Source organism: Psittacula echo (genome assembly GCF_963264785.1).
Source record: "Psittacula echo genome assembly, chromosome: 5".
NCBI classification, from domain to species: domain Eukaryota; kingdom Metazoa; phylum Chordata; class Aves; order Psittaciformes; family Psittacidae; genus Psittacula; species Psittacula echo.
In genome coordinates, this window is record NC_137739.1 from 45589108 (window position 1) to 45733286 (window position 144179).

General features: G+C 38.1%; 3 protein-coding genes across 9 annotated transcripts; all 3 read left to right on the forward strand.

Moving 5' to 3' along the window:
* The first annotated feature begins 20879 nt into the window (after positions 1–20879).
* ZNF770 (zinc finger protein 770) lies at positions 20880–29473 on the forward strand. 2 transcript variants are annotated; one of them, XM_080618513.1, is made up of 3 exons: positions 20880–20929; positions 21484–21547; positions 24547–29473. In XM_080618513.1, exon 3 carries the CDS (start codon positions 25464–25466, stop codon positions 27648–27650), a length of 2187 nt encoding a protein of 728 aa, XP_080474639.1. In that variant the 5' UTR covers positions 20880–20929; positions 21484–21547; positions 24547–25463; the 3' UTR covers positions 27651–29473. The 2 variants fall into 2 exon arrangements, with proteins under 2 accessions (XP_080474639.1, XP_080474640.1); XM_080618514.1 differs by lacking the exons at positions 20880–20929; positions 21484–21547 and having other exon boundaries at positions 23689–24662; positions 25333–29473.
* A 7060-nt stretch (positions 29474–36533) lies between these two features.
* On the forward strand, positions 36534–88945 carry AQR (aquarius intron-binding spliceosomal factor). Of its 4 annotated transcripts, none has more exons than XM_080618581.1 (35): positions 36534–36694; positions 37560–37616; positions 38788–38828; positions 39917–39952; positions 41490–41610; positions 42153–42293; positions 42976–43044; positions 43523–43623; positions 44283–44359; positions 45588–45652; positions 47904–48020; positions 48977–49090; positions 49839–49942; positions 50745–50847; positions 51973–52093; positions 54824–54965; positions 55648–55826; positions 57690–57857; positions 58290–58459; positions 60682–60923; positions 62464–62610; positions 63183–63252; positions 65824–65934; positions 66668–66777; positions 69390–69525; positions 71744–71953; positions 72758–72895; positions 73711–73782; positions 77172–77359; positions 78952–79123; positions 82678–82848; positions 83578–83663; positions 84457–84631; positions 85733–85846; positions 88425–88945. In XM_080618581.1, the coding sequence occupies exons 1-35, from the start codon at positions 36593–36595 to the stop codon at positions 88671–88673; spliced, it is 4419 nt and encodes a 1472-aa protein (XP_080474707.1). In that variant the 5' UTR covers positions 36534–36592; the 3' UTR covers positions 88674–88945. The 4 variants fall into 4 exon arrangements, with proteins under 4 accessions (XP_080474707.1, XP_080474709.1, XP_080474710.1 ...); XM_080618583.1 differs by having other exon boundaries at positions 71843–71953; XM_080618584.1 differs by lacking the exons at positions 36534–36694; positions 37560–37616 and adding an exon at positions 39717–39808 and having other exon boundaries at positions 38783–38828.
* A 26496-nt stretch (positions 88946–115441) lies between these two features.
* Positions 115442–119499, forward strand: ACTC1 (actin alpha cardiac muscle 1; the record flags this gene model as incomplete). 3 transcript variants are annotated; one of them, XM_080617924.1, is made up of 6 exons in its annotated part: positions 115442–115570; positions 116190–116514; positions 117135–117296; positions 117409–117600; positions 118812–118993; positions 119356–119499. In XM_080617924.1, 6 exons carry the CDS (start codon positions 115442–115444, stop codon positions 119497–119499), a joined length of 1134 nt encoding a protein of 377 aa, XP_080474050.1. The 3 variants fall into 3 exon arrangements, with proteins under 3 accessions (XP_080474050.1, XP_080474051.1, XP_080474052.1); XM_080617925.1 differs by having other exon boundaries at positions 116319–116514; XM_080617926.1 differs by lacking the exon at positions 117409–117600 and having other exon boundaries at positions 115469–115570.
* Positions 119500–144179: the final 24680 nt, after the last annotated feature.

Consider the following 144179-nt stretch of genomic DNA (forward strand, 5'->3'; position numbering starts at 1 on the left):
AGCAGAGTCAACAAGCATTTGGGAGGGGCACAAATAACATAGTTCCAGTTTGAATGGAGAGGCAGAGCAAAACAAGCAAGCAATTATTAGCCATCCAGAAGCCACTGCTAATAGGACAGCAAGAGAAGAAATCTCTACCCCTTGATGAAAGTGCCTGACATCAGTGCTTTTATGGCAGACAAAGATGCTGGAGAAAAAACAGTAAGTAGGAGAAATTCTTTTCAGTCATGCTGATCTTTGATGGATCTTTCTTTGACTATGGAGTTCAACATTGCCATTGTGCTACTCTCACGTTCTTAATATACTGAGGTTACTATAAAAACACCACCAACAAACCAAAACCCCCTAAACCAGCACCATTTTTCATGTTCCAGTATAAGCAATACTTCCTGTTCCAGCACAGGAGAACTTTGAGCACTCATGAGCTCATCGTCAATGAGCCCTTTGAAGACAGGATACTGAGCCTCAAAAATGTTTTTTGTGTTCACAACAGTTACCTTTTTGTCTGTCTGCTGGGCACAAATCTTGAGCAAGCTACAATGCTCTACCACATTTTCTTCAGCCTTTTTCTGTCATCTCTGGAACCCACACCTTTCAAGTGCAGTTAACCGGTTACATAGGGAAAAGGAATTTAATAAATCACACGTCACATTGTAAAGGATTTTCATGCATTCCTTTCCCATGTAAATGGTCTGTAACTTTTTAATGAAACAGGCTCATAGTCTCTTTATTTCACACTTCCATCTTCCTTTCCCTGTAGAATTGCAGTTTAAATGATCCTGAAACATTTGAAGACAATTAAAGGTTAGCTTTGCATATCAGTGACCTACCAACAATTCCCTGTAAAGCTCTGATGTATGTACAGTGTTTGATCTACTGCTGCCTGACTTCAGGAAGGTAGAAGTGTTTCCATACTGCTCTGAAATCTAGTTAGGGTTGGAAAATAGGCTCAGAAGACACCACAAAATAGCTACTTCTTCCTTAGAGCTTTACACAATTCTGGGGCACCATTGTGGATTGCCAGGACTTTTGACTTCCTGCAAGTTTTGAGCAACACATTGAGAGGGCTTGGACTGCCTTGATAGCAAGATTTAAAGGTGGTTCAAAAAAGACTTTTGATTGGTTACATATTGTTTTTTCTTACATCAAGCTTTAACAGTATTCTTTTAGGAATTGTATAGCCTTTATTCCCAGAGGCAGGATAGACTTATAACTGTGGCTGCCTTACAAAGAGCAAAGCTATGCTGAGGGAGGGATTTAAATTAGCATACCACACTGTGTAAAAAAAAAAAAAAAAAAAAAAAAAAAATATCAGCCCAAAACTTCTGATTTCTATTTTGCATCAGCCCCTCCAGGCCTGATCTGCATGGGTTCATAAAGGAAATGAAGGCTGCCTGAAAGTTTGGAGTGACTGCGTGCAACTTGATCAAAGGTGGAGTGAGAGGTACCAACCAGTAGAGAGTTCTGCAGGGACTGGAACAGCATATGTTTTGAAACAAAAGCTAAAATATAGGCACGAAAGCTGACAGGGACTCAGCACTTAACTACATTTTGAGTGAATTGTGAAATATTGGACAAGATTCTTTTTCTTCCCCTTCAGCCCTTTCCAACTTCCTCCCTCTGGAAAAGCACTTTAATATGTAGGATATAAATTAACAGGTCTCCAAAAGAGCTGATACACATTTGAGAAAATATTGTTGTACAGCATGATTGGACAGTTTTATTCCATTTGAGACAGATTCAAAAGATGGAAATTGCTATAATATTGGGTGATGGGATAACTCCAAACTCTTTCAGCTTTGTCTGGAACAGGCACAACATAGCTACTGTTTTCTTACATAGTGACTAAATATAAATACTATAAAACATTTATAAATAATAAGTGCCAAATTGATCACATTGTAGAGTTTTACTGGAACATGTAAGTCCTGTTATTTATCTGACATTTATTAAATTTTTACCACTGATCACTTAAGACAGTCATCTGTCCATATAGGTTGTCTTCAGAAAAAAATAAAAATGAGAGACAGAAATAGCTTTGTGATTTATTCAGAATCTCTGAGACTGTTTCTGCCAGTGTGTGTGCTGATAAACGTTATGTTAACAGGTTCTGTGTTTGTTTAACATTCCCCTGAGGAGGACTTAATATGATTTAAGCAGTCTCATATATTTAAAGTACAGCATTAACATCAAGTCTGCAGTGAGAAAGACACGAAGGGTCACAGGTGGCAGAGTCACTAGTCTCACAGTCATCCTTTGTAGAAGTTTATTCACATCACAAAATACTACTGATCTTGAAAATCTTGATTTAGGAAAATGTAGTGTAGAAGTTACATTTTGCATTGCAAGACTAACAACATTACAGGAATTTGTCTAATAATAGTCTAATGTCTGTTTCTCACTTCTGCCTAGGTTTGCGTGCAGCTTGCTACGTATTAGCTTTCCCTTAAAGGAATCAGAAGGCTTTTTACAACAGGTTAATACTTCTCCATCCTCAACAGACACACAGAAGCGCACATTCATACTTACATCCTTGAAAGGTGTTTTCTAGAATATTTTTCCTTGTCAGTAATACAGATGTGATGAATCAGGCCTCAATTATGATCTCAGTTGCATCCCTGTTTTCCAGAGAGCATTTGGAATTGCTAAAGTAATTCTAAGTCTTAGATTCTTGCTTTTTTGTCATGAATATTTGTTATGCGTTGCCTGCATTTGATGGCCAAAAGGAAAGAGGCTGAATCCGTATGACATACAGGCTCATTTTTATCACTGTAGACAGACTGATAGTAAAAAAACACTACTATAGAGAGCCCCGTAGATCAGGTAATCCCAGTAAGGTTATGCAAAGGTGGTTGTTTTTTTAAATCAAACAGTATAAAAGAAACATTATCATTAAGCATCAGCCATGGGAAACCCAGGCTGTTAGAATTTAATGAAATGCCTAGTGAGAATAACTAATGGAGACTGCTCTGCGTCCAAGTTCTGATTCACCTGCAGTTCCAAGACTCACACATCAGACTCCAGCGGGAGAGTGCTCTCTAGAGGATTTAGAGAGCAGATCATCTAGAAGCTGTCAGCTTTCCTGTGGGTGAAATGATAAAGTTGACAACTGCTATTGTCACTGAATCATTACTGTGTCTTTGAAGTAGACAGAGATAATTATTTAACATTATTTCATTGAAGTTTCACAAAGTGAAAGTCCAGGTATGTATTCAGTCTGTGCTTTAAAACCTACGCGTTACCAGCAAACACACTGAATTCGTACAATCAGAAACATGCCAGAATTCACAGTATCCAGCTGGAGTGGTGCAACCACTTAAAATACTAGGTGTGAAGAGACACAGGAAAAACTCAAGACAGGGAAATTAGAAACATGTATACCCAGAGCCTTCTTGGGGGTGGCAACTAGGTCCAGTAAACTATATTAAAGTGAATCTGATATAAAAGAATTCAAAGTCTGGATATTCTCTAAAATTTACCATGCAATGGTTTAAGTGTCTCAGATAGAACATAAACATTGGGGAAAGCTTCTCCACTGAGCCAAAGACAATTTGGCAATATTAAACAAGCCAGAAATGCCACAGGGAGGGAGGAGAAATTATTTGGCAGATTTCTACTAACTCTGGCAAACAGACACCGCAACAGCCCTTGATCTTCTGGGTGGATCTATGGACATCTGCTACACAGTTACATCTGGGGATTTTTTGTTACTTGTCATACTTTAGGAAAAAGGAATCAGTCAGAGAATGTGTATTTAGATATTATGAAATTGTTTGACTGGGTCAGTGTTACTAATCAGGGACTTGGTGCCCCATGGTCACGGATGTAACCAGTGCAGAAGATGAAGAAGAGGAAGGAGAAGGAGAAACTGCTGTGGGGTACATCCTACTCCTGATGAGCCTGGAACTAAAATCTGCTGGATCCCAGGGACAGGATCTCCACATTTTTAACTACTGAAATATTATTTTTTAATCTCCTGACCTTTCTACAAAAGCCACTTCTGAAAACAAGCAAACATCCTTTTTTGGTTTGTGTGGGGTTTTTTGGGTTTTTTTTTTTTGTTGTCGTTGTTTTTTTTTTTGTTTGTTTGGTGGTGGGTTTTTTTTGTTTGTTTGTTTGTTTGGGTTTTTTTTTTTGTTCTTACCACATTGTCATCACTTTCATCTGCTGGGCCATTGGTTTTGCACAGGAAGAGATAATAAGCAGTAGCTAACTATCCAGCTCCTCCTTTGCTGCTCATTATACAGCAGAATACTGTGCCATATAGAGATTTTGATACCATAGTCTTTACTACAGTACACAAACTTCTGTCTGCAGTGCATTAAGCAACATATTCCAATATCCATAGATAGTCTTCAGCAGCAATGTAAAGCTGGAGTGCCTTGCTCATAGCCTGCAGGTTAGGTGAAATTTGAAAGGGCAATTCAGATACTGACATAAGTCATTCGCTTTCCTCACTCTTTGAAAAGAGTATCAAAACACAGATGGATTGTCCTGCTCGAAAGATCAAACAGTTCCTCTCCCAGGTACATAAAAGGATAAAAAGACTCTGATATGCTGATACATCAAGCACATCTGCTGGTGACCATATTCACTTATTTCTGTAGTCAATTCCTGCAGTTTCTTCAGACAATTTATAATGCATACTTTCAATATAGGGCAGGGGTACAGGAGGTTTTATGAGTGGGATCAGAGTCCAGCAATTATTATTATTTTTATGGTACCAAAACCATACAGAATTCTATTGATTCTTCCTAGGATTGCTGACAATCCAATTTAGACATAATGTAGCAAAATGAAATAAAAAACCCCCAACACAGGGTAGCTAGAAGAGAGGTAAGGACAGAGGTTACAGCATTACAGCTACATGATTAGGCATGAGAAAAATAAAATAAATAAAATAAAATAAATCTATGTCTTTTATATCATGCAATTTAGTAATAGTAATAACAGAGGTCTCTGTAATACACCAAACAAGGTTATCCTTGCTATTAGAATGCCCAATTCAGAAGAAATAAAAGTTAACAACTGATCAAATCAAATTAAAATATAGAATCCCCAGCATACCCTTTCATCATACTTTAATGGCATATAAAAGGCACGTACTTAGATAACCAAGTGAATCTGAGCAAATCTTTATGCAGATGTCACGGACAAGGACTTACCTCAGCTTTTTACAATATTCTTTTGAAGAGTTGCAAATCTTAAACTAAATCCAAATGTATAATTACTTAGGGATTCTATATCCAGAGAGCTGACTCAGATCATTTGTGAGAGAAAAGCCAGTCCAACATACAAGAAATCTTTGAACTATACATCCCATTTAAGTATACATTATAAGCTTGTATATAAAGAACAATACACAGCTGAACTGTGGAATAGGAAGGGGCAGTAAAGCTTTTCTGGAAGCAATGCAAGGTATCTGAAGAAATTGGCTTTGTGTAATTATTGGGAAGGTGGATTTGAAGGATACTAATATCATCCTAAAATATTCTTTCACGGAATTGCATTTTGTGTATTCATTCTTTATTTCTCGGTAAAAAGAAAATATATGTAAACTACCCTTCTGTCCTAGCTTCAAAATCCTGGAGGTTGTTTCTGTCCTCATTAGGGTCTGCCTGAGTTCTGCTATTGACCTAGAAGGAACAGGACTTGATTTTAATACTACTTCAGGAGCCTGCTCCAGATTCAGTTCCTAATCCACTTTCATATGTAAATCAGAGAAATCACTGATTTATATGAAACTGAGAGGAAGAAGATGCCTGTGATATTGCTAGGTGGAGAATCAAGGCCTAAATAATTGTCATCTCTGAGAGCTAAAAAATAGAAGAAAAACAACCCCCTTCAGAATAGCAAGAGTATCCAGCTCATCACCATTCTGCAGACTGGTACCCTTTATGGTTTTTGCTCTTTTTCTTTTCCATCCCCACTGTTCTTAATAATTCAGTACCTTCTTTCTTTAATCATATTATTAAAGGCAATGGACTGATGATTCATTTTGCTTTCTTTGCTCTCTCGGTGATGTCCACTAATGAAGACTTACTTTTCAGCACCATTGACTCACTTATCTAAATTATTTATTTGGTTGAGCAATTCAGTGTATCAAACTGGGGTTTTTTGCTCAGTGTAGCAACTACTTATAGCTCAGATTAGAGTTTCATATTGATTTTCTCCAGGAAAATGTGTATGAAATGGATTGTGCTTCAAAGTGCCAAAAGTGGTAAACGCAGGGCTGAAGAAAGTATAGATAAATGGAGAATAACAATTCCTCTTTCTGTAGTGATTTTTTACATTTGAAATGAGTAAAATACTTTCGAAAACCTTGATGGTGCTAAAATTCTCATGAAGAGGCCTATTTCCTGCTGTTCAGGTTACTGGCCTAGGGTATGAAAAGTCAGATATATGCTTTTTGCCTTTTGCATTCAGCACAGAGTTCCTATGCTGAATTCTCTAGCCATTCCAAACCAGAAAAAACAGATTCAAATGCCTTCCCCACCCAAGGCCTATACATTAAATCATCACCTTCATGTACATCTTCAAGGAAAGAACATGCATTAAGAAAATTTATTTCACATAAAACTTCTGATCTATTTCTCGTGTCAATGATTGCCTATTGCTTTGTTTGCCCTGAGTCTAAGGAAACTGAGTGTTTGTAGGATGTGTTGGTGTGGCTCAGCTTCATTTTATCCACCTTTTACTCTTCTATGACTATCCAAATTCATAATGTCTCCTTCAGCTGCTTTCACAGCTGATCCTGCAATCTTCTCCTACTCCTATCTCCTAATAAAAATATTTTTAAAGAAGTTAATTTATTTCAGTCTTTCATGTAATCCAACCAAAAGAAGTACTTGTTTCTACCTGAATACTTGAAAAAAAAAAAAAAGTCTGATAAATTTACAGATACCTACATTCTCTTCATTTTGTTCCATGTGATATTTTAAAAGGTTATTTCCCTTGTTATGTCCAGATTCGTAGATTTTTGAGTAATGTTCATATCACTGTTTCAAACTCTTAGCTATGGATGAATACCAGGAAACCCCTCTTTCAGTCTCAAAAAGAGATGATAGGAAAAACTTTTTCCATTCAAAATCCTTGATCTGTTTAGATTCCTAAGACTATCTGTACAATTTGATACAAGCTGTATGATATGTGTAAAACAATTACCAGAAACAAGGATGGGAACTTGATTGAGAATACAGAAGAGTAAAACTTGGCAGAAACTATAAAAGAAAAATGGAAAGTGAAACTTCTGATAAAATGTGACTGATGGGAAGGATCTTTATTGGCTATTTCATTTGTTATGGGAATGATACAGAAAAAGCTTTGAATTCAAAAGTATTGGAAATTTCTTGACTTGAGACTTAGTACCACCACCTGTAGGTATCTGTGGAATGTGAATCTGGGAGAACCAACAGAAGCTATTGTACTTTCTCCTGTATAGATAGCAGGAATGTTTGTTCATAGGCATTGTGTGACACTAATTGTCGCAGTGTTTCAGGACTTCTCAAGTAATAATAAATTTTATTTTAAAGGATATTTTGATGAAGAAAAGTTTCACTCTCTCACTTTCATAGAAATAAACTGAAGTGCAGAGGAAGTCTGAAAGTCGTATTTTTATCTGTACTGGGCCATGAAATCATTTATGTGTGGAAGACAGATTATATTTCCCATTAGATTGAATAATATTGACCCCACCCTTGTAATCAATTACATATGGAAGCAAGATCAGCCTTTAAATGACTAATTAATATTGAAAGAGAAACTTTTAGCAAACAAACCAAGAAATGTTACCCAGATCCTTACAGTACATCATGCTAAGGAAATAGATTGGCAACACCATGTTTTCAGTGTATCCCATTATTGCTCCTTAATTCCAGTAATGCAGAGTAGACCCTTTCCTCATTACTACTGGAGTAAATTATACCATAGATGCAACAAATAAATTATTTTCCATTTGACACCACAGAAAATAATGTACTTCTTATCAAACCCAGTCCAGGCCACACAACACCATGCTTTCATAGCCTGAAGTCTCCAGCACCATTCTCTACTGAAAAAATTGAGATGGAAAGTGTTTTCGTAATGTTTGACTGATCAGTTTAAGTAGATTTATTAAATATTTATTAAATGCCTACTTAATAATACTTCGGAGTGTGACTGTTAAAATATCAATGCCCTAACTTCTGAATTAGTGAAATCTCTCTACATAAATTTCTAGATGCTTCTTGGAGTGGATTTCTTCCCAGCCACCCACAGCATTGTTCCTTCTACACAAACCTTAACTCAAGATGAAAGACTAGACATGACACTGCCCATCTTGACTCTTAAACATTTCAGTACAAAAATAGTATCAAAAACTGAGGTAGGAGAAAATTGCAGACATTCACCAGTATCCTGAGTGCAGCCCCAGCTGCCTCAGCTCTAAAGTATTTGGCTGCCTGTTCTCAAGTCAACATAGACACGGTGCAGCTGCATAATCTGGGTTCAGACTGCTGAGAACAGAGTTAGAATCATAGAATCATAGAATAATTAGGGTTGTAAAGGACCTTAAGATCATCTAGTTGCAACCCCCCTGCCATGGGCAGGGACACCCCACACTAAACCATGTCACCCAAGGCCTCATCCAACCTGGCTTTGAACACCGCCAAGGATGGAGCAATCACAACCTCCCTGGGCAACCCATTCCAGTGCCTCACCACTCTAACAGTAAAGAATTTCTTCCTTATATCCAATCTAAACTTCCCCTGTTTAAGTTTGAACCCGTTACCCCTTGTCCAGTCACTACAGTCCCTGATGAATAGTCCATCCCCAGCATCCTTATAGGCCCCCTTCAGATACTGGAAGGCTGCTATGAGGTCTCCACGCAGCCTTCTCTTCTCCAGGCTGAACAGCCCCAACTTTCTCAGCCTGTCTCCATATGGGAGGTGCTCCAGTCCCCTGATCATCCTCATCGCCCTCCTCTGGACTTGTTCCAATAGTTCCATGTCCTTTTTATGTTGTGCACACCAGAACCGCACACAGTACTCCAAGTGAGGTCTCACAAGAGCAGAGTAGAGAGGCAGGATCACCTCCTTCGACCTGCTGGTCACGCTCCTTTTGATGCAGCCCAGGATACAGTTGGCTTTCTGGGCTGTGAGCGCACACTGCTGGCTCATGTTCATTTTTTCATCGACCAACACCCCCAAGTCCTTCTCTGCAGGGCTGCTCTGAATCTCTTCTCTGCCCAAGTTGTGTGAGAAAGAACTATAAGAAAGGGATGGTTGTATGCTCCTTGCTTGGCAGCTGCTTTCAAACCCCTGCCCTTGCCTTTGGTCCCTGTCAAGGGTCCCTGCCTATGCTTGGCCATGTAGTACGCCACTGATCCAGACCTCACCCTGACCCACTGACTTGACTTTCCAGCTTAGACTTGCACCTGTCTCACTGCTACAGGTTTGTCTGTTGGCTACAGGTTTGACTGTTGGCTGATTCTCATTACCATCACCAGTCTTGCTGGGCACTAAAGGACTGGCCCTTTGTTAGTGCAATCACAGCTCCACACCTGCCTTGGGTCACCCTTGGCTCCTGGCTCATCCTCCCTTAGACAGCATCTGGCTCTTGCTGCTCTCTGAGGACATCTTTATATGCTGTAAGTAATCCAGGCGTAATACACAATATCCTTCAAAAAATAACAGAAAAAAATGGAAGACAAAAGGATAAAAGGATACAAAATTATAAAAATCCTTTGCAGGTCACCTTAGGTATTGCTTTTTGGCAGAAACCAATTCAAGTATTTGGAGCCAAGCTAAAACCCATTGAAAACACAGGTCAACATGCAAACACTGACCCTCTCCTACGGCAGGGTCAGTGAGTGCCACCCTTGTCTAAGTACTTGTAATCTGCTTGCAATAAGAAAACCTCTTAGTTTCAGTCCCCCAGGTGTCAGTCCTCTGTACTGGTTAATATTATCGAGGGAATCCTTGCCTGACAGAAAGTAATTTAGGATCCATTAAATAGGATTACTTGGCCTTGAAAATGATGGATATTGAACAGAATTATAGGATCACTTTACAAAAGAAAGGTCTCTTTTACATCCTTTCTTGTGGGGCATTAAATAAAGTCTGAGAAAACTCCTAAGGGACTCCTGATATTTATAGGTTACATTTATGAAAAGATGGATTGATATTCATATTAAAACCTCCAAAAATTTAACACGGTGATGTGGCAAGCACGTGGACAGCTGTGACATGTCTAAAAAGTGAGTGACATGTTCACCAACTGTTTTCCTTGCTTCAATTATACTACAGATATGAAGAGTGCGTTTAATTTCAGACTAATCTTTCGTGTTCTTTATTGGAATATTAACCCCAAGCGTTTCCTAAATTCCCCATACTCCTCACTACATCTTCATTTTTAACTGAAGTATTTATGCCAGAGGTTTTCAAAATTCTCAAGTCACTGTTTTCATCATACCCTTTACTAGCCATCTGTTGAAAGTGAGTTTGTATAGAGACAGTATATGTTTATGCTGCTTTAAACTAACTGAAATCTAACCTGGAGAAGAGTGTATTTTATGTACAGAGGAAGTTTGACTTCTTCGTAACTAAAGGGTCTGCCCTAGAATTCAAACATCCAGTGAAAATAGACAGTTTGATCTTCCTCACATTTCTCCTACTTAAATTTCTGGTCAAAATTGATAAGTTGAAAGCAGATAACTTTTCTTTTTATTATTTTTTTCCACGGAGGAAGTGGGCTGGCTAATTTGTCCTATGGAGAACGCTAGAAATATGGCCCCAAAAATTAGAAAAACAAGGTTTATGGATGGCTCCTTCTTAAAATAAATCATTCTCGAGACTGCAGGGAGAAAAAGGAAAAATAAAGAAAATAAAGAAAAATTAAGTATTTGGCTTTGATCTTCCTCATCTCACTCTGTTGTCACATAACAAGCTGCCCTAGAAACCACAGTATCCTGAAATGCCCATTGGTCAGTCTCAACAGATATGGGTTTAGCTTACAGAGAAATTTTAGATACTTTACCTGGATCTTCCTCATTAACCATAAGACTGCAGGTTCATCACTAAGAAAAAAACCACATCCCTCATTTACTTGATAGACATAAACAAAATCACAGTATGGGCACAGCACAAGACATGGCCCACTGGCAAATCTTGGCTTACATGCTTTCTGGCTTGAGATGAGGAAGAGCTTTAATATATTTTGGATATAAAATTTTTAGTATAGTCAATGGATTCCCTGACAACTGATTTTTGATTGCACTATATATATTGAGCACGTATTCAGACAATACAAGATTCTTGATACATACTTTGAACCATTCACATACACTGGCATCTAAATTTTAGTTATTTTAAAAATAATATTTAATGTTATCTCAATGACCTTAAAATCACCTCTCTGATTTCTTAGATCTGACTACACGCAGTGCATACTTGAAGCAAGTTTGACCACTTCCAGAGGCAGCCTTCCTGCTACTTCACATTATGTGTGATCATTTGTACCTGTGTAAACATGGCATGATATTTTATGAGACTGCAACGCTTTAATTTATACTGACAACAGCTGCTACATACATCTAGAGCTGGGCAGATTTCAGGAAATATCTGATTCTACAGTAAAGTAGGTTAACTCTGAGCTATTTTTTTAACAAGTGAAACAGCAACTCAGCAGCCTCATGCCTCAGGCACACATAACATACATACACATGGGTTTAAATTCCAGTTTCACCAGATTGAAAGATATGAGCTGGGATTTTCCATGTCGCCTGTGAATGCCATAGCTATTTGTTTCTTCACAAGGAGGGGCAGTGCCACTTTCCAGTTTCAATCAGGAAAACACACGCTTGACATAACTTCACCAAAAAAGGTTGTGTTATACTGATAGATGGCTTGAAAAAAATATTACAGTTTTAGTGGATGTGCATTTTCTGGTAAATAGGTGGTTTCTCCAAGTAATTCTTCACCAGTTCCACTTCTGTGAGCTGTGCACTAATTTTAGTGATTTTATAATATTCAAGAAAATGAAGAATAAATGCCTCATATTACTAATTAAATTAAATTTATATAGAAACATTTCCTGATAGCATCATTATAACTTCATAATCTTTAGCATGCAAACTACTGCAGTATTTAAGCTCTCAGTTTTTTAAACAAATCTATGATTACATATCTGGGAATATTTAGCAAAATATGAAGGTTTTTTTTTTGTTTAATTTTTATTTTCAGTACATAACTGGAATCTTCCTGGAGATAACAATACCTGAAAAGTTCTATCAGCCAAGTATAGAAGGGCATGCAGAGGAACAAAATATATGTAGTTTTAAAGAAAGGAGCACTAGGCAGCCTTTGATCTATGTACTAAAAATCTTTATTAACTATGTTCCAATGTACGAAAATGCACATAAAACTATATTTTTAATAATGTATAATAAGTCCTTAGACAGCAATCTTAGGTAGCTAGACTAGGTCGGAAACATATTTTTATGGCTGTGACATAAACCCTGGCAAAGAAAAGCTTACAATGGAAGTGCTAATGCAACCTTAGCACTTCAAGTGCAAAAGGTATAATCAGATTTAAAAACAATTATATCTCATCTGTTAAGTATATTGTCACAAGCTGGCTGTACAACAGGAAAGTAGAGGACAACAACATACAAGCAAAATAAGTCAGTATTAACTTACGTTGTTTGTCATAGGTATTTGGTAAGTTGTAAGAATAAAATAATTACACAATTTTCATGTTGTATTTTTTTTTTAATAAATGCTGCTGACTATGATAGTGAAGTAGTGCAGCAAGTTGCACTGCAGTATATGTTTTCTCTGCACATCCCTCTCCTCTCAGTTCCAGAAGTGAACCTCATGAGAAGCTGCAACACCCAGACTGAAGAAAACAGTCTTTCATTCTGCTTCACTTGCATACTCAAAATAGTACCTTAGTTTTTAGGCTCACAGTCTTCTAGGGTTACATCCACTTTTGAAATCTGGCAGTTTTTTCCTGAGGGTCAGATGTTTTATGACACCCCACTGTGCCCATACACACACATCTAAACATCTTTCCTTTGTGTTGAGATTGTACTGAAACACAGTATTTAAAAAAGGTGCTGAACACTGTGCTCATATATTATACTGCTCTGCTGCATACTATATGTATTGCAGGATTTCTCACATCATGCGCTGTTGGATCCCTACCAGAAAACCATACAATTTCAGACCAGAAGAAAAACTAAATATTTCCTGTAACTTCTCTTGTTTTATTCCATAATTCTTACTGGTGTTTTTTAAACTACAAATAGAACTCTGACAACTTCAATCACACATGGTAAAAGATAGACAAAAAGGGAGGAATGGGACCCTGAAAAATCAGCATCTTCTAGTTCACAAATGCAGAAAGCTGTAGACAGCTGCAGGTTACCATTTAAGTAGAAATGTGTTAGACTGTCATGACAATTCTGGAGTAGTCAAGGACACACAAAGAAAAATGTAGGCTGACATGAGTACCCGTAAGATATTATGATAATTGGAGGACTTGGAGGATGTGTAAAATTTACAAATTTTCTATTTTCTCAACTGTTTTTGTTACTCATGTTAGGAAGGTAATTTAAAGCTGAAATCAGCAGGGTGAAGCACTAAGAGATGGAAAATATCTTTTACCTTAATATCTAATCCTTCAGATATTATGCAAGTAAAACTCTACACTTAGAAGCCAAAACTTCTCCAGGTTAATAATTTTATGCTCTCTGCAATGGGACATCAGCTAACATTAACCATATCTATTAAATTTCAACATGTTACTGGAGTTGTCAGAAACACTTTGGCTACTTGTAACTATGTGAATTCCTAGTTCCTAATTTTCAAGTAGCCTTATGATGAAGATTCCTGCACCTGCAGATAGCTCTACTGACTTTCAGAAGACATGTGCAGGCATATGGTTGTGGAAAGGCTTGCAAGCATGAGTCTAGAGTGTTACTAAACTCTTGATCTTGCAATTTAAAACACTTTATTATTACTTACCCTGGACAGATAATCACACCATCTGCATCCCACTGCATTTACATGAAATGATGTGTCCATTCTTTCTAAATTACAAGATCAGATCTAAATGAAAACATTTATATTACAAACCATAATAATTTGAATTGGCAAGATTCTCTGTGGCGTAGAAAAAACTAATTGTATTAATGGACAAGAGTTTTGGGGCAAGTCAACACAGAAGCACTGGAATTTATTAATAGAAAGAATTTCTTGGCTCATCAAATCCAATTTCCTGCTGTCACAGGTGGTCAAGTGTTTCATATACTACTTCCATTATATTTCTGGAAAAATATACATACAATTTTCCTAACTGTCCTAAATCTCAAGTTTTGCTTCTATTTGAGATTTCCAGTCTCCCTTTCCTTTCACCTGTCTTTTGATCCATATTGAAAATTGAGGCAAAATCATGGAATCATAGAATCATAGAACAGTTAGGGTTGGAAAGGAACTTAAGATCATCTAGTTCCAACCCCCATGCCATGGGCAGGGACACCTCACACTAGACCATATCGCCCAAGGCTCCTTCCAACCTGGCTTTGAACACTGCCAGGGATGAAGCAGTCAACACTTCCTTGGGCAACCCATTCCCAGTGCCTCACCACCTTCACAGGAAAATGTTCAAATACATTTTCAATGATGTATAATTTATCCTCCATTGCTCCTTCATCTTCAGTGCACAGTGATCTTACTATTCTCTTAAATTTACATGGCTGAAGAACCTTTTGCTATATATTTTTTAAGACTTATAACATTTGACTTTTGGTAAATCTTATCTTACCACTACCTTCCCATCACTGAGGTTTAGCTTTACTTGTTGACCACTGTTTGATTTAATTAATTCTCCTAATTTCTTGAAGTTCGTTCTTTCTTTTGAAATAAAAAACCTAAAGACCAACCTCTATTAATCCTCCAGTTAACCTAAATGTAACGTATATGTGATGACTTAAAAGAAGTTTGGTTTTTTATGACCAACTGTTCTTTAATGCACTTACAGCTTGCCAAAACCAAATGTAAATAAATTCTAAAATATAGTCAACTATAACTGATTCAGTAATCATTCAGTATTGTCAACCACATCCAGGAATAACTGGCTCCAAATATTATTACTGACACTTGTTTCCCAGGGAGTGGCACAGAAACCTTACATGAGTAATGTTGACTACTGTGTTTTCAGCTAATTTATTTCTCCTTGACTCAAGCTGTGGCCCCGCAGAACTAGAAGCCAGTTTAATTGCTAGCTCCTTTGGTCTTTCAAGCCTCCATCCTTTCCTTTCTCTCTCTTGTTCTAGTTCCAGTGTTCTTCAAACCTTTAACAAAACCATTTCAGAAAAATCAATGACAAATAAAAAGCTCTGCTCTGAAAAAAATATAAAAGTTTGTTGATCGAAAATTCAGGAAAATTCAAGTCCTTTGTAGACTCAGGTCAAGATTCCCAGTGAAACCACAGGTTTGAGAATATACAATTACAATTACAATATAATATAGCGGGATTCCATGTCTTACTCTAAAAGTGCACCATTCGTAGGCAGGTAGATGCTTCTGCTTCCTTGACTAAATAGGCCTCAGAAATTAACTACTTCTGAACATAAGAACCTACACACTTCATGACTAGAAAGCAGTTTTAAAATGAAGTATTACAAGTCCCTTACACGCACCTTAAAGCTAATAGCAATATCCATGGGATTCCATGGATATTGCTGAGGCTTTAAGGCACCTCTGGAAAATACCTAGTGCAAGCCTCTGTCCAAAGCAGCCAGCTAGAGCTGGTGGCTGGCTCAGGGGCAAGTCCAGCTAGGTCCCGATTATCAGCAAGGAGGGAGACTCCACCAACTCTCCGGGAAATGTCTTTCAATGTTTTACCATACTCAAAGCGAAAACCAAAGTGGATTTGTTTTGGATTTTCTTTTTTTTTTTTTCATTTTTAGGTGAAATTTCCTGTATGTTAAACTATGCCTTTTGTCCTTTCAGTGGCCACCATGGAGAGGACTCTATCTCTAGCTTCTTTACACCCATTATGTATTTATACACATTGATAAGATCACCACTAAGTCTTCTCTTCCTGAGGCTAAACAGAGGCTAAACAGTCCCAGCTCTCACATCCTCTCCCCATATAACAGATGCTTTTTAATAATCTTAGGAGCTCTTTCCTGGACTCATTCCAGCATGTCCATCTCTTGTACTGGGGAGCCCAGCAGTGGACACAGTACTGAGGACATGTTTTTGCTTATGCTCATTTTACTGGTTCCACAAAAGGAATTAATTTCTGGTTTACTTGTAGCCATTTTCAGCTCCACTTCTACATACATACATATACCTTGGCATGGTATGGCACAGTTTAATGTTTCAGTGTTGTGAAAAATGCTTTATCCCACAGAGGCCACCTAGGCTAGAAATGGCACCAAATGTGCAAAGCCAGAAACAAAAACTTACATATTATACACAATGTGTGCAATTTGATATTGCATTTGAAATTTTTCACTTCTAAATCATTCGAAATTGATTTAAATCGAAACAGATGAATCTACAGGAAGCAGGTGAAGAGGATAACTTTTATAGAGTATGTCAATCTGTAGATTAATTAATACATTGATTGCATTTGAGAGACTGCATGTACCTGTCTTCCCACTGAGATACCCGTGGTGCAATTAGTGGTAATTTAAAAATCAATTGCTCTTCTGTAGTAATTAAATTTGTCCATTTAAACAGATATAATTAATAGATCCTGGAACTAATTTCAAAGCAGGGATTCTTAAGGGATTCTAGACATTAAGGGCTGTGAGCCAGCAATTTGTGGATTTTTTTACTCAACAAATGAACATCTAAATAAACTGGTTTATGTATCAGTTCTAAATACACTATACCAGATATGAAATTTATCTTGAAATATACTGCTAGACAAAGCAAGACATATTGCTAGACAAAGCCAAAAATTTAATGGAAGTGACTGTATCTTGGCACAACTGTATTTTAAAGGTATTTAGATATAATTATTCTTACATTTCACAGAACTAAATGTGCTACCTAAAAAAATTCATCATATTCTCTTGAAATTTCTCGTTTGAAATGTTGCTTTAGTTTTCTATAAGTCTAGTTGAATAAAGTTTACCTTCCTCAAAAATAGCATTAAAAGTTGCTTTTTGTTTTGAGCATACAGAGAAAATTTACAGAGCTTCTGCCACACATAGTGCTTAATCAAATAAAATATGATACTTTCACGTATAGAATACATATTTCTGAGATTCATTAAACAACTATCTCCCCTCAAAGCAATTCATTGTTATGCACCAGAGGGCTTTATGATGGACTATTTAGGGAGAAAAAAAAAAAAAAAAGGCAGAAAATAGGACAAGAGAAAAAAGGAGAAACCTAAGATAAGCTTGAAATGCATATTCACAGTTTTAAACATCTTTCCGATTTACTTCAGCCCCTAGGTGGCATTAATTGACACATTAGTAAGTTATATACTCGTTATGTGCCTATTTAGCCTAGAATTCAATAAAAATAACACCAGAGAAATCATTGCAAAACACTGCATATACAGCACATGTTTAAAGTAGGGAACACCTTACAAAAGCAGACATAATATTGATAAGGTGTTGCAGTTAACTCATAGACTGCCCCTGCAGCTCATGTAATTGAATTGTCAACTGTGAATTTGCAGAGGCAACTTTACCATATTTTAAGACAAAATCTTATAATTCCTAAAAATTAAAGAGAATTTGAATTTATTTGAACAAGGTCCAGTTTTCCATATCAATATACTATAGCACACACCCACAAAAACAGTAATCACTCAATTTTTGTTAACATTAAAACTGAGAAGCTAATACTTAGTCCAAATAGTGTCCAGAAGTGGAGTAATACGCATTTACAATAGTACGGTAAAAGAGTTACATAGCTTATTTTGTTCTACCAAGTGGGAAATATGGTTTTCTTTCACAAATGAAGGCAACAAATAAAGTTGTCTTTTCACAAATGAAGACAACTCAGCATTTCCAGATCCCAAAATTCAGTTCCAGCTATTGAGACTATAGTATTGTCAAATTTTTCTTTAGGGAAAGTTTAGGAATTCTTTCACTGTTTATTTTTATGCTTTCTTTTCTTTGAAAGAAAAAATATATAGAAAAAGAATCTTACATATAAACTACTGGTATCACAAGAGCCAGATCTGTTTAGCAGCTTGAGTGCCAAGTCAGATAACAATCATGCAGATTGCTTCAGTATCCTCCTGTTTTATTTATCTATTAAATATAACTTAATCTAGGTAAATAAAACAGTGATAATGGGTATACCAAAACACACACATTCTCGGTATGTAGAGAATTGTTACGGAAACGTTAAGATCAGTGTGTGTGGTGAATGAATAGCAGTATCTGGGTGCGGATACATCAGAACAAAAAAGCAGCTGGAGAACATTTTCAGGAATGGCCTGTATTCACAGCACGTAGCATCAAGATCATAGCACATTTTACATTTTAGCAGGACACCCAGATCAGAGGGCAGAGGGCAATGAGTAAGTCCCAGTGACTTTGGAAGTGGGATGGGATGGTGAAAATAATCATGATCAGGTTGCAAAAAGCCATATCCAAAACCAAGATGTGGGAAGAAGGTATAAACAGATGACTGAGGTTAGTTTAGATTCTAGATAACAGCACCTTCCATCACTAGGAGATCTTTCATTGTCGCTACAATGTTGCAATACTGTGTTTTCTACAAACCCTGCATATTTTATTTTTTAGCATATAGAAGCAAATAATCAATTCTGTACGTTCACAGCATTTCCTACAAAAACATATTGCATCAATTCACCTGTTTTGCTATAACTGAGCCAAGACTGAATTTAGTATTTTTTGATTACGCTTTCTGCTAACTCGAAGAACTATACAAGCAGCTCCTCAGCTGGTATTCATTAAAACCAGGAGAGCTACAACACTCTACACCAGCCGTGGATCTGCGACGTTAGTTTGTTACCAGGCCCAAGCAGAATTCAGCTGCTTGTGTATCTTGCCTCAGACCAGGTCAGAGGCTTCATGAAGAACAGACTGCTAAGGCTGGATATACTTTAAAATGAAAGAGATACTTTAACAAAAAAAGATATATAATCAGGTGATCTGCAATTATTAAATTATTCATAACTTTTCTGAATAGCTTTATGAGATGCATCTGGCTGATATCATGCACTTTCTAGAGGTGGGAAATGACATCTAGAAGGATAAGCGGCCTGCCTGCGAACATACAGGGTTACCAAGCTTCAGCTATAGGCTGTGCCAACCCCAATTTGACTACAAGACTTGGCTGTCTTCCAGTGAGGTTGATAAATGATCGTATGCTATTGAAGTAACAATCAACACTATTTAAGCTGTTTTCCTGAGCATTTAAGATAATTGCAAGCAAATTTTGTTCTGCAATGTTAAAATTCAGCTTATGTGTTGCAAGCTAGGTTGGATATTATTTAGTACCACTGGTGATGAGACTTAACTTGATTTTTAATACTTCTAAACTAAGAAATAATGATTGTTCTACAGACAGTTGTGTCTGGATATCAAAAAGTACATCTCCAGGACAGATCTGCAGACATACCAGGGCCTGAAAATTATCTTATGTTTAGGCCTGTGAGTGCTGTCAACTTCTTTTTCATTGATGTATACAAAATTCGTGAGTAAATTGTATATATATGCGTATATATATGCATATATATATCAACAACACGTGGAAGAGGTGATTGGGTGTACATTTGTCGTGGTTTAAGCCCTGGCTGTAAATTAGAACCACGCAGTCTACTTCCCCCCCCCCACTCCCCAGAGGGATGGGGAGGAGAATCGAAAGAATGTAACTCCCACGGGTTGAGATAAGAACAGTCCAGTAACTAAGGTATAACACAAATCACTACTGCTGCCACCAATAATAATAATGATAAGAGAAATAACAAGGGAAGAAAATAGGATACCGCTCGCCGGAAAAGAGCCCGACCGAAAAGAGGACGTGCCCTTCCGGGTAGCTCCCAGTTACATCCCCGGGCATGACGTGCTGTGGTATGGAATACCTCTTTGGCTAGTTTGGGTCAGGCGTCCTGTCCCTGCTTCCTCCCGGCCCCTCCTCCTCCCTGGCAGAGCATGAGACTCACAAAGTCCTTGGTCAGTCTAAACATCAGTGTTATCAGCTTTTCCCAGGCCAAAAGTCAAAAACACAGTGCTGCAACAGCTACTAAGAAGGAGAAAAAAACCTGACTGCTACTGCTGAACCCAGGACAACATTCTATCCCAAACTGGGATTTTGATTATACAAGTCTGTTTTGTTATTGTTTAATCAACTGGCATCATACTACAATGGCTTGTTCTACATAAGCTACACATCAGAGAAGACTGATTGCTAGGTTAATTCTTAAAAAAAAAAAAAAAAAAAAAAAAGGAGACATAAATTATCATGATTCTGGCTTTCTCTTTGTTTCATTGCAAGTAGGAAGAGTTCTGCCCCATGAGTGAGGAGCACAGTACTGGCCTTTTAGGCCAGTGAGTATGGCCTTACAGTGGGTTTGTCACACCACAGGGTAACCCTACCAGCATACTTTAACTGCAGACCCCACAACCACAGGGAACTGGTTGCTTGCTTTTAGGAAGCTGAAGTGTCTTATTTAAAGGGCAGAACGTGTCTCCAGCGACTGATAATTGATCAGGAGATCCAGGGAACACTTTCTGCCCGCACAGAGACAGAGCTGGTAGGTGCCTGCTCCAGACCCGGCCCGGCCGCAGCCCGGCCTCAGAGCGACGGGAGGCGGGGCCGGATTGCGGGGGGGAACTGAAAGCTCCGGCCCGGGTTTCCCCGCGTCCCGGTGCCATCCGGGGGAAGAGTTTAGGCGGCAGCAACCGGGGAACGATGAGGAAGGTGGAGGCGCGGTAGTTCTTTCTGTAGGTTGCTCCCTTCTTTGCCCCGGTACCCCCTTGCCGCCTTCCTCCTCGACTCGCGGTCAGGGCTGCTGGACTGGTTACGACCCCAGCATGGCGATGCCGGCCGGCAATGCAGTGCGTCGAGGCAGAGCCCCTGGGCACGGCCGGTTGCGGAGCCATGCCAGTGCCGGCTAGTCGGCGGGTAGGGGTGTCGCTGCGGGCTGGAGGAGCCGTGGCGGACGGGACGCAGGCCGGGACGGTGCGGCCCCAGCGGGGAGCTCGCTTTCCGAGCGTGGCCGTGTGCCTGTTGGGGGTATGCCGGCTGCAAGAGCCGCCTCACCAGTTTCTGTTAAGTTTCTAACTGTATTTAAGTGTATTCTGCTGGGGGGTGGTGTCTGTCCCTGGGATCTCGGGCCCCTTCGGCAGAACTTGGGTTTGTTCTTATATCGGCCTTGTCTCTTGCTTTGTTTTGCTTCAGAAAATGCTTTGAAAAATACAGGGAAAGTGTGTAAGAATGAGAGGAGTTAGCTTTGAGGAGCCATAATGCGAGTTGTTAATGTCTATGTAATTTGCAGGTGAAGGCTACGTTTGTGGTGTGATTGGTTGCCCCATCGCGGGAAACTTCCCTAGGGGAAGATGGTGACGTAATCTGGACTGCGATGTGCTTGCTTCAGCGCTTAGGTTCCTACCTCTATTGCAAGCTATGCAGTTTGGATATCAGCAGCTAGATTTTCACAATCTGATTTGTAGTTAATGTTGCAAGAAACACGTTACGTTTCTTCACACGTTTGTCGTTATAATTAATTTTCTTTTAACTGGAAAGCTCTAAGTTAGCTTATCTCAAGGATCTGAGGGTATACTAATAATAATGTGGAAGGATTCTTCAGTGACAAATTTGGAAATGCATTGAGTTTCCAATTATTAAGTGTCTTGTTTTGAATTATATTAATGAGTCGTAGGAAAGCAAGGCAGAATATTTCTCTGTATAGGGTCAGCTCTGTGGGGGTGGGAATTTGAGAGATGTTTGTACAACCATTTTTAGACACCTCCAGTGTTGGTGGTAGAGCAATCTCTCCATAGAACTTGCATGCTCACTAAGAAAAACTTTGAAACTGTAAGGACAGTAATGTACTTGAATCCTTCCTGCTATAATTTGAAGCCATTTCTAGTCACGTCTATAAATGGCATGGGGAACAACTTTCTTTAAAGCTGGCTGTTATGTTTGGTTTTGTTTGGGGATTTTTTTTTTTTTTTTTCTTTTTACTCAGGTCTGTTCCTTAAGCATTCCCAGTTACTTTAAACTTTTCGTGTATGTTATGCATTTAAGCTCTGATGGTTCTTGATCCTCTTCTCTGAATTAATTTTAATTACTTCATATGCTTGTCTCAATTTGAAGGACAGTATTCAAATCTGGGTAGAGTACTTCAGCTGAATTCTATACAGTAGTGAGTAGTATGGAAGATTTATGTGCCAACAAAACTTTACTTGTTTACGCATCCTGGTACGGATGGCATGCTGCTGGCATATTCAGCTTCTGTTCTAGCTTAGACTTCAATGGCTTTTATGCACAGCTATAACCCCGTACGTTGTTTCCTTCCAGTTGATTATTCTTGCCTAAATTGAAGGTCTAGTATTTCTTCTTATTAAAGTGCACTTCCTTTTTTTTTTTTTTTTAAACCTCTCCATTTAGTAAAGACTAGATTAGAATTCAGAATTTTCTTTCATTGTGTTTCTATTTTGTTGCAGCTTGCTGCCATCTGTAACATGAGTAAACATAAATATTTACTTAAACATTAAATAACACTAGATTTAGGAGGGTTCTCTATGGACCTTCAGTGGCCTATATTACTTCTTGATTCTGTTTTCCTGCGTCACCTCACAGCCAAGATGAAAAGTAGTGCCAATTTAAAATTAGATTGGACCTATGTCACAAGCTAAATCCTTATCACATAGGAAAGTACATTTTTTGACTTTAATTAGGACAAGCTTGTGTACTTCCAGGCCTGGCAGGAGAAAATATTCCAAGATGGTCTTTTGCTCTTTGATGGTTAGCAGCAGCATGTTTATTCCTTAGATGTGCAAGGCATAGAGCACCCTGAAATAGATGTGCAGAAGTGTGTCCTGAGTAAATAGTAGTTGAAAATATATTTGGCCCACACTGTAATGCCCATCTTAGCTCCTTCTTCCTTCCCTTGCATCCACTAAGTTTACCTCATTTGAGCCTTCCATCTTTCACAGGGCATGAAGACTGCAGCATGCTCTACTCTGCTTTTGACACCTTGTGCTACAGAGCATTTTCCTCATTCACCAGATAGAATCTTTAAAAAATTTATAAGCTAAATACAAAATCCCTTGTGTAGTATGCCACAGCTGTCTCTTACTTTGGACTTTTTTCCTTTGAATGTCACTATACTGTTTGAGTGTTTTCCTGATGTGTAAATTAGATCTGTATGACAATATGTTAACTAAAATTCATCAGTCTTTACAGTTCTTTCTCAGGAGGTTTTTCTTCCCTGCTAATGGAGGTTGCCTTGAGCAGTACAGAAACTTTCAGCATAGCAGAGAAGCTTTTCTCAGCCTACCTGTCTCTAGTTTCACAGTGGCACAAACTAGAAAGCATTTGGTGTCACACGCTTACTCTCTCTAAACTTCCAGTTTTCACATGATGTGACAACTGGGAGGAAAAGGGAGTCTCCTAAAAGCATTGTGTTTTCTTGCATCTTCAAAAGAAGACTGAAACTGAGTAGTTGTTAAAATTCAACAGGAAAAGAGAATAGGAAAGGGAAAGTTGACTTTCTCAACTGCTTCAGCATTGATAAATGCTATCCTGAACTACTACAGTGAGATTAGGTGACGATTTCATCTAAGACATACATCCAAATGTTATTTAATAAGGCCCACAATTACATAGGAACATGTTCCTCCTCTTAATACCTGTTAGAAGTGAAATGATCCTACCAGATGACCAGGTTTCTCTCTGTTAAGCTTAAGGGAAGTATTGGTTCACCAGATATTTTAAGTCTTTCGTGCATGTGTCCTGACTCTTGTTGTAAGTTGCAGTAGGCTTTTATTCTTTGCAGTGACTTTAAATGGACTTTCCAAATACTTCTGGATTTTTAATACCTAGGGACATTAACTCTTTGTGAAGAGACAGGCTGTTGGAGATACTGAGTAAATGATTTTTTTTTTTTTTCTTCTGCTGGTATGTAGAAGGAATATATAACTTGTGAGTTGTAGTATCAAAATACCACAAATGTGGTTAGTAGAAATGTCTTGTGCATCTTAAAGTTATTACAAGTCCTAACTATTATGTTGTTGCTTTAAAGATTGCTCCCCCCCATCTGTTTTGTTATGTATGTAATGCTATAGAGGTATTTTTATTCTGTTGTTCATACTGCTGGAATACTTAGTCTGGTTTACTACAGTTTAGGAAGGATGTGACCAATTTAAGTAAGTCCAGAGATGCTTAAAAAGACCAATCTGTTTTTTGTGGTTTTTTTTTTTTTTTTTTTTTTTTTAGTTGACCTAAAACCAATGCTTTTAGAAAAAAAGAGTTTCTCTAGTTTTGAAAAAACAAACTCCACATGAGAGAAAGGAGATTTCAAATACACAAAGAACACTTGTTATTTATTTTACAGGTTCACAGAGGAAAAAATAATGACAATAACTTTGTAGTGAAGAAAGGCTCAGCTGAGTGCAAGGAGAAGCTTCATGACAGTGTGGCACATTGGAGCAGGAGCCCTGCTGAAATTAAGTAATCTCCTTCAGCAGAAGTTACGACTGCTTTGGAAACTTTCTAGACATGAGCTGGCCTCACAGTAGAAGGCTTAGACTAAATGGTTGCTGTTCGTATAAATATTTTAATAACATTTCATGAACTATGGTACTTGCAAAGTCATTCTTTTAAGTTTGTAAGTCATTATGCCTTAGCTGAGAAACAGTAGCTTGCCTAACTGTGTTCTGTCTGTTGAAAATTCAATTCAAATTAAAACTACTTCATGATTTTTGGTTTAGGCTAAGGCAATTACAATGAATTATTGTAAAAACCTTTATTTTTTTTGAGGTTTTTTTTTTTTTTTTTTTTTTTTTTTTTTTTTTTTTTTTTAAGAATGTGCTTTATTTGTAAATAACCTGAAATATCTTAATGTAGCTGAACTGTATATTATTTGGAACTATAGCTTGAGCTTGACTTAAACTTGTTTGTTGCTTCTGGAAAATAGTGTAGTTTTTCCGTATCGTAATATAATGAGTGATTGCTCTGTTACAAGGAAATTTTGAGCATTTTATGCAAAGTTAAGTCAGGAGTATTCTATTCTGGATGCTTTTGGTCTCTCATAGAATATGAGACAAATTTTTTTTATGAGACAAATTTAGGCAATTACATAGGAATGTAGGCTAAAATAATGCTCTTTTTCTTATTTTAGGCACCTGTGGGATCTAAGAAAATTTCTCGTAAGAAAATTTGCTGCTTCTACAGCTTTCCGTCTTAGTGTGCAGCTGATGATTTCACTTGAAATACTGAAGAACAGTAGCACGGTGTAATTGCTTTTCAAAAATGTTAAAAGTTCAGCAGTGTGTAACAGCTGATGGGATACCCAAGAAAAAGCCATATATTTGTGACATTTGCTATAAGCAGTTTGAAACTCCATCAAAATTAGCTAGGCATTATCTGATACATACTGGTCAAAAGCCATTTGAATGTCATGTATGTCATAAAACGTTTAGGCAGCTAGTCCACCTGGAGAGGCATCAGTTAACCCATAATCTACCCTTTAAGTGTATTGTTTGTTACAGAAACTTCAGAAACTTAATCGCTTTCTTAGAGCATCAGCAGCATCATAATGAAAATTACCAGAACGATACCAAGCTAGCAGAAACCTTTGTAAATTCTGAGAAAGACATGGTCACTTGTGGCATATTTCGATGTTCTGTGTGCCGGAAATCTTTTACAACTGAAAAGAGTTGGATGCTGCATCAGTGTGTGAAGGCAAATTTTCTACATGGTGCCAGAAGGAGAAAGAAAATTCATGCTTGTGAATCATGCAACAAGACATTTCCATCAAGATCTAAGCTAGAAAGACACTTCCTGATTCACACTGGCCAGAAACCCTTTAAGTGTTCTTCATGTGGCAAATCTTTCAGACAGTCAACACACTTGAAAATCCATCAGCTCACACACACAGAAGAAAGACCTTTTCAATGCAGCTTTTGTCAGAAAGGGTTTAAAATTCAGAGTAAACTCATGAAGCACAGACAGCTTCATGTCAGAAATAGGATTTTTCCCAATATTGTATACAAAGCAAAGACTCTTAAATATCCCAGAACATGTAACCTTTGGGAAGGAAAGATGGATAATTCTGAGAAGGCTGATACCTGTGAGTCACAGAATGACCCACATGATGCTCAGTCAATCTATATCATACCTTTTCAGTGCCCTGCATGCGAGCAGTGTTTTGAAACAGAACAGGTCCTAAATTTGCACAAATGTTACCTGAGAGATGGCAAAAGTTCAAATAATAGTATAAAGGCATGCAGCCGCTCAGTCAGCATGAAAAATAAGATCCTGAAGAAGCTGAAGTGTACTGGTGGAAAGGCAACAGATTTTTCTCTGACTGACAGAAGAAAATCAAAGTCAGGTCACTTTAAAAATCGTGACCTGGTTGCAGCTAGAGATCAGGGCTCTGATCAGCATGCTGCCACTAAACCTTTCAAGGGTTGCCATCGCAAGCTTGACATACACAAGGCACCTAGTAATCAGATGAAAAGAACATTTACTGTGGCTTTGCCTCGGCAAGAGCACCCGCAACCTCACGACTTTGGAATTAATTTAAAAGGTATGCTTACTGGTAAAAGCATGTTAAGCATCAATGATTCACTGGATAATAAAAAGAATGATTTTTATGGTTCATCAGATGATGGTGTCTTTGATAATCCAGAAGTGCTTCAGTGTGCTTTTTCAGCTTCTGCTAAAAATACACATAACAGACACAAAGTGTGTAAATGTGACAGATGTGAAAAAATCTTCCCGTCTTCATCCAAACTTCAAAGACATTATCTTATACACACAGGACAGAAGCCCTTTGGGTGTAATGTTTGTGGGAAGACATTTAGACAGTCAGCTCACTTAAAGAGACATCAGCTCACCCATACTGAAAAGAAGCCCCATAAAAGCCCCGTATGCCAGGTAGAATTTGAAAACCTAAACAAACTTTTTAATCATCAGGGAGATCACATTGAATTTAAGTCTTCTCAGCCTGTGGGTTATTCGGATTATTCTCAAATACCTTCACAAGCATCTGGCTTTCAAGAATTCGAGCTGATTCAGTCAAACCAAGCAGCTGAAATCAAAGTTGAAATTGAGTCAGGGGACTTCGTTCTTGACACCAGCAGTAGAAACGTACAGCCGTATTTGTGTAGTAAATCGTTGGAAATGGAGCAAAGCAGTTATGGCTATTGGCACGATTTTTCTGAAGGTACTGAAAAAAACAAAGTTGCTAACAAACTGTATCAATGCAGTATCTGTTTTAAAACTTTTAAATCACCTTCTAAGCTTGAAAGACATTACCTAATGCATGCTGGACAGAAGCCGTTTGAATGTTTTGTTTGTGGTAAAAATTTCAGGCAGGCCCCACATTTGAAAAGACATCACCTTATTCACACTAAAGAGAGTTTAAAGGTGAGTTCCACTGAGCAGCAGCCAGAGAACATACTGTTCTTATCAAAACTGGATAATGTCCTATGAAACTGTATGTTAAAACTTTGGGTTACAGAATTATTAAAAGGCATATGTTAGACTGAACAACTGACTGTTGTTATGGAGATGACCTGTTGAAGAATTAATGTACTGTCTTCAGACCTGTCTACTTGATATAATTTGTGATAAATGTGAGGAGATGTTTAAAACAACACCACAAAAAAGCAAGGAGGCTTTTTTATTGCATTTCTTTTCCTAAGTTAATTTATAAATATGCATTCTTACCATATTAATAATGTTGCAGTAATCTGCAGTCCTCCAGAAGTCAGGTATTTAAAAGTTAAACCTTTATATATGTATAGTATTTTATGACATTATGTTGTCCCATGATAACTGTCAGAAAAATAAAGATAAAAAGGTAACGTCCAGAATGCAGAAAAAATGGTCCTTTTACTTTTTTTCTGGCTCCCTGTATGTTGCAAGCAAAGGATACTTGCTGTGTATATTTCATACTAAAAAAAAAAAAACAAAACCCCATGGGTATATTTAGATGAAAGATGCAAAGAAAAATTAGGTAGAAAAGGGGGAAGAAGTTTAATGAGAAAAAGTTTAGATGTGGCATTATAGAACTGTTACTAGAAAAAAATTTAACTGCTTTGTAATGTGCTTGGAGATCTACATATAAGGAATTAGTTCTTTCCCCTTCTTAAAGTGTAAGTAGGCATTTCTAAAATAGCGGGGTTTATAATCAATTAATCCATTCTACCATTTCATTATCTCCAGTTCATTGCATATTCCTTGCCTTTTCTAGTTTTTTTTGTTTTTTTTTTTTTTTCCAATTCATACAATACTGAACTATTTTTTTCTGAAAAAAAAAGAGGACAAGAAATTATCATTAACATTACAAACGGTCTTGCCATCTGTTCCAGTCTCCTAGCATACCTATTGCACCAGTAAAAGAAATGTTCTCTAAGATGTGATAATAACTCAGGTGAGCAGTTTTGTCAGGAAGTCATGTTCTTGTTACGTTAAATATAAGAGACTGAAAATAACTTTTAGTTCAAATTAAGTAATTCTGATTCTGTATTAATAGAATCTGTAGTTATACTTCCTGGTAAGTAGAGAGCTTTGCCTGCTGTGCCTGTGGGACTGGCAAAAAGTGAAAGTGCAGTGGAGATTTATTCATTATGAACAAGAATGAAGTCTCTTTCTTTCTTTTCTTTTTTTCTTTCACTGAAAAACTACCTTTTAGTATATTTTACTATTTCACTTTGTTATGCAACTTGAAACCTTAAGTTTTTAATCCTATTCCTAAATTAACATCTGTCTGATACATGGCATTCTTTTTTATTATTTAAATAGATCCATATTTATTTAAGTAAAATGATTTTTTTGGTTCTGTTTTAATTTTTGAAGTATTTTATCTAGGTTTTGCTGTGGCATGAGCTTTGCAGTATTTGGTATAAATGAAATGAAGGGAGTTTTTATTTTTGTACCTGTTCTTCTTTCCTATTTTCAGAGAGAATAAAATCAGGAAAGGTACTCAGAAACAGTCTGTAGTTACTATGATTTTTGTATGACAGACAATTTCAGTACATTAATAATGACTATACTTATATATTGAGATTTTTTTTTTTTCTCCCTATGTGAATTGTTTCATATTGAAAGAATACTGTGTAAAATGTTTTGAAAGTGTATTGTAGAGCTTTTAAAATACTTGTAATAAACTATTTTATTTATACTGTACTTTAATTGCATACTTTATGGGCAGGTCATTTTTGAAACTATGTAATATTCAATTTCCAAGGAAGTTTAAGACTACATATTAAAATAACTAACTTTGCATGTTAGAACAACAGGCTTCAAGATCTCTTTTGTTATCAAATAGAAATATGTTTAAAGATAGTAAGATCTTTCTTAAGGAGTCACAGTCATTTAAAAAAAATGCTGTGTTTGAGAGTAATGTCCAGAGAACACTAAACTTGGTGTGTTTTGAAGATACTCAATTTGAGTAAAATGAGGGAAAAGAAATATATAAAAAGCTCCTTTTTAGGGATGAATAGACATGTATGTGAGGTGCTACTGTCTGATTAATTTGGAAACTAATGTAATCTTTGGGTTCCATGGGATTTCAGACGGGCAGTAAGGTCCACTTTGTTTATCTGGCTCTCTATCCCTGTATGAGAAGTTCTGTGTCAGTATAAATTTCATTGTTTTGAGGGGATTATAGCATAAACTAGCTAGGAAAAGGTAAAGCAGAAGGAGAAAAAAAATCTGAGGTTGAAATCCTGTCTCTTTTGAAGTTAACAGTAAAATTCTCCAAGTACCTTTGAGAATTTGAGCTAGAATGGTTTTCCCAGTGTTAACAGTAACACTTTGTGTTGTTCATTAATATGTTAGTCATTTTCCATAATGCTTCAAGGCAAGTTCAAACCATCAATCTTTGAAGTATCTTTGGTGGCAGAGCCATTGCCTGTGGTTTTGTTAGAATGAGCTGCTGTCAAATAGCAATAATCTCATAGTACTGAAGTAGTGGATTTTTATTTTTTTTTAAAGACTATACGCAGAACCAATGCATATTCCTGCAAATATTCCTGCAAACAGGAAAACAGTGGGTCCTCATGTGTTGATACTTCCCCAACGAGAACCTCTCAAATTATGCGGACACAGCTTCGATGTAGTTCTGTGTGAACAAACAAAAGGTCAAATATTTTAAAACAAACAGAAAAAGGTACATAATACTAAATACAAAGTACACAATACTAAATTCACTAGAACTGCAGTACCAACTGATCACATCATTCATTTTCTATCTAGGAAATGTGGTTATGGATAGCTCTAAATATTTATGATTTGATTGCTGTGCTATCCTTGCAATGTCTGCAGAAAACAAAAAATTGCAAAATGTATATGTAAGTGTTCCTATGTATGTCTAGGGGAAAATTTAGAAAGGAAGAAAAGCCATAATAAACCACAGAAAAACTGTTCTTGTGCCTGCTTCTCACAGAGTGTTTGGTTTTTCACTTGTCTGTGATCTGCTCTCACTATTATATCCAGAGCCAACAAGAAAACTTAGTGAGGCAAATGGGAGACAAACACATAAGAAATGTAATTGAAGTTAATGAGACCTTAGGTTTCAAATTTAGGTGCTGGACTTAATGTTTAGTTTTCCTGGCTACCTTCTGGTATAAATGTAAAACTCTGAAAGTCATAATCTCACAACAGTAGCTCTCTTGAGTAACACTTAGATAAGTACAGTTGAATGACTCTTAAATCAATAAAGGCTATGGGTTCAGTCTTTCTAATGGCCCCTTGTAATAATGTTGAAAATGCCTAGATCTCCTAAATAACTAAAGGAGTCACGGTTCATATTCCTAACACAAGGTTTTGTGGATTTTTAAAGTACAAGTTTTACCTTAATAGCCTAGTTTTATGGTCTGATGGCTATAGATGAGATGTGTCTGAGAGGCAGTTATCATAAGGAAAATTGAAGTTACAGAAGTGACTTTTCTATGGTCTCACTTTATTTTCTCCAGGTTGAGCAAATTAATTGTACTTCTTCATATAATGACTAGTTCTGTCAAGTATCTTTTAAACAGCATCTTTCTTAGCATGTGTTAAAAAACTGAATCTTCAATGTCCATGCAAGTGAAGAAGTTGGCCTTATGCCAACAAAATCACTCACAAGTAGGTTTGATCCTTTCCTTGTTCACAAACTGCCGTTCTAACATGAAAGTGTCGTTTTGTGTGTCCTGAGTTACTTCAAGTCTTTAAATGCTGTTTTACTCCTGTACTCTGCCATTCCAGTTCCTGTCTGCCTCTAGGATATGCTAATGTGTGGCTTGATTCTGCTATACACCTGACACAGTTTGGATATGCCACTGAAATTTTTCCTCTTCACTGGAATCCTTCCAGTGTCCCTGATCCAAATCTGTATGGACCTGTGAAACCCCATATGTGACTTGAGGAGGCTCATGGAGCTGGTGCTGCCATGGCATGCAACACGGTGCCTGAGGATGTGAGTGCATGAAGCTGGGAGCAGCTGACTGGCTATTATGAACACTGTGGCTGGTCATTTGCCGTTGAAAAAGTGGTCTGGGTATGTAGGATAGCAATAGCATATGGAAATGGTGGCTATCCAGCTTTGCTTATGGCTGCTTCTCTGGATGTGGCACTGGAGTGTACTTTGCTCACATAGTGAAGTAAGGGAATACAGAGAATTACGTGGCCACTTCTGTATAATAAAGTACCTATGGTGTTTCCCATTTGTAGTGCTAATGCATTGCACTCAATTTCTGTTGGCGTCAAAGAAAGCGCTATCTTCCTGGTATGCAAATTTGTATTATTTTATTGGTGCATTTTTTTATAAAAGTGTAAGTTTTAATACTTAGTATGTGCTTGCAGAAGTAGCCTGCTTAGTTACAGGAACTCAGATGATTTCTGCAATTTTGGCTTTTATTTTGATTATAAGAGGATCCTAAGCAAAGAGATTCCCGCTAGTGACAATAATTGTACTAAACTAAGTAGAAATCTACTAAGCCATCTAGACTCCTCAAGTGTATCAGTCAATTTGAGGATAATTTTTAAGACCAATATGTTATGATTTTTTCATAACGTTGGGATCAACCTTGGATTAGTATCTTGGCAACCTTGTTTGCCGTAGTGCACTTTATCTTGTATTTTATACTCTTGGTCTGTATAGTAGCAGTTAGTTGGGTAGTGAGAATGGCTTTGTAAGAATTCCCTCAGGCATTGAATAGTGTGTGTGATGCTGTGCAATTAGCAGAGGAAAAATGTGAATTTGCCAGTAAGCTAAAATGGTTTGTCATGTAATAGTTTATATCACAATAGAAGCTGGTTTTTGGTTGGTTTTTGGTTTGTTTGGGGTTTTTTTTTTCAGTAAAATATTAGAAGTTAATAAATTATTTTTCAGTATTACACCAATGTGAGTTTTGGTCTTTTCAATAGCTATTCTGTTTTACTGTCATTTTATCCTCTCTAAAAATCCTGGTGTGCTAATGGAAATAACTACCAAAAGCCTAGAAAATACAGAGAAAGGCACAGGTGAAAGCTTTAGGAGACTAGAGATAGCTCTCAGCATCTTAGAATTGTTCTCTCCTGATTAAGTTTTATGCTGTGTATTAGATACGCTTCAGTTTTGTCTGCAATCTGTATTTTTTTGTGTATTGTGAGAAAGGATGTGATTGAGAATCTACTTTCACAATGATGCTGCAAACAGATTCAACTTCCCACAACATTTCTCTAGCATTAGCAGAAAGGAAGTTACTTGCCTTAGAATCTCATTTCAGTGATGAAGACCTATTCCTCCATCAAACAGATTTCTCTTACATTAATTTTTTTGTTCCATAGAAATTTTTCCACATAACAGCCTCTTGTGGGATTTTCAGCAAATATTTCTAGAGCTTTACTGGCCATTAATCTCTTGTCTTCATATCACTGTTCTGCTCAAGTTGGTATGACCCTAACTAGATGTCTCTTAAGAGAATTAGAATAGCCCAGAGTCCGCTCTAACTTGAGCTGTTACCCAAATGTGAGCCCAGCTACAGGAAGCTAAGAATGACATAGACTCTCTTACTTCCCCACCTCCTTCACTAGAGGCAGTGCTTGCTATTCTGGGATGTAAAAGCAGCTGGGTTGCTGAATTAACCATATTTTCTTCTAGTCATGAGCTCAGAATTTCCATTGAAGTTACTGTGAGTTTTGCACAAAAATCAAGGGCAGTACATTGGGCAGAACGTGTGCTAAATAAATATTTATACACAAATCAGAATGCTACTGATGGCTTCTTTACACTTTAAAATTCTAAATATTTTAAGACGCATCTGTTACTACACTGAGGCACCATATTTGCTGAGTGGAAGTACACATACTGAGTGAGTACCCATATTTAATGAGATGAATACAGTGACAAAGTTTTGGACTAGAAGAATGCATATAAAGAAAATAGTAAAAGCAATGTGACATGACTGAATTAAAGCTATAATGAACAGGCTGAATGTTTAGTTTATGTGAATGTTAACTGCTATGAAGGATAAGCTACAAAGCTTATCCTTCAAACAAAGCTTTCCCACCAGAGTTTACATAGGTCCAAGATAATAACCATACTGACTCTGCATCTCAGTGCAGGGTTTACTTATGTCTGAGAAGCTGAACGATAAAAGACTCGAAGGATAAATACATGTGTGTGTGTGTGAAAAAGAAACAGTAAAAAGTGAAATTCTATAATAGAAGTATGTAGCTGCTGAATCTAGTTTGTGGTTGTGTCTCACTGAAGACCCTGAAACAATAATAAACCTTAAGATCAATTAACATTAGAAATATTTATAGATTAATTGTTTGGAGTTTTCATTGCTAGAAATTAATAATTTCTGTGACTCTAGGTAGAACCTAAACTAATCTAAACGGTAGACAGGACAGAACATAGAAACACCACTACCTGATTATCACTAGATGCTTCCTGACCCACTGCGTTCCAGAGTGTCATTGAGATAAAAGCCATGTCAAGCTTACTGATGATCTTGGCTTGTACAGTTTACAAAGAAGAGGAGAAAAGCATATTTTTTCCTAGCTACAAGAATATAGAAGGGCAATCATCCAAAACAAAAAGAGCTAATTAAGCAAGAAAGCAGCATTGAATATAAATTGACCATGACTGTATGTAGCCTAGAAATGAATAAGTCTTGAAAACTGCATCTACTGAAATGTGTGACTTTTTAAATAATACATGTCTTCATGAATGAATTAACAGAGTTTTGAAGAGAGGGAATATTTGATTTTCTTGACGTGTTAAGTCAACGAGCATAGAAAGATGGGGGACTTCACTGAAGGCTGTGGGGACAATGGGATGCAGGACTTTATTTTTCTCCCAACTACAAAGCAGTTTGGGGTGGAAAGTGACAGATGTGCCTCCACTCGGGGGGAAACTGAGCATAGCATTCAAGAGACCAGTCTTAATAGACAGTTGCAAGCTGAGGTGTTTCAAGCTGGGATGAGAGTTGAAGATAGGGATGTAAGTACAACTCCGGGTGTCATTATGCTCAGTCTCACCACAACTCCTCTTTAAAGGTTCAGCTGCTCTTGAGGCTTGAAAGTGATGTATTTTGCCAAAGCACTAATTTATACTTCAGCTATTCATTTGTAGTCCTACTGTCCCAGCACTCTGTAACTAAACAATACTCCATACAGAGAAGTATTTAATGCATTATTTATAGTGAGGAGATCTTTACCACTTTATTTGACATTGCCACTGAGGGATGTAATCATATTGCCTAACATTAGGCATCTAATACTAGTTTCTGGTACCAGAAGCTACTTCAGATAATTAGTTATGATTTGCCCTCTGGAATGACCTCTGTTGCTCTGAACTCTGATACCAAGCCACCGTAGCCTCTCCTAATTGTCTCGTGGTCCATCTTAAACACAGTCAAACTTTGGGCTCCCATTTGAAAGCCAATTTCAGAAGATTTCCTATTTTCAGCCTATTGTAATGAATGAACTTTAATTTCTTTGTCCTTTTTTATCACTGATTTGTAGCTTCAATAGTTCAGTAAGATGGAGCAACATGCTAATATAGCTCAGCCACCCAGCTCAGAGCTTAGGTAAATTTTACTTATATTTTCTACACCTGTCCATGAATGCAGGCGATAGAGAAAGGTCAGACATCAAAAGGGGTTGTTATATTTGAATAATTTCAATAAGCCCAAGTCAACCACAGACTCTAGGTTGATTAAGTTCAATCGAAGCCTCTCAATATGCTGATTTTTACCAGAATTTAAGCATCAGGTGGGGTACATTGGTTTAAGTATATTTTCAGTGCTTTACATTCGCATATTTTTCATCAAATACAGATCTCTGAGGGTTTCAATCATTAAAGAAAATGATGCTCAGTCCTTGTTATTTAAGTAATTTGTTACTGGTACTTTTTTTAACTTTTTGATTTTACTAGTTTTCATACAGAAAACATAAATCTCCTGGATCTTTTAAAGCAACAGCACACAGCAGGCGTATTTATTTGAATGCAGTTGCTGTCTGATCCTGTTCAAGATACTGTCATTACATTTCCCATTCCCATTTTACATTCTAATTCAACTTCAAAAAGAATATTTAGCTTAACCTCTGCTTGAAGAAATGAAATGGAGATCACCTTGATATCAAAACAAAGGAGGACATATTCAAACCGGCTCCAGCGGCATCTGCCTGTAGTCTGAAGTATGTGAGTGGCAGGTGCTGGATAATGACCGCAGAAACAAAGCGCCAGAGCTTCTTTAAGGAGGCTCTTCATTTCCTCCTTAATTAATCTGTTTACTAAATAGAGTCAGTTAATTGCAAACTAATCTAAACCATTATCAAGACCCTGACTTGTGTGAACGTGCTATTTCCCCTCCCCACTGTGCCTGTCCTCCACGGGTTTCCGGGATTTCAGGGCCGTGAATCACACAGATACTACAGCCACGCTGCTCTCCGTGGCCGTTGTTTGATGTTGGTAGGAGCAGATCTTTTCCACGCTGGATGGACAGAAACCTTTGCCCTAAATAACAGATAGAATAGAAGGAGTCATCCTAAGTGGATTCACAGAGCGTTTTGGAGGCTGGGTGAGAAGCAACCTGCTGCGCTAACTGCGTCCCTTTTTTCAGACTTCAGAGACTCCTGAACTGCACATTGGGGTATGCCCTGCAAAAGGCGGGTGCGCTGCTGGGGGATGACTGGGCCTGGCAGGCAGCGCGCTACCGCGGCCGGCCCCGGGACAGGCGGGAGAGCCCCCGCACCACCGCTCCACCCCGTGCCTGCCGGCGGCAGCGGCAGTGGCAAGGAGGGCGCGGCAGGCGGCGCCAGAGGCGCGGCAGGCCGCCGCTCTAGCTCTTCTGTCCCCGGAAGTGCTCTCCTTTCTGCTGCTCCTTACCCGGAGGTCGCTTTCTCTCGGCGGCTGCCTCAGCGGTGCAGAGAGCGGCGGGCCGCGTCCGGGCGGCACCATGGCGGCGTCGGTGTCTTCGTCTTCGTCTTCCTCTTCGGCCCAGCCGAAGAAGATCGTGGCTCCCACCGTGTCGCAGATCAACGCGGAGTACGTGACCCAGGTAGGACTCGTGGGGATCTGCGGGCCGCGGCTCCCGCTGCTGGAGCCGGATGCTAGCAAGGCCGCTCCAGTAGCGGCGGCGCCCGGTGGTCAGTAGTGCTTGCGGCACGTCGGTGGTAGGGAAAGAGCCGTTTGGAGTAAGAAAAGAGAGATTTAGCGCCTGCGTTACGTAGGAAGCGGTGCGTACCCCCAGCGTTTCCTGACTAGAGAAGTTTACCAGAGCAGTACTATCGAATATAACAGATTTGTTGTTACACGGGAAAAGTTACTGATAGTTCCTTGTAGCTTAATAGTTTAAGTGGTTTCCTGCAAGTGTTCAATTTTGTTTTATTGTTTTTTGTGCTGGGAATACTGCTTTCCTTCCTCTTCAACCAAAAAAGATTGAGTAAAGTGGGTTTGGAAGCTCTTGCCACCATGGCTCGGGAGTTTTGAAGTGGTGGCTACAGCGCATACCCTTAAGGTATTAGACCGTTATCTATGGCCTGTAGTTCTTTGTGAAGTTCTGCAGTGGGAGAGTAATCATGTGCAGTCTGGGGGTTGCTGTCCCTGAAAGATCATGGCACATTTTTGAGAGATTTGCTAGAAATAACTTAGGTTTTTTTAAACCTCTATTATATAGCAACCTGTGCAGCTGGAGTTTTTACAGAGAATCACACCTGTGTTGGAAAAGGTTTAGGTATAAAACCTTAAATGGTTGAAAGCCTTGCTGTTGGAAAACATAATTTTGTTACCTATAGTTAATGTAAGCTGAAATTAAGTGAGGTACTAGTGAAATAAAGTTTGGGATGGGATGTTTTATAGAGCTATTATATCAATACGACTTAAAATGTATATATTTAACTTTTTCTTTTTTCCTCCACATACAGTTAGCAAATAAATACTGGGCTCCACATGTGAAGAAAAAATTGCCTTTTGATTCAAAGGTAAATACTTCCACTGGAATTGTGTTGGGGTGTAAAAGAATGATGATCAACCATTTTCTGATGTGCCAGCCTCCAGTGGTGCTTATTTTATATAAGAGTATAGCAGACTGCTTGGAAGGTCAGCAGCTGATTAACACTCTGTAATTTGTTAATGTATTTGTAATTTATCAATATAGACAGTGTTGTGAAGGTGTGTGGTGTGCTCTAACAGTGCAGCTCTGCCTGCTATTTGTTCAGTTTATTTTGGTAAAGAACTTACTAGAGTGAAAGATTTTTGAGCATCTCCTTTATGGTTAAAAGATGTTTGAGGAGGGGCTACTCTTAGAAATCAAAGAAGGAAGAAAGATGCAGGTATTATTGAACTGTATGCTTCTTTCTAAAAGCTTCTTGAGAGAGTTTTGATCAGACAACTTTACTACTGTTCTGGTCTATATGTGTGTTTTGAATGTCAAAAATTTGTCATGATGTGTTTGTTTTTTTGTAGTGTGGGCTTGTTGAATATCTGGTTTCATTCACTTGTGAATATTTGGCTAAATTTCCCTTTCCGGTCTCAGTTTACTTGCTCTCTTTGTAGTATCTGTGATAGTATTTATCTGTTATTGTTAGAACTAGGATGTACATAAGCAGTTGAACTGCATCTCTGTGTCATGTGATGTGAGAGTGAACCTGTTGCAACAGATAATGCAGATTCTTTCAGTCTTGTTAGAAAAACTAGGTAAAAATGTCTGGATGTAGTTAAATGTCAGTTAAAAGATAGAGTGACAACAGGTGACAGAGTTGATGCAGGCTTTACTCTCAAAGACTGTTCTTTAAATTCAACACAAAGCCAGAGATTAACAATACAAGAATTTGCATATCTGTTTGACTTTTCTATGAAAATCTCAGTGAGTTGTTGATTATTCCTTCAGAATAACTCGAATGAAGGTCCAGTCAGTTCTCTGTCATGTGCTTATCCTCAAGTTGGTTCACTTTCTTTGTGAGAATGTATCTGTGAAGCTTCTGGACTCTTCAGAGCCGAGACATAATTGTTACAACACTTTTGATCAAATAGCAGTGAGCAGAGAGTAAATAATTCAGAGTAGCTTTCAGTGCATAAGGTGTCTTAATACATTTTAATCACTTGAAGTATATAAAATTCTTAACCACTTTTTTTAAATATTCTTTCCCATAGGTTATTGAAGATGTGTATACAAAAGAAATTGTCAGGTCCAAGTAAGTACGCTAGTCACTTTCACTTGCAGACAAGCATTCCAACATTATCTGTATTGAAGTGGTTTCTAATGTCTTATAGAATTTCAAAATGCATTAACATGTTGAAAGCAGGTGAAAATTACTCCAGTGCATGTGAGTCATTTAATCGTAATGGTATTTCAAAGTCTGAGTGAGGCAAAAAGAAAGGTCTTGAGCTCGTAAATGTGATGGTGAACATAATACTGTTTGGTTCCTTGCTCTGGTAGTCTGCTGAGGTTTATATTGGCTTTATTATGATGGTTACAGAACGCTGACCCCTTCTTCTGCCACTAAGATGTGTAAATTAAAAAAAACACTTGAGGAGTGTGCTGCCTGTAGCTCTTTGCTTTTTCACTAATTATTGTTACATGGTTTGTAAAGGGCAAGTCTTATTTCAATGAAATGTGATGTTAGATGGTGGAGACAAAGAATTCAAGATTAACTGCATTCTATAGCTTTGTCCGCAGAAAAGAGTTGTAACTGTAGGTGTTTGGAGCTCTTTTGGAGAAGTTTGGGCTCTGGAGAGAATTCTCTTTATGATTCCTTTATGAAAGTAGTCTAAGAATTGCCATACAGGATCAGAGTAAGCTTCAATTTCCAGTCAGTGAGAAGAGATGCCATTACGAACTGATGAAATACATAGTTGTGGTTTTTCAGAAGACACTCTGCTTCTAGCAATTTGTGTCTTCAAGGCTATTGGAAGTGGTGTCTTAATATTTAAAAGATCTAGATGGTTTTTGTTTCATCTTTTTTTGGGGTTGGGTTTCTTTATTTGTTTGGTTTTGATTTTTTTTTTGTGCGTGTATGTTAATGTGAATTTGATTGCTTAATGAACCTGCATTAACTTTAGCTTCCATGGTGTTGCAACAGTTACTTCTGCATTCAAGTGCTCTTGCATGGAAATGGAGGGAGAGGAAAAAGGGGGCGGAGGAAGCAGAAATAATTCCTGCATGTTTCAACAGGTTTTTTTATATAACAAAATAAGGGAAAACTCAGCTGTTTTCCATGCAGCTGTGATGTGTGTGGGAAGCTTTCTTACCTGTGTTAATGGATTCCTTTTTCCTTTTTAGGTTTGCTATTAGAAAGATAATGCTTCTTGAATTCAGGTAAGCTAATTGGAGTGAAATTCTAAGTTATTTTTTCCTAGGAACCTGTAAAGATAAGAAAATGCAGAGCAGTAAGTCAGTTTGAATTAGTATTCTCGTTTATTCCTTTTTACTTAAGCCTTGAATTGTGTGCCTAGAAAAATGAAGTGAGGAGAGCTTAATTTAAGGAGGAGTTAATTTCATAAGCATAAGTAACATATCAGAGTACCTTGAATTTCTAGTGTAAGCGAAGCACCAAAGAAGAGAGTATGAATGCAATAGGTAGAAAAGCTTGGCTCTGTAATTTGGAATGTGTTATCAAGCCTGAAATCAGAACTCAGTGAAGTCAGAGGAAGTTTTTAGATTAAGTCTCTTACTGCGAGGGTAAAAGTGAACTGTGCTGCAGCAGCATTGCTAACATGTTTTTTCATTTGAAAATAAATGGAAATCTGTTTAGAAGATTCTTACATCTACTTCAGACTTTCCTGGAAGAACTTATAAACATGTCTAAAATGATGTAAAATAAATATTGGCAATATTTACATATTTTAAACCACAATATTTAATGTTTTGTTGGCTCTGTTTTATTTCATAAATCTTACGAACAGATAGAATGAGATAAATTACTTGTTTCAAAAACCTGAAATATGTAAGTAGTACCGCTAACTAGAAAAGTAGGACAAGCTTACATATGTTTTTTATTTCTGTATTAGAAAAGGTGGAAAAGAAAATAGAAGCTATGTTTGGGTTTTGACACTAACAAATGGCATGCGGGTAGCATGAATTGTGGAATTTGTATGCCAGCAATACCATGGAGTTAGAGATTTTTATTCTTTTTGTGAACATTCTTAATGTTACCAGCCTGTAATTTAACTTTAGTACTTTCTGGACTATAGCCCTATCTATTACCATTTGTCCTTTTAAGTCATGTTCTCTCTTTTCTTCTCCTGACACCCCCCATCTGTCTGTCAGGCTCTCCTGTCTTCACACACATGAGATTTTCCTGTCCTTTATTCTGCTCATGTAGGGTTTACCCTGGATTGAGGTCATAATAGTATTTTTATTAAAATGTTTTGAAGGTTTTAGAATTCCTAGGTGAAATGATATGTGGAGTTCTGTGGATTTAGGGGGACAGCAGTAGTTGTCCTTTGCGTTTTATGCTGGGAAATGTTGCATGATGTGACATTCTTTAGACAAGTGAAGGTTTTTTGGTTTTGTGGGGGTTTTTTTGTTTGTTTTTTTTGTTCTCCCTTTGGAAAATTAGCATGAATTTGTGTTATGACTTTATTGGGTTATGGGCACTTGTTACATATGAAAATCTTCTGGTAAATGTGTCTTCCTGGTAAGAAACTCACCTGTCTCTTTTTAGCAGTTATCGGAATCTTAAGTTTTGCTGCAGTGACCTGAATAAGAGGTAATGTCAGGAACTACTTGCAGACTATGAAGATAGGTGTAGGGAGAAGGAGGAAAAAAACCCCTGTGCATAACTGCTCTTTTAAACGAGTGACAGATTATGTGGGTGGCAGCAACTAATGAAATATTCTTTGTCTCTTCACAGCCAGTACCTTGAAAATTACCTATGGATTAATTATTCTCCAGAGGTGTCCAGTAAGGCATTTTTAATGTCAATCTGCTGTATGGTGAATGAGAAGTTTAGAGAGAATGTCCCTGCATGGGAGGTAACTGATTTCAATTACAGCTGGAATTGACTTTGGTTCTCAAGTTGTAGCTTTTATGATGTGCTTGCTTATACTGACAGAAGGTAGCAAAGCTTGTAGTGTTAAAAGTAAATGGTACCTCATCTGGAATGCCACATAGTGGTGTTTTAAAGTGTGTGTTCTTTTCGGAGAAAGCAGTGGACGAATGAAAAGTCACCATATTCCTGCTGAAGCACGAGTCCTTTGTTTTGCTGTGTGATACCATTACATCAGCAGCAGCATTTGCTTTTTTTGGCCCTTGACAAAAGTCAGGCATTTGCAAAGTTCTTGCTCTGATACCAGAAAAAAAAAAGATTCTCATAGTGTGAAGATCCTTGATCAGGAGAAGATCATTAGTCAGTTTTGTTTGCGCTGCCTGGTCAGGATAAATGAAAAAGGGAAAAACTAAGCCTTCCTTTTAGAGATATAAATGGATTTAGAGGACTTAAGCTATGTTATGTGAATGAAGAGTAAAATGATTTGTATCAATCTGACTTAAAATCAACTTCCTTTTCCATTTCTAGATATTCCAAAAAAAGCCAGAACACTTTCCCTTCTTTTTCAAATGCATACTGGAAGCATCACTGGTCGAAAATGACAGTGAATACTCTCTGCATGAACAGACAGTCTTGCTGCTTCTCCTTGATCACTGCTTCAACAGTTTGGTATATTAAAAGTGACTGTAATATTTCCAATGTGTTTATGCTATTCGATGTTAATAACAGTTTAGTTTGAGCAATCCCTCATTATAAGACAGATGAAGCAAAATTCCTATTTAAGGAAAAGGTGGTACCGAAGTGCTTTTACCCCTCTTTTTGGCTCCTGCTATATGGTTCCAGATCACAGGCAGAGTTGGAGAGAAAACATTTGAAATGACAGTTGAAATGACATGAATTACAGAGAAAATTAGTTATCTTGGATAATGGGAAGAGTGTAGATGAAGTGGGAGAAGCTTGATAAATAAAGGCTTCAGGAGAGAAGATAGCATGAAAACAGGGAAAGCACAGTAAAACAGCTTGATTCAAGAAGAAATGACTGAAGGAGGAACATCAGTTCTCATTGTCTTTTATGCTAAAAATAGTTACCTGGAAGAGGCCCCTGCTCAAGTATTAAGAACTGACAGAATCTATGAAAAGAATCTAAAATGCAAAAGTCTTCAACAGTTACAAGTGTTACTGAGTAGGGGCTGTTGTGCAGTTTCCTCTTAGGAAATTGTGAAATCTAATGCACAATGGTGCATTGGCTTTGTCAGATGGTAATATACATTGGGGTATTTGTATTTTGTAAGACACACTCAAAAAACATAAGAATTTAAAAAAATATTTTCTGTCTGTAACTTTCTAACAGGAAGTGGATTTGATCAGAGCGCAGGTGCAGCAGCTCATTTCCTTACCGATGTGGATGGCTCTACAACCTGTAAGCATAACGCTGTAAACTGGCAAAGCAATCTTCTAGGCATTTATTCAAGTCCTGTAAAGTGACTTCTTATGGAATACTGTTGTGGAAGTCTGATTATTTAAAGCTGCCTGCTTTGCTGTGGAATTACGTATTTGTGTACTTGGTAGAATTATCTTTCTTGTTTATTATTAATTTCAATGTAATTATCAATGATGTAATTTTTCATAAAACTGAGCTTTGTTGCTTATAGCTTCTTCAAGCTATAATTTGTAGACAAGGCTATGAAATCACAGGGGCTATGGAATGGAGCTGACATCTAGCCATAGCTACTCTCTAGCAGTATTATGTTCTTGCTTTACGGTAATACTTAGATTATCTGAGACAGCTATTTATTTTTGTTGTATATTTTTTCTTTTTAATGAAAAGACTGGATTGTATTTTTATCTCTCATGAAAACAAGGATTCTTGGTGACTGAATAACATTGTAACATTTCAGAAACGACTGGAGCAAGAGCTGAAAAAGACACCAAAACTAAAAAAATTCTGGAATCTAATTAAGAAAAATGATGAGAAAATGGATGAGGAGGCAAGAATGCGGTATGTGTACAGAAGCCTTTTTTCCTGATAACTCCAAAGCCCTTAATGCATTCATTGTGTTTCAGCTAAAATAAATTGTTTCAATTAAAAAATGTGGGTTTTTTTTTAAAAAAACAACTATGAAGATGACACGTAAGGATTAATCATGTGGTCTCTATTTATGTAAAATACTGTTATAGAACTTAATATTTTATTTGATCAGTGAATTTGTGATACCAAATCTTAGAGCTATAGGGTGAAAGCCATAAAAGAATGTTCATGTAGTTACTCATATTTTTTCATGACCTTTAGCAAATGTTTAGCTTTCAAGCATATAGCTTATGCAAGTATTTGAATAAATTTTTATGTATCTCACCAAAGTTAAATGTTCCAATACTTTTGTGTTACAATCTGGTAAGGTGTAGGTGGTGACATACTTTTCTTCTTTGGCTCTGTAGAAGCATGAGCTGTTAATCAGTTCTGTGCCTAAAAGTGTACAGTGCTAATCTCTCTGCCTGAGAGAGAAAAGTTATAATCTAAACATTTTACATGTGTTTCAAAGCAACCTGCTACTGTTACATAAATTTTAAAGCAGCTAACTTTGTGTTAGTGAAAGATACAATATACTTCTGGTCTGCATTTAAGGAATATTAATGCTATTGTCATGTATCTAATTTTAGAGCATATCAGGAGAGAAGATTTCTTTCACAACTCATCCAGAAATTCATTTCTGTGCTGAAGTCAATTCCTGTCTCAGGTAACTGTGGTTCTTATGTTGCTTTGCTCTGGTAATCTGTCTTGAATTCTTTCCTGTTGCTGAAGCAACTACTCCTAGGGATACCAAGCTGAAGTTGGAGACCTTCTCTGGATAGGGTTTTAGTGAAATCTGTGCCTGTCAGCATGAATCTCATGTCAAAATTGGTATTCGCATCTGTATATGCTTTAAAAATGAAATAGCAGAAAGCTGCTTTAAATCTCTTCTTCTGGTCAGTATGGACTTAATTAAAAAATATTTCTGGGCACTGGTATTTTTGTTGTGTGCTTACAGCATTAAAACATCTCTTACATACTTAGATGCCTTGTTAAACAGGTGGTATAAATACATATAATAAGGCTCTGTTCTGTTAGTACTCTTGATTTACAGTAAGAACAAAAGCATAAGTGAAGTGAAATTCTGTAAGATTTGACTGCTCTTGATTTATGAGTCGTTGTGACAAGCAAAATTATATGCTTGCCTGATTTAGAGAGGAAAAGTGTAAAGGAAGGTGTTACCCTTTTGACAAAAAAAGCCTTCCTGTGCTCCAAGCATAGCACAGTTTGAGTAAAATCACTTCCTAGAGTTCTGCTTCTGCTCTTAAACTCAGCAAACTTTAGCTCTTAACTGAGCTGTAAAGGGAAATTGTGTATTGTAGCTTCCTCAGAAAGTATACCTATCCCTTCTGTTTTTCCAATTATGCAAGACCCATTTTAGGAGGACTTATATGAACAGTTATTTGGAGGTTTTGGAAGTATATATTAGTTAAAGCAGACTTAATTTGTGTTTTGACATGATTCTAAAGGCTCCTCAGCAGTCACCACTGAGTACCTTTGAATATTGTCAAGGCCTTTTGTACACACCACAGTTATGGCTTTAAAATAGATATTTTTGCGTATGTGGAGTTAAAATTTCTTAAGAAGCTTAGCAGGCCATTGGTATCTTGTGGAAGTGTGCATTTTGTGTTTCACATTGCTGGCTTTTTCAGCGTGGATAAAATCACTCCTGAAACTTTGGTTCCATTACTCTCTTGTATCCACAATTTTTCTTGTTTGCAATGAAAGAAAGGATTGTTTCAGAAAGAGAAGAATGTGCTAGTTAACTTTTTAATCTTGTTAGAAGTTTTATTAGTATATTATGGTATATTAGTAGCATTTGTTACATTTTTAAAGAATAGTTCTAGTGCAAATGTGTGGATCAATTGCAAAAAACCACCTTTTTTTCTATGTAGGTCCTATTTCTATGGACAAAGTTCATTATTGTGAGAGATTCATTGAACTTATGCTAGATCTTGAGGTAAGTTATTGTAAGTTTTTCAACCTATTTCCAGGTGTTCTGATGTTCCAAGTTTTAAATGCATAAAGTAATTATTACACCCTTGTTCCAGTTAGCAGGTCTTTATGTTGCAGTTGTGCATATGGTTGCTTAATAGTTGTTTTCCATCTGTAAACTGGAGGTTTTAGCAGTGCATCCACACTGGGAACTGACTAATAAGGTTTATAAACCTCATGAAGTGTTACGAGAGCTAGGATCCTGAACTGCTCAATGAAGAGGACTTTGTTAACTGGGGTAATGGTAATAATTCTGGCAACTGGTTGTGTGACACTTTAATCTGCTAGGAATAACACAGTATTCTTTTCAGTGTGCAACAGGTCACTTAAAAGTACCTCTTGTGTTGTAGGGCATAATCCCAGAAAGCATCACTAGTTCTGAAATGCTATCTATTGCTATTTGACTAAATATAGAATTCAGTATTTAGAAGTAACAGTTTTGGTGACCTAGGCTTGTTACAGAATAACAGGAAGCCAGGCAAGGTTTTATAAAATTTTTAAGCAGGTGCTGAGCAAGTGGGACAATTCTAAGCTTTACTTGTACCAGATTTAAGACTAAAATACATTAATTTATAATTTCTCACATGAGTAGCAATTTCTTTAAAATAACTTGAGATTTAGAAGACATTCTGAAATAAGACTATTTTCTGAAACAGTAAGAAGAGGGAATTCTAAAATGGCTTGATCTTTGACTCATATGGGCTAACTGTCCTCTGCTAAGTCACTGAAGTTGCCTGTGCTTGTAGCTGCAATAGAATGAATTTTTTAAATTAGAGCTTGTTGTCTTATGGATATAGGGTACTCTTCTAAGACAACATATGTATTTGAAATTAAACTTTAGTCTGGCTGTTAGCCAAAGTGCTTACAGGTAGTACATCTAATGTTAGTTCTCTCTAGGTATTTCAGGAAGGTTAGAATTCAAGCAGTTTTATGAAGCCTGTTTAAGTGACTGGAACAAGCAAATAAGAAATTAGCTATAAATCCAAGTCTTTTTCCTTGGTAGCATGTACTGTGTTAATGGATTCTTTTACCTATGCTTTTTTCAGAATATTGCAGTTTCATATTACCGTATATAGACTGCTGTAAAAGTTTGGTGATTTGATAATTTGAAAAGAATAAATCCATGGAAAGTTCTTACGGTTTTCTGAGCACCTTTTTTTTTTTTTTTTTGTGTGTGTGTTTGTTTTTATGTAATTATTGTGCAGGACAATTAACATTTTCTACTACCTATTCTTTTATTTTCTTTGTCTTAGTTCTAAACACCATGTTGATACTTTTTGCCTTTCTAAATTCAGTCTGTAGATTCCATTGACAACAACTCATTTTTTCCTCTCCAGTTGTTGAGGTGTACTGCTGTATGCTGTTGAACAGGTGCTACATAGAGCATGATCGCTGGTTTGGTTTTTTTTGTTGTTGTTGTTTTGTGGTGTTTTTTTTTTTTCTTGTTTGCTTGTTTTGTTTTTACAAAAATCTTTTGTACATTTTTAATTAAGATTTGAAAAAATCTTAGATCTAATTTGAGTATCTTATGAAGAATAGAGATACCATACAATATTTCAAAGAAACACAGTTTCATAGAATCATAGAATAGTTAGGGTTGGAGAGGACCTTAAGGTCATATAGTTCCAACCCCCCTGCTATGGGGAGGGGTACCTCACACTAAACCGTGTCACCAAAGACTCCGTCCAGCCTAGCCTTGAATACTGCCAGGGGGATGGAGCATTCACAACTTCCTTGGGCAGCCTGTTCTGGTGCCCCACCACTCTCACAGTAAAGAACTTCTTCCTTATATCTAACCTAAAGTTTGTAGTTTCGAGAAAGACATATTTAAAATGAATGAGTATAGAAAACAAATGTTTAAAATAATATTTCAGAGTTTGACATACCCTTTGTAACACACAGTCATTAAGTAGACACTCAGTAGTAGAATGATTGCTTTGTTTAATTTACTTTTATTACCGGCAGGATGCAATTGCACTATTGACAAGTTTGTGCCCTGGTCCTGATCACACAAAAAGTTGTATTGACAGTAGCCTACCTGCATAAAATCAGTCTTGCTTCTTTAATGTGAGAACCTCTTGTTAGGGTATTAGGTATGTAAATAGCTGTGCAGCAGTCCATCTTGATATGCCTTCTTGAAATGGAAAATCATGAAGAACCAGGATTTCTTGCATTTTGAAGAGTTGCTTGTATTAATGTGAGATTGTTTACCGCAGGCTTTGCTTCCCACACGACGCTGGTTTAATACAGTATTGGATGACTCCCACCTTGTTGTTCACTGTTACCTATCCAGTCTTGCTAAAAGAGAGAAGGAGGGTCATCTCTTCTGTCAGGTGAAATGCAAAGTTGCTGAAAATAACTTTTTCATTCTGAGGCAGCTCTAAATGCTTCAATTGTTTCGTTTTGTATTTGTTAAGGCAGGTTTTTCTGATGGATGCAAACTACATGTTGATTTAAATCTTTCAAGCAGTAGTTCTTTCTTAACTGTACCTGTGTGTATGTGACTGCTCTTACATTTCTGGCTCCATTTTTGAACAGTTCTTTAAAGTACAACCTAGAAAACAGTGCAGCTTCTGACATGCTTTACCCCACATGTTGCGAAAGTTGTCATCAGTGCATTCTGACCTCAGTCTGTTCTACCTAACAATGCCTTTGTGTTTCATTACTGTCCTTCAGTTTACTCAGTCCATATACAGTATATTAGTTTTTTGTGGCAGGAGCTGAAAATCTGTCCCATTTCCTGCATCTCAGCTGCTTTTCCTGCTGCTTGCTTCCCCAGTCTCTGGCATTTATTCAGTTTCTCTGAGGGTCACTACTGATGGAACACAAAGCCAGCAGCAGATCTGAATAATTTTCTTCTCCTAAGTTAAATAATCTCACTGAAAGGTAGGATGAGTTCCAGAGTTGACATCAGAGAGGGCAAGAGGGAGCAAGACCTTTCCCTTCTTTGATAGCAGCAAGCTAGAAGTGGGGCTCAGTGTCTCAGTGAACCTCTGGCTAGATCACCTTAGTGTTATTAGTTTCAGTTTCAGGTCCTAGTATGTAAAAGAAACTGCATTGGTTGTGGGCAGTGCTATAATTTCTATGGCTTGTAAATGAGATAACAAAATTATTTTATGCATTAGCCAAGTATGAAACTTAGACACAACTTCTTAGTCCATTTCTTCTAGAACTTTGAGGAGCTCTTGGTAGTACATGGTGCCCAGATTTGTCCTTTTAAATCGTGTTTTTGTTTGTAGTAGGGTGTCTCTTATTCTTAATCCACTAATTTATATGGATGATGTCTCAGCTTTTAGATATGCTTAAATTCTACACTGGCTTTGAAATCAATGATCAGACTGGAAATGCTTTGACAGAGAATGAGATGACAACAATTCACTATGACAGAATTACTTCACTACAGGTAGGCAGAGAGTGAAGCGCTTATGGGAGGGGAAGGATTTGGTTTTGTTGTTTTAGTCCAATTTGTGTCTGGAATAGGCATTAATTTAATATCCAAAGCAAACCCTTTATTTTTTCCTATTGAGTTACAGGAATAATTTTAACTTGACTTTCTGTACCATATTGAATACACTTAACACTTCACTACTATGTTTGCGACTATGACTAATTACTATCCTCCAGCAGAACCACCACTTTTGATTTGATATTTTCAAGGTGAACTGCTCCCATTAAATCCATTCAGACTTACTATTATGCAGTAGGTGGCACCATTTCTTCAAGATCAGTATGTACATATGATGATAGCAGTAGTGGTCCCTTGTACATAACAGACAAAAATTCACATTACTTGTAGTCACATAAAGATAGCTACACTTTTCAGGATTTCCCCCATCGATTTTAACAAAAAAATTAAAAGAAGCAGTCCATGGTTTAGTTAATTGCCTGCCCCTTATGTTTTACTGACAGAACAAGTGCTGATAGGAGAGTGTATACAAAAGGATAGTGTCAGAAACATGGGGGTAACAGATAGGTGGTGCTAACTAAGAGAAATGGAGATTTCCCCTGGTTTTTATATCTGTCCTGGTAGCGCACACAGGTTGCTATGTGTTAGGAATCATAAGCTGTGCTTTTTTATTAATATTTAGATTGTTATTAAATTATTTCAATAATATGCTTACATTCTGTTTTGGGGCATGGGTCTTTTGTAGAGGGCAGCGTTTGCACATTTCCCGGAGTTATATGACTTTGCACTCTCAAATGTAGCTGCAGTGGACACTCGTGATTCACTGGTGAAGTTATTTGGACCCCTTAGGTAAGTTACCAAAATGAAATTTAACATGAAACTGCAATTCTTTGTTCTCAGTAGGTTTTAATTTAACAAATTGCTAGCCTTTTGTCTTTCTGACTTCTCAGGTCTTTCTGACTTCCCTTAGTGCCTTTACATCTGCTAAAATAGGGAGATGGGGAGAGTTCGTGTCCACTAGTAGCAAAGTACTAGAATTCTAGTATAAAAAAAATGCTGCTATTTCCCTTTTTTTATTTATGAACGTGTAAAGGCCCTAACTTTCTGGAAAATAGCTAGCTGCTTAAAGTAATTGTAGCAGTAATTAACTTACAGTAGTTAACCTCTAACTTTTTTAATTTGGCTTTTTTTACTGTTTTGTACAAAAACTACAACAGAAATCATAAAAGTATGCCACTGTATTAACTGTGCTGAATTGTTATGCTGTGAGTAAAAGGGTGACAGCCTGTATTTTGACAAAGGCAATGTTTGCTCTGTTGTTTGGTTCTGCATTCAAGTACACATCTTGAAACAATAAAAACTATTCATATCTTGCTTTGTTTATTGTGGGTGAGTGGTTCAGTTTATACCTGTGGCTGAGCTCACTTTCCCCATGGAAGTGCTCTAGATCACTTTGTAACAATTCCAAAAATATTTTAAATCTCAAACTTCACTTAAAATACTGGTAAGTTTTGGTCTTTGAAATTAACAGTTGGATTTTGGTGTTGTTTTTTTTTTTTAAAGAAAAGAAAAAAGTTATGGTACGTGCTGTCCTTGGTTTTATTGCAAATGACCAATGACCCAAGGTTCTGTTTTTCCTTCTGCTGTGTAGCTCAAATGTTCTTCACCAGGTGGCATCATATCTCTGCCTGCTGCCATCCCTTCCAGAAGGTGAAGACTCAAGCTATGAAAAGGAGTTTCTGCTGGAGCTGCTGGTAAAAACATAATTAATACTGCTTGCATTTTTTTCTTTTGCAAACTCAGGTCAGCTAAATCTAGCAGCTACACTGTGGTAAAGTAGCCATTTAGGACCTTTAGCTGAACTGCCTGTGAACCACAGCAGTCTTTTAGTAGTAATGGGGTTTAAGACCATAAAAAATGAAGCATTTGAAAATGCTTATTTATAAAGGTAGTTTTCCTGAGCAACTAGGATGTGTCTGTTTGTTGTAGTTGTAAAGGTATAGACAAAAATCAGAATCTCAGAAAACAGTTCTTCTGGAGAAGTTTATCTAGTAACCTGTTTGTCCTCTTTAGAAATAAGAAGTGTTCTAAAGTAGATCTAGATAACTCAGTACCTATTTGATTCCTTGGACCTATTTGGAGTACCATTTTGGTACATCATGGTTATTTGGATATTCAGTGTATAACAATATTACTGTGGGATTCTACTCTTGATATCAGTGTTAGAATGTCACAGCTGTTTTTAAAAATCTTTTTTATAGGCTTATTTTGTGGTTGTTAATTTCTTTAAAAATTGTTCACTTAATTTCCTACGGTTTAGACATGATGTTTATGGATGCTGTATTTGTTCAGATGACATTGTAGTATTGGATAGATATTTTCTTTTTCTTTTTTTCTTCTGTCTTGAAGAGGGAATTAAGACTACTTGTTGCTAAATGAGCAGTGTGAGCTAATAGCATTAACTATTGACCACATACTTAATGGAAAAGCAAATAAATTTTATTTGAAGTTGATTTTCTACTAAGCCTTGACTGAATATTTTCGGTTTGGTTGTGTCGTTTTGGGTCTGCTGAGTAGCCAGATGATTGGTTGACTCCTGTACTATGACCAATAGTTGGACTATGTGTGTGTTCATCTTCCAGTTTCACTGTTTGTATTTAGTTCTATTTTATTGAAAAAAACCAAAACAAAGCAAACCCCAAAATAACAACAAAAAACCCCAAACAAAAAAACCCAAAACCAAAACAAACCTAAATGTATTAAAAGAGAGAAAATGACAAGTAACCACCAGCAATCTTACAGATCAATGTGCGTTTTTCAAAAATAGCTTTATTTTCCCTTTTTGGCTTACAGAAGTTTAAAATGCATCCTTTCCTTAGGTTTCCCGTCATGAGCGACGAATATCTCAAATTCAGCAACTCAACCAGATGCCACTCTATCCCACAGAGAAGATTATTTGGGATGAAAATATTGTACCAACTGAATATTATTCTGGAGAAGGTATGATTGGTAGTTCAGTAAATGCTGAAGAGGACAGTAGATGCTGCAAAAAAAAGCAGTTCTGATGTTTAGGTTCATTCTGTCTTTGAAACTTACGTACAGTACTTTGGCATCTTCCAGTATCTTGGAGTGAGGTTAGCTTTTATAAGTTTTGAGTCAGGAACTCTGAGGTGAAATTGTTAGCAAATTTATAGTGAATTTTAAGAGAAATCCAAAGGCCTATGTTTACAGAGACATTTGTTTGCTTCTAATCTGGATAACAGATACAGTATACCATGAGCTGTGGCACGGGTAGTTACTGTGAGACAGGTTGTAAACATGCAGCAGAAAAGCTGTTGTCTGTACTTCGCTCTTAAGTATGTTGACTAAAGCCTTTTTTTTTTGTTGTTTTTGTTGAGGTGTTTGTTTTTTTTTTTTAAGTGATGGAAGTAGCACTGGTTATCTTCCTCTTATTTTAAGGTAGTTGTGTACACAGAGTCACTGAAATGTAGTATATGCACTCTAAATTCAGAACCTAGTGTTCTTGCTCGATGTTCTCATGATCAAGCAAACTGTAAGTATTGCAAACAAGGAGTTAGGTAGTTTTAAGCTTTTCAATGAACAGCACTTATTTTTGTCTAGCTACTTTTAACAAACGTATTAATGTGGATCAGGAAGATTTTCATTGGGAATGTGAAAACTTTAATTTGGAGCATGGAGATTCTAAATAACATATATCTTTAAAGATTAGTACAAAGTATGTTTCTGGTTTGAGCACCGAGTATTCTATACCCTCCTTCATATAGTTTTAATTCAGAGATTTTTTTTGTGTAGGGATTTGGGGTTTTTTTGATAAATTCTCTGTGAACAAATATTATTGACAAGAAAGATATTTTTTTTGAAGTATTTTGTCTGCAGACTGTTATAAGTATTTTTCAGTTTTGCTTCCCTTAGTTTCAGTGTCCTGGTTTAGCAGTAGCAGTCATTTTTTCTCCTTCTTAGTAGCTGGTGCAGTGCTGTGTTTTGACTTTCGGCCTGGGAATAATACTGATAAAGCCTATGTTTTTGGTTGCTGGTCAGAATGTTTACCCTGACCAAGGACTTTGTGAGTCTCATGTTCTGCCAGGGAGGAGGGGAAGCTGGGAGGAAGCAGAGACAGGACACCTGACCCAAGCTAGCCAAAGAGGTATTCCATACCACAGCATGTCATGCCCAGGGATGTAGAACTGAGAGTCCCTGGAAGGGCTGGATTGCTGCTGGGTGGGAGGTGAGGTATCCGTATCGGTCTGTGAGTGGTGAGGTAGCAGTCGGTGAGCGGTTGTATTCTCTTCCCTTGTTATTTCCTTTATCATTATTATTATTGGTGGCAGCAGTAGTGATTTGTGTTATACCTTAGTTATTAAACTGTTCTTATCTCAACCCGTGGGAGTTGCATTCTTTTGATTCTCCTTCCCGTCCTTCCAGGAGGGGGAAGAAAGGGGGGGGGGGGGGATGTAGACTGCGTGGTTCTGATTTACGGCCTGGGCTTAAACCACGACATTCAGTTTACAGTTTGTTTTTTTAATGTCCATGTATTCTCCAGCCCTTATTTCAAGCAAGACAGTTTTATTTTCATGGTCTTGGGGTTTTTGTCTTGCTAAAAGTAGCTAAATTATTTTAGCCCAAGAAAGATAGAAGTACTGTTTCTGTTTTCCTTTAAGAAATGAGGGAAGAAAAGTCTGTCTGATAAATGCTATGCAACTTTAAAGAGGTGTTGCTGCAGGCCCTGCCCTTTGTGCATGTAACTAGCTTTACTGTACTGGGTTTTTTACTTGGTGTTGGGAAATGTGTTATTTTATCACTATAAGACTTTCTAGAATAGAAATTGCCATGTTCTACTGCCTTTTTTCACTACCATTTTATCTTAGTGCATGTGAAAGCCAATATGAAGTACATATACCAGTGAAATGTTTCAAGGATAACATTGCGAGTTACCAAAGCTTGATGTTTTCACAGGTCTTTAGCGTACATGTGAAGCTGGAACATAAGTCCAGTAGTGTTAAATGAGTAACATGTAATAACTTTTATTATGGAAAATTTGCACCTAAGACTATCCTAAAGGTCTGCAAGCTTTATAATCTGTCTAGGAATTTTAATACTCCTTGTTTAGTTAGATCTAATCTTCCCATGTTTTTCATTCTCATTAAAAAAGAAAAAAATAAATTAAAAAATAAAATCTATGATCAGTAACAGAAACTTCTGAGGAAAGTTGTGTGTTTAAAAACTGTTTTCTTGGTTTAAAACTTTTTTCTACATTAATATTTTTTTGTGGCTTCTAATAAGCAGAAATGATTGGAGTTGGGAAACTGTTGGATTATTCATGGGTTTTATTAGTTAATGAGCCTATTTCATTATTATTTAATGCTGGCTTAATTGTTGCATTCCTGAAAACCTGTTAATTTGCCCTTCATTTGATTTTTATAAATTCAGTTCTGTTGTCTGAACACAGGGAAGGTTTCAGTCTTTATGTAGTTCACTGCATTACTGTCAGGAGGATGAAAATTAATTTTGTACAGGTTCATTTCAAGAAAATGTGAAAAATGTGTGCTTTTTAGAGGCCTGTATTTATAAAAGGGGGTTAGTTCTTAGAATCTCCCAGGACAATAGTTATGGTAGTTACAGAATAACATATGTATGAATTCTTAGAACCAATATATTAATTTATGTACTTTATCCATCAAATACCTCTTCCCTTCTACCCTTTCCCCTTAGGCTGTCTTGCACTTCCCAAACTGAATCTGCAGTTTCTCACTCTCCATGACTATCTGCTGAGGAACTTCAATCTTTTCCGCTTAGAGTCTACCTACGAGATCAGACAGGACATTGAAGATAGTGTCAGTAGGATGAAACCATGGTAATATTTATTAACTAATGCAAACCAGTAATGCAGCTTCAATTGTAATCAAAGTGCATTTGAAAATGAGTAATTTATATTGTGTGTGTACTAAATACATAGTAACAAATGTATTTAAAATTATTACACAGATACTACTTCATAAGTTCTTGCAACCCTGTGGAATGATTTTATAGGGGTGTGCTTATATGTATCCCTGTAGATGTGTTAAGACAGTATTTTGGATGCTAGCAACCAATTTTTCTTGTGTTAAGGCAGATGAGTTTTCCAAAAGTACCAAGCCTTGGCTGACATTACAAAATCTGGAACCTTACTACCAACATTTCTGGTTTATGAGAGGTGTTACTGAGTAGTCTTGAATTTGCCATCTGCCACATTTTGATCCTCTTTAGTTTTCAAGGGATCATTTGGTGCCTTATCTCTTATACTCAGTACATTTTTTTTTTTTTATAATGCCAGCATAAGTTGCTTTTTTTTCTTAAAAAATGTCAGTTCATGTTATGCTTCAGTTCTAAAATGCAGGAGTATGTGAATCTGCATCAGTAGCATGTAAAATTAAAACTTCTACTTTTTGTCTTAGAGCTGACTGTGAGGTTAACTGTTTCACACTTTAGAAAACTGAATCTTTTATCAGATAATCACTTAAAATTTCTGTATTTGGGTTTTTTGCTGTTTGTTACAGGTTATCAGAATATGGAGGTGTGGTCTTTGGTGGATGGGCTAGGATGGCACAGCCCATTGTCTCTTTCACAGTGGTGGAGGTAGCAAAGCCCAATATTGGTGAAAACTGGCCCATGCGAGTACGAGCGGATGTTACCATTAATTTGAATGTCCGAGATAATATCAAAGATGAATGGGAAGGTACTTAAGTTCTTTGAAATAAAGTGATCAAAATAGGTGCCCATCAAAATACACTTTGATGTAATCTCATTTGTATGACAGGTTATTTTAATCAGAGATGCAGATTTGCTGATCTTTACACAGTGTTTAAAAGTTAGTTACTCAAATTCCAAGTCTAAGAAGTTTATACTTTCCTAAAATGAAGACTGTGCTGACAGTCTTAAAGTATTTGCATGTTCATTGGGAACAGAATGTTTCCTATTTCAGCCTGATGTCATTCAGTTTCTTAATGGAAAATTCTGCCCTTTACAGGGGATGTGGAAAAGTAAGTTAGCATTTTAAATTAATATGCATGCTAATAATGTCATATTGGAAAGATAGTGGGGAATGTGATACCTGTCTCATATTCAAGCAGAGAGGACAGATTGTGATTAGATTCAAGCCAGTGCATTTTAGTAGCTTTCAGTATATTTGAATGTTGTTAGGAAGTGATGATTGTACTGTTAGTATCAAATACCATTATTTAGAAGAAGTGTACACAGGTGACAGTTCATTTGTCTGAAGAATTGAACTTTAGTTGACTGTGTTGGCAAGTGGTGTAGAGACATGTACTTGTACTTGGATTATCAGTAAATGTCACTCCCTTTTATTAGAAGTGACTCCCTGTTAAGTATGCTGTAGCTGCATAGTGTGATTACAGGTCACATACACAAATGCTGAAGTTGGAACATATCATAAATAAGCAGATACAAGTTTGGGAATGTAGATTTCTGTTAAAGTAGAAAAAACCTAGGAGGATGGCAGCAGACTTCACCAAACTGAAGGTATTTATATAGTGGAAAACCTGGCTTTTTAAATACTAGAACAGCCTCTGTGATCTCAAAAGCAGTAATGCTTTAACTTAATCAAACCTAGGTGAAGAATTCATGAATTGTTTCCTGACATAACAAGGTCTTGATGAAACTGCTTTAGGCTGGATAATATCCTGTGTGTTATGAGAAATTATTTCTCTTGTATAAAAAAACACAGCATATTTTTACTAAATTTTGAAGGTATCTTGGATCTGTGAGAAACTGTAGATATACTGGAGAAAAGGATTAGTGTTTATGCTGGTGAATTGGAGAAACTGCATATTAAAAGTAGGGTGTAGTTCACCGTGATTAATATTAAGATACCAAACTTAAGCAAGAACAAGTCACTGCACAAATGCTTGTTGTAGTAATGACTTGTTAGGCAGTAGCTCTGCAGAATGGAAAGAGTCTGAGGTCTTAATTGCTCAAAAGCAAATGTGGCTCCACAAGAACATGTTACTGCTGAGGAGAAAAATAAAAACATTCAACCAAGTCATATTGGGATTCATAAACTGGAGTGTTGCCTGGAAGACAAGTAACTTGGTTAAGAGATCTTTTACCTTCCTAAGTAGATAACTAAACTTTGTTTAGGATTTTCTGCCCTAGTTCTAGGCACTGCACTTAAATGGTTGTAAAAAAAAAAAAAATTAGTACAGAAAAAAGGAATAAGAGATTAATGACACACGTGAGGTAAAACTGAAAACACCTAGGTTGTGTGTAACCTAACTGAGATTATTTCAAGACAAGTCTGTTGTCATGAAAAAAGCAGTCAGTTTCTCCTTCTCATATCTGAGATCAGTGTGCAGGAATAGTGGAAAAGATGCCAGTATCCTGTGGTTTTGTATCCTCTAAGTTAAAGGCATACGTTAAAACAGAACACATTCTTTTTTTAAACACGTGCTGTTTTACTTAAATTGGTGCGGATTCTATTGTGTGTTTGTATATATATATGTGTGTGTGTGTATATGTATAAAGGAATAGAGAAGGGAAGTGGTATTTGATCAAATCACTGAATGCTCCTCTTTGGAATCAGGTTTGCGTAAACATGATGTCTGCTTTTTGATCACGGTACGTCCTACACAACCTTACGGCACCAAGTTTGATCGACGACAACCTTTTGTTGAGCAAATTGGCCTGGTGTATGTCAGAGGCTGTGAAATCCAGGGCATGTTGGATGAGAAAGGACGTGTTATTGAAGAAGGTAAGATGTACCAAAACCTGTTTGAAATATCTTTTTTTCCTTTTTTTTTTTTTTTTTTTTTTTTTTTATAACAGCCTGGTTGTTGACTTCCTTCTCTTTTAACCAGTGCTCATTGAATTCATTACCTACTTGAAAAAAGCAAAACATTTCCATAAGCAGCCATAGAAAGGTTAACTAGTTTCCTCTTTTAAAATCTGATGTAATTAGATTAATTAAATTCAGTGCATCTCAGTTTTAGGAATAAAATAGCTTATAATTAAAAACTCTGTTAGAAATGGGATGAAAACATGAAATAAGAATGTTTGTAGTGCCATGCAGAAATTAGTTTCATCATCCGAATTTTCTAAATTTCATTTTAGGAATCACTTATTTGAATGATAATCTGCTTTTAGTACTAACTGAAATTCTGTTCTTACTGTTTCATTATGGCAGGACCTGACCCCAAACCAAGACTTAAAGGGGATTGCAGAACATACAGGGTATTTCTGGATCCAAACCAGTATCAACAAGACATGACCAATACAATCCAGAATGGAGCAGAAGATGTTTATGAGACATTTAATATAATAATGAGAAGAAAGCCAAAAGAAAACAATTTTAAGGTAAGGTGCTTGCTCATTAACTCTTAGGACTAGCGTTAGGTCTGAATATGCCAGCAATAGAGACATGTTCATTTTAGATGCATGTAGGTAGGCTTTTTAGGTGACATCACTTCGGGAATTTGGAGCATGTCAGCTGATGATGACTTCCCCTTTCAGAGAAGCATTAAAAGTAACTGAAAAGCAGAACACTCCTACTTCACTTGAGTGGTTTATCATTTCAGTTTTTTAACAGGTAGTCTACAGATTAATTTTATTTGGCTTTTTGGGTTAAGGAAGTATGTGGAATATTTTTGTTGCCTGATGTGATAGTGGACTGCAGGAAAAGGAGGAGTAACTAGTCAAAAGGTGGAAATTGGAGAAACCTGTTACCTTTTGGGAGCATCACTGGGTTCTTGCTGGGCTTTGGACCGTGTCAGATGAGGTTTTTAGCACTGATGTATTTGATAGTCCTTATAGAGATTGTATGTGAACTGGAGCTTTGTAAAGTGGATGGTGCCTTTTTTTCCTGAAAATATTTCTTGTATGCATGCTCAGTTTCTTTGCTGTTTAGACCTTTGAATCTTTAATGTTCCTTGATTTTCCATTATGAAAATGCAACATGAATGACAAACTGCCTTTCTTTTGGTACCTTAAAATCATGCATTGTGTAATTGAGGTGATTTTCATCATAAAGGTTTCTGCAGCATGTCCTTTGCAGATGGATAAAAAGAGGGAGGCATGAAAACTTAGACTTTTCTGTATCTGGAAGGATGCCTCTGGTGTAAAACAGTAGCTTTTGGTCTGCACAGAGCATTCTGATGCCATCCTGCTCTGTGGAGTGGTATACTGGAAGTACTTCACAGAGAGTCCTTTATAACTTTACATTACCCACACTCCCCCCTGCAGAAAAACCAAAAAACCCAACCAGCCAACCTAAAAACCTTAAATGTTGTATGTCCGGCAGGTTCATTTTACATTATAAGCAAAAGCTCCCTGTGCCAAAGCCAGCTGGTGTGCTAGCAGTATAGATCTGATTTTATTCACATATGTAGGCACTTTTTTGTAGTCAGAAGGAAAGTCAATACTTACGTTTGCTCAGAATTGCTGTTAGATGAGAGTGTACTATGTCCTTACAGCAATTTCACAGGCAAATCACAATACAAACCATTCTATGCTGGTTTTTACTTAAGTCTCATATATTAATTTTTCAAGACAAACTAAGATATTTCCAGATTTATGACATTATTATCAATTTAGGTGCAATAATTCAGTGTTATTTGCAAATATTTCTAACTTCATCTAGATAAAAATACCCTTTATAGAGGCTGACTGTTTAAGCAGGAATAATGATCACTTTGATTCCTGAATAATACAACGCAAGCAGTAAAAGGCAGAGAATCCTACTCTTTGGAGCTGGATATGCAAGTTTATGCTATCAGAATAAAATTCCATACTTTGTCTTGGCTGATTATTCTTTACAAGATCAGCATTTGGAAAATCTGTATTATATCCTGTTGTGGACTGCTGATGCGCTATGCTTGCCATCTGTGTCCATGTTTGATGGCGTGGTAAGTTGGAGGATATGGAAATCAGCAAAGGTCTCCTATCCTCTGTCTCTTCTGTTGAGGAGCAGATGTGTGATGTCCTAATACCAACTTTCAAGTAAGATTTCTTGTTGAAGACTTGATACTGAAGTAGTCCTTTAACAGGAAAACTAAAGTTCCGCTACCTCTTAGTTGAAATACACATCCTCTGTGCATGTCCAGGGTCTAGAGCATTGGTATTTTCATGGGAGGGGAAAAGGAAAGAAAATACTGACATAACTACAAGTGAGTAGAAAAATTAATTTGGAGAGAAACTTAACCTGGCTCCAGGATGAAATTTACAGGGTTGATAGAGAAATCTTAAGCTGCATGAGTGTCTTTCATGTCTTTTTCTTCCCTCTCCCTCCTCCGAGTGTTCTGAAATGAAAATTCTGCTGATGTCTATGGTCCTCTTTGCTAACAGAATAGTTGAATATTTTAAGAATTATATGTTTTGACACTGGTTGGTTTTTTGCATATATAAAAATACATACACAGAATGTGTATATATTGACTCAATCTAACCAAACAACTGTCAGGTAAAGACTGTTATATGCAAGCATTTAGAATAGATTTGATTAGTCATTTTGTCATTATGTCGTTTTCTTAGTAAGAAGTCAATCTCCCCAGTCATGTTTCTCCCATTTTTCTAATTCACAGGCTGTTCTGGAGACTATTAGGAATTTGATGAATACAGATTGTGTGGTTCCTGACTGGCTGCATGACATCATTCTTGGATATGGAGACCCAAGTAGTGCACACTACTCGAAAATGCCAAATCAGATTGCAACTTTAGATTTTAATGACACTTTTCTGTCCATTGATCACTTAAAAGCTAGCTTTCCTGGATACAATATTAAAGTGACTGTTGATAATCCGGTTCTGCAAATACCCCCCTTCAGGTGATCTCAAAATTTCAAGTTCTTCAGATCTGGTATTCTTGCAGAAGTGTGATGATAGGTGGAGTTGAAATCACTGGTTGAAGGGAGATGCTTTATTTTAAGAAAAGATGTTAATATTAAATATTAATATCAGTAGATATATAACAGGGTTAACTGTACCTACAGAGAGGCTCAGGACTAGCTTCTGCTCTGTTCTGTGTAAAAATGCATCAGAGCATTGATTGAACAGATGGGAAAAGCAACAGTATGAGATAAAATGAAGAGCCGTAGTATTCACTTTTGCATGATGCTATCTAACCTCTTCAAGTTCAGCCTAAAGATTTTTAATTATGTAACTTCTGTGTGTGTTTCATTAAAGCAAGCCGAAGAACGGCAATTTCAGTATCAGTTAAAACTTCAGCTTTTTGAGACAATTCAATTAAAATAAAGAATTAAATCTGAAATCCCATACTGCTTATTCTATTTAGAAATACTTTCTGAAATAGGATGCCTACCTTCATGCCCGCTAAATGAGATTTACATATTTTGTTTCGTTGTTGTTGTTGTCCAGCATTTTTAGACTTAATTGTTCTGTCCCTCCTGGTGGACCTCCTCATATACTTCAATGAAAATTGAAATACATTTCCTTTTAAATGAGTAGATTTGACTGGTGAGGGAGAAGATGGCTTTTCCTTCTGCACCAGTTAGCTCTTATGACTAAACTGAATCTAGAAAAACAGGAAGATAATCTTCGATGCTGGTTTTGAAACACTGCATGTAGAATATGTGCAGTGGAGGTACTAACACTATATAATTGTATAAAAATAGTATGAAGGTATTAAGACGGGGTAGCACACCCATTTACCGTGATAAACTAGTGTTCATTTTCAGTTCATAGGTTAAAATACAGATATTCCTGTTTATGAAGAGCTATTGGTCTTCCTACTGCTGCATTGGTCCTGTAAAGAGACAAAAGAGGTTACTGCTGTTAAAGATGTCTGCATTGTTGTCTGAAGATAATTGGATAGCCATTGGAATTCACTGTGACTTGTTTCCAAGTTGGAGAAGCTTGGTAACATATGATGCAGAAGGCTATAAAAAGTATTGAAAAGGGAGGATGAAAGGTTTCATGTGTTGGAGCAGTTGAGAACATGGACGTATCTTGTGTTTGAAAAAAGCATCAGTTCTAGAACAAAATCAAGTTACTACTGCTGAACAGTGCCGGTGGCTTTCTATTGCAACTTTACTCCTGTCCCTTCCGTTTTCATTTACAAACATTTTGCCTTCAGTGTTTTTTTCCAGCTGGCTCTCAGCACTGCTCCTGGCTTTTAAAGCTATATAAAGACGACTTTCGACATACTTCTTGTCAAATATGTTTTCTTAAAATCTGCTTCAGCAATTTATTTGTCATTTTCTTTCCTTATCCACATTTGCAACTCTTTTTCCCCTATTGTGTGAAAGTTTGTCATAATGGTGATAAAAGTCTTTCTGTATAAATTTCTAAGCCAGCATGTTATTGTAGTGAATGTGTTGAAGCATAGACTTAAATTATGTGTTACAGGATAACTTTCCCAATAATGGGAGGTAAAGGAAAGAAAAGAAAAGAAGAGGATGGGAATGAAGAAAAATCCGAAGAAGCTAAAACACTGATTGTAGAGCCTCATGTCATTCCAAACAGGGGACCATATCCATATAATCAGCCAAAACGGTAATCAATAGATGAGAACTTATTTACAAATGGTAAAATAATGCATAGTAGTTAATTTTCAGGAATACATGAAAAATATTGTCGATCATAAATGAAATGTCATCGTGTTTTCATTAGCAAAGGAAGATTTGAATATGAGACTGTTCTGCTTCACATTTAAATCAAACTATTCTATTATCATTTCTCTGTTAAAAAATTCCCTTGAAGAACAAGGAGACATACTGTCTTTTGGTATTGTGTCAGGTCTTCGAGTACTAGGAGAATCACACCTAAAGAATTCTACAGCATTCTCAGCAAATGGCAGAGACTAAAGACAGACAGCCTTTTAGGTGGGATGACTTTGTTGTCATGTGGACAATATGATTTACTGTCTTGCTTCGAAATTGCAAGTTTATCATATCTATAAAGAAGATAGTTATAATGTTGGTTTAACTTATATAAGTTTGCAAACATACATTTCTGGAGAAACATGTAGCCAATTAATTTTCATCAAACTTGGTAAAAACAATTGTTCTTATTAAAACAGTTGGCAAAATCTATCAATTCTCTGATCTTGTTTTGCTTTGTTACAGCAATACTATTCAATTTACCCAAACTCAGATTGAAGCTATACGTGCGGGAATGCAGCCTGGGCTAACTATGGTAAGAATATTTTTAAGGATTTTATGCTCTTATTTATTTGATTCTGGCTTTAGGCACATGCAGTGAAATACCAGTAATACCTGTTTCTGTAGCCTTGCTAAGGTCATTTCTAGTAATAGTTTAAAAATATGAAAAAAATTACATACAAATGTCATTTATCTATTATAAATGTTGAACATTTATACAAATGTTCAACATCCTCCCATCTTCACAAAATCATACAGAAACGTATTTGATGTGTAACTGTATCCTGTGTTTCAGTAGCTGAAGACTTTCTGCAACAACTGAGTTTACTTTTTCAGTGGTTGGACTGCTAGTTTTAGACTGCAAAGTTTTTGGCTTGTCTGTTATTTTTGCCTTGTTTAGATTACTTGCATCATTTTTAGTTTCATCTGTCTCCATTAAAGGAAATGAAATTTGTTGAATTGTCTACAGGGACCTTTTTTCTGCTCTCTTGTGTAATGTGCCATCCTTTTATATCCTACCGAATTCTAGAACTAAGAAGTTGCAAACCAAACCAAAGCTGTAGATTTGTTATGAAAATAATTTCTTATCAGTGAATTTCTGCAAAGGTCTTTAAAATTTACTGTTCTCGGGTAGACTTTGACTACAAGTACCTGTCTCACAATGGAGTGCAGTCTGTCCTTGTAGTGACGCAGTGGAATGTTTGAATGACTTCTCTCTGATGCTTTTTAATTTCTTCTTGATCTACATCAGCAATAATGCTAATTTTTAGATTTTTGCATTGGTATTCATTAGTATCATGCTATTCCTTGTCACTTCCTCCTTATGTTTTATGACTTCTTATACTCTCTGAAGCTAGCACACAAAAGATGCAAGTCAAAGTAAAAAAATAACTTAGGTAGAATGGTATTGATTCTTGGCAGTGTTTTTGAGTATGATATGTTTTCTAGTATAGCACAGCAGAACTTTCTGGATGTTACTAGAATTTCATCTTTAAGGACTATTCAGAAATGAGAGGTCTTTTTTTTAATGCTGTGAAAATGCCACAGTGATAAATGCTTTAAATTTGGTTAATTAAACAGTGTTGGAAGTGGTATTTTGGAATGATTTGAACTTCTGGGTTTTACATAATTGGAGTGTTTGTCCAAGAATACCCATGGCAATGTATAGGAGTATTGTTTTATATCAATAGTATTGTTAATAGGAGAGAAGACTGGGAAATTAAAATCATAATTACTGTTTTGCAGTATATAATTAACATACAAAGTATTAGAGAGGTCTCCAAGTTCCCTCATTTTTATTTTTGTCTTAAGTTTTAAATATCATTGCATGCTGTTATTAGTATCATTTAATATTTTTTGATTCAATAATGGCCTTCAAATGCAAGTGTATAATGCATTATAAACTACCATCTACCTCACTTTTGGAAGGCTTTAAAGAAGAAAAGTAACTTCCTGTGCCTGGTACTCCATCAACTTTCCTAAATACTTGAGAAGACAGTTGTTATATAATTTGGACTTTTTTACTAAAACTGTGTTTGTTGATGTTTTAAGAAGTTAGAGGTCACAAGGGAAAACAAATGACAAAATTGGCTTTTTGGTTATGAGGATATCTGAAATTTTTTAATTCCTTTTGGTTTTGGTGTTTGTTTTTTTTTTTTACATCACCCACTGTTTTGCAGGCAGAAGAAAGAAGGCAAACTGAGAAAACAGTTATGTGATATAGGCCTATGTTTTATTTTCTTTCATTATATCATGTATTTCTGTGCAATATTTTTGACAACTACAGTGCTGCTTGCGTTTGAGTCCTGTGATCAGTGAGATTCCTGAAAGAAAGCGTGATTTCATAGCAGTTTCTAATTTTTTGTAAAGACATATGAAACCTGCTATTTTGTGTTTCTTAATGTTGAATAAATTACGTTGAGATGCTCTGTAATGCTTTGATACCTTTAAAATGTCTCGTCAATTTTTTAACGTTGGTATAATTGAGCCTATAAAAATACTAACTGTCAGTATCACTTCTAGATCATCAGTTGTACATTTTTGAGGTATAAAAAAGAATGGACTTTTTTTTTTTCCCCTGTTCTTTTTATCTGCCTCACCTTATTTTTATTCCCCACCCACCCCACCGCCCCAGTTTCCCCTGTGTTTATCCAGCCTTTTTTTCTCTGAGGTCTGTTTTCATGGGTTGCAAAACAGAATAATGCTTCAGATGCTGGGTTACTATATTCCTCTTAGGCAGGAATCTGCCTAACTAATCTGAATGAAGCCTTTTATGATATATTGTATTTGTTCTTGAAGTTCACAAAAGGCAGAAATTAATTGCTGGATTACTGTAATCCTTTTAGGCAGGCATCAGCATTAGCTTAAGTCTTTCATGTTGTTTATACATATTCTTGAAGATCATAGAAGCCAGCAAGCAATTTTACATGAAACAGAAGATTTTTTTGTTTGTTGTCATTAATGTATAGTGTCAGTGTCCTGTGAGATTGTTCTGTTTTCTTCCCAGCTGGCTATATTTCTGTATTCTGCAATATCCTGATAACTCGTGTGTTTATTTTTTGTTTGTTTGTTTTTGTTTTAATTTTTTGTTTTGGTTTGGTTTTAGGTAGTGGGTCCACCTGGTACTGGAAAAACTGATGTAGCAGTTCAGATAATATCCAATCTTTATCATAATTTCCCAGAACAAAGGACTCTTATAGTTACCCACTCTAATCAGGTAAAGTGTCAGTCATGCATGAAATTTTCCTGTAATTCAGATCAAAACCAACAGGTATTGACTTGAAGTACAACTGGAGGTTGCTCATATTTATTGTTTGCTTCATAACCTGATGATCTAGTGCTTACAGACTTACTCCTTTGGAATACACTGAATTGGACAGTAGGTATTAAGCTGTTTATGGCAAAGAAGAGTTTAAGAACAGTTTATTGAAGAGTTTAAGAACAGTTTATTGAAGAGTTTAAGGCAGGAGATGTAGCACACCTTAAAGTTTGGTTCAGCAAAATTTACTTATCCATGTGGAATAGTCATAGCACCTGCCACTCAGTACCAGATCGTACTTTTCTCATGTACTGTAAAAGTTGAGTCGTTTAGTCATGTCACAAAATCCATGTTTGCAAAGTGTGCCTCTTGAGACAGTTTATAAAACTGATAGCTTTAGCAAGTAAATTAATTACAGGATAGAATGAAATTTTAAAATTGTTTTAGAAATGTAAAATCAAATTTAATTATTATAAAGTATGAATACACAAGAGTTTTGGTAGGCTAATTTCCCTGTTGTCAAGATTAAGAACTCTAATTTCAGTATTAACTTCATGTTTTCTTTCGCTTCTGTTTATTCCGAAATAGGCATTATTTCCTAGCTGGCTTACGAGTAATTATTTAGTTTTCCCCTGCAAGAGCCTCTGAACTTCTAAAAACTACCTTTTCTCCTGTTCTTGTCAATCTTTAGGCCTTGAACCAGCTGTTTGAAAAAATCATGGCTCTAGACATTGATGAGCGCCACCTGCTGCGTCTAGGTCATGGAGAAGAGGAATTAGAGACAGAGAAAGATTTCAGCAGGTGAGAAAGAAGGTGCTAATGATAAAGTCATTTACATAAACATTGTAGCAAGATGTATGCATTGAATCCATTCTACCCCCCCTTGTAAATGAGCAAGGAGCTGTGCTTGACAAGTTTTGCCTTTCTCGTAATTTTGTTGAATCCTAGTAATGCAGACCGCACCTGCTTTCAATACAGGGTTAAGTATATTATTTAGTAGAGAAACTGTGTTCCCTTTGAGAATCTAAAGGGAGAATCAGGCATGTTCACAAACTCAACTGCTTAATTAAAAGTAGCTCAATATGTTTTGGGCCCATACACACTTTATAGAATTAATCTCTTTTGTGAGAGAAAGGCAGGTTTCTACAGTTGCGAATTTTTTCTACCAGTATATCACTTCTACTGGCATGGTGAATATGGCATTAATAAATATAAACATGAAATTAAACTTTCTGGTTTCAATTCATTAGTGTATTGCTTAAATGCAGAATCACTTATTTCACTGGTAAATAACATGTTTTGGAGAACACAAATATAATTCTATCAGTCCAAAGGCTTAAGAACCTGTCCTTGTAAATATTAGTATGTTTGTTATGTGTTAGTCCAGTTGACGTCAGTCAGATTACATAAATTCACCAATGTAAGCAGGGGTATAATGGTCATGCACTGGAAATAACTGAACTGTCCAGTACTGGATTATTATAGCAATACTTCGACTTCAGAAGCTGTAGTAAAAATTATGTATAGTGACTAAAAACTACCCACATGTACATAGTTGCATTTCGTTTAGCAAAATAAATACCTTGTAGTCTTTTTAATAAATTTGAATGCTTTAACATGCTCAAATTATTCCAGAAATCTGATCGCCAAAATCTTAGTGAAATGATGGCATAGCAGAGATTTATTTAGTAATATCCAAAATTTAGTATATTCCCAGAACAGTAGTGCTCATCATTAAAAAGTTTTCTTTGAGGCACTCTATATTCTCTGTTTTCATTCTTTTCAAGGTAACTCCAGATCTATGGGACATTACTGCAAGTTCTAAGGGTTCTGACAGTTTGGGAGGGAGGATAAGGGGTGAGCAAGATATATGAAGGTGGGCTGCACTACTATGAGAAGAGAAGTTTATTTCTTATATGCCTGTTGTTTGTTTTGTTTGTTTGCTTCTGATTTCATGTTTTTTCTGAGTCAGGCTGCTTTACAGGTCACAATACTGCCTAAGGAATTTCTGCTGCTTGCAAGCGTATTGTTCCTTTTTTGCTCCTTTTTTAGGCACAGCAAAGCAGGACAGGGGTATAAGAACGTAAGGTGGACGGGAGCCAATTAAACTGATACTGCCACTTAAACACAAAGGAAATCACAACCAAAGAAACTTTTGTAGCAATGAATGAGGGTGTCATAAAAGAGAACATGTTGTGAGAAATGAGAGGACATTGGAAGTGTGAGGGGGAGAAAAAAACCCCAAACAACCAGTTGCAGTCACTTGTAATTATAATGGATTGGGTTTGTTGAAGATGAAAAAACTATTTAGTGATCCAAGGATCTTAAACTGTCATAGTTCCCAAGAAATTTGTTTTATTCCAGTTGTCAACAATATCATAGTCAGCTGTTTCTTAGTAAATTCAAATCTCCAGCTTTAACTACTCTCACCATTCTAACTAAGACAGTAGAACCCATTGTGATTAGCAGGGATTGTGTCTGTTGGGGTTTTTTTTTGTGCAGAAAGCATATTTTATTGCTAGTAAGCTTAATAAGAACTTAAAAGTTAGCATTTATTCATGAAAGTGTCATATGGGCATGTTTTTATTTTAGCTTTTTAACTGCGTGTGCATTTTTAAAAGAAAGTGTCCTGTTCCTCTTATTTCTTTAATTTCACGTGTTGGTATCCTTTTTTAATCTGTTTTCTTTTTTAGAAAATGTGATCCATAGATTGTTTTTTGTTGTTGTACTGCTTCTGGGAAGGGGGAGTGCATGGAATAAGGAAATTGATTTATAAAGAAAAAGATTGGCCTTAAATTTTGTAAGAGGAGGAAGAATGGAAGGAGTAAGTTACAAACTAGTCATAAAAGTTTTTCAGCAGGCAGCTATGAGCACAGGGTGTGTCAGGTATGTACGTATCCTATGTGTGGATGGAAACCTGTCTGTTATGGTAGGCTCAGTGTTATTACAAGAAATTTTGTATATTGCCAAAGGAATTCAGCCTTGCCATACTGGAACTCTGGATATCAATTCTGTTTATGAAGGTCCATAGACTTGTATAACTTGTTTGTATTTATGTAACATGTAGTGGACTGGTAGCTCCTAAACAGTACACTGTAAGTAGTACTTTTTCAACTTTACAGATAAATCATAAGAATGTTTTAATAACACTTAAGAAGCTTTTGTTGAAGTGATAGGGTAAAAAGAACTGTACAGTAATGGCTCTTGCATGTCTTTGTAAATTGTTAGGGCTCAACTGATAGAAATAGTCAGCATGTAGCATATTCTTGTGTTTTGGGACTAGCTAGTAGTTGTGGGTTGTCTTTTTAGAGGGTGAGTGGTGTTTGGTGTGTAATCGCTCATGATACTTAAAATAAACCAGTTTGAATTAACTGCATTTAAATACAAATTATGTTGTTTAATCCATTTTGTAGGTATGGAAGAGTTAATTACGTGCTGGCTCGAAGACTTGAACTTCTGCGGGAAGTTGGACGATTGCAAGAGAGTCTTGGAGTCCCAGGAGATGTTTCTTACACTTGTGAAACAGCTGGCCACTTTTTCTTATACCAAGTAAGGACTGAAATCCTTCTACAGAGACTGTATGACCTCAGTGTGTTATGAAACAATTTTTAAAAATTTGAGTGAATTTTCAAAATTGAATCTAAAAAAAACCAAAGCAAACCACATTTTCTTTGGTGATTTAAAATACAACAGCAGCGAAAGCTATAATTGCAGCATTAGTTACTTGTATTGCTATTGTTTTAACTCCTGCATGATGACTCACCAATTAAAAGGCTAGTAGTGCTGTTCTTTGTGGCTGCTGGCAAAGATTCTAACCTGAAGTTTCTCCTTCAGATGGAAAAATATGTGGTCTACTTTACATTTTGGGCAAGCAGTAGAGCAGTTACTTGATGGTCCTGCTTTAGAATGCTTTTATGGCATTAAATGCCAGCATGAAATTAGATGCGCAGTATAAAAAACACATTTTCTGTATATTGTATATCCTTGATTTCCCTTGCATGTATTTTTCAGTGACATGGTCTATGTTAGCAGTTGGTGTGGCTTAAACAGATTTATAGACTGGTACTTAGGATCAAATGCATACACCGTGTATATGCATAACTGAAGTTACTCGGGGCTAGCTGTAGTGTGGGCATAAACCTTAAATGGACATTAGGTGTTGGGAGAATGCTAGGAGCACTGGTAGAGCTCATCTTTTGGTTCAGTTTCCTCCCAGAGGAGTCCCACTTGGTATTTCAACCAAAGTACTGTAAGTGGAGGTAATCAGGAAATTGTTTCTGTACTGGGTTTATGTGCAAGGTTTTAATCATAGAATAGTTAGGGTTGGAAAGGACCTTAAGATCATCTAGTTCCAACCCCCCTGCCATGGGCAGGGACACCCCACACTAAACCATGCCACCCAAGGCCTCATCCAACCTGGCCTTGAGCACTGCCAAGGATGGAGCATTCACAACCTCCCTGGGCAACCCATTCCAGTGCCTCACCACTCTAACAGTAAAGAATTTCTTCCTTATATCCAATCTAAACTTCCCCTGTTTAAGTTTGAACCCGTTACCGCTTGTCCTCTCACTACAGTCCCTGATGAATAGTCCCTCCCCAGCATCCTTGTAGGCCCCCTTCAGATACTGGAAGGCTGCTATGAGGTCTCCACGCAGCCTTCTCTTCTCCAGGCTGAATAGCCCCAACTTTCTCAGCCTATCTTCCTACGGGAGGTGCTCCAGTCCCCTGATCATCCTCGTGGCCCTCCTCTGGACTTGTTCCAACAGTTCCATGTCCTTTTTATGTTGAGGACACCAGAACTGCACACAGTACTCCAAGTGAGGTCTCACAAGAGCAGAGCAGAGGGGCTGGATCACCTCCTTTGACCTGCTGGTCATGCTCCTCTTGATGCAACTCAGGATACGGTTGGCTTTCAGGGCTGTGAGCGCGCAGTGCCGGCTCATGTTCATTTAGATGTGATCTGCAAGTATAATCTCTGAGAAGAGGCATGGGGCTGCCCAGTGCTGGACACAGCCAGCTCAAATGGACCCACTGCTGGCTGAAACTGAACCCATCAGCAACACTGGTGGTGCCTCTGTAAAAATGTCTTTGAGAAAAAGTCAAAAACCACTGTGCGGCATCTGGGGCAGCGAGAGGAGTGTGGGAAACAACCACACACACCAAGGTCAGAAGGAAAAGGAGGAGCAGGAATAGAGATTCCCCCATACCTCATGGAGAGGACCATGGCAAAGCAGGTTGTCCCCTTCCAGCCCACGGAGGACTGTATCCGGGCAGATAGCCACATCACAGCCAGTGGAGGACCCCATGCTAGAAGAGGTGGATATGCTCTGAAGCTGCAGCCTGTAGAAAGCCCGTGTCAGAGCAGTGGAAACGTGTGAGGTGGCAAATACGCAGTGCTACAAACTTGAGTGGCAAAGCCCCATTCCTCCTGCACTGTTCAGGGTGGGGAGGAGGTAGAAGAGTTGGGAATGAAGGAGTGAAATTGCACCTGGGAAGAAAGAGGGGATGGAGAAGAAAGGTGGTATTGGTTCTGTATGGTTCTCATCATTTTACTGCATTTTTAATTGGAAATAAATTGAGTTTTCCCCAAGTCAAGTCAAGTCAACCCACCACAGCTTCAAAACCATTGTCCTGATACAAGCTTAAGTGCCAATTTAGACATACCTTGCTTTTGTGATAATTTTTCTTAATAGTGTGTGTGCAAACTACACCTTACCAATGACTTTGATATTAAAACATGTCAATATGACACTTCTGTTTGTCATAGGTAATGTCTCGTTGGGAGGAGTATATAAGCAAAGTGAAAGTTAAGGGTGGAAAAGTGCCAGATGTTACAGATGTCTCCAGTTTCTTTCCTTTTCATCAGTATTTTGCAAATGCTCCTCAACCAGTTTTCAAAGGCAAATCCTATGAAGAAGATATGGAAATTGCTGAAGGGTGTTTTAGACATGTTAAGAAAATATTCACTCAGCTTGAGGTAAGGCATGTAACTGTTAAAGGTAAGTGGATCTCCCTAATCCTATAAAAAACTTTACACAGTTCCAGAATTCTCCTTTGCCCTATATTCTACAAGGAGTATATAACTCTAAGCAGCTTTATTAGCTGCTAAGGTGAGAATTTCCACCTTTGGATAATACTGGCATGTTTCACAACAGGCACAAAGGTCTAATTTGTTTTATTTTGATCTTAGGAAGCAGCCATTCTGGGTGTTCCATTTTCATTGATTACGTTATTAGTGTTGGTTTGCCTATCACTGCTCCTCTGATCCTCACAGGGTCTTTGCGTTTACAGTGAGTTGCCTTTAATCAGATAACCTAGAAGTAACTTAAATAGATTATCTTCTGTTTTTTCCCAGAATTGCTTTAGAGGCTTTTAGAAGTCTGGGTGAAGGTGGTCTTTGTATCATTTAGTCATATTAACTTAAATGGTCTTCCAATACTGAATTTGATGTGGTGGTATAGTGGAAAACAAGAAGATACAGTACAACAGAATCTTGGGGGATTCTGAGAGGGTTCCTCAGAATTGATTGAATAATTGTCTGCAAATTTGTATATGCACACAGATTGCAGAATTATTTGTGTGTTTAAAAGATTGTTTTTTGAAATACTGTGATTTCCAAGTTTGGCATTTAAAATTATTCAATGTGGGATTGCTAAGTCGGTGCCTTCAGAACTTTCTTGCCTAATTATATTAAGAAGGTGGCCAGATAGTTGAAGTGAATACATTTTATAAGGAATAATTTTTTGTATTCTGGCTTTCACAGTTTTCTTCTCTTGCATAGGAATTCAGAGCATTTGAACTTCTCCGCAGTGGCCTGGATAGATCGAAATACCTGTTGGTGAAAGAAGCAAAAATCATTGCCATGACTTGTACTCATGCTGCTCTGAAACGACACGACCTTGTTGAATTAGGTTTCAAAGTAATGATTTTTTTTGTTTTGGTCCCCACCCTCTCTTGTATAAACTTTTTTGTCTGTACCAAATCTAGGCAGCTAGGTTATTTTGAGTTGCCTTTTTTTTTTTACCAGTATGTTTCAATTTTTAATTTTACTGAAAAAAAAAAATAAGTAAAATATAAGATCACTTCTAAGTTACTGTGTATAAAAAAATGCTTAATCGTGTAGATGATGATCTGCAGTCACATGATTGAGTAATAAAATAAACGCAGAATTGGGGGGAAAAAACCATGGCCTTTATAACTTCACCTAAAAACCGAACAATTTGATGAAAAGGTACTATGATGCAATGCTGTTCTCACTCTGCAGTATTAGTCGTAGGTATTAATTTAGTACAAACTTGTATCTGACAGTAGCCAACCACCAATAACTTTTAGTATTATCTTTTCTCTGATAATGCCCTTTATTGGATCACAAAAGCACTCTTTTTCTGCTTCAGTGCAAGGGTACCAACATAGTTTGATCCACTGCAGAAAGTTTTTCTGGATGGGTTGTGTGATGTGGGAAGCATGTTGTGATTCAGTCATAGATGTCTTCTGAATGTAAGCCCTGATTGGTTGGTACGGAGAGATCTGCTATTGATGTAGTAGGATTTCACCCTCTGACATTTAGTTTTCGTAACACTGGTGTTTTGCCTGTGAGGTAAAGTCCTGCTGTAACTGTTCCACCTGTCAAAAATCAAATGAGTAGTTGATGCCTTCTTTTTCTAGGCTGAATAACTATAAATTTGTATTACTTCACTGATGGACATATTTCTTTGTTTTGTTTTTTCCCATCAGTATGACAACATCTTAATGGAAGAGTCTGCTCAGATTCTGGAGATAGAAACCTTTATACCTCTCCTGCTGCAGGTTAGACCTGAATTATATAATATATTACAAAAAATGTTAAATGAAAGTTTGTGTTCTTGAACAATACAGAATATTTAAAGGAAAATATCTTGTGCAGAAAGTAACCTAGAACTGATACTTGCCATGTGAGTGAACAGCAAGAACTTCCACTTTGCTCTACATCAGTTGTTTATCCTTGGGTTTTGATGATATGGAGTAAGCTAATAGTTCTGGATATGTTGGTTTTATTGACTAAGTAGTAGGATTAGCAGACTTTTGTTTCAAAAATGAAAAAGGGTATTTTATGTAAAGTAATCCTGGCTTTGTTAAATTCTTTGTCATTTAATAGCGATTATTTCTGATTGTAAAAAATGTTAAAATTTAAGGGTTATTAAGTAAGGGTTTTGTTTCTCAAGATCGTAAGGTTTACATAATTGCTCTGTGTCATCCCGTCTGCTTGTGATGTTTGGTCAGTTTCAGTCAGGACTAACAGAGAGAGAGATCAAGCACAGGCAACTTTAAGGAAAAATGGGGCCAGGTAGAGAGGAGACTTTCTAATTGATGTTACAACTCCACAGAAAGAAAACAAATGATTACTAGTGCTACTTCTTTTTCCCAATAATTATGTACCTTTTATCTGGTTAATTGGTAAATCTTTAACCTGGAATAAGCTGCAGCTTGTACTGTGTTTGGCAGGCAAACAATTAGTGGGTAAAGGAATGCAGATCTGATACAGTTGAATGAAAGTCTTGCAGCTGGAAAGGTACTGCTAATGCAGGGAAGGAAGGAAGGAAACTGGAGCTAACATAGAACAGGGGATATTTGTAGTGTAGTCTTTAAGAAGCCAGGTAGCAATAGCTCTGTTATGTAAGGGATTGTTGTAATAGAGGGCCAACACTGCTACTTCTGAAGTTGAGTACGCTTCCTTAAAAACGTTTGTGCTGATCATTCTAAACTCAAGATGCTTGGACTTTCTTGATGGTTTTTTTTGCCTTCAGTAAAGATTGTCTGTGGTTGCTTTTAGCAACTCCTCTTTTAAGAGCTAGAGGATTTAATAAGTAAGTAAAATGTGCTTCTTGTACATCCGTGGCTCTGCTATCTCTGTAATCTCCAGTCATTGTGAGATAAAATTTCACCTCTGGAAGTATGGCCTCCCTCAGGAGCTCTGGGCAAACTGTAGCTGTGAGTCAATTTGATATGTGGAAAGTCAGTAAAACTGAAGACAGTCTGTACTGTTGATTTGATTCTTACTCTGGTGGCTTTCTGAAAAATATGCAGTCTGCATTTCATATTCTCAAATTTATATTCTCATACTGTAAAATTAAGTTTCATTTCAGAAGCTTTGCCTGGAGCAGGTACTTTCATCGAAAAGCAATAAATAAAGTCTTCTAAGAAAACCACATCCAAGCTTTTTGATTTTCATTCTAAAAGAAAATGTGTATTGAAAAAGGCGTGATAGAAATTCCGTGAAATACTGGATATATTTGTAATTGTATCTCATAATTTTTCATTTTGCTCTGTTTCAGTGGATATTAGAACACAGTTGCAGGAAAGTAACTATGGGCCTAGCGCACAAAAAAATGTGCATGTCTAAGTTGTTTTTAAAGCCCAACTCCTTTTCTCAGTTGCTGTTTAACTCTGTAGGTTTTTAGATTTTAGGGATAATAGTGTAGTACTTTACACCTTGATGTGTTTAAAGACTGATGACTTTTGATAATTCTGAGCAGGTAGGCAACTAATCCACCTTCTAAACCCCAAATACTTCCTGAACTCTAAGCAGGAACACATACTTGTCCATCTTGTTTGGGTGTCTGGAGAGCAAACCGCTCGATTGAAGCTTCTCACAAATTGTAACACAACATTGTACTGCAGTGCTTTGTAATGCAGAAATTGTGTGGCTTTTACCATGGTTTTCATTGATTATGAAATTACTAGATTTAGTGAAATAAGCATCTTAGAGTGTTTTTGAAATGGTTGAATGAACATTGAATAACCAGATGCATCAGGCTGGTGAGGGGAAATAAGTGTACATGAACAATACATAAGCTGACCATTTCATCATAGAGTCATGTTGTGTGGGTTATTCTGTGACCTTATTTACAATAGCTATCAAAATAGACCTTGAAAATTGAGGGTGTTTTTTTTTTTTAACCAAACCTGAAGAGCTAGGCTTATAGAGTAATAGTTGATTTCTTGTACTTACAATTCAGAGTAAGAAATTTTTAAAAACAGAGTTCTTTGCAGAGCTCTTTGAGATTGAAATGGCTGATCAGAGAAGAATAGTTATATAGAATAATTGGTCTTCTCCAAAGCAGTAGCCTTTTTGGAGGGGAAAAAATAAAATCTTTTCCCTTGCCATTGAAAATAATTTCTATCCACTGTTTTACTAAGGCATCTTTCGACTTGGTGAGCTGGACAGTCCAGAATTCAGTTTTCATTCCTTACTCTCTTATCAGAGAGGTCTTCGTTTGTTTTACACTTCAGGATGGCAAGAAAAGGAACTTTAGTCTTTGTCTTGAGTAGTGCTCATGTGGGGAAAGGGAAATATCACAGAAGTGTATAAGAATGGAGGGTCTGAATTGTAAAACTTACAGGTGGAAATTTCAGAATTCCAGTTCTACACATCTGTTCCCCTTTTGTCCCTATGTTACGATGTTCTTTCATGAGTTCTGAAACTCATGAGAGAACTCATGGACTCAGCAGTCATTACTGAGTTCTGTCAGTATGTAACTTAGGTAGACAAAGGATAATGAGGAACTGGAAAGAGATATACCAAACATACTGAAGAACAGTCAGTCCAAGGGCCAGGGTGAGGATTTAATTAGAGGCTTGTTCTGGCCATGGAAGAGGCGATGTGGGAATTCCAGAGCTAAACAGGTGAAACACATAAACTACAGGAACACTTGAAAGGCTGGTTCAGTTTGTGCCTCAGATACCTGAGCACTAAAACTGTTTCAGATGCTGCAGGTAGTTCATATTTCTATCTTGGAATAAAAAAGATAAACTTAAAAGGACTGTTGTAGAGTAACACTACTGTGTAGAAATCAGATTTTTTTACTATAACTTCTATGTATTTGTGCCTTTTTTTCCCCCTTTTGTTTTCTGACAACAAGTTAACTTTGGCTTTTAAAACAACGCAGTAAGACATACTGATATTTCTCTACTATTTTAGTAGATAAACTTACCTGTTGCTTTATAACAAGCAAGAGTTTATGTGAAGCACTTCTCCTTTTTCTGGTAGTAGATTAGGAAGAAGCTAATAGTCTTTAAAATGACTGCAGCTCAGTGTAAATTAACAACAAATGTTGAAATTTAGGGCTCAGACTAAGCCAGTGTGACTGCTAATGTGTTTTAATTGAGTACCTCAGTTACAGTGTAATAGTTACAATTCTGTAATTGTTTAATTCTAGAACCCCCAGGATGGATTCAGTCGTTTGAAGCGGTGGATTATGATTGGTGACCATCATCAGCTGCCACCAGTCATTAAGAACATGGCTTTTCAAAAATACTCCAACATGGAGCAGTCTCTTTTTACACGATTTGTTCGTGTTGGAGTGCCAACTGTTGATTTGGATGCTCAGGGAAGAGCAAGAGCAAGGTGAGACATAGAAAATGTCATGTCTATCCTATAAGAAAATACAAAGATGAAAATAGAAAAAGTACACACATGCTTTTGGAAACTTTGTTTTATTGTTAGGACAGGAGTTTGCAAAACTCTACTTGTTCCATTTCTTTCAGCTTAGACTAGGAAGGTGGATTTTACTTTGCTGAAATACAATCAGATTTATTTTCCTTTTTTGGTAATATAGTAATACCCTGCCATTTTATGAGTGCTTTAATGAAAATTATATTTAAAGGAATTTTAGTAGTCAAATTTTGTTTGTGTTTTTTTTTTACAGCTGAAAATTTTTCAGAAGCTTCCTTTTCTGAACTAATATCTAATATATTCAAGGCCAAATAGATACATTATTTATTTAGAGTTGAATATATAATATTTCCCTTAAATTCTGCAAAAGGGTTCTTTTCTTGTACTATTTCAGCAGAGCTTCAGCTTTTATTGAAGACAATCATGTTGTCCACACAAGAGTGTTAAGCATTTTTTATATATTTAAAGAGATACAGCATCTCTTTAGTAGTATAACTCTTTTCTTTTTTTATCCATGTATTTGTCACTTTACTGTGGTAATGTAGATGTTTTATTTATTGTATAAAGTGTGTATTTGTGGTGTTGTAGTAAGAAGGTAAAACCAAAGAGAAAATTACTCCGTTTAGTTTTAAATCCTGGTTTTGTTTTGTTTTTGCATAAAATGAAGGAGAACTTAATTTTTTTTCATGTAGGAATTTTTGGGGGTGGTAGAATATTATTTTCTAGTCATGAAGAACGTCTGATTTTAAAAATGCAAATTATAGCTGAGTATGATGATAAATTAAGTTTATTTTGCCATCTGCTATTTTGCAACATCTCTGCAAATTTCTTAGAAATGAGAGAGCAGAATTCTGTCACTTCATAAACCATTTCATCATCTAGGATTTTTTCCATACCTTCCTATGCTTTGTCTTTTTAGACCATAGGTAGCTTCCCATGAACTAACCGCTGCTTTACCTGGTCTGGATTTTGTTGTATGTTTGTGAATAAGGCATTTTGGTTATATTACTGTCTCTATAAGTACCAGGGATGATTCAGAAGTGGGTAGATACCAGTTGCTTCCCTTCATGTCCCATGTTAATATATGGCAGTATACAAAATAAGAAAATTAATTTCTTTTTGCAGTAAGAAACTTTACAACAGATAATGCAGAAAATCCTTTTTCTCTTACTCCTTTCTTTTTGTGAAGAAGCGTTAATATTCCTTAAGTTTTGTTACCCATGGAAATTCCTACTAGATTTCTTTGCAAAATGTGTACCCTTCAGTGTAAGTCTGATCAAGTAGAACAGTCTTAAGGCTGACTGTGCTGCACTGAAGTAAAATCTAAAGCTTTCTGTGAGATGTAACCAAACAGAGTTAAAAAACTTACTATTGCTGGATAGCTTGTACAAATGCATTCGTTTATATACGTATAGCTGTCCAGAAAAATTATTTTTTTAATTGAAACCTGCAGAAACATTAATGTTGAAAGCAAGGAGGAATGTGCATTTGAATTGCGTCGAATGAGTTGAATTGAGGGTTTGTCTCTGTGTGTTTTTGAACAGTTTATGTAACCTTTACAACTGGCGTTACAAGAACCTGGGTAACCTGCCTCACGTGCAGCTTCTGCCAGAGTTCAGAACAGCCAATGCTGGGTTTTTGTACGACTTCCAACTTATAAATGTGGAAGACTTCAATGGTGTGGGAGAGTCTGAACCCAATCCTTATTTCTATCAGGTAAGAGAAATACTACATATATACTTTATTTAATCTAGACATCACATATTAAATCTGCCATGAAGACAAACCATCAAAATGCAGTAAATTGATGTTTTAATTCATGTTCTCAGATAATAGAGTCATGCGTGTGCATGGTTCTTTTTCTCCTTTTAATGAATTTTCAGTGTTGAAAATTATGATGTATTGTTTTGCTCTTTGCTCAGAGTGAATGACTTTGCTTGAGATCTGTGTTTTCTCAGTGTTTTGGGAGGAGTGAGATTTGGTGTATAATTCATTACAAAACATTGTTTTAGCCTATAGCAAGTTAAATACTGCTGTGATTCAGCTGTACTACCATGATAGTGTAGTAGCATTTCCCCTGTACATGAAGGGTCAAAGATTCAAATTAACATGGAATTAACACCTTAAATTTTGCTTAAAATTGTGAAAAGCAAACAGTGTGCTTTAAGGTGATAATACTCATGGTCATTTTTTTTCCCTGTGAAAATCATTGAGTTATGGTTATGTATTTTTTTCAAGATATGTATCCGTATGTTTTGCTTGGGTTCCTCCCACTTTTTTGTTATACAAACTGGTGTGCTGTTAAAGCAGTGGTGAGTCATAATCCACTTTATCTCACTTCTAGGTTGAGGGCAGGGTTGTTTGGAGGTAATAATTTCTTTTTACTTTGTTTTTTATGCTATATTTGTTTTTAACACTGTAATGTACAAGTGTTAAAAAGTCATCCTGTGGAACAGGAACAGCTGGAGTTAAGTGCCTTAAAAATGGGATTATGATAATTGAGAGTTGAGCACTGGTTTAGAACACTCCTGGGCCAAAGAAGACTGGGAACACTCATGGAAGAACACTGACACCTTTATCATTACAACAGCACTTTCATGAGCAGGCTCTTCTAATATTTCCTATAGGTTTTTGGGAGTTCTTTTGCAGGGGAGAGGGACTTTGGGGTGTTTTTGTGGTCTTGAGGATTGAGATATATTAGTAGAGTATATTGGTGGCATTGCATTGTTTTCCATCAGGTAAGATTGCAGCCATGTATTATTTATCTTTATGAATTTGGGCATTTCTTTCTAGACTTAGAGGATTAAAATTTGTAGAATAGTTTTACACCCAGATGTGTTTGATATGCCTGACAACTGCATTTTGCAAGTAATGCAGAGCCCACTTAATAAGAAAAAATAGCCTAGTCAAACATATGCCAAGTAGGGATAAGATTCCCAGTATAAATAGAGCAGGAATAAATGTCAGTAATTGAGAACAACTTTTGAACATGAAAGATCTTTTTTGTCGACAGAAAATGGATTTAAACAGGCTGTGAGTAACTTCAGTCTGGAAGTTTCGTCCTGTTTCAAATAGGCAGTAGAGTGATGCTAGTGATGCTTTGGGGCAGACATTGTTCATTATAAGTAATGGCACAGAAAAAATTGCAGTATAGAAAATGTGAAATAACAACTGGTCATTTGAAATTGAATAGGTTTGGCCTGCTGTAGAAATAATCGGGTTTGATAATCCACATGTCTGTCTCTTAATTGATAGTTGAAAGGAGCTTAGTTATTCTAGTTCAACTAGTTCCTACTTTCAGCTTACTTGAGAGTGAGTCATTGCAGCTATTTTGCATTGAAATGATGTTATATTGGTGCAAAGTGTTTTTTAAACCCTTGTATTTCAATACAGGTATCTGCAGATTACCATGTTCTAATACTTTTTAACAAATAATAATTTCACAGTTTTATGTAATGTGGGATTTTGGCATGTGACCTTTTAAGAAGGAAAAAAACCGAATACTCTATTGGTTGAGCTGTGTAATACAGTTAAGTTGGCAGTTCCTTTGGTATATAGGGCTATAAGTATATAAATGCATTTAGGTACAAATGTGTAAATATTTAATAGTCCCTAAATATGATTTAATTTTTAAACAATTGCTATTACCTTTAACGATTATTAAATACTTATAATTTAAACTTGTTGAAATAACTGGGAGCTTCTGAGTAAGTACTGGAAAGTGTCAATCAATGACTAACAATAATATTGATGTAGCTATTTTCAGCAGTTCTCTCAAAAGGAAACAGAATTAAGTTATGAAACCTATTTGAGGTTCTTTTATTCTTTCTTTGCTCACTTAATAAAAGCCATTTTGAAGCATCAGGTCTAGAGACATTTTAGCACTAAGATTTTTCTGTAAATACATGATAATGCTAAGGCACATGAAAAACAGCAAGGTGGTTTGTGACAGCCAACATGGCTTCACTAAGGGGAAATGCTGCCTGACCAATTTGATGGCCTTCTATGATGGGGCTACGGAATTGATGGACAGGGGTGGAGCAGTTGATGTCATCTACCTGGACTTGTGCAAAGCGTTCGACACTGTCCCACACGACATCCATGTGTCTAAATTGGAGAGACATCAATTTGAAGGTGGACCACTCGGTGGATAAAGAACTGGCTGGATGGCCGCACGCAAAGAGTTGTGGTCAATGGCTCGATGTCTGGATGGAGACCGGTAACGAGTGGTGCCCCTCAGGGATCAGTGTTGAGACCGGTCTTGTTCAACATCTTTGTCAGTGACATGGACAGTGGGATTGAGTGCGCCCTCAGCAAGTTTGCTGATGACACCAACCTGTGTGGTTTGGTTGATATGCTGGAGGGAAGGGATGCCATCCAGAGGGACCTTGACAGGCTTGTAAGGTGGGCTGGCGCCAACCTTATGAAGTTTAACCGTGCTAAGTGCAAGGTCCTACACCTGGGTCGGAGCAATCCCAGGCACAGCTCCAGGTTGGGCAGAGAAGAGATTCAGAGCAGCCGTGCAGAGAAGGACTTGGTCGATGAGAAAATGAACATGAGCCAACTTCAGTGTGCACTCGCAGCCCAGAAAGCCAACCGTATCCTGGGCTGCATCAAGAGGAGCATGAGCAGCAGGTCAAAGGAGGTGATCCAGCCCCTCTGCTCTGCTCTCATGAGACCTCACTTGGAGTATTGTGTGCAGTTCTGGTGTGCACAACATAAAAAATACATGGAACTGTTGGAACAAGTCCAGAGGAGGGCCACGAGGATGATCAGGGGACTGGAGCACCTCCCGTATGAAGATAGGCTGAGAAAGTTGTGGCTGTTCAGCCTGGAGAAGAGAAGGCTGCGTGGAGACCTCATAGCAGCCTTCCAGTATCTGAAGGGGGCCTACAAGGATGCTGGGGATGGACTCTTCAGTAGGGACTTTAGTGAGAGGACAAGCGGTAACGGGTTAGAACTTACACAGCGGCAGTTTAGATTGGATATGAGGAAGAAATTCTTTACTGTTAGAGTGGTGAGGCACTGGAATGGGTTGCCCAGGGAGGTTGTGAATGCTCCATCCCTGGCAGTGTTCAAGGCCAGGTTGGATGAGGCTTTGGGTGGCATGGTTTAGTGTGAGGTGTCCCTGCCCATGGCAGTGGGGTTGGAACTAGATGATCTTAAGGTGCTTTCCAACCCTAACTATTCTATGATTCTATGGTAATGTCATAGGTATTACTCTTTCCAACTTTACAGATTGAGTAACCCCTTTTTTTTTTTTCTTTAAGAATCTTGGTGAAGCTGAGTACGTTGTGGCACTCTTCATGTATATGTGCCTACTTGGTTATCCTGCGGACAGGATAAGTATCCTGACAACATACAATGGACAGAAACATCTGATCCGTGATGTCATTAATCAGCGGTGTGGAAATAATCCACTGATTGGACGGCCAAACAAGGTGTCTTTGAAAGTATATCTGTCATTGCAGTGGTTCTGGTTTGCTTGGTTTTAAATTGTCATATTATACAGCAGGCTAATTTAACAGGTTCACAGATTTCTCTGCAAGTGTTCCCTGGTAACTACACGTTTATTAAGTTACGTTCTATGGAATTTTGTAAAGTAGTGCCCTTGTTTCTGCCCGTTTGTAATTTTTCATACAAAGTGAAGTCCATGAAGTTGGAAAAGCTACAGACTACCTGAGGCAGAATAACGCTTTTGTCATTTATTTTGTTCTCAAAACACACAAATCCCCAAACCCACAACTTTTAATAAGATCCACCCAGAGTGGAAATGCTTTGATAAAACATATGATGGATGACAAATCTGATGAAACAAAAAGTATAGTTGTAAAAATCTGATGCTGATATGTTTAAACTCTGTATTATAAGACTGATGGCTTTCCACAATCTTTTGATATTAGCATTCCACTGTTAGCTATCTGTGTTGAATAAAAATGCAAAAGAAACAGTATACACTCAGACAAAAGCTGCTCCCAGCATTTCCAAAAAGGAACAGGCTGATGATTTTTCATTAGCAGCCAGCTAAAACAGAGTTAAACCATTTTCTTCTCTCTTCCCATTTATTGCAGTCTCAGTCCAAAGTTGATATTAAAATTTTGGTGTCACATTTTAATTGAAATGGCAAGATTTAACCTATGGAGATTTTTTCTTGGTTTCTGATTCTCTAGGTAACAACTGTGGACAGATTCCAAGGTCAACAAAATGATTATATTCTCCTTTCACTAGTGCGTACCAAAGCTGTAGGCCACCTTAGGTATGTAACAAGATATTCTTGTAGCGTCATTAAACTACATGTTTTCTGTATCAGAAAGATTGTTTATAATACATTACATAAAAATGTTCAGTTATTTGCGTATGTAGTAGAAATGAAGTTTAATACTATGTATTGAATGAAGTTCAGACATACTTCCTTTTATAACTGTCTGGTACCGTCTTCACAACCACTTTATCCTTTAGTAATGGCTTATACTATAATTAGTTTATATTACTGCTGATAGGCTGAACTTGGTTTCACCCTAGTAGAACAATAGGAATGTAATAATTGCTGAACAAATGCAGGCTTAAATTTTCTCATGGATGCTTTCCTGTAAGTGAGCTTTTTAATTTGTTTTTGTATCAGAAGTTTTTATCACTGCAGTCACACAGATCATCTAACAGTAGTTAGATGAGTTATCAGACTCATGTTTACTCATTCATGGATACAGAAATGCTATTGTGATTTGTTCTCAGTGTTAACCTGTGAAATCTAGGGACGTAGTAAAGGGTGATTTTTTTTATTTTTTTTTTTTTTTATATCACCCTTTCCTCTTACCAATGCAGTAAACTGATATTCATACTTACACAAACACACACAGTTCTATATAATGTTTCTAGGATTTGGTAGTTATTGAAACAGAATGTAAGGAAAAATACTAAAGACAAAGTAGTATTTTAGGAGATTATTTTATATTTCCTTTATTTAAGGCTTCTGTATACTTCTAGGTTTTTTTATTGCAACTGTGTCATCAGTGAAAAAAAACATGATTGATTTTGTTTGTTTTCTGAAGGGATGTCCGACGATTAGTCGTTGCCATGTCAAGAGCCAGACTTGGGCTTTATATCTTTGCAAGAGTATCACTGTTTCAGAACTGTTTTGAGCTAACTCCAGCTTTCAGCCAACTCACAGCTCGACCGCTTCACCTCCATATCATTCCCACAGAATGTTTTCCAACAGCAAGACAGGTAGGAACAGCTGCTCTGAATTTTGTGATCTGTAATGGGAGTGCGTGTGTTTGCCCACATTTTAAATGGGCTATATGAAGTGAGACGGCCTTCTTTGCTAAACAAGTGCCTCTGATAATTATGTCCCTAGAGTTAAGGGCTGTCATAGTACACACAGGTTGATTTTAGTTGATTTTTCCACAAAATGTAGTTATCAGTATAACTGTGCCTACTTTTTCCTGAATTCTGCCTGTGTTAAGTGATTCAATATTTTTCTCTTCTCAGAAATAGGTTTTTAGTGTGTTACATAATTTTGATCTTGTTACAAAATAATCTTATTTCTCAAAAAGAATACAAAGTTAATAATTTTTCATTGAAAGACGTAAAATTCTGTTTGACTGAGTAATTCAGGATAACCAGTTAATTTTTTTTTTTTTTATTGGCCCAGAATTGCGAAACAGTTTTGTTGCTGAGCTAGGTTCATAAATACAGAAATGTCATTTGTAATACTGCATTAGATCTTGAAGGAAAAGTTTTTGTTAAGCATCTAAGCACAGGACACCCAGAGTAGGTTGCTAAACGAAGAGATAGAAGAAAATCTCCGTTGCTTTATGGAGCTTTAAGGAGTGCCTATATGAACCTCAATTCATTTTCCCTGGTCTTAAGGGTTATTGACAAGTCTGGGAGGGAGCCCTTCAGTTGAAACTTTCAGGTTCACTGTGCGACAAAGAATGAATTATGCATAGTAAGTGAGGGTGATCCAGAAGGAGCTGGTCTGTGGTGGACAAGTAGGCAAAGTCCTAATCTGATTGTCAGTTATTTGGCCTTTAAAATGCTAAAATGACTCAAGTCCAAAATGGATTATGGAGTAAGCATCAAAACCCAGCCTTTCCTTTTGACATAATTTTGTTGGGCTGCAGTATCATGATTAATCCATGATTAATCCAAAGAGTAAGACTTACACTTCCTATCTTTCCAAAGAATTGAGGTTTGGTTTTTTTTTCTTTAATAAGCACTTTTTAATTTTGGGAGGTTTATGTTTTCTAACATAGTTAAATAAATTTTGAATAATGGTGGTTTTGCTTTGCTTGCTGACTGTCTACATTTTTTTCCCCTTCTTAGAATGGAGAAGGACCATCTCACCAAATACATGTTATTAAGAACATGCCACAAATGGCTAACTTTGTGTACAATATGTATATGCACATGATACAAACTACACACCACTATCAACAGGTAAGGACCTTTCAGCTCTTGGAAGGTGTGAATTTAAAATAAAATTGATTTTTAGTAAGTGACAGATGCTGTTGAGGCTTAAGTCTGTTCCTCAGTATCAGACTTTCAGATGGTAAATTTCTTTTTCTCTGCAGTTCTTATCCAGTGAATCTTGAAAAATTTTTTTCTCTTCTGAGAGGCACAGCTTCAGCCAGATTTGAAGCATTTTGCTACCCAGAAAAAGCCTGTGCCAGGTGGACAGGATACTTGCTATTTTGGGGAAGTGGTCTAATTATGTCTGCTGTAAAGAAAAGGGGATAGAGAAAGAGGAGTGACACTACTAAAATCTCTTCTTCTTGTAATTGTACATTTTTAAAGTATGAAAGCTCGCGCTGTTCTGTTAGAAACCCAGCCCTATGACATGACGAGATTTGTTTTGGAGTCAGTTTGTCTAATATAGGTGGAGATCTTTCAACCATGCAGATTTTATGTGATGAAGACTCAGCGAACTGTGCAGTTGTTCACATTCAGATGCAAATTAATAGCCCTGTCAAAACCAACAAGGTCGTGAAAAGCAGATGGTAGTCTCTAAATTTTACTAAAAGATGGGTTTGCTTGACACCTTAATCAAATATGGACCCAATCCTGTGGTAATACCAGTTATTCTTTTTAGAATTCGTATTTTGTCCATTGCTAGCTAAAATTGGTTACAAAACTGCAGCTTTCCTACTGCAGCAATAAATCACATTCTCCTTGCAGGAGAAGCCAAAAAGTGAACAAAAAAAAAATAGAAAAAGAAAATGCAGGTATTAAATTTCTTTTACCCTATATAATACAACACGGTATTTTCCCTTTTCTTTTACACTAGACTGAACAGTAGTAGTCACAAAGCACAACATACGTCTAACTGAATCACTGAAGAAGTCTTGAGTTTGTATCAGGGTTATAAAGGATCTTTGGTTTTGAAATACCCCTTTTCTGTGAACAGATGGATTATAAAAACCAGTATGGTAGCTTCAGAGTCTATAAAAAATGCTTTTCATATCTCTGCTGGTAGTCATAATTGCTTCAAAGATTTGCCTATGCTTGTCAGAAATTTTTAATATTAGTGTCATCTAATTGAAGATAAGACATCACTGTAATTAAACACTCAATTTGTCATGTGAAGCTAAGTTGCCTTTAAGGAAAACAAAACAAAACAATCATCCATAGGAGGTTTATTGAGCTTTCATTCCATTAAAATGCTTCACAGTATTCCAAGGAAATACCCGTCCTGTCATTAAATAATGTGGGGTGGCAAGAAGTATGAGGGTTTCTGTACAGCCTGAAGTTGTATAGCTGTCATTCATACTCTTCAGCTAACTATATTCTTGGTCTTATTTTTTTTCCAAAATCTGCAATACAGCTACCATCGCTGCTTATAATATTTTGCCAACTACTTTTTGTTTGCAGGCAAAAGACTTCGAATTTATGGATGTATTATGTGAAAAAATATCTAAGCATTGTTTTAAGTGTTACTGGAACTTGTGTTTGTCGTGGTTTAAGCCCAGGCCGTAAATCAGAACCACGCAGCCTACTTCCCCCCCCCGCCCCAGAGGGATGGGGAGGAGAATCGAAAGAATGTAACTCCCTTGGGTTGAGATAAGAACAGTCCAGTAACTAAGGTATAACACAAATCACTACTGCTACCACCAATAATAATAATGATAAGAGAAATAACAAGGGAAGAGAATACGATACCACCCGCCGGAAATGAGCCCGACAGAGAAAAGGGACGTGCCCTTCCGGGTAACTCCCAGTTACATCCCTGGGCATGACGTGCTGTGGTATGGAATACCTCTTTGGCTAGTTTGGGTCAGGTATCCTGTCCCTGCTTCCTCCCGGCTTCTCCTCCTCCCTGGCAGAGCATGAGACTCTCAAAGTCCTTGGTCAGGGTAAACATTCTGACCAGCAACCGAAAACATCGGCTTTATCAGTATTATTCGCAGGCCGAAAGTCAAAACCACAGCGCTGCACCAGCTACTATGAAGGAGAAAAAATGACTGCTACTGCTAAACCAGGACAGTGTTGTTCCACATTTACAGCTGTCAGTGCAACTTCTATAAGTACAGATAATGTTCACATAGCATTTTATAAGATGTTTCAATGGGAAATTACTGGAATGAGTTGTTGAAGACAGGCTTATTAATGGCCTCAAAAAGCAAGTTAAACACATCTAGGAGTTTGAAATGGTAATAGATGAGATTACTGTAGGAATGTGATTGTTGCTCCAAGTAGGGATTTACCGTAACCCTATTACTTGTCTGGCCGTTTGGGATACTGTGTTTGATAGCCTTTAATTTGAAGTACTGAGTTTTTAACACCCTCTTTCAGGCAAAAAAATATGTCTTATAAGACTGTTGCAGGGTTTTTTTATTTTCATATAGGAGTTAAGTGCCTACAGGTGATTAGGGATTCTAGATTGTCTTTGTTGTTCACTTGTTATCTAATGCAAAATCCTAACTATAAGGTGAACAGTTCAAGCTAAAGTAGGAATAGATGCCAAAATAGATGCATTTCTAAAAACTGAAAATCCTTTATTTTTTTTTTAATCATCTAGCGTTTACTGCCCCCACCTGCCATGATTGAAGAACCAGAAACTACTCAAACACACGAGTCTGAGATAGAAGATGAAGTGCAAGATACACAAGAAGATGCAGCAGCAGAAGAAAATAAGGCAGGAGAAGAAATGATAAAGGAAGGAGAATTGAAAGTGGATGAAGTGGATGAACATCGAACAATGCCAGAACACCCTGGAAGAGACAGTGATAGTGGAGACAGTGAACCCGAGAACGAGACTGAAAAGTGATTCACGTGATGTTTGTCCTCTACATGTTTTGGAAAGCAGATAAGAGAAAAGACATTTAGGAATAAAATTGCTATTTTTACACTGACTTTTTTAAATGTCTGCTTGTGTAATGTGACCTGTTTGGTATATTTTTCACTTTATGGACAAGCAAAATGTTTCGCAAATGTTCCACTGAGTTCTTGTCAGTATCAGTAATGTAATTTGTTTGATGGCCTCGAATGATAGACAATTTCCTTATCACAAACTATTCAGTAAAGATTCTTTTTATACCAGTTTTGAATATTTGACCTTTAATTAAGTCACTGAGTTGTCTATTAAATCTCACTGGTTTAAGTATATTCAATGTTAGTCAGCCACTCTATAATTCCCTTAATATTCTGTAATGGATAATTCCTTGTGCAGAGCTGTGGTGATATACACTGAGGTGGTATTTTAGGCATAGGCTGAAGTTCAATAAGATATTTAATAGTATGTCTATGAGAAGTGTGAATTACCGTGGGACTTTAAAATGTTTTAAAATGTTCAAAATTTTTATTGAATTGTAACCTCAGCAGATTCTCAAAATTTCATAAGGCTCAGGTACTTATAGCAACTTCTCATTGTTGACTTCTGATGCTGTTTGTAATTCATAGATGAAGTAAGGATGCAGCTTTTCAATAGCACTGCTTTTTAAATTAGTGTTTTGAAATAAGTTTCTCTTGCTGTAACAGGACACAGTAATTGCCCAGGATAAAGCCAAAGAGGAAGAAAAATTAAAGTAATTCCCTGAATGCAGGATTTGCAAAACATACAATATTGATATTAATGACATCATGGTTGAGTGTTTTTTCTAGGGCAACTTCTGAGTGTACATCTTTCATAAAGTCATCAGAGAGAGGTTTTTTCCAGGTTCATTAAGAATATCTGCCAACTTGGCAAATTATTCAATGGTTCAAAGAGACTTTTGGATTTCCAAGTGGATTTTCAAACAAAGCAATAGCCATAGGAACATCTTTTACTGCTGGCAAAGGGAAAATGCTTGGTGCAGCAGTTGTGAAGCTGCCAGAAGGACTTCCTCAATAAATTGACTAGAGAATAATTAAATTGACTTTATAAGCTTTTATTGATAGCATTGAAGTTATTTTTCTTTATATTTTTGTAGTCTAATAAGGAAAAAAGAAATGGTATAAAGTGAAATGTAAGCCAGGCTCCTTGAAACAAATCTGTCATTTACTGAAATCATTCTCCCCCTCAGTTAGTAACTCAGTTAGCTCAGGAGTAACAAATCCTAATACTTGCTGTAGCTACATGATGTGCTGTTATAGTTTTCATTTGCTGAGATGAAGTTTTGTCAAGGAAGAAAACTAATCATTTGAGCAGAATGTGTGTTCTTTCATTGGTTGTTTTGATTGGAAGGGCATGTACTATTTATTACCAAATCGCCTTGGGAGAGCAAATATTATAGTGTTGAACACTTGGGTGTTAAGTTTCAGTGCAGTAGCATTCACATGTTCATGCAGGGTCAAATAATACAGGGCCTTTGGGCCACAAGGGTTTAACTCATCTGTGGGTTTTCCATCTTTGTTTTCCAGCCTATTTTCTGTAAATATTCGAGTCTGACAATCATTTATTGTGCTGTAGTATTTTAGGAATTGGAAAAGTATTCTCAAGCCCTTTTTATAAAATGGATAATGTAACTGACAGAGATTCTATCAGTAATTAGGACAAAAGTACCCAAAGCCAAAAGGAGCTGCAAAGACCTCTTTGAGTCATGTACAGTTTGCGATCAACTGTGAACACACCTGCCTGTGTGGTGATTGTTCCATGGGCAGGTCTCTGGTGTTCGTGGTCACTTCTGGCTCAGTCCTCGTATAACAACAGCCAAGTAGAGAGTCATCCCAGACTTCAGTGTTGCCCTAAAATGGTGAGAGGAGTTGTACTGAAGGTTGGGTTTTGGCTAAGGTGCAGGAAGAGACAATTGAACTGCAAGCAATTGCAAAAACTTAAACAGCCTTAATACGCAGTTTTCTGAGGGACCAAGCAACACCTGTGAAAGAGATGGAAGGTTTTGTTGAGGCAGCTTGAGCTGAGCAAGTGGCTCATTATCCTTGCTGCCATCTTATGTTTGCTGAACTTTGATTTTTTTCAGGGACATGGTAGCATTAGGAGAATACATCTTCTAAAGTCTGGAAAATCATGTTCTTGTAGCAGTGGCTGGAGGTTTCCTGAGGCTTTTACAGTGTTGGTGGTTTGGGGCTTTTTCCCTCAAAGCTTTTCAGCTCTATTTTTAATTTTTGGTAATGAATTTTGATGATTACCAAAATCATCATGATGACTTTTGTCTTTGAACAAGATGAACTTTGTTCATCTTTGATGAACTTTGTCTTTTCTACCAAAGTAGTTTTTGTGTTCTATTTACGTTTTCTCACAAGAAAGAATAAGTGGGAGAAGTGCAGCAGTCTAAAAGTGTAATTTTGATCTATGGTATTGTTGGATAAGGTAGGTTCTAACTTCCTTCAAAAGAGAAGCAAATATCTGATCCCTTCTCTTCCCCTTAGAATAGACCTCTGCAGTTTCCTGTGACATAAAAAGGGATATGAGTCCTGAAAAGTATTTTCATGAGGAGTAGAAGTTAAGTTTTGCTGACAGAATGGCTTTGCTGACAGGACAAGAGAGACCAGTTGTTTTCTCCGAAATCACAGAATTCTTTAAAGATGACCTAGAGGAGATGTTGACCACATACTGGATAAACATGATGACATCCAATTCTTGTTTCAATAAAATTATGTAACACTTAAAATCTTGTAGAACAAGCAGACAAAAGCAAATGTCCTAGTGAGCAAATGAATCACAACCCACAGCAGTCAAGAAGCTGTGAATTTCATTAAGACATAAGGCAGTGTAGTTTCCCTTTGCCAAACATGGTAATCCTCCCAGTACAAACTATCAATAGAAAATGAATGTTTTAGGGGGAGTTTTGGGGATTGTTTTTATGGCTCTTAGTGCTTCCTTTTCTGTGTGGTTTCTCAAACATAGTTCTCTTACAGTCCTTTTTCTCAGAGGACTGGTTGCTTAGGTACCTGTCAAAAAAAAGCCCTGTAACTGTGTAATGTTTATGTGCTATAGTACTGATCAACACATTTTAAAAGAATACTGTTTCCATTGGGAGTTGAAAAAGAACTTAAAAGACTTTCAGCTAGGCATGCTCTCTAAGTCCATGTATTTTCATGGCTCCTGGGAGATTTCTGAAGAAAGCACAGAACTCAAACCTACAAAATAAAATTCTTGCCAACACAGCATTTACAAAATTACTAAGGTGAAGAGAATGTAAGAAAAGAGGGAGAAATTATATCTGCAATGCTACTCTCTCTCAGTTTGTTAATAGTAATATTTTGGGAGACTAAATACTACTGCTGTAATAAGAAAGTGATCTTTTCCTGTTCCTGTAGTTAGGTAACAAGGACAGGTTATTTTTCTGGGCCTTGCTCCAGCAGGGCTTTAGTCTAACCCATATCAGGGATAAGGTAATATGTGCTATTAAGAAAAATAGTAAGATTCATTTATTTTCCATTATGATTTTCACTCACCTTGGTGAAAAAAAAAAAAAAAAGAGCAAGGACAAGGATCTTTGAATCAAGTAACAGCATTGCTTAAGTGTAATGCAGAGAAGTCTGTTGCTGTATCATTGTGTCTGGAAAACAAGATAAAAATAAAAGCTGAAGAGTTATTTCAGTTATAGCTAAGAAACTTTCCAGAGTTCAAGCATTATCTCTCTGCTTGAGAAACATTATCAGAGCAAACAGTATTTTGCATCAATATCTTAAGAAAACGTAGACCTAAGCAAAAAGTTGAGCCAGCTGCCAGTTACATGGCTCATCTATAGATGTCAGTGGAAAAGCATGTACAACTACAGTGTGTGTTTGCCTAATGAAATGTTAGAATTTCATGATCCCAGAGAGCAGCATAAAAGAATAAGCTGGAGAGCCAAATAAGGGTCAGGAATATATCAGTCCTGGCACTGTTTGCAAGAGATAAAAAGAAGCCGCCCGTATTATGTTTATCAAGTGTGAATTCCTAAATTGCTGCAACCCAGTGCAAGAGAAGCCCTGCTACGCATCTAGAGACGCTTCAGCATCCTGCTGTGCTGGCATGACATCTCTTGTGTGTCAAGAGCACTTATTTTTAGATGGGACAGTCATTAGAGACATAACTACTGTAAAGGAAGTATTTCAGGGCAGCAGAAGAATAGGGAGAAGCTCAGTATAGAAGCACTGAAGTTCTGTTTCAAACCTTAATTGACAGCAGTATAGACTTGCCCTGGTTTTTGAGTGATTTTTGACAGCAGCAGTGATGTCCTGTTGGGCAATGCTGTGTTTTCTAAAATGAGACATACCATGTTTTGCATGCTGAGTCAGAGAGGGGAGAAAGCACCTCACGAATAATCCTTCTGTGCTGAGGACACATGCAAGAGCAATGAAACAAGACTCACTGGGAAGAAGAAAAGCCCAGCTGCAGAATTGTCTTGCTGCCTGTCACTGATCACCTCTAGAAACATCATCAGAGCTAAATAAGTAACTTCTGTATTGTAATGTCTGTAAACGTTACCTAATCTTTGAATAGAACTTACGCGTATCCAAACATTGCCTCTGGATGGCTCTGAATTAAAGCCTAATAATGACTAAAGATAAGAAGAGAAAATGGGTTTGCTTATCAAGCAAGATACAGTTAGAACTACTGTTCTTTGAATGATAGAAATCTTTATTGAAGCTGAAGTCTCTACTAGCAGTTTTGTACTTTCATACAGATACTAGAGGAGAACAGCGCATATCCACCTTCTAGGAAATGGTTAGGTCTTATTTTGCAGACTGGCTTTTACTGATACCCTACTGTGTGGTGGTCTGGATTTTCTCATCTCTGCCAGTGTGTAGTAGTAGAAAATCATGTGGAATGGAAGGCCAGAAAGCATGGCCTCCTGGTCAGTTCTATTTATAATAACGTTGTATCTAAAATGTTGTAATTAATGTGATTTACATAAATCTTAAAAGATAAACTAGGGGTTTTCAGAACAGAAAACAAGTTAAGGAATTAGGAAACTTTTGTGGGGTGTTTTAGGAAATAATGTGATTGTAGAGTTCATGACAATTTTCCCAAAGCAGTGCTTTTCCAAAAATGTTTGTTAAGTGTTGCACTTCGGTATCATAGTTAAAAATAACAAACAAAACTGTTCAAGCACCTGGTTTAATAATGCACTTTTTCCTTACATAAATCATACATTATTAGAAAGTTAAGTAATAAAATAGGAAGTAAAAGGTACAGTATTCCAAAAAAAGTCCTCAGCATAAAAAGGACATGGAACTGTTGGAACAAGTCCAGAGGAGGGCCATGAGGATGATCAGGGAACTGGAGCACCTCCCGTAGGAAGATAGGCTGAGAAAGTTGGGGCTGTTCAGCCTGGAGAAGAGAAGGCTGTGTGGAGACCTCATAGCAGCCTTCCAGTATCTGAAGGGGGCCTACAAGGATGCTGGGGATGGACTCTTCATCAGGGACTGTAGTGAGAGGACAAGCGGTAACGGGTTAAAACTTACACAGGGGAAGTTTAGATTGGATATAAGGAGGAAGTTCTTTACTGTTAGAGTGGTGAGGCACTGGAATGGGTTGCTCAGGGAAGTTATGAATGCTCCATCCCTGGTGGTGTTCAAGGCCAGCTTAGACAAAGCCTTGGGTGGCATGGTTTAGTGTGAGGTGTCCCTGCCCATGACAGGGGGTTTGGAACTAGATGATCTTAAGGTCCCTAACTATTCTATGATTCTATGATTTCAGTGTTTAAAAAATATGATTTTTTTTCTTCTTTTTTGTTCCAAAACCCAGGAAATCTTAAAATTTGCAATTTCAGACAAAATTAAAACTTGAAATTCTGAGCAGCTCTCATCAAGTATGTTCGGATCTTGAAAGTAAGTGGTACTTCCTGCAGTACCACTTGAGTTCCAGTTTTGAAAACTGACCAACCTGATCACAGAAGTGAATGATTCACTATAGCCTTTATGAAGGTCAAGCTAGTTAAGTTGTCCTCAATGTCTTTCTTTCCTGTCCTGGTACAGGATGTAGTAACATACTATTTCTGTCCTTGTACAGACTGACCATGTTTTAGGCACCTGTGAGTTTTACTCAGGACTAAGAAATGCTTCTGAGTAGCTCGTTAGCTTCATAGTCTTCATTCTTTATCTCATTTGATCTCTAATGTACTATGAACTAATCTTGCTCCTTTATACACAGATACTTCAGTGATGGGGCAGTTTTCCCAGATTTCTCCCTGCAGTGCTCACTCACCAGCATCATCAGTCTGAGCTAAGTAATGAGGCACCGAGGACAGCTGCACTTCCTGACTCGTCTTGGTGCCCAGTCCTATGCACGGTACCTTCTGTAGCTCTAAGCTGAAACACTCGTTTCAAATTGGAGAGAAAAAATGAGCAAACGCAGCAGGTTTAGTGTTTTAAACTTCATTTCTAAAAACACAAATGTTGGTGGAAATAAACACCTTGTGTAGTAGTACATTTCTGTAGAGAAAATTGATTATTAAGATAATGTCTTCTGTAATCACAAATGTGATGTGCTTAATTTTGTCAGTATGAAACCTGCTGTTTTACTTAATATAAGGTAAAGCGTATTCTGTAAAATAATAGGATTTAAAATTTTTTTTCAATGTACAGAAGCATGAATGAATATATACTCATGCTTTCTCCCTATGGGAATATAGGAAAAGGCTTTCAATTTAAGCAGTGTAATGCCCTTTAAGTGGTGGTTTGGCATTGAATTTTTCCAAAAAGGGTTTGTTCTGCAGATTTAAAGTTATTCTATTTGGATTTCTTTTATTAAATTGAGAAAAGATGCCTTAGATGAATGAGGTGGAATAAAGAGCTGATGAGAGTTATTTCTATTGCTCCTGTACCATGGAGGAGAAGGCAATCATTATCCTAGGTTTATGAACTCAGCCAGCACAGGGTATTAGAGGACAGCATGTTCCAACCAAGCTAATGAGGGTTTGAGTCAAAAATTTGTATCTTATTCTTCCTAGACCTTGGCTAAAGATACTAGGTTTTTATACATACAAATAGAAAGCTGTCCTGAAAATTGCTATCCAAACTTTTGTATAAGGGTTTGTAAAACTGGGGGTAACTGGGACCTGGAAGGCAATAGGTAGAAACTGGTGGGGCCGTTAGGTCAGGGGTGCAATAAGCATAAAGGGCCATGAGCAAATTCTGAGGAGAGAACCAGAGATGTGTAGCAGTAAGCTAAATAGGTACCTTAGTGTTTCAGCTTTAATTTATGGATGTAAAAACAGTTCCATGTTTCTTCTAGCAAGATTTTTTTTAGATGAACTATAAATACATCTGCTTTGATCAACTATTTTCCCAGTTGGCACCTGTCTTCACCTTGGTCTGCCATTCTCCTTTGAAAAGGGAGGGAAGCAACTGTCTTTGTGACACTTCATGCCTGCAGAGCAAATCTCTCTTCCTTAAGTCAAGCATAAAAGCCTTAGCGGGAATATTCCCCTACCTTCTGTCTTCCAGGTGTCCACATTGATATTGTGGACTCTCAATATTTTAGATATTCTAGTAAAAATTGCTCAAAATAGGGGCGTAATTCAATAGAACAACAAAGACTCTACTTCCTTGTCATGTTCTAGCTTGAAGCCAGATTTGGGACATCTTGAATACATTGGCAACCGAGATGTTTGACGACAGTTTTAATTAGGTATTTAAGTAGTCTTTTATGAAAGGCAATCAGAAATTGAGCACTAATTTGCAATATTATTTCAACGAGTGCATGTTCAGAGTGAAAACTAGCCTGTTTGTGTTCCAATGGAAGAAAAAAAAATAACCATCTGCAACTGAATGTTAAGGGCATGGGCAGCAAAGTCAAGACTGAAGTATATTGCCACTGTTTTGCTATGTCCTGAGCAGCTTCTTTATTTGAATTAATTCTTCCGCTTAAGTTGTCTGGATGTTCAAAATTTCAGCTGGCAAGCTGCCAGGCTTGCCAGCAGCATTCTAACTGTGAATATCATGACATCTGTATACTTACATTTTCAACCATAATATTTGTTTAGCAACTTCAGTGCTGAAAAAACTTATGAAAAAGCCCCAATTCTTCATATACACTGTGAAGAAAATGTTGACATGACTCAGGCATAATTTTGACATAATTCAGATCACCACGTATTTATCTTAACTCTAAGATGTTTTGTCAAACTAAATGCTCAAATCAAAACATATTCTTTGAGATATCTAGGTAACAAGAAAGTTACTTAGAATATCTTCTAGCATTTCACTCTGATGTGATTTAATGTAGCTTAAGTGGATTTTACCAGAATTTTCTGAAGCATAAAAAAGTTGAATTATAAAAAGTTGCCTATACAACAGCATTTGTAAGCTGCCTTTTTAAAAGAATTACCAAATGTGGTAACAGAAAAATACACTGAAAATTCCTTTTCTAACAAAAACATGGAAAAGACAAAATGAAGGAAATTGCAGGATTCGTGGAGTATCTGGAGTGCTTGTGTAACTGACACAAAAATACCCTTTCCCATAGGGATCTGGGGACACATTTTCCTCCCTGTTTGGTTCTGTGCTGTTTCTATTGTATGCGTGTTCCAAAATGCAGTCCTTTCCAGTGGGCAAAGCAGAGTTTTCTGTAAGATAGGTGTGAAACTTTTTAGCCACCCTTATTTCTCTATCCCTCTCATGGAAGGAAGGGGAAGGCATTTTTAATATCTCTAGGATAGTCCAGGTCTCTCCTCCAAAACATGACATGCACATGCATGAGTGCCTGTCTTCAGTTTTCCTGCCTCAATAGTTACCTTATCAACTGAAATGCTGCTGCCAAAACCATGGCTAGGGCTGGAAGCTGCATCTTCAGCTCTGCAGCACAGGTTACATTCCATGCTTTACCAGGGCAGCCGGCAGCTCCCCTTGGGTTATGCAGTCTCCAGCTGATGCTGTTGACTTCGGCACACTTCTGTCCTTGCCCAGCAGCTCCAGCCAGCCCAGCCACCTTCTTGTGATTACATGAGCCAGCGCAAAGACAGTTTCTCCCGCTGCTGCAGTTCTACAGGTGTGAATGTGAGGCAGCGCCAGGCTGAGGGCGCTCAGTTCCTGAGAGACATTTGCTGGTTTAAGCAATCCCTCCATTCCTTGCAGCCCACCCAAGGCCTGAGGGCACATTCATAGCTGTGGGCATGTCTGTTTGTTGGTACAGTGCGGCTGGTCGTGTTCAGGCAGTGAAAAAGGAGACAAGGGCTTTTGGTGAACAGTATTCACCTCGCTTTCCTGCTTGGGTGAACACCTACCAGAGAAAATCTGGTCATTTAAAAAGCCATAGAGTTGTGATGTAACGGTGAGGCTGGTTTCAGTATATTTTTTCTGATTTACTGATAATTGAGCAATTTTTGCACTTTTCAGTACACATAAAGCAGCATAAATGGAGCGAATAAATCCACACTATCTTTTTCCCTGAGCCCTGCTATGGTCTTGTTTTCTAAACAGGAACATTGAAAGCAGCGTTAGTATGTTAGTATGAAATATTAGCATGAAATTAGTCCACAAGAAACACTATCTTGGTAGTTATATCATTCAGGAAAACATTCTTTCCGGTCATATTTTAAATATTTTGTAAACTGAACTTGGTGGAATAAATGGAACTGTTTAGGCTGTTCATAGACCCAGAGGTAGTTATTTGTCATGACATCGTTTACTCTGTCATGATTTTAAAGCACTGCCTGCTGTCATGGTCATGTATTTTATTAGGGTCTGAATTAGAGCAACCCATTTAACTCAGTAATACTGTGCCACCTGCAGGGATTGCTCATTAGGCTAACTAATATTGCTTTTTACTACCCTAACTTCTCTTTTTCTCTTCTTGATGCTCCACCACTTTATTACCTTCCATATAGGGCTGGTTAACAGCAGTCCTTTGATAATGAAGGTGTGCATAGTAAACACTTGGGTTTTAATTTTAAAAGAAATTCCTGAGGAATTTATATTTTGACCACGTAATCTCAAATATAAATTATGAAAAAGAAGAACTGTTTTAGTATTTTAGTAGGATCAATTTATGTTTCCATTGTTTGAGTTTTCTTGGTTTATTTATCTGCTGGACATCTCACAAGACTAGCAGAAAATGCCAGGTTATGCTTTGGATTGTGTAGCATTTTCATACATATGAATGTATCTGCAATTTTCCAGACTGCTGAAAGAATGAACAAGGTGGAAATAAAATGCTCTGACAGCTCACAACACATCTCAGTCATTGGGGAGATAACTGTTAATAGTCTTGCTGGATAATAGGCTTGATGAATCTGTTAAATAAAGCACATAGTCTCAAAGCTCAGCACAGGGAGTTGGTGATAATGAAAAGGACCAGCAGATACGTAAACTCAATTAACCTAATACTAGTTGTGTGCCACCTGTTCTCATTAAGCCAGAGAATAAGCAATCAGAAGTGTCCTTCTTAAATTGCCTGTTGACAACATGAGAACTTCTGCGGATTTATTGGACTAGCCGTAGTCTGGACATTGGGATTTTCTTCATGTGTTATATTCCAAATTAATTGTATTCTTCATCTATAGTCATATTTTCTCATGTATTGAAGGAACATTGCAACTTTGTAGATCTATGTCAAAAACTTGCATGCAAGTCATCCTAGCCTAGAAAATTACTCATTAAGGTGAATCTGATATTTCCCTCTTCCTTAGGAAGTTTTCCAGGAGGCATGTGTGACTAGGTGTTTGTTACATTCTATTTCTGTTAAATACAGGAAACAAATTTTTCTTGGCTGAAAATATCTTTTTTTTTCCCAAAAAATAAAATTTTCAAACAGAGTTCTATCTATGTATCTCTGAATAAACTTGCAGTTAAAGGTAACCCTTCTTTTCTGTGTCGCTGGGTTTCAGATGGCAGACTGCAACTGCTGGGTGTGGAGATGTGCTGGTGTTTCTTGGCTGGCCCATAGGCATAGCCTTGTGTGCCCTCTATAGATTCTTTTCTCCTCTCACTGCTTTAATAGGACTAGATGAATTAAGCAAAGTGTTGCTGAAGGGTGCATGTCTGGGGAGGCAGCATGCCCAGAATGTGTGCAATGGCAAGCGCCTGTGTTAAGCGATGGAGACAGCCCTGAATCAGACAAGCATTCAACTCTATGCTGCTCTGCTAATCTAATTTTTTCAGTTTTAAACAAACTTTTAGTTTTTAACTGTTTATGTTTCTCTTGAGCATGTCTAAGAAACCTTAACAATCCAGAGGTTTGTGTTCTAAAATATACGATGAAAGTTGTAGCTACTGTTTTCAAAATGAGTAATGATACCATGTACTTGGAGAAGGTAGCTATGTAAGCCTCCCTCGGGTCTTGAGCTCAGTGTCAAAATCTAATTAAATAGTTGTAGATACTGTTTAGAGGTGGAATATGCTTTCTGGTTCTAATTAAGACACTTGTGAAGAGCGGATACTGAACTGGAAATCGGCTTTTGTGAATAATATTCTAATCTACAGTGCACATTGCAGAGTAATAAGAGAAGTGAAATTCTGATCTGATGTCTTTACAGTATGTATTTTTTTATACAGATATTTCAGTGCCTCTTTAGTTCCTTTGCAATAGACTTTAGAACTCTTGTGTATTAGCATCTCATTTGTGTTAATTTCCTGTGAAGAGCAGTTTACTTCACTGGGGAAAGAGAGTGGCATTATGATGCTATATGCTGTCCTACTGAATTTCAGCTTTCTGGGTTTTAACCTCCCCAGGATGTTTGTGCAAATTGTATCATGCTTGCAAAGTCAAGTACCCAAAGTCAGGAACGGTCCTCTAATGATTAACTAGAAATTAAATGACTGCATGTGTTTTCTTCAGCAGAGGTCTTGGCATCATTCTGGGTGTGATGCTTTGGCTTTTAATATCATCAAATATATTCCAGAGCTTCTCATATGTGGATATCATCTTGTTCTGTAGAACCCTTGGGAAACTCTGTGGTAAAGAAGGCTACATCAACATCACTGAGAAAATCAGTGAGTCTGTCTTCCCTAGCCTACAGATTAGACAACAAGCTCTACAGACAGTTTACGGAATTTACAGACAACAATTACTTGTACTGAAAGGGAAGAACAGGTACAGAAACAGCTCCAAAATATCTCTGATTTTGAGTAAGCACATAATCATTAGGGTGTAGCAAGAGATCCAATCATGTCTATATCTAGCCATACTTCTTGTAGGAGCTCTTGCCTAGAATTTCCTGTAGAAATGTTCTGGGAGGTAGGGATATGTCTACCACAGTAGGAACACAGGAGGATTACATATGCTATTTACCAATAAGCTACTGCTATTGAAAAGTCATTGTAAAATAAAGTTGGCCATAACTGAAGTATTTTTTGTTTCTTTCAATGAGAATTGCAAGGGGCTTGAGCCCTTAGAAAGTGTGTGAATGTAGACTGGTAAGAGAGGGCATCTAAGCTTTGGAGACAAATCGTATTTCCGAAAGACCATTGTCCTCATTTGTCCTCAACCGGCAAGCATCATCTTATGCTGAATTAGGTGATGGTACATAGATGTTGAATATTTTAGAGGATAGGATCAGAGGAAACACAACACTGATTGAGGTGATTCACTGCTTGGGGTTTATTTTTTGCTGATTCTGTTCTCTGAAACATTTAACTTCCCCTGTGAATTAACACTGAACTCAGGAGCTGTGAATTCTTGCTAGGGCAGAGTGGGCAGCTAAAACTTTGGCATTAAACATTCATCTCTCATGCATGTTAATATAGAAGGTGGAAAAATCAGATTTAGACTGACCACAGTATGTGTTCTGGATATGGAAAATAACAGAAATAAATGTACCCAAACTCAAGCCCGAAACCTAGCATGTGGTTCATATGACAGACTCCCTGTAGGGAGCCTTCTAAATGCTGGAACAAAACAATATCTTTTATACTTATTCAGCACAAACAGAATGACATGGATACTTTCTCTTTTCTCCCTTTCTTAAAGCTCCACAATAATCAAATGGAATTGAAACAAACTTCAGAAAAATCAGATTTTGTTAAAACCTATTTTTGAAATACCTGTGGTAACTTTTTTTTCTGCATAGAATTAAGCTTTCTGAAATCAATGTTATAATTACATTATCTTCTCAGTTATAAAAGTTACTGTGTGACTTCCAACTGCACTTGGAAGTTGGTAAAGTGGAGCCTGAAATGTACAAACCTTTTTTAGTTACCGCTTAAGCCTCACAGCTACATTCTGGGTGTAGCATTAGTGGTTTTGCTCTTCATTTTGCTTCTATTACGTATCTGGTTGGTACCACAGAGGACTTGTGTCAGGGTCCATGTGTCCATGGCCCTGGGTCCCAGAAGGATTTGTGAGAGATACAATGGGAGTTAAATGCCAAATGATCTTTATGAGCATCTCTTTCAGTTGATCTATCCTTGCCATATCTCCAAATTAGAAACTGGGAGGTGATTGCTCAAATCCTTTTAGACTGCAATGAGTCTTGGAATCCAGCAAGAGGGAGAGATGTGAATGTTGGCCAGAATGCCCTCCATTCTTCCTCCGTTTCTTTCAATCCTAATCTAATTGTTCATCTTTATTCTCCTTACATCTTTCCTCTTTTGTTCCTATTTTTGTTGCTTTTTTATTTAATCATAATTTGCATCCTCTTATTTTTCCTGTGAGATTTTTATTTTTATTTGATTTAGGATTTCATTTATTAATTTTATTTTCCTTAATTATGTTTTCTACCTTCCCCTTTATGTACTTTATTTTGTTGAATTTCCTTTTGCATTTATAAAGTTGATTTTATGCCTGACCTTAACTGTTGTAGAAGTCCTTGTGCTGAGTATGTCTAAAGGGGCTGTTGTGTTTTTTGTTTGTTAAACCTTATGTTATTAAGTTCACTTGTTCAGCCGCCCTTGATCAGATTTTGGACTGCATCCTATTTTTATTGTTGACCTTCAGCAGTAAGCATCCTAGACTCCAATATTTTAGGTCTCCAAAATTTTTTGATTGTACCTCCTATCATTAAAAAATTTTGGACAGTTACCCCCAATACATGTGTATTTCTTAATGTATAAATTATATACAGCTAATACTGTACTAATGCATTCTGTATGTTATACACAATGATGGAAATTAAAAAGCGAATGAGATAAAGATGAAAGAAACACTATTTTAAAGCTTTTTTTTTTTGTAATTTTATTTATTAATGCTACGAAAAATGTTTTTCTCCTCCACCCCAACGGATTGTCTTGTACAGCCCTTGGGGTTCATGCACCCCACATGGAAACCATTGTTCTAGATATCCCCAAAACAAGCATCAGTACCCCCAAACACACTTCTTCCAAAGAGCACCTGAGTTCTGTAAGTATACCTAGTTTGTTGATATTTTTTCCATAACTGATAAAAGCAGATTTTGTAATGTCTCCAGAAAAGCTAGCACAGCAATAAAGTTAATTGAAATAATAATTTCTTCAATTAATCTTCCTCTTCTTTATTTTCTGACTTTTCTTGTATATTTTTTGCCCATCATTTTAAAGTAAACAATGAAATTCATTTACAAATTGGTCACCCTTTTATGCAAGACCATATACGATTCTATTGCTGGATAGAAAGAATTCCTGTTGTGTTTTAAACCAGTCTAAGCTCCCTTCATTATTAATGCTGCAACAGAAGTTCTTTTAACTTCATTCTAACATAATTTCTTATGCAGTTTTGTGCTAGTGTTGGAAACTATTTTTGTCTGTATTGCTAGTGTGTAATTCTCCAGTGAGAAATATGTCCTGTTGGTTATAAGAGGTCTTGATTCTGAATGGTGCCGTGTACTTGAGGATGAGTAGCACTGCTGCACTTTCTTCTTCTATTCTGTAATGATAGGAACATAAAAAATATCTAGAATCTCCCACAACAAATGCAGACAGTGTTGCTAAGTAAGATGTGGTTTTGTAATACTTTACAATTTATTTTCTTTCATGCCCTGTAAGCATAGTGATGTATGACAGATAAGAATTGACAAAGCCTGATGTATAAATATGCTATATATGATCATATAAATGATATGCATTACAAATAAAAGGGCATTCAGACTCATGAATATTCATAATCAACAACCTCATGTTTAGCTTTATTGGAATTCTATTTGCAGACATATTTACCCAATATTACCTTTGTAACCTTCTTTTCCCTGACTCAGATTTTTGTGGTACTATGTAGGTGTCCTGGGTTCAGCAAGTATCGATTCTGCTGAACCCAGGACAGTAGGACATAGATCTTTTCTACTTTTTAGTGTTCACCTATCCCACATGACTTTTTCCCAAGTTAAGTAACTAATCTACCTATGACATCACATTAGTTGTTTTGGCAGTGGTGACATTTTTATATCCAACTGCATTTGCCTACCAGTTCCAGAAGCAGGAAGCAAAACAAGAATTTATGTAAAGTTGTGATTTTCAACCCACATATGTTTCTGTGCTCATTTGAATTCCAAGACTGTCTTTTTTCTTTTCGTTTGAATACTGCCCAGATATTTTTCCTAAAGGTAAACACTTCCAGATTTAATGTCCTTGTTGTTAATAATTGAGCTCAGAATCTCACTCCTTTGTGGCTTCAGCTGGGTATAACTTTGCTGAAACCAGCAGAACTTTACAGCTTTCAAGCAGATCAGCCTGGAGAATCTGGCTGAGCAAAGCAATTTCTTCATCAGGACAACTATTTGATCTTGTTATATTAATCTGTAAAATTGCATGCCCTAAAACACCAGTAGGAGTGGGGTGATAAGTGGAAAATTTGAGGACTACGGAACTGATGCTTTAAACACTGCAGTGGTATTTCTAAGATGCATTTTTCAATTTCCTGTTTATTGTTAATTCAATTAATCTGTACCTCATTGTCTTGTGAATAAAAGCCTCACAGGAATTTTTGGAGTTTAAAATTCAGTAATAAATATGAACAACTTAGTTATACCAAATTGGAAGGCCTCTAAAGAGCTAGAAAGCTACTGATTTTAGGATAGATGCAGGTTGTGCAATAGCACGAGACTAACTACAGTACACATTCTACCTTTTTCTCTTAATGTCTCAAGCTTTAAGGGCTTACTTCGTTTATATGCTTCCAGCCCAACTGACCTAATTTTCAGAATATGCTTAGATAATAATTTTCAGTATTTATCCTATTATTTATTTAATCCTGAATTTATTTTTTGCTTGTATGGAATTTCACCTGCTTCCTGGTACTAATGAAATCAAATCAACAAAATATTTCAATCACTTAGTTTAATATGAATAATCCAGTTCTTGCTGGGGTTTGAACTCCTGCAGTGTCCTTCGAAGATGACAACCTGAATTAACAGGTTTGTAAGGTACACAGTGACTCATAATTAAAGGCCGAAGTAAATTTTTTAGTTATAGTTCTACCAAATAAATGTTTCTTTATCCATTGCTATTTATGTCTTCTATTATCTATAGATAGTTGTGTCCTTAATTTCATAGGAAAACAATATACATAGACAACTCTTCCTGTGCTTATTCCAAAGCCTATAAAGTCAATGAAAGTTTATTAAGTATTTTGGTGAAGTTTGTATCAACTTCTTAAGCTTTCTTCTAAGGATTTTCTCTCAAACATATAATAATTTTTCTGAACTTGCTGCAGTTAACTCCCATTTCTCTTGCACTTGGGTACTTAGAATTCCCTACAGTACTATAGGTGCAACAGTTTCATTCTTACAGCATCCATTTAGATAATTTTACCTTGACTGGCCATAGGGTCTTCAATGGGAATCAGCTTGACCATCAATGAGAGAAAAATGAAACAGTGCAGATGAGTCCTACAGAAGGCAGTTTCTTTCTGTTTTCAAAGGCTTTGACACAATTTACATTTCACAAGAGATTCTGCATTAAAAGTCTTTACCTTTAAAATGGCGTAATTTTTGAAAGCACCATGGATTTTAATTGCTACTTTAAAAAATCTGTATGTAGTGTGCCAAATGTAAGGAAGGCTGGAGCTGCTGCAGTACCTAGTTCTTAGTTGCCTGTCACTCAGACAGGAATCTAGAAAATTGGCATAGGGTTGGCATAAGTGTGTGGGTACCACCTAAAATGCATGAGACTATTTAGGCACTGGAACATTGACATAATACACAGGAAACACTAAATCCTGCAATGTGTCTGAAACTTCATTGCTTTTTGGAGTTAGTATGCTTGAACTGGAGAAGCTAGGAGGTAGATAATCTGTTTGCTTGGGAGCCAGAACCCAAAATCCTTGTAGAAATTGTGCGCATCTTTTCTTCCTGAGAAGCTAAATAGGACTTACTCTTTATTGTTTCTTCGTCAGGTTTCTATGTGCCACCTGGGTGTGAAAAAGGACGTGGAGGTAGAGGAGGATATTCCTTCTCATTTTTATTACAGATTAGAGGTTAGAGTACTCTGCTGGGATGTGAGATACAAGTTTAATGCTCTATTCAGCTCTTAGCATCCTAAGCACCATAATTCCTTTGAAGCTTAACAGATAAAATTCTGCTTAATTCTGTTGAATGTATTTCTGGGTATGAAAAAGCAAAAGGAGAGAAGACAAGATATGAAAAACGACTCCGCAATCTACTAGCTCTACTTGGCTGAAGGTATCCTGGGTATCTGCTTTCTTTTTTTAACTCAATGCCCATGTAAAGCCTCTGTGAATGGTGGTGAATGGAGCAGAGGCAAGTAACATATTGGCTAGAAAAGCAAAGAGTAACAATGAATGGGTAGTGCAGCCAGCAGGATCAGCAGGAAGGCTCTTGGTATGGCCTCTCTACAGCAGATGGGAGATCCTGTGGGAGGTAACACAGCAGGCAGGGGACAGCAGGGCTACAGGTGTCCCACCAGCCAGGTCCCAGTCCCACAGTGCCCAAATGAGGCAAGCAGGACAGGTCTGGAGATGGTGGCCAAGTCCAAGCAAGAGTCCAGATCAAAAGGCAACATCATGGTGGGGAGGAAGGTCTGATGTCAATCTGGGAAGTCAATCTACAGAACAGGGTTCAGATCCATGGGTAGGCAACAGGTCCATAGTGACAAGGCTAGGCTGAGATGTCAAGGTTCAGATTGGGGTCAGAAACACAGCTGACATGGAGTCCTGGGCTGTGGGCTGGGTGGGGGGAGCCCCAGGGTAGGACACAAAGAGACAGTCAGGGCTGTGGTGCCCTCAGGGTCCTGGCAGGTACAGTGTTCAAATGTCATGTGGTTAAACAAAGTTAAATAAACATGGGGATTTTTTTTTTCCTTTACTCTGTCAGTCAGCCTGAATATAGTCTGAATCCTTAGAAAACTTGGTCTCACTCACTATCTCTATTGGAGGATAACGTCAATGCCAGCCCATCTGTGTGCCCCTATTCTCTGCACAGGATGGCTGATTTGAGACTTAGCGACCTCACTCAGCAAGTAACTTCTTTTTACTGATTTTTACTGAGTTCCTTGTTTGAGGGCCATTTTTTCTCATTCCAAAAGGCAGTATGCTATGTTTGAATTTTTCTGCATGTCAAGCTTTGTCAAATGTCTATCCAATACTTTGGTCTATGCAAGACACTGTGCAATGGGAAACATTTGCTTATCATGAGAGTAATTTCTCTGACGGCAACTGCATGGCCTTATATTTTTTATACTATTTTGCAAAGTAGAAAAACATTGAGATTTTCTTTGTGGTGACTGTCTTTGGTTGTGTTTTGTGTATTATTTTAGAAGAAATTTTATGGGAAAATAATTGCTTTATGAACCATCAAATTGACCTTTTTTTTCCCTGAATATCTACCATGCTTAAGGCAACAGATTAAAACTCTGTGTTCAGCAACATTTTTCCCAGTTGACTTAAACGATGAACTTTTGCCAATGAGATTTTACTGATGCCATCTGGTACTTCCTCTGATCTTGAATCACGGAGATTTTAGGTAGATTACCTGTTCCTTAAAAATATGCATTTAACCTTTCAATTTTAACCCCCTTTTGAAGAAGTTTTCCAGGTTTTTGTAATGATTCAAATCCCCATCTGCAGTGGATCGTTGTTCCCAAGTTCAGGACAGTTTCTCTCTGGCCATTCTTTACAGAAAGAATGACAATAAACAGAAATTTTAATTATGTCTTAGAGATGTTTTAAATGGAAGGGTACATTGTTGCTCTTTGCTATTTATCTGCAGGGCACGTTGAACAGCTTTATACAAAATGCTAATTTAAATGACTTTTAAACATCTTTGTGTCAAGCATACATAACTACTAAGTTGGCTGAGCCAGTAAGAGGACTTCTTATGTTAAGGATGACAGTAACCAGAATAAAGTATTCCAATACACTGGAAATCAAGCATTCTGTTCTACAGGTAACTCAGAAATGCCCCTACCACAGGAGTACAAAACTTCTGGGGTAAAACGTAGTTTGAAGAATCTGTGTTTGTTTAGCAAGAGAAATAATTTTGCCAGAAAGTTACGAGCCAGTCTCAGCATCCTCCAGTTCTGCTCTTGAATTCACTTACTGCAATGTTTTCTCCATATATCATAGTCCAGCTACTTCCTTTGTTAATAACTGAGATGCTTTTATCGAAATCATCGCAAAACTTTGCAAAATTGTGGGTTGGAATCATCACATTTTTATGAGACTCATCAAAAATCTTTGTGTTCCTAATAGCAGCAGTAGAATTCATCAGCAGTAGAATCTTGTAAATGATATTTCTTTGGAAGGATATATCCATCAATTGTGGCAGAGCAAACTGTTCCTTTGTGCAGCACAGATTCAGAGAGCCTTTATGTACTCATACTTGGAACAATGGCATTCTTCTCATTCACCAGCTGGAACTGGTTTTCGGAAGTAGGATTCAATTCTTACATGAACTTCTAATTTCCAGTGTAAGTTCAGTCACTTCATCCTGCTGAACCTTAGATTCTTATCTGTAAAGCAATACTTCCCTCTCTGTTTAGGTTACACAGATTAAGAAATGTAGGAGCTCCTGCCTTAACATGCAATAAAAGAGAATGCATGTAGAGAACGTTAACAGAAAAGCCAGTATTTGGTGGCTTCCTTTATTAAAAGTTAATTCCTTAGCTAGAATGCAATTAGAGAAGACTGCTTCATTGTTGCTTTTCTTGTAATTATAAGGCATATGTCTCTGATTCTGAAAAATAAAAAGCAGCTGAGAAACAATCTGGAAACTCACACAGTGCTTTGCAGCAGCTGGTAGATTCAGGTTCCTTTTGATTCAAATTATTGAACCCCACCCATTGTGGTAGACTTCTGCTCATGTATGTTGGTAAGATCAAAGTAATGCAGTGGGGTATAAATAAGAAGACTGGCCAGTAATGACAAAATATAAGTGTTAGAGTTCATCTTCCTATAACTGTATGCTAGTTGGGGAAAAAAAAAGAAGGGTTTCTTGTTTCTCTGGAAAACTCTTCAGCAGTTTGATTCCTTTTCACAGAGTTGGTGTCTGCTGGTTTTGTATACAGGTGGCTGCACACAGTCATGTATGTATACTGGAGAATATAGCACTGGAGAACTTACAGATATGTAGTGAGGAAGACAAAGATGAGAATTACAACAGAAGGAAGGTAATGAAACAGAGGATAGTGTAAAAGTGATAATAACATAAAAGTAAGGGAACTTGGTGAAAAGGGGGGCATTAGAAGCAGTAAAGAATGGAGAAGATAAATTCCTAGATTCTGAATAGTCCTTACAAACTTTGACATGAATTACTACAAATGGTTGTGACTCAGACATTGCAGAAGGGTTTACAGAGAACCAGACTAAACTGAAAGGTTAAAGAAGTGTGCTAGAAACACCACCATTCATAACTGATATGCTCATGGCACTGATTTGGTAGCAATTGTGATGCTAAATTTGAAAAACAATACATAGATAGGCTATGAAGTCCTGATCTCTTTCTATAGAACATGTCAGATGTAGAATCTATGGCAAAGAAACAAGAGTGCCGTGAGCTTGGAGGAAACTGAAACTGGAGTGAGGCATAAATCAGGGTGAGGAACTGCCTTTGGCTGCGAATTTCCAAGTCTGTGTCTTACATTCTTTCTCTCTCACTGTTCTCCTTTGTCATCTTTAAGTATCTAGGTCTTAATCTAGATAATTTATATACTAATGAAATATATGCTGAAGTCCCATGTCATTTCATTATGCTTCCTGGGTGACCATTCTGCAAATCTGAGCTTTTTACAGTCACGTGCAAGAAGGAAATATAATTTAAATTAAAATAATCACAAATTTAATTTAACTGGGCAGAATTTAGCCTTAAGCACTATTTTTTAAATTATACCTACTATAAGATAATGTCATACCATCTTTGGTACATCTAGCAATTATGCTTTTGGAATTGTTATTTATTGATACTGTATTAGCAGCCAGAGACTCATCAAGTATCAAATTATGATTGTGTGATAATGAACAAGCATATACAAAGATGTTTTTCATGTTTCACCTTTTCTGATGTTTAGGTCTGATGTGTTTTCTAACTGAGAAAGAAACCCAAAGAAACAGTAGAAATGAGACTGAAATACTGTCAATCAGCTTTCTAATGTACAGCAGGTATCTCTCACTGCACAGGACTGGCAACTGAGATACATGCTGGCAACAGCCAAAGTGCTCAGGACTTATTTCTGCCTTCTTTGACTCCACGTCCCTCAGTGCATAAGACAGCCTGAGAAGCCTAAATTGTAGCAGTTTCCCCTAGCTGCCTTTTATTTCAGAACAGACTGTAATCTTCACAGTATGGAATGCTGGAGTCCTACCCTGTCGTGCCTGCCATGCTCTGGCTTGTGAGAGATGCACAGCACTTCTGGAAGCCAGAAGTTCCTCCTTTGCAGGCGCAGTGCTTTTAGGATCTCTCAGCACTCTCTGAGCCCTCTTTCTGCTGCAGAGTGAGTGTAATGGGAGTGAGAGTCACAGCCTTTCTTTGTAAGTGACATGTGGCAAATAACGATTCTGGAGACTCAGAGACTGAGAAGCACAAATTTTTTTTGCTGCCACTCACCTTCTCCACTTACGTTGCCTGTGCCTAATTCAGCTTCATAACAAGATGTTGTAGCTGCACCTCTAAGTCCCAGTGGCCACCTCATGATTCCACCATTTCAGTGCACACTTAAGATGTTTTAGGTTAATTATAGATGTGCAGCAGTACATGAGTGAGTGAAAGACGCAGAGAGATGATAACAGCCTGCAGCTATGTGAAGGGTTTAAATGCTGAGAAGACAGGGAATGTATTAAGTATGAAACATGGGCTATTACTAGGCTGAATGAGACATAATTAAGAAAGTGAAATACCTGATGAATTCTCTGGAGAATTTTCCTGACAGTGTGTTTATTAAATTGGGAAGCTGTCCTCTAGCAGAACAGGAGAAGGATTTCTCACTTGGAAGGCTCAAAATATAATTGGAAAAGTGTAATAGAGCTTTTCACAGGGAACAACTTCAGGTTGTTGGTGACTGCAGATCTGTCTTTTCTGGCTTCTCTTGGTATGTCTGCATGAATACAGAGACAGATTCACAACTACAACAGACATAGATAACCATGTATGGCTCCTTTGTGACAGTGACTCGTTTGTGACAGCGATATTCATCATACATTGTATGTTTGGCTTTCCCATCTGATCAAGACTCCTGCCCATCAATACGACTTTGCTGCAATGCTGCTTATATTTCTAAAGCCCTTACAGCTCCAAAAAGCTGCTGTTGGACAAAAGAAAATGTGTCAGAGTGGCATTTGCTTCTTATTCTTGAAAAAGTAAAATTTCTTCAGAAGATTATGCTGGCCTGAAGCTTAAGAGAGGTAACATTTGGCTCTGTGCTAGGACAGATTTTATATGTCATAATTCATTGGGCTCAGAAATAGAAGATTTAAAGTGAGCAGTTGTCTGCTTTAAGACTTGCTAGGTAAGGGTATACTGTACATGCAATGATTTGGTGCATTATGAGAAGTTTATTGTTTTTATTGGAACATGTACACATAATAAAAGAATAATCTGAAAGGATAAGGAGAAAAAATATAGAGCACCTGATCCTACACATTTTCATTTCTGAATGCAATGTTATAAGTACTGTAAATAATCTAAAGCCAGTGGTAACAAGCGTTCAATGCTTTACGGGTTTTGAAGAATCAAGGCTTTATTTTTAAGCTGAATGTTTTTCATTTACAGCTGAGAAGCAGTTGTGAGGATTTCTGGGCATCATAAGATCACAGTGTATTTTTTTAATTCACATTTTAACCATGCAGAGGCAAGAACTGTTCTGATTTTGGCTGCAGTCACAGCAGCATTTTGTTGGTTGAATAACATATCCAGTTTTGCCTGTGTGCATGTGCCTCACATATATAAATTATTTTACTACCCCATTAATACTGCGTACATACTGAGGCTACATGCTCCTGCGTGTTCAGGCTGTTCTGGGGCACATGCTGATCATGTCCATTGCAGATCTCTCTGCTCTGCCGACACTCCATACTGCATGCATTTCCTTTGTCTTTGGGGTCACTCCAATAGTTAAGTCATGAGAAATGTACACAGCATGCAGGGGCACTGACCAGTCAGATGCTAGAGTATTTTTCCTCTAGATGACATTGCATAATGTACTTCAGTAGGGTTTTGCTTCTTTGTTTGCTTGCTTGGTTTATTTGAGGCTGTAATATTGTTTTAATGCAGAAAGCAGAATGATTTGGCCAATGGAATTAACATTAGCTGGGTACTTTTTGAATTGCTACAAGGAAACAGATGTAATTTGGGATTTATGTATGTTGTGTGTTGCCCTTTTTATTTGACCTTGCAATGTGCCAGGGGTGTGTGTCGATTAACTCTCATGTCTACCAGGATCTTATATGTGAGTCCTGGAAATTTAAAACTTGAGGAAAGAGTGGAGAAAGCCAGTATTTTTTTATGAAGTAAGCAAGAAAATACAGACTGTTAGGTGTACATTTTGCAGCATGAGCTGGCTTTGTCTCAGTTCCAGCAGCGTCTGCCTCTCTAGCCAAGGGGAATGTAGGATGTGACAGGGAGAGTCTGATTGGGGAGGAATTCAATGCAGCTATCAGCAGCAGGCTTCTATGTAAATACTGTAACACCTCTGAGCCGAGGAACAGCTGAGATAACACTGTAAATCAATCTCTAGTGCCGGAGAAGCTGGCCAATCCCTCACATTAGATGGTTTCTGAGCAAAGATGTTCTAGGGAAAAAAAGAAGCAGATTTAAATTTTGTATGGCAACTTACCATGGAGTAAAAGATGCTGACTTGTTTTTTCATTTGAAAGCAGTATATGGTAATGTATTTATCAATACCAGGAAAACAAAGAGCTAAAATTTGTCCAAAGCAGAGGCACTGAACCACTGTTTTTCACAGCTTTGACCTTTTGAGGTCACTGTATTTCACCTTCCTTTCTTAGGTAGCTAAGAAAAAAACGTAATACATACATAGCATATATACACAGATATATACATGCACATATAACAGATGTGCATATTTATATATATATACACACGTATGAAATATACATATACACACCTTTACACACAAATAGTCTCTCACCTGAAACAGGTTGTTTCTCCTCAAGGCATTTAAAGAAAAGCAGAGGCTGTCAAGGGCCAAGAAATTTGTTGTTACATCTGCTTCAGAGTTGAGCTCATAATCGGGCACAACGTCCAGATAAACTGAGGCTGGGGTGGAGCTAACCACCCCAGTAATTGTTCTAGAAATGAGGAAACTGATACTGCTATCTCCAATTTCAGAAGAAATTAAAAGTCGAAGGGTCTCTGACGCCCCCTTTCGATACAGTTTAGAAATGAGTAGCCGGCGACTTCCAGTTCTGGTCGCCTCTGTCAGAGCCAAACCACAGTGCAAGTTGGCTCTTGCACCAACACCCCACAGAGCCTCTGAACTGAGGCCGGGTTGCATTCACAAGCTCTTTTGTTCCACCTCGTTGAAGATGTATATAACTGTGTGATGGCTGCCATCTAATAAGCTAGAACTTAAGCTGTTGATCCAGTTTACCTAGTGTTCCCCTCTTGACCTGTACATCCCACCCTTCCCTTCTGTCCCAAACCTCAATTCTTTTTCCTTTGCTATGCTTTACACAGATGGACGTTGGGCAGTTTATATGCTGAGCTCCTGAAGGACACTGCACTACATGTTATAATGCAGTTCCTTGGGGACACATGTGGACAGCCTCTGCATTCACATACCAGACCAAGCCCCACACGACGGATGCCTCTCCAGTCTTTCTATTTTTAACTAAAAAAAAAAATCCTGACGATACGTGGATTTTCTAGGTTCCACTGCTGGAACGAATTATCAATGTGGATGTTTCAGCAACTGAGCAGGAAAACAACTGCCACATTACATTAATATCATAGGTGGTTTTTGCCCAGGCTATTCCTATCTCTCATCCTCCATCCCATACATATCACTGCGCATTACTGATACAGTTCACATTAAAAGAGCAAAACCGGGGAGTTTAAGTGTGTGCATATTAACATAAAAGAGCAGACCCCGTTTTGTGCTACAGGTGTCATCCAAAACCAGAGACAAGCAGGATTTTTGCTGCTCGTGCCCCTCAAAGTTTGAAAGAGCCTGAACGTGCGCTGCTCCGTCCTGGGGCAGCACAGGCCGCAGATGCCACCTCCATGCAGTGGGAGAACCTCAGTTGTTGGTGCCAAAGCAGCCCCACGGGGTGCTGGCTGAACAGCAGCCCTGACCGGCTGGTTTTCGGTGGAAAATCGTGCACTGGGGCGGACAGCACCGGGCGGCAGCAGCAGCAGCACCGTGCGGCTCCCCTGACCTCGCCTGGACACACCGGCTCCGCCGTTATGCGCCGCGTTTCCCGGCGCTGACACCCCGGGTCGCGGGACCCAAGCCGAGCCGAGCGGGGCCCGGGCTGCCCACCGCCCCCTCGGCGCTGTCCCCGAGGGGTGCGCGGGTCTCCCTATTTGGACATGCGCCGGGCCGGGGGCGCGCTGCCCCGCGCCTGCCTTACATGGGCCGTGCGGCCGGGCTGGCCGGGCTCCATTCATGGCTGCGCGGCCGCTCAGTGGCGCGGAGCCGACCAAATAAGGAGAAGGTGGCTGCCCCGTCCCGCGGCGGACCGGCCGGCGCGGCCCCTCGGCCCGTATAAATTGGGGCATCTCCGCAGGGCCGGCACCCAGGCTCTCCTTCGCAGCCCCCCCGCCGCCGGTGCTGGTCTGGTGAGTGGTGCGGCAGGATGGGATGGGATGGGATGGGATGGGATGGGATGGGATGGGATGGGATGGGATGGAACGGGACGGGACACACCGGCGGGCAGCGGATGTCGGTGGTGCAGGTATCGCCGCTACTCCGCCTGTGCACCTCCTGGCTTAGCGCTACTTCTGCCGGCGGCACCGGCCGCCCCTCGCCAGCCGCCGCTGCCCGACGGGGCACTATGTCTCGCCGCCGGTGAAGCGCTACGGGCAGGACCGATTTCCCCGGTTTCAAAAGTTTTCCCTCCCGTTTCAACCCGCTGCCCTAGGGCACCGCTAATGGTGCCTTACTGAGCATCTTGCAAGCTGGGGCGCCGTTCGAAGCGGCGGACGGATCTCGTCTAAAGCCCTTCCCACGATCGTGGCTGAGCCATCGAGCATCCTCCCTGAACGAGCTGCATTCCCCACTCCCGCCCCCCGCCGTCGGTGCCGCCGTCGCCAGCGTCTCCAGGGATGGCGGGCGGGAAGGCTCGGAGGGGCTGTCCGCGGGGGTCTGGACACGCCACCACGTTGTTTTTCAGATCCGTGCCTCCCTCCGAAGATGTGTGACGATGAGGAAACCACCGCACTGGTGTGCGACAACGGCTCGGGGCTGGTCAAGGCGGGCTTTGCCGGAGATGATGCCCCCAGGGCCGTGTTCCCATCCATCGTCGGCCGCCCCAGGCACCAGGTAAATACGGAGGCAGGACTGCGGTAGGACAGAGCCTTCCCTCTTTCTCCAGGAGTTGCCTCTGCTAGCCCCTTCCCTCCTTTGTTCTTCTGTCCTGCGCCAAATACCCTGCCCTTCCCTCTGCTCACTTCGTGCAGTGGTACGAGTGGTTTCCACGTGTTTGTGATTTGTATTTTGCTATCATGAATAAAGTGTTGCTGAGGCTTCACAGTAATATGGAGTACCTTCCTTCGCTAGAAGGCTAATTTCCTTCTGTACCTTCTTGTTCATAAAGTCTTTTTGTATGTCTCTGTCTTTTCCTGCTCCTGATATTGTGCAGTTTGTTTTCAGTCAAACTTTTGGACCAGAAAGAAGTAGTTGAAAATAAGATGTCAAATTAAAAAAAGGCTGGGGCGAAAGCCTTTCCACTGGTTAAAGGAAAGAGGAATTTATGAGTAAACTTCAAATTCTGTTGACTTACTATTTTAATAATGCTCATTTCTTTTCCTAAGCAACCTTTTAGTGGTGTGACTGCTTGTGCCTTTCTTGTAAATGAATGATGGCTGCCTGTGATGTAATAGTCTGAGCTCTGTGGTGTTGACTCCCTCAAATAATGCTTTTCTGTATTTTCTTCTCTTAGGGTGTTATGGTTGGTATGGGTCAAAAAGATTCCTATGTGGGTGATGAAGCTCAGAGCAAAAGAGGTATCCTCACTTTGAAATATCCCATTGAACATGGCATCATCACCAACTGGGATGACATGGAAAAGATCTGGCACCACACCTTCTACAATGAACTCCGTGTGGCCCCTGAGGAACACCCTACCTTGCTCACAGAGGCCCCCTTGAACCCTAAAGCTAATCGTGAAAAGATGACCCAGATAATGTTTGAGACCTTCAACGTACCTGCTATGTACGTGGCGATCCAGGCTGTCCTGTCCCTGTATGCCTCTGGTCGTACAACAGGTAAAATAAACAAATAAGTACTATTTAAATATTTCTTTTTAAATAAACTTTCCTTCCTTCCCACTCCAAGTGGGAAGAAAACCAACCGCAACTCATTCAAATTTACAGAGAACTAGGCATTTTTAGTTTATAGTGATTGATGATAACAATAACAGAAAAGCCTGTACAAAGTAGTTCATGGACAATATGGACCTGTGTGCATTGCTTTTGGAGGGGCACTGACTCTCCTTCTACTTGTCATGACACAAACAAGGAGACAGTCCTGTGAAGTTACTGCAGTTATACAAGTGTTACACCAGTTTAAGAGTTTCAGCTGGACCTGAAAGATGCCCATATCGGATCAAGACAATCACTGTTGCAGATGTAGTTACTGCTCCTATGGATTAGCTTACAATATGTACAGAACACTTGTTTTAAGGGAAAGTTCATACCAAACAGGAATGTCTAGGCAAGCAAAGGTGGAAGGAATATGGAAAATCTTTATGGGTAAAAGAGAATGACGCTACTTTATACTGCCTGAAAAATACTATATTTTGTGATGTCTGTTGCTGCTTACTGTGCCTAAGTGCTTTAAGCATTTTCTAGGTGAGTCCAACTGCTCTCTGACATTTCTCTCCCAGGTATTGTTCTTGACTCTGGTGATGGCGTCACACACAATGTACCTATTTATGAAGGTTATGCTTTGCCTCATGCTATCATGCGTCTGGATCTGGCTGGCAGGGATCTGACTGACTACCTCATGAAGATCCTCACGGAGCGTGGCTACTCCTTTGTGACAACAGGTCAGTCCTTCAGCTTTACCTCCTGTGAAAATCCTCATGTCTCTCTTGGCCCATCTTCTTCCGTTAGTATTTTGCTTATCCAAACCTTGATTTATTTCCCATCTATCTGCAGCTGAACGTGAGATTGTTCGTGATATCAAGGAGAAGTTGTGCTATGTTGCTCTGGACTTTGAGAATGAAATGGCCACTGCTGCCTCTTCCTCCTCTCTGGAGAAGAGCTATGAATTGCCTGATGGACAAGTGATCACAATTGGTAACGAACGTTTCCGCTGCCCTGAAACCTTATTCCAGCCTTCCTTTATTGGTAAGTGTTCCCAGGAAATTCTCCTTTCTGTAGGAGGTATAAATGAATCAGAAGATCTAGAAGGTGTCCCGCTCCTCTTGCTGCTTGTCTAAATTTGGTAGGAAATCAAACATAAATGAATAATGGGTTAGATCCTGTGGACCTTCTAAGCTGTGGTTGATGTGAGCTCAACTTCTAATCAGCTGAGGTCTGGGCTCTTGTTGCAAGTTTAGATCAGGTTTGAGGGTCACAATTTTTTAGTGATAAGATGAGCAGCTAGAATATCATCATTAGGGAGTCAAACTCAGTGATCCTTACGGGTCCCTTCCAACTTGAGACATTCTATGATTCTGTGTCACTGATGGCAAGAATAGCTTTCAGTGCTGTAATTGTAAGGCTTACACTTAAAACAGTATCTGACTCCATGAAGGAGTAAAGTGTCTGGAAAGAGACTAAAATGGAATGAAGGTGCATGTATATTTACATACACTGTAACTGAACATTGTCACGGTCAAGATAGTAAGCTTTGCTGTTTGTGAGTGCAGCTGACAGATATTACAAATGCTTGTACTCCAAGTCCTGAGCAATACTGCAGTTGTTCATCAGCTGACATCTTACTGTGGATCTAGTGTCAGGCCTTTCAGGAAGCACCTGTTGAAATTGGAATGCAACCTACGAACACTTGCTTCTGGTTTCTTTTTTTCTTACTGCCAAGTACTGATATCTTGGTCTCTGTCTTGGTTATGTCTTGCCTTGATATTTATGAACAGTATAGACAGTATTTTGAAAGTGAAATGAAGTTACTGTTGTATTCTTTACTTCTACTTCAACTCTTTTCGTTGTCTTTATTGCTGTCTTTACTATATTCAACTCGTGCTTTCCATGAGACTGCCATAATCTGATCCTCATGTTTTCTGTTCTATATAGCTTTCTCCCCTTGCCATACACGAGTGAGTTTATCTTGTGTGTCTACTTCTTCTCTTACTGTATATTTTGAGTCTCTTTTCTACATGCATCATGATTCTTTCCTTTTCTAAAAAATAATTTTATTTTCTAAGCTAGTTCTGTAATTCTATTTTGTTTGTTTTTCTATAACACTTAATGATCACTAAATAATTTTGCAACAAAGAGATCACAGAAGTTCGTATTAATGATGAGGAGAAATGACAAGATTTCTTTTCACAAAGAACTCTTATATAATTTACTGACCTACTTTATTCTTTTTCTTGAAGGTATGGAATCTGCTGGTATTCATGAAACTACCTACAACAGTATCATGAAGTGTGATATTGATATTCGTAAGGACTTGTATGCCAACAACGTCCTCTCAGGTGGTACGACGATGTACCCTGGTATTGCTGATCGCATGCAGAAAGAAATCACTGCACTTGCTCCTAGCACTATGAAGATCAAGGTAAGGAGTTTGACTCTGTACTATAAAATGTGGATAAAGATGGAGAAAATGTCCACATTGTTAAATTGGTATATAGGAACAACTCAAGAGTAAGATCAACAGCTGGTGGAAAAATGAGGAGAAATTCCACTTAATCAGAATAATTATATTGGTTAGAAGCAAGTGTTAGAAAAGAGGAAAATATGGTTACAAGATTTCTTCAAGAATATTACATCTATTTTACCAGATGCTGAAGATTAATTCTATTATAGAGAAGTTTTTTGTTTACTTAAGGAAATACCTACTGTTTTGTTACATTGGTGCTGTGGTTGTTCAGAAAGGTAACAGTTAAATGAGGATTTTGTTGCTTTTCTTTATTCTAGATCATTGCCCCACCTGAGCGCAAGTACTCTGTCTGGATTGGTGGCTCTATTCTTGCATCTCTGTCCACCTTCCAGCAAATGTGGATCAGTAAACAGGAGTATGATGAAGCTGGTCCATCCATTGTCCACCGCAAGTGCTTCTAAGCACTTTGTCCCTCAATTTACTTCCCACTCAGGATGATAATGATATGCTTCTTGAAGTCTTCTGTCAACCCTTCCTGAACTCTTCAGTCATTGTACAGTTTGTTTACACACTCGTGCAATTTATTTGTGATTCTAATATTTATTGCTTTATAAATAAACAAGATCTGAGACTTGCAACCTACAAATGTTTGTCTTCTGTTTCATTATAAGTATTATCTGATTAAAAAATCTGACTAAGCACCCTGGGATTTGAAAATTCCCATCAAACCTTTCAATGCATGCATGCCCTAATTGACGTAGGTGTGTTAGGTCATGGTTTTCTATCAGTGAGAAGTTATACTTTGTAGTTTACATTTTGAAACTTGAAACAAAGGAAGCATCATATATCAAAGCTTACAAAGAAATAGCCTTGAGGGTAGGCTCAGTAAGTAGAATGAGAAGAAGGAAACCTCTCACATACTCTCACTGGATTTAGAAACATTTCTTCCATTGCATTTATTATAACCCAAGTATTTTAATATTAATTTATTGAAAGCCAAAGCTTCTGTAAAAGAAGTATGTTAATACGTTTAGAATGCGATTTATAACTAATTAGCTCAATCCTTAAGAGCCATACAATTATTTTCTGTGGGCTATAAATATTTATCACAAAACATTAATTCAAACTGACAATTTACTCATCTTCTCCCATCTCTTCAAAGCCAGAGAAGTGAATTCTTTATTTTACCAATGCACAAGAATAAAACTTTGCTGTATAAACATTCAACCATTACAATTGCAATTATTTTCACATCATCATTCATATGTTTTAGGCAATTTTTAATCCTTAATCTTTGCTATCCTTTGTTGCCATTTGACCCACATATGACAATCATAAATTGCACATTTTGCACGGGCTTTACTGTTCCTCACCATAACTTTATAACTGTGCCCTTTGGGGGGGGGTTGTATGGGGTTTTTTGTGTTTTTTGCATGGCTTTTTTGGGGTTTTTTTGTCGTTTATTTGATTGTTTTTAAGAAGTAATATCTAAAAGATAAAATACAGAATGATCTGGCACAATTCCGTTAAGGGAATGGAACAAGTCAGTGTCATAGTTTGAACTATGTACAGGCTGGAGTTTGCCTAAACTTACAGAATCATAGAATCATAGAATAGTTAGGGTTGGAAAGGACTTAAGATCATCTAGTTCCAATCCCCCCGCCATGGGCAAGGACACTTCACACTAAACCATGCCACCCAAACTTGATTTAGGATATCAAAGTGTTTATCAAACTGTATGTAGTTACTTAGGCATGTGCTATTGCAGGTGTTTGAAAAGATTAAATTTCATGGTAATTTTATTCTCAAATGCTAATTAAAAAAACCTCAAACATTTACACAAAAAACTCTTACCTTCTTGAGAGACATTGCACCTGGCCATTAGATGTGACCTGCAATTAAGTAGAATTGATTTTACTCTTTGAATATATGAAGATATATTTAGTGTCTGCCTCCACTTTCCTTATCATTAGAAGACAGTTCACTATGGTGTCACTGTAATTGCTTGCCATTGGCTTACAACTGAAAACTCGACACTGTACCACACGACATCCTTGTCACTAAACTAGAGAGACATCAATTTGATGGATGGACCACCTGGTGGATAAAAAACTCTCTGGATGGCAGCACTTACAGAGTTGTTGTCAACTGCTCAATGTCCAGTTGGAGACCAGTAACGAGTGCTGTCCCTCAGGGATCGGTGTTGGGACCGGTCTTGTTCAACATGTTACCAACATGGACAGCGGGATTGAGTGCGCCCTCAGCAAGTTTGCCAATGACACCAAGATGTGCAGTTCGGTTGATACGCTGAAGGGAAGGGATGCCATCCAGAGGGACCTGGACATGCTTGAGACGTGGGCCAATGACAGCCTCATGAAGTTCTGCAATGCAAAGTGCAAGGTCCTGTACCTGGGTTGGGGCAATCTCAGGCACAGCTCCAGGTTCGGTAGAGAAGAGATTCAGAGCAGCCCTGCAGAGAAGGACTTGGGGGTGTTGGTCGATGAGAAAATGAACATGAGCCGGCTTCAGTGTGTGCTCGCAACCCAGGAAACCAACTGTATCCTGGGCTGCATCAAAAGAGGCATGAGCAGCAGGTTGAAGGAGGTGATCTTGCCCCTCTACTCTGCTCTCGTGAGGCCTCACTTGAAGTATTGTGTACAGTTCTAGTATCCTCAACATAAAAAGGACATGGAGCTGTTGGAGCAAGTCCAGAGGAGGTCCATGAGGATGATAGGGGGCTGGAGCACCTCCCGTATGGAGACAGGCTGAGAAAGTTGGGGCTGTTCAGCCTGGAGAAGAGAAAGCTGTGTGGAGATCTCATAGCAGCCTTCCAGTATCTGAAGGGGCCCTACAAGGATTATGGGGAGGGACTCTTCATCAAGGATTGTAGAGATAGGACAAGGGGTAATGGGTTTACACTTAAACAGGAGAAGTTTAGACTAGATATAAGGAAGAAGTTCTTTACTGTGAGGGTGGTGAGGCACTGGAACAGGTTGCCCAAAGAAGTGGTAACTACTCTGTCCCTGGACAGGTTGGACAGAGCCTTGGGCAACATGGTTGAGGGTGAGGCATCCCTGTCCATGTCAGGGGGGCTGGAACTAGATGATCCTGAGGTCCTTTCCAACCCTAACTATTCTATAATTCTATGAAATATTCAAATATTTTTATATATTGTTTTGGTGGTGGCAGAGAAAGTGGATGGAGTCACTACATATAAATCAAATTTAAACATAAATATGAAAATTTAAACAGACATTAAAACATTCTAGATAAATACAAACCCAAAATTTTAACATAATTATGAGAACTTAAATGAAAATATTAAATACTTATTCTCATACTGTACACGGTATTACTGAAATGCTACTACAAATAAGCCTTTTCACAATACAAATTAATTAACCCATAAATCTGTTAAGGCAAAGTCAACAACCTCCACTGTTCTCAAGATGGTTTCCAGAGTAGGGAATCACTCTGAAGTTCACACCATTGAGAAATTTTGTATGGTTTGAAAATATGGGGACATTTCCAGATTTCTGACCAACACAAATCTAATTACTCAGACTTCAGATGTTAGCCAGTGCTGTTTGCATGTTGTTGTTCAGAACCATTGTGCTTTTCTTGCTTGGTCTCACTTGCTAATGTGAAAGATTCAGCTAGTTAGAAAGGTCATCTCAGGTATTACTGTGAATTAATAGAGTGCAACCCACTGGAGCTTAAAATATTAAGCGAGTATGCAAAGGGCATGCTGAGTCAGGACAAGTGCATGCCTGCCTGCTTGGCTCTGACTGATAGGTCAAGGACAGCAGGTGTACAGCTGGCATCACATTCACAGCTGGCATCAGGAGCTCACCCATGAGCTGTGGGCACGAAGAGGGAACTGAAGGAAGCCACTGACTCCATGACTAGTGGAAAAATTCCTTCTGTAGATATTTTGGGGGCTGTAATTTATGGAAATGGATACGAGCAGCAAAGGCTGCGGAAAATAGTGATATGCTTGCAAATACGTAGCGTATGACTAAAAAGTAACGACTTACCTTTTTTCTCTTCTTATAGCAAGCTTCCAGATGTATTCAGTTTTAATGCAAAAGGTGTCCACACTCTGTGCACTGAAAAGTTTAATAATTCAATGGGATGGGAATTCACAGAATCACAGAACCATTAGGGTTGGAAGGGACCTTTGGAGGTCATCCAGTCCAACACTGCTGCCAAGGCAGGGCCACCTAGAGAAGGTTACACAGGAACATGTCCAGGAGGGTTCTGAACGTCTCCAGAGAGGGAGACTCCACACCTCTCTCTGGGCAGCCTGTTCCAGTGCTCTGCCACCCTCAACATAGAATCATAGAATAGTTAGGGTTGGAAAGGGCCTTAAGATCACCTAGTTCCAGCCCCCCTGCCATGGGCAGGGACACCCCACACTAAACCATGTCATCCAAGACTGTCCAACCAGACCTTGAACACCACCAGGGATGGAGCATTCACAATTTCCCTGGGCAACCCATTCAGTGCCTCACCACTCTAACAGTAAAGAACTTCTTCCTCATATCCAATCTAAACTTCCCCTGTTTTAAGTTTTAACTCATTACCCGCTGTCCTATCACTAAAGTCCCTACTGAAGAGTCCCTCCCCATCATCCTTGTAGGCCCCCTTCAGATACTGGAAGGCTGCTATGAGGTCTCCATGCAGCCTTCTCTTCTCCAGGCTGAGCAGCCCCAACTTTCTCAGCCTGTCTTCATATGGGATGTGCTCCCTCTCCTGATCATTCTCGTGGCACTCCTCTGGGCTTGTTCCAACAGTTCCATGTCCTTTTTATGTTGAGGACACCAGATCTGCACACTATATTCCAAGTGAGGTCTCACGAGAGTAAAGGGGCAGGATCACCTCCTTTGATCTGCTGGTCATGCTCCTTTTGATGCTGCCCAGGATACAGTTGGCTTTCTAGGCTGCGAGTGCACACTGCCGGCTCATGTTCATTTTCTCATCAACCAACACCCCCAAGTCCTTCTCTGCAGGGCTGCTCTGAATCTCTTCTCTGCCCAACCTGGAGCTGTGCCTGGGATTTGCCCTGACCCAGGTGTAGGACCTTGCACTTGGCATGGTTAAACTTCATAAGGTTGGCATCAGCCCACCTCACAAGCGTGTCAAGGTCCCTCTGGATGGCATCCCTTCCCTCCGGCGTATCAACCAAACCACACAGCTTGGTGTCATCGGCAAACTTGCTGAGGGCGCACTCAATCCCGCTGTCCATGTCACCGACAAAGATGTTGAACAAGACTGATCCCAACACCCATCCCTGAGGGACACCACTCATTACTGGTCTCCAGCTGGACATTGAGCCATTGACTACAACTGTTTGCGTGCAGCCATCCAGCCAGTTCTTTATCCACCGAGTGGTCCACCCATCAAACTGACTTCTCTCCAATTTAGAGACAAGGATGTCATGTGGGACAGTGTCGAACGCTTTGCACAAGCCCAGGTAGATGACATCAACTGCTCTACCCCGTCCATAATTTCCATAGCCCCATCATAGAAAGCCACCAAATTGGTCAGGCAGGATTTCCCCTTAGTGAAGCCATGCTGGCTGTCACCAACCACCTCCTTGTTTTTCATGTGCCTTCCAGGAGAATCTGCTCCAAGATTTTGCCAGGCACAGAGGTGAGACTGACTGGTCTATAATTTCCCAGGTCATCCATTTTCCCTTTCTTGAAAATGGGGGTTATATTACCCTTTTTCCAGTCGTTGGGAACTTCCCCTGACTGCCTTGATTTTTCAAATATGATGGACAGTGGCCTAGCAACTTCATTTGCCAGCTCCTTCAGGACGCGCTGATGGATTTCAGCAGGTCCCATGAACTTGTGTACTTTCAGGTTCTTAAGATGGTCTTGAACCAGATCCTCTCCTACAGTGGGCCTAGGGTCTTCATTCTCACAGTCCCTGTGTCTGCCTTCCAAGACTTGGGTGGTATTCTCAGAGCCTTTGCCAGTGAAGACTGAGGCAAAGAAGTCATTAAGAACCTCAGCCCTCTCCAAATCCAGGGTAGCCAGCTCTTCCGATAGCTTCTGGAGAGGGCCCACATTGTCCCTAGTCTTTTATTTGCAACGTACCTATAGAATCCCTTGCTGTTATCCTTCACATCCCTAGCCATGTTTAATTCTAACTGGGCCTTAGCTTTCCTAACCTGGTCCCTAGCTTCCTGGATAACATCCCTGTATTCTTCCCAGGCCACCTGTCCTTGCTTCCACTTTTATAAGCCTCTTTTTTCCCCTCGATGTTTCCTCAGCAACTCCTTATCCATCCAAGCAAGTCTCCTGGCCCTCCTGCTGCACTTCCTTCTAGTTGGGATGCAACACTCCTGAGCTTGTAGTAGGTGATCCCTGAATATCAACCAACAGTCTTGAGCCCCCCTGCCCTCTAAGGCTATATCCCATGGAACCTTACTCAGCAGCTTCCTGAAGAGGCCAAAGTCTGCTCTTTTGTGGTCCAGGGCAGTGAGCTTGCTGCACGCTCTTCTCACTGTCCCGAGGATCACGAATTCGACCATCTCGTGGTCACTGCATCCAAGGCTGCCCTGGAGCGTCACATTTCCAATGAGTCCTTCTCTGTTGGTGAGCACGAGGTCAAGCATGGCACCTCTCCTTGTCGGCTCCTCTATTACTTGCAGAAGGAAGTTGTCTTCCACACAATTGAGGAACCTCCTGGATTGCTTGTGCTGGGATGTACCTTCCCTCCAACAGATATCAGGGTGGTTGAAGTCTCCCATGAGAACAAGGGCCTGCGAGTGTGAGGCTGCTCTCTGTATTCTCCAGCCTATCCCTAACAAAAATAGCAACTCCCCCTTCCCGTATCCGAGGCCTGTCTTTTCTAAAGAGCCTGTAACCTTCCATTCCAACACTCCAGTCACAGGAGTCATCCCACCAAGTTTCTGTGATGCCTATTATATCATACCCCCGTAGACGTGCACACATCTCTAATTCCTCTTGTTTGTTCCCCATGCTATGGGTGTTTGTATAGAGGCATCTGAGCCGAGCTCCAAATGAAGCCGGCTCATTGGCTGGTGCGGCTGGAATATCTCTGCATTGCTCCGAGCATTTATTTTAGGTGCTGGCAACTGACTGGGTGTGTTGGGATGGAATGACGCCACCCTCCCCCAACACATCTAGTTTAAAGCTTCCTTGACCAGCCTGGCAAGCCTCCTACCAAAACCACTCTTCCCCTTTGTTGTCAAATCAGCTCCACCAGCCACCAATAGACCTGGCCTACTAAATTGAGTCCCATGTTCTAGATACCCAAACTCCTGACTATGGCACCACCATTCTAAACATTTATTAACCTGGCCAATCCTCCTAGCCTTTTTATGGTCCTCCTCTTTATCCTGGAGAATTGATGAAAAGACTATCTGAGCTCCAGAGCCCCTAACCACCTCTCCCAGGGCTCTGTAGTCCTTCTTTATGTTCTCCAGGCTACTGCTATCAACATCACTAGCACCCACATGGATCACTAGAAGTGGGTAATAGTCCATGGGACTTACTAGAGCAGGCAGCCTCTCTGCAACATCCCTGATCCATGCCCCAGGTAGGCAACACACCTCCCTCGAGATCGGGTCAGGCCGACAGATGAGTGCCACTGTTCTTTTTGAAGTAGAGTCCCCTACTACTATGACCCGCCACTTTTTCTTGGCAGCACCAGTAGAGATCTTTACCAGTGCAACAGCATGGTGTTCATGGTGTTCATGGTGTGAGTGTGTTTCCTCATTAGCCCCCTGCAGGACAGCAAAGCAGTTCTGGATGGGGACAACAGATTTAGGAGGAAGCCCCTTACTTTTAATTGTCCTCTTCCTCCTTTCTTTGTGGTTTTTTTTTTTGTTTGTTTTTTTTTTTTTTTTTGTTACTATTTCCCAGGTTCCTGGGTTAGTGGCCTCTTTCTGCACTCCATGAGCTTCAGTGGATGCTTGAGGCCTCTGCACAGTTTGGGCCTGGAGCAAGCAGTTCTGCTTCCTCTCAGCTTCCCTGACATCTTGCAGCCTATTAACAGCATCCCGCAGCTCAGCCACCTGCTGCAAGAGGACCTCCACCAGGGAGCATCGAGTGCAGCCCTGCCCATTGTGCACCCCACCCCCCAACAGACCAGTGCAGACACTCTCTACACTCCGAGCTCTGCATTGCAGCCTCCCCTCTCATCGGCTCTGTCTGGGTGCCTACGCTGGCCACCGCTGGGGCAGCCAGAGCAGAGCTCCCAGACAGGGCCCTGGTCATAAGTGGAGTGCTCACCATCCTGCTCGCCCGCCTGCGCGACCTGCCTCGACCTGCTCTGTTTGCCTTCACGAACTGCCTCAACACCCTCTAGTCTCCCTAGGGTCAGGTTTTTAACCAGTCAGGGCTGGTGCCGCTTCTCCTGCCTCCTCCCCCTGTGAGGCAGCTGCTCGCGTCAGCTGAGCTGCCAGGACTTGTGGCTGCCTCCGTGGATCTTGCCTCTGTGAGTAGAGGCTCCTGGACGCTGGGCTTCTCCCCACTCCGGTGTTGAAGACGTCCTCTCTCGAGCTACTCACCTCAGCAATTGACCAAACATAAAGACATTCTTCCTCACGTTGAAGTGAAACTTCCTGTGTTTTAGTTTATGGCCGCTGCTCCTTGTCCTATAACTGGGCACCACCAAAAAGAGTCTGGCACCATCTTCCTGGCCTTTGAGATCTCTTTGGCCATCTCCCGCAATCTCTCCTCATAAGAGAAACACTTTAGACCCCGATCATCTTTGTGGCCCTAAATTATAATTGCTATTATAATAACTAATAACTACTTATGGAAGCAAAACTAGGCCTTTTAAATATGGATAATGCAACTGATCAATTTGATTGAGAGGAATTTGAGTGTTAAGTCACATAAGCTAGGATTCAAAACACATATAAGAGATACCACTGTTATACTTTACTCTGTTTACACTTTACAACAAGAATTAATTACAGTAGTGTGTATTTTGTATGGCAAATGAAGATGGTCTAATAGGATGCAGAAAATAACTGGAAGGCATTTATCTGGTAAAAAGTAAAACTATTGCAGATACTCTCTTCAAAAAGGCAAATTAAAACCCAGCTGTACCCAAACCCTGCTGTGATCATCAATCTTCAGCTTTGAACTGCCTCAGCCAATGAAGACAGTGACAAATTTTGAGACTAAAGGATCACAGCTAACCTTCATTGTTTTTGATGAGATTCTCTTTGGACGGAAGAAGGAAACAATGTTTAGCCAAATTTATAGATTTTGAGAAGCATTGTGGATACATTGCAAAACATCTATCTGCCACACCAAAGTGTCCTGTTTGACTTTGCAGCTCCTTGTTGCTCTCTAGATACAATGGAGTGGAAATAATTCTGTGAAAGTCAGTCTAGCATGATTTTAAGCCACAGAAAGAGGCTTTATTCAGTAAGAAGGTCTTAAAAGTGTTTAAAAATACTTAAGAGAGCAGGTACAAGCAGGGACAAAATCTGTTCTGGTAGCCAGGACAAGGCAGCCCAGTACTTCTGCTTTTGACTGAAGCGTTTTGCAGTGTTACCACTGTCGCCTGATCCACAGATCCTGCAGAAAACTCTCCTTGTAGGTCGAAAAGCATGTTGGCACTTAAGGAGTATTGAGGGATAGGATTATGATCAGGATAGAAATCTTGTAATATCTATATGGAGTATGTGCTAATAATCTGAAAATCCTGATTCTGCTTTAAAAGATGGGGGTTTTGACAGGGAATAAGGAGATGTTTCAGAAGTCACTTGTTAATGCTTCAAGGTTCCTTCCAAAAAAATTGATAGGACAGTCATAAATTTGATAGAGTTGTCTACTTTGCACTAATCTTCTCTAAAAAGGCTGTTTTAGCTAAAGCTTTAAAAAAGTCACCCTGAGGTAAAGCAGCAATAGAAAAATGTTTAGCTTGAATAATTGAGTTCTGTAGAGTGATAACCTTTTTAAAAATGTAGAATAAGAGGGTTTTATACTTAAAAACATTAGGTGACTCTAAATATATGTGACAGTCAGATTAATCTACATTTATGCACAACAATATAAAAAGAATAGAGAAAAACCTCTTCTCTGCTGATTGGATAAACTGAATACAAGACAGAGACTGACACTTTCTTCCAGTAAGAGCTGAACCCAGTCCCACCGTGAAGCATCCTGTGACACAAGTAAAAGGAAAAAAATCATTTATAAAAGTGAGTGAGTAGGAAATCTCTCTCATTACCTCGAGAAAGAAACAATTTGGACTACCAATTACTCCTGAGGATGACTACAACTGCTGAAACTTGCAAACTCAACATACAGAAATGTTAATGGTTGGAAAAAAATATTATGCTGATATATAATTAAAAGATGGAAGTAATTTGTGATTAAGTTGTCCTGTGTGAGTAATGTTGGATGAAATTCATTTAGCAGGCAATATGTATATATATATATAAGTATTTTGGGTGACACGATTTAGTGTAAGGTGCCCTGCCCATGGCAGGGGGTTGGAACTTGATCTTAAGGTCCTTTCTAACCCTATTCTATGATTCTATGACTATATATATATATATGTGCAGAGAAAAATGTAGATGTGGCATAAAGCTATATTGATGTAGATCTTCATAATATGCCAGCAATATAGTAAGACTGGAAGGTGCCCAATAAAATCCAGGTAGCGAAGCAGTAAGAGCTCAAAGACCAGTTCTGAGTCTCTAAGCCCCTCAGTTTTAGATTGCCAGAAAGAGTATTGTCAGTGATAATGAGGACTATACGAGCTTTCTTTCCAAAGGGTCCCAAATGAGTTATGAGCTACATGGTGGATATGCTGTTGCAAAAAGGCAATGTTCAAAGGGAAATTGAGGACCTCCTGGGTGGTGGTGAAGATCTGCAGCTCCAGCTTTTCCAGAGAGAGTGGAAATGGCTATCTGTGGCAGCACATAAACCCCTGCCACATACTCCTCCCTCTCCCCCAGCTCTCTGTAGCTGGCTGTGGCTGCCTCTGCTGAGGTGAGAAAGCAAGCAGGTGAAAAATATAGTTAATTTCATTCTTGGGAGGAAAGGGACTGGGAGACAGATATTGCTGGGCCAGTATGGGTGGAGACAGCTTCCACAGCATCCAGAAGTGCAGGGATTTTACAGCAGCTGCCATCAAGGATGAAAGAGAAGTTTAAGGAATTCAAGCCATATCCTAATGTTTATGTAATAGCTGAGTTTTGACAATTAATTTCATGATAATTCTTTAATTTTGATTATATAAATTATTTTCAGGACACAGGCTTGTGTCTTCAAAAGCTGTCTCTATTTTATAAAAAAAAACCCAAACAAAACCCAAAACCAAAACCCCAAACACAAATAAAATAAGAAATATTAATCTTAAGCAATAAAAATATGTACCTTGGATTTTTTTTTTTTTTTTGTACTAAATATGTTTGGTTACTAAAAATGTTTTAAAGTTGACTGCATGTGTGTGTATGTTTGCAATGCTTTGATTTTCTGGTAAGTCAAAAGGGAGAAGAACTTTGCAGAAATAGAAATTTCAGCAGATTTTGAAGACAAACCACTGAACAAGTCATAAGGAAAAAGCATTTTATACTTCTGTAGCATGAATTATGTCTTGAATTTAGCACCTACACTGGGAGATCCTTCCTTGTCAAGGAACACCACCTACAAGAAAAGATTTTTTTTCACCAGTTAAATCATGGGCACTCTGTGATTGTAATCTGTGGGGAATAAAGGGAATCATCTCCTCCTCAGTCTTCTGTTAGAGGCTAAGGAGAAAACACCTTTCTTGAACTAAACTTCTGACTTTATTATCTGAAGTATTAATCTGACAATTTGAGTAAATGATTATTGATATATATCACCAACCAATTCAGTTACTAATTCAGCATTGGTTGTGAATTAATTTTTATTATTGTGTTGTTCATAGTTGGAACACTGAACTCACAGCAGACAGCTTGTCTGTGTATGTAGAAATGCAAATTGTAAAAAACACAATCTTTTGTTTTATTCTTACAAAAGTTCAATGATTTCTCAAAAGCGATGTATTTATTTGCAGGAATGAACATATAGTAGGTATTTATGTTTATTATGGATTACTAAGTATCACAGTCCATTACAAGATACTCAACAATGCCCAGATATACTTTTAACATGTAATGTAATGTTTTGTAAAAACCAAAACCTTTAATATGTTACAAAACCTTTAATATGTGATGCACAGTTTTTAAAAATTCTCTTAGGCCTTACTAGTCTTACTAGTGTGGAAATAAATTTAGATTTATTTTCAATTGAATTGGAGCTCTCTTGTGCAGCTCAGCTCTGTATGGCAACCAGACAAACCGCAGTAATGCAGTAGCTTTTGATCTTTTGCCCGCATATTTTGGCAGCTAAATAAAATGGACTTTGAAAGAGACTTACATCGAACTGATATCTTCACTATATGTAGGAAAATGAGTGATTATCCTGTTTCTGGTGATAGTCTCTCTTGCATTTGGTTCTGGGTTCTGGGTTCTCCAAAGTGTTTGATGTATAACATGTATATATTTGTACATGTGTGTATATATGCATAAAATTATATTTACACATATGTGTGCACATATATACATACAGATATTTTTCTCTCAGTCTTCTCTTTAACTTTGCAATAGAAGAGTATCCCTGACTTGATATAAAGTTTCAGAGACCACATCTGTATGACATAGCATATGAATAATCCCTTAGAAAATCAGCATAGCTGAAGATGGAAGGACAATGTCAGAAGCATCGCAGAGATATTTGACCAGTACAAAACTGTAGATATTTTTTAGTCTGTTCCTAAGACAGAAGTTAATTTCTGATTTAGTTTTCTGCTCAAGGGAAAACCTCAGAACTTTGGAATTTGAGGAAAAGATCAGAACTGAAGTGTTTTTAGTGATAATGTAAAATAATTTTTCCTTCTTACAGTGTACAAAGTGCCTCCAAGGTATGATTTTCAAACATATTGTGGATATATCACACTGCTGAAAGAGTAAAAAGTGCTCAAAGTCATGTAGAGAATAAGTTTGCAAGGTCTGGTGTCACATTCTGTAATTTAATGGCTGCAGCAATGCTATTGTAGGTTTTTTCTCTCTGATCAAATATAACATCAGCTGTTGTCATCAACTAGGTAGACAAATTTGTTTCTGCCCTTTCATTTCAACTGAGGCCATGACTTCTGCCCATTACACTGGCACCTAACAGAAATAGGAAACCACCTTCTGACCTTGGTTTTTGTAAATAAACAGCATATGAAATTGTCAGGAATAGTATGCTGCAGGCTCTTCTTTCTGCCAAAAGGCATACAGAGTTCCTTCGCTCATTCTGTCTGTATTTATTAAACAAAACAAATATATTGCCATTTAATGCTGAAAAGACTATTTCTTTTGTAAGTAATAATACAGAGATGGTGATTGAGCAATCTCCAAATAGGGTAGTATGGTGACAGAGAGACAGTGGGTGCTATTAAAAGCTTGACATTTATCACTCACAGTGGTTAAATTTGTCATGGTATTTGTGGCATTTGCCAATCTAAATATAGAGAATACCACAAATGCCACATAACAGATAAATAATGTTGTGCAAAACTCAACAAACTGCTGGTGGTGCTTTGCTAAACCTACAGCGCTCTATGTTCTGGAAATGCATTGCAGATGTTATTAGCTAGGAATTTATCAGCATGGAAAGGTAAAAAGTTTACTATGGTTTTCTTTTCCTTTATTTTGCTCATTTAGACCTGAAGGTCTTTTGTATAGGAAATATTTCTATACAAAATATATATTTATAGCCCCCAGAGTAATAAAGCCCCTATCAGAGTTTGAGTATCCTAAAGCTAATAAAAGCCAGATCATGACGTATCATTCACATAGACAAAAAGGAGTCTGTCCAGTACATGAAGTTTAGGAAATATTCCTGAAAAATATACCATGCGTCTTGTGACAAACAACCTACAGTACAAGTCTTACTGGAAGAAATGGCTTCTCAAGCAGAAAGTTGCTCTCTAGGACATAATTTAAGAGTTCTAGAGCTCTGTTTAAATCCTGGAGGACAGAATGGATATAATCAATCACATTGGACACTTACTTTTCAGATACAGAAAAATCATCATTATTTTATTTTCAATAACTGCAGAAAAGGCATTAAGATAAAAAAGTGCATAATAGAACTACTTTTTTCTACATCTAATAAAACTTTAATGGTGGTAGAGGAGAAAGAGCCTGTGTCCTTGTCTTACAGTGTTGGGGTTTTGGAGTCTAGGCACCCAATTCTTATTCTGACCTTGGAAATACTGTTTCTTGACTTCTCTGGGTTCACAGGGTGAACAAGAAATGGTCAGCCGCTCTCAAGTCTTACCCACAGGTGCAGTTCTGTCACTGTTTGGCTGGAGGAGGTGCTGTGGTACTAAAGCAACAGTTCTCACAGGTATTAAGTCATGTAAAGGGTATTTTGCTACACCTTAAGAAAGTCTAGCAAAAGGTTGAAAGAATGGGGCCATAGTTGTGACCAAGTTCTTCATCTTTAGTGATGATGCACACTTGATTCCTTAATGGGATTCTGATAGGACAGACCTAAACCTAGAGTCAGATAATTTCCCTGTCATAGAGCTCTTGAGACTGACTATTAGATTATCTCTAAGGTTTCTGAATGCATCTGATTACAGCAGATGGCACTGAAGAGTATATAATGAAAAACCTGTTACCAGTTAGTCCTGCTCTCAGTCCTTGGCAAGAACTCTGTTGCTGGGGGACAGCCTGCCCCACCATGGTCTTCACCACAGGCTGCAGGCGAATCTGCTCTGGCATTTGAGCACCTCCTCTCTCTCCTTCTGCACTGACGTTGCTATCTGCAGAGTTGATTCTCTCACATATTCTCACTCCTCTCTGTGATTTCTGAGATGATCTTCATATTAAATATCAAACATAAGAAGCACTTTTGTACTCCCTTTAGAATGCAATGTTAAGCAGTCACAAAAGACCATTTAAAATTTGAGTCGTGTACTAGTTTAGCTTTGCTTTTTCTTTGTGTACTGTGATTTAGTTTTCCTATTTACACATTCACTTACTTTACTTAATAAAAACCAAAAAAGCTATTCATAGACATGGTTGCAGTGCACTTGATTTGTTCCAGAAGCAGCTGTGGCAGGTCATACCATCTCTGCAGGACAATGTGACACAAGCAGATTGGTACTTCCTAGTTCTGGAAAGACTTTTTTCCTCTGGTTCCAGAGAAAAGAGCAATTAAATTACGTTTATTTAATTATATTGATATAGTCATTTGATATATTTCTCTGACCAACTCTGCCAGTGAAAAGAAAGGATAATTCCCATTTATTGTGTCAAAACCAATCATAGAACCATATCATAGAATGGTTTGGCTTGGAAAGGACCTTAAAGCTCATCTAATTCCAACTCCCTGCCATGGGCAGGTGGAATCACCTTCCACTAGACCATGTTTTTCAGAGCCTGGCAACAATGGTTTACTTTACAGTGTACTTTTTTTTTTTCCCAAAAATCTTCTTAAAAATGGAGGAAAATCACATTATTGGGAAAGGCTAAGAATGAGAGGAGGGACCTTATAAATGGGGAAGCTTAGTCTCTGTCATCTGCTTGAGGATGCTTCTATCACCATGGCACAGTCAGGAGGTTTGCCGCCCAATTTAGTATAGCTTGTTGGCCGCACTGTCTCTCACAGTGAAACATGCTGTACTAAGTGTACTTTCTGTTCAACAGGAACTCTGCCTGCACAGTGTGGATGACTCACCCACCTGTCCAGTTGGTGTTCTTCGATTTAATTGATATATCTTTGAACTCATGTTTTCTCTCATGGCTTGTTTGCCTTTGTGGCAGTCATATTTGGATTTCACACATTCTTCATTTTTGCCGTACATAGTGCCTTCAAGCCCAGAACAGTGTGCGCTGACATTTCAGGTAGCATGATACTGGACTTTGATAACTAGTTGGTGTAATTGAACTAAATGTGCTTCACAAATATTTATTAAAGCCCTGTGGGGATGTGGCTGCCATTTTTCTCTCTCCTCCACTGCACTAGCTTCTGAGTAAGCCTTTTCTCTTTATAACACAATTTCTGCCCCAAGGCAGATCCTTTGTTTCAAGGAAATATATGAAATAATAAAATGCATCAAACAACACTAATGAAACAAATCAATAATCCATCCATGTATTTTTTATATACTAATTATTGACCTCATGTTTAAGCAGGTAAGTACTTATCAGTAAATGTTTGAAGTCACTTGCCCATATTTTGCCTACTGAAAATCTAAGATGGATATACTGATGTTGAAATTGGGGCTGTAAATCTGCTCATTTCTATTCCTCAACATCAAAAGACGTCTGGTTTTGAGAAAACATTGGATAGCCCATGCTGAGACATGAGGCCTTGAAATTCCTGTCAGAAAATGTTCTGTGTGTAATTTTCATCTATTTTAACCATGTGAAAACCTTTATTAAATTTAAAGCTTAGGAGCCATGGTCCTTCTGTTTTCTTGATTCACCGTAACCTGACTTCTTAGGCAAAGTAAAGCTTCTGGAGAAGACAAGTCCTCCATTGACTTGTTCTTACAACTTTCCATCACCAAGTCTGTGTTTCATTGTGGGTCTATGCTGAAGAAGGAAAATGACAGTAAATATGGATGGGGAAAGAGATGCTTACTGTCCTGGGTCAGGAGGTATGACCTCCTTATTGGTTTGAACACAGCTCTGAGGTATGTGCACACAAAATGGAGATATCCTGGAGCGGGTGACTGAAGAAAATAAAATTCTGTATTTCTTTGGTTGTGTTCCAACAGGTAGAGTCACGTACAAATATAAGAGATGCTTCAAAACCTAAAAAAAAAAACAAAACCACAACCAAAAACCAGAAAATGTAGTATTTGCAATATATCTTAGTAATTGATACAAAATAATAGTTGATTAAAATGGACACATATTTACTCATTTGCATTTAAGTGTAAATATATGTCACCGTTCTCACTCTGTTGTAACCTTTGAATTTCAACAGACATTTTAAATGGTGAATTCTAGTGTTCAGGGTCTGGTTTAGGTATTCAGCCTGGCAAGAGGTGGGTAATGGAACCTTTCAGTTTCCCTTGATCTTCAGGGTAGAGCTGGGAAAGCACTAGCAGAAGGATAGCCAGGGATGACTCAAACATCTGCTTGTTGCATGAACCAGCCTGTCCACACCGGGCCACTGAGCCTCCTGGGAATGCTGTAAAGAAGGTGTGAATAGGGTAATGAATGTCACATCTTTCTATGCTGTTTACCACCCAGTAGAAGAGACACAGGAAATTTTCTTTCTTTTTTTTTTTTTTTTAATAAAACACTGATAGTTTGCTTATGTTTCTCACAGGAAAACAGTCCTCCCTTTCTTACAGGAAAGTGTGAAAGAGGTTGCAAACAGCTACAAAGCAGAATTTCTAAACCTAAAATGCAAAGTAAGTACCTGATTAAAATTAGGACAGATTTGCATAGGATGTGTATAAATCAGTGTAGCCCTTGAGCATCTCTGACCTATGCAAGGAATTACGTGGGTTTCACTGTTATCTAGAAAAAGAAACTGTTATCTAGAAAAAGAAACTAACTTCCAGTACCATAGCAACATTATGCATAATGCTGATTTAGTTTTTTTCCTTAAAAGGACATAAATAAATCATGCACAATTGCTGGTTTTCTACAATGTTTTATGAATGACTGAATTTATCTTTTTGCCTTGCTGTATCACAAATTCTTTCCCACAGCACCATCTCTAGTACATTCTGGAAAATATAGTTATGAATTGAATAATTCAGAACATGATCATATTTGCAAAATCTGGGGGTAACTACTTAAACTTTCTGTGGGACAAAACCATGAGTATCCTAATCACAACTTTATGAAACTCAGGGCTTTTGCTTCATAGAAAATTCTGATAGTCCAAATTTGATTTTATTCTATTTTGGAATAGAAACATTACAAAAATGTAATGGAAAGCTCATCCTGGAAAACTTTTTGTTTAGGAAAGATTAACAAAAGGTGTTCTGAAAATAAAGCATGCTCCACAGAATTGAGTAGATACTGCTCGTTAATAACAGTTGTGGAACTCACAAAAAATGCCAGTTTAAATCACTATCTGTGAAGCTCCAGATGTGCATGATTGGGATGGCTCCAGGAAACTCTTCTGGGTCTATGAATTGGTGTTTTCCAGTGAGAGCATATAAACCTATACATTAGACTAAAAATTGGCACTTCTGGATGTTTATAACACTTAAATTCACTTGAAGATTATTTTTTTTTAACATTCCAGGAAGTCTACAAACTACGTCAGATTCTTCTCTCAAACCCATGAGATACACTTTTGAGCCATGTATACTAATCTCACTGAAAAGATAACTCAGCAGCTTTTACCTGAGTCTAAATTCACATGGAATTTAAATACATTCTCCCCACTGTTTAAATAACCTCAAATAAGATTATTGAGGACTTCTAGAGAAAGGAGTTACTATAGAATTATTTATTAAATGCTATTTCATATTTCTTTTTTTGCAGTCATGCAAATAGACACTAATTATAACTCATGCATAAATGCAGGCATTTACACACATGCATGCATTTATACCTTACATATCTGTAATTGATTTAATATCAAATATATTGCACACATTTTTATTGTAACCGTAGAATCTTTGACAGAAAGATAAAAACCTCTGCATTTCTTACTAAGATCCTGCTTTTCACTCCTGTTCACTGACATAGTTTACTTTCAAATCAATCATTTGACTGCCCTAGTTATTTCAAGGGATTGTTTCAGCCTGACCTCCGAAGGGATGCTTTAATGCAATGTGAATTCTCTTCTGAGACTGGTGGGATAGGGAGGGAGAGGATGAGAATGAGGAGCACCAGGAATACTGAAGACATATGGTGGTGTAACAACCAAAACAAAGGAAAACAACTCTGCCGTAAATCCTTACACTGAGCTGAAAGCAGCTGGAAGTACAGAGATTCAGCATTTAGATGAAGACAAATGTAGACAACCCAAAGCAAAGCAGTAGGTCTGAAAAAAAAAGCTTCATGCAATGCATTCATACTGAAATACTGAAGCATTATCTCTCATAAATATTTTTTTTTCCCCCTGTGGAATACAAGAAGCATCAAAATGCTGCTAAGAGGACTCTTTTTTTCTTATTATTTGATCTTGGTCTTTGCTGTTCTGTGTATTCTGAATCACACAGTAACTTGCTCAAAATTTGTATTCTGCCATTAGAGATTTAAAAATATTTTGTTGTAAATAAGATGTTAAAAGGCTTTAAATTCCAGCTCCACTGAATTCAGTGGGATTTGCCATTAGTACCATGAAAATTTACTATCATAGGGTTACTATGATAGTATGATATAGACAATTTTTTAAAAATATATGATTACCATTAAATGTAATTAAGTTTCTTCTGCTTACAATTGGCAACTCCTTTTGAATTGTAAGGAAAAGATGAAAATAAGTTTTGCCAAAGTGAGTCTAACCAGTGTGCTGTATTGGTTCTGACATAGCGGCTGTGTAATTGGCTCGTATTTTACCATAATGCCCTAATCAGTTATATAGGGCTGTGTATCTTTTGTAATATTCTTCTTTAAAAGACTTTAAGAAAAAAGAAATCAATTATTCATCAGTAAAAGATCATTTTCATTCCCATATTAAATTATTATCTTAGTATGTGCATATTTCCTTGCATCCTTGCAATGTGTACTAAATTTGGTTATATGGAATCCTTCATACTCTCCCATGTCTAAGGTATTTTTGAAAGGCTCTTTCTTTAGTGAGTACAGAATCTTAAAGTAGATTATAATGGGAATCCATATAAGATTTGCTCACAAATTTACACTTAAGCCATCATAGTCCATGAAGCTACATTAATGGATGCTTTAGCACAATGTGAGTGCTCTTTTGAAAATGGTGAAAACAGAAAGGAAAATCAGGATACAGGCAGCAGATGATCTGGCCATTGGAATATTTTACTTCTTCTGTACATTTTTTTCCAGAGCCTGTCAGCTCCTAAGGATTTGATTCAATGATGTTTTACTTCTCCTAGCTGCAGCTTGTCTGCAAATAAGCAGAGCTTATGCTCAGGAGTTTGCAAGAATGTGTGTGTGTGTATATATATATATGCATATATATATATCTGTATATATGCCAGAAGTAAATGCAAATGTCATCTAGGATATAGGTCCAAAATATTTCCAAAGAAATTCATTTGAGCTGTTAATTTGTGCATTAAATGTCTTCATGGACTGCTACACAAGACCCTCATGAAACTTGAGTGATTTTGTCTGCCAGGGAATAAAATATTCTGTAACTAGAAAAGTATGATACATAGAATTTGTTTTCTAGTTAAAGCAGTTACAGTTAGATATTTTAAATTGCATTAGTTCAGAACATTGAGGATTTATTTATTTAATACCGGCCCCCCTCAAGAATATTTCTTATACTAGCCGACCTTGGCAAAAATATTTATGGAAATTTAGCATACAATTTACAAGCCCTCACTTTAAAAATTTGTGAATATTCATAGATATATTCTTCTTTACAGGTAATATTCATTGATTTTCCAAAGAATTTTCCATTTATAGTAATCTTCAGTTGTGGATACGGACCTCTGATGCGTAGTAGAGTCTTAATATGGTTATGAAGCTATTTTGTCTGCTTACCCATTACAGAAAGTCCTCAGTTCTATGCACTTGACACCTTCCTATTCTTAAGCATGAAGTGTATAAATATAGGCTGTATTTCATCCTCACAACATGAAACAGAAAGAAGTGCTTGCCCTGCTATTGACAGCTCTGACACAAACACAGTTGGCCAGCTGTGAAGAGTGTGCTACTTATTTCTTGGCAGCAAAATGACAGTATTCTTGAAATGTTGCTTTCTTTTGTGAAGGACTGAGGCCATTAGTACATCCAGGTCTCTTACCTTTTCAGAAGTCTTTACTTTTTAAATTGCAGGAAAAATACAGTTTCTGTGGTGTAAGATACTCAAGTTGTCTTTTGAAGGAATCTCATCTGAGAGAAAAACACCGAGAGGGATTTCTTATTAAGATCCACATAGCAGCTGACTGCAGTTAGGGTTTGTACCCATACAGTGAGGGGAGAACGTGGCATAAATGCTCATTTTAATGAGAGAGAAAGTGTAGGTGGAAGCAGATGACCTAGATGATTTTATGAATAAAAGATCTAATCTGATGCAATCATTTCATTAATACACACATGGCACCAAATGAAAACAGAGAGTAGCAGATGGCTATGAGAGGTCTTAAAAAGGCATTTTCAGTTTAGTAGCTAATGACTTAGATTTCATGGACGACACCAAATACTAGCAGAAAGGGAGAATTTATCAGTTCTCCAAATAAAGTTCTATTGATTTATGACAGTAACACTGAAAAATCTTCTGTGACATTAGCTAGAAATGCAGTCACAAAGCAGATATGGGGCAACATGTTTTACAAAAACTTCTAAAAGACAAACCCAATATTTTCTTTAGTAATAGCTCACAGATTCTAATTAAAAACTCTTCCTTTGCCCTCAGTTTGCTACAATTTGTGGAAACAGTGGTGTGTAATAGAATAATGAAATAGTTATTTGTCATGCAGTTTTGGAATCTAAATATGATATTTATTTATTTGCTGAAATTATGGATCCATTGTGAACAACTGCAGAAAAGATCATCAAGGAAGGTCATTGGGATAGTATGGGATAGTACTTGAAATATGTAGCTTTATTTTAAGATAAAATCTTTGGAATAAATTTAGGATGAATGTATGACCTTAAAAGGAGGTTGTACATGGGGAAGGCTTGTGCAAGATATGGATTGGGTTTTAATGTTAGTAAACCTCAGTATAGAAAATAAGAAAGCAGGGAAATGCCATTGTTTAGCACACTATCTTATAGCAGGTATGGCACTAGCCATGTGGGTTCTTCATCCCACCCAGTCATGGCATCTGCATCCAGGCTGCAGGAGGACTGACAGGAGAGCCAAGTGTGTCATCTCTGCTCCCAGTCTGATCCTCTCTGTACTTGAAGAATATGCTGCCTGAGAGATTTGACTACTTTCTGGACCCTTCACAAAATCTGACCAGGGCAAAAGGGCTGGACTTCTTAGAGAGAATCTGGCCTACAGCTTCTTAGAAACATATTAACCTCGATTTGGCACCAAACTGAGGACAAATAGAGTCTCATTTCTCAGACCTAATCCAAGATCAACTTAGTTTATATTATTTTCTCACAAATTAATATTGCAGCAGTGGCATTTTTGAATGCAGGCAGACTGAAGTTTTCTTTTTCCAAAGCTTATTTGAGCTCCTATTACGGACAACAGAGTTCATACTGAATTCTGTGTGTAGAGGAATACTCATTTTCTTCAAATTAAAAATGTACCTTCCCACACAAAGCCTGTGTGTGGAGTGGGAAGTTGATTTTGTTTCCTTTGTATGCAACTGATACAGTATTGAACAAGGCAGGCTTGGTCCTACCGAAAACTGGTATTGCTGCTTCATTAGGAAAAGGTTCTTTGTAAGCCAGGAGAGCTTTAATAATCCTGAATGCTTGTGAATGAAATGTAGGCATGGTTTTCTAATGTGAATAGCACACACTGCGATATACATTCACAGCATTCCTGTCAGTGTTCTGCTCTGCAAATCCTGGCTTTACCATAGGCTGAAGCATTCAGTGGAATGGTGTAAAACCTCAGATGAACCTTCAGAAGCTGAAAATCTTCTTATGTCTACAATTCTTTCTACAATCATGACTATACATGATATGAGTACTTTCTTATTTAGACAATTTGTCAGACAAGTCCACAGGTTGCTGTTATACATGTAATGGATAATTATGTTCTTCATACACCTTTCACTGTTGCACTAAACACTCAGAGAACATCACATTGATTCTTATTACTTCTATTTTGAACAGAACTTAGGGCTCAAAGTAAGGATAGAAAATCATAGTTCCAGAAACTGTACATGGAAGTTTGAGATACATCAAAGTCCTTTGAGCTTTCCAGGCACTTAAAATGTATGTTGACATCATGAAAGAAAGTCTCACACTGACACGATTCTTTTTTCCCCCAAACTCACTAAGGTCTAAAATTCAGTAAACTTTTTCAAGTCCAAGGCCAATTATCCTGTATGTAAATACAGTTGGGGGATGCATGAGGTTACTGTTAAAAAAGGAGAGGCCAGCTATTTTGGAATGAGATGCAACTCCTGTAAAAGCAGACCTGAAAGTGTTTAACTTTAAACCATATTTAAATCAAAAGTAATTTCATAACAGTGCTTACATGTTTGTAGCATCCATTTATGGTATTTCCCCTCCATGTCTCCACAGCTGGGCTATCAGTAGTAAATAGAATTCATCACACACAGCAAACACTGACTAACTGTTCATTAATAGGCCAATTTTTTATATGATCAGAATTTAATTCCTTTTTATTTAAAAGCTCAGATAAGTGGGTTTTCTATCTGAGCGCTAGAGAACAGCTTTGCTTTGTAAATTCTTACATTTGTGTATGAACCAAATTCTTCTTTCCCTAATAATTTCAATCACAGGCTTTCCCTCTCTGTTTGGTTTGCTAAACAGGATTATCATCATTAGCTTCTTAGCATATTCCCTGCCCTCTCTCCTTCTGAGCATGCATTACTGCTTCCTTTACTGGTTTGGTTTCTCCCATTTTCAGATCCATCTCCAGATACTTTGTGGTCCATATGAGAGGCACTCAGTTGTCAGGTTCATTGGATAAATACTACAGTCCTCTCAAAAGAAACAACTTTCCTTATTAGTTATGGTGTTTCTGCAGCACAAATGCAGGAAATGTGAGAACAAGCTTTTAGGAAAGTGCAGTCAAATTTTAGAGAAAACCAGTGATTATTCAGTCTTACCAGTAATTCCCAACAGTGTGGGAAGGAAACAATCCAGATTATTGAATGCTTCTTCACAGACTCTTGGTTGAGAGGGATGAAAAACCCACCGATTTCCATGCAGAGGTATTCACTGATCTTCTCTCATTTGATACTTTCCTAAGTCAAAGATTCGGGGATCCAACCAGGCAACCAACCCAATATCATGTGAATCAGAGACCATCTGCACACTCCAGTTGAAGAGATGACAAACCTTGGGGTGTCTAAAACACACAGATGTCCTCTGCACAGATGAAGCGTGCTTCTATCTATTCAGAAAACACATCATTAACGCAACATAGAATTAGTTCATGAGAGAGGTGCAAAGAAAATAAAAGACTACATTGTTTATGATGGCCTGAGCAGTTCTGCTTGTGAAAGAGACTGATATTACTGAGTTTGGCAGTAGGAGCATTATGATTAGAATGACTAGAATTTGTCTTATGTTGCTTTTAAATGAGATTAGTTGAGCAAAATGAACAGCAGGTAGGAAGCTATACTTGATCTTTATGGAAATATGTAGAATACATTTTATGCTTTTCCACCAGAGAACAGTCAATTTTAATTGGTGCCAGTGTTTTGTGTGGAATTGTTTGGTGGTGTCTCAGGTACAGTCTTCAAGGTTATCTGTAAAATTAAGAATATTTCAAACACAGTGTAGTAGTCTATGAGAATAAAATATGTGGATCGATTATAATGCAGGGATTTATTCAAGATACTTAATTCTGGTGCTGTTTAGAGATGCTTTGTGTGAAAGTTTGGTGTCTTTCCTAGCTTAAGTACAGTATCAGGCTCAGAATTCTCTGAAATAGCTATGCATTTCATTTCTCCTGAGTGATTCTTATGCCTGTAATCGGGGGACAATAAAGATGCAATTTTAAGTCCTATGCTTTCCAAGGACAAGCAGTTCTAACAGGTAAGATTACTGCCGTATGACACCGCTGTTTTGTGAGCGGCAGAAAGCACAGTCGCTGCAAAGCCGAGCAGCCCCTGGGACCCCCCCGGGCAGCCAGGCATCCGTGGCCGGAGGGGAAGCGGTGTCCGGCTTTGCAAGTCAGCAGCCGAGGGGCAGCGCCCATTCCCAGCGGAGCCGCTCTCCCTGGCCGGGCAGTGCCCGTGCCGCCGGGGGAGCGCCGGGCTGTGCGCCGTAGGGCGGGCGGGGCCGCGGAGGCCCGTCCCGACTGCTGCGGCCAGCAAGAGGCACTCGGTT

Excerpts from the sequence above, each read along its gene's own strand:
- ZNF770 (XM_080618513.1), top strand. The coding sequence starts at position 25,464 with ATGTTAAAAGTTCAGCAGTGTGTAACAGCTGATGGGATACCCAAGAAA.
- AQR (XM_080618581.1), top strand. The coding sequence starts at position 36,593 with ATGGCGGCGTCGGTGTCTTCGTCTTCGTCTTCCTCTTCGGCCCAGCCG. Across the intron at positions 62,611-63,182 it reads CCATATAATCAGCCAAAACG|CAATACTATTCAATTTACCC; the intron begins GTAATCAATAGA and ends GCTTTGTTACAG. Across the intron at positions 65,935-66,667 it reads TAGTTACCCACTCTAATCAG|GCCTTGAACCAGCTGTTTGA; the intron begins GTAAAGTGTCAG and ends GTCAATCTTTAG.